Here is a 144179-nt window from a genome sequence, read left to right as displayed (position 1 = left end):
ACAAAGTCTGTAACAGTCAGTCTAATTTCAGAGGAAACACATAAATAGTGCGGTGACAGCCGTGTGTAAAGCTGCAGTGTCAGGAGCAGCGACTGACTGTCGACGGGGACGTCTGACCTGTTCTAGCTGCTTTTATTAGGATTTACAGCTATAACGTACAAATGTACAAAACAATGTCACAAAGTGAGTCTCTGTGAAAGTCTCATGAAAAACAAACTGCAATTGAGATGATTTGCCAATGGGTTACATGTGAAATGAAGAAATTATAGATTTTATATTGCTCATATTATTATTATTATACACACGTGATACAGTTTAGTAAATTTTTACATTATGGCTGTAAACCCTGATAAAAGCTCCCCACTTTTTGGCATAACACCGGTAGGTTCATGCACTCGGGAACGACCTCCTCCTCCTCCTCCTCCTCCTCCACCCTTTGCCTCCAACTCTCCAGTGACAGGATAGAACACAGGCCACTGAGCCTTTATACAGGTCCCTGTTCAAATATTCATTTTTCAATAAACAGCTAAAACTGAACTTTATCAGTCTGCTGTGGTCTCCACCAAAATGTCTCCTTCCCTCTCTGACACACGCTGGCCGTCACAACCACCTTTTTTTTTTTTTGGCGCATATACATGTCGAGTAAGGAATCCTCCGCAATGTTCTATAAATGAGGCCCCAGGTCTTTTACATGTGAGAAGTAGTTCACTATCCTGTCTTTAGTACAAGATATGAAGCGCTGACACGAGCGGTGAGACCCCGCCTTATCTCAACAGTCGCTCAGGGGCAAACTAAACGAAGCCTCATTCGGACTGTGAATGGTGTGTTATGTAATCTAGCAGCTGAAGACTTCATTACACTTTAATGCGCCTGATTGGTCACTGAGATATTAAAAAGTTTAGCAGGGGCACAGACTGCATGGTCAGGACAGAAACACAGTCTGTAACTAAGTTACTAACATAACTTAGTTACTTTGCTGGAAGTTAACTAGCAATTTGCATCACTTTTTGCTACGCCATTATGCACCTTCATCCATCCAGAGGGCAATTGTTGGAGCTGATCATCCACACGAAGCGGCAGACCTGGTTAAAGACATATCCTGCATCTGGTTTCCTTCACACACTCAAACCTTTTCTCAAAACCCACGTTTACCAGACAGAATCATACCGATGATGTAACTTTACAAACAAACCTGTAACAATGAAGAAGTCATTTACCATGCATTTACTCACACAGCCGCAATATTACACAGTGATAAGGAGGAGAAATTGGCAGGGATTTATGAGTAAATAAGAACATCTACGTGCATATATGCACAATCAACTGTGGCAGCTGAACATGGGAAGCATCGGTGGGGCTCGTGTGTGTGTGTGTGTGTGTGTGTGTGTGTGTGTGTGTGTGTGTGTGTGTGTGTGTGTGTGTGTGTGTGTGTGTGTGTGTTCTATTAAGGAAATGAGAGTGAACCGACACGTTTTCAGAAGTGTTGTGGGGTGTCACCCTGCTAACATCATCAGTAACTTCTCAATTAGAAATGGACTTTTGGAGAAATTCGGCCTTCACGGTGAAAATAATGTTAATCTAAATTTAGAGTGTTATTACACACGGGCTCGTCCCCACCTTCCAGCAGACTACCTCCCGCAATATTCACGGTTCACTGTGCCCGAGATGATGTGACAGTTCTCGGGTCGTGAGCCGATGTGACATTCCTCCAGTTTGAACGTGTGAAGTGATGCCACCCCGAGAAGGGCGTGTTAGTGAGCCGCTGCTAGCAGGCTGCGGCTATTGCTAACCTAACTAACCCAGCTTGGTGGAACAAACTTCCCTTAACACCGTCAAAAAACGCCGGAGCGACGACCACCGCCTCGGGGGTAGAAAAGCTTCCCGGGAGCTCCGTTTGGGTCCATTTATTTTGAGGACGGACCGTACAAGGAGCCTCCGTTGGGGCTTCGCAGCGAGCGGAAGTTGAGCTAAAAATAATAAGAGCGGCGGCGGAGGCCTGGCGTTTCTCCACGTTCACGACGCGCCGGGGGACGACGCGATTTACCGGGACACGGAGGGTCGCTGCGGGCCACAAGCCCTCCAGCTGACGGCGGGAGCCGCAGTGAAAGCCGTCACAAAACGCTGTCTTACCTTCTCCTCGTCGGATAGCTGCTCCTCATGATCCGCCATCTTTTCTTCCGGCACCACCAAGTTGTCAGAGCTCCGTGACGTCACGGCGCAGGGCGTTGAGACGGTGACGTGAGGCTGGTGACGTAGCAGGCCGATATAATACAATCAAGTATCAGACTGAACACACCAGACTGAACACACCAGTGACTTGCAGTGATATTCCCGGCTCCAGGCACCGACTCTTCTGGTCAGATTTAAATTGTAAGAAGTGAAAAGAGCTTCTTATTTCACTCTTCATCCAACAGCATCAACTGGTAATGCTTGATATCATCAACATTCTTCTTTCAGTCACACAAACATAAACACAGGAACATGTTTGTCCTACAAAGAACGTTTCTTTTATATAGATCTATAGAGCACCCTTCTTGTGTCCAAGCAATTCATATTTACTGTGAACAAATTAAAGTATAGAGATGGGTGCAGCATTAACACAATTTTGACCTTCAGTAAAATAATTCAGTTATTTTTCAAACTTTCAATTCTGGTGCTTTATTCCATTTTAATAAAGGTTCTCTATCAAAATGATGAAAAAAATAAATATTTTTGGTCAAAAGTTTAGTTATCACATACTTGTATTTTTTTTTCCCGACTTACTCTCATTTTATTTTTTTCAAAAGAAACAAATACTCAATGTCCACTCAGTCTCAATGGAGATTATGGCCACAGTTCAGTTCACGTGCGCCCCCTTGAGGTGAGGTAGAGAACTGCCAGCCTCACTGGCTTGACTTTTCTCTGCACTTTATTGTTAGGATCAGCAGGAAGGATTCTCTCACACATACATTAAATACATGACACAGACTGCGGAGAGTCCTGCTGTAAAACAAATATGAGTGTAAAGTTCATATTGTTGATGTGCTGAGGAACAGAAACGGGCAGCATCATGTGACCCAGTTTGTATTGGATCACAATCAAACACAAGGCAGAGCTCTCCACTGCCTCACTGGGATTTCATTCACTAATATTCATACTCTGACAATGCATCTTTAACACAAATCGGTGGAAAATAGTCATATGTATTTTATGTACATTATTTTCTTTTTTATCATGATGGCAGGTGAGGAAGCCTCCCCTGACTGCACATCACTGGAACACACAATACTGAACACACCAGACTGAACACACCACAGATCTAATTCAATTCAATTAAACTTTATTAATAAGCACTAAATACAACACGGTCATTTCTTGTTACGGTGGGACTTCAGAGGCTCAGGTGCGGAGAAACCAGCAGAAGACAGATGAATACGCTTGGAAGAGTTTATTCTTTAAACTGCTCAAAATCTACTAAGGCGTTCATGCAGAGGAACAACTATAATGTTCTGGAACGGCCATCTCAGTCCCCAGACCTGAATATTATTGAAAATATATGGTGTGATTTAAAGCGGGTGGTCCATGCTCGGAAACCATCAAACCTGACTGAACTGGAGAGGATCTGTAAAGAAGAATGGTCCAAAATACCTTCCACCAGAATCCAGACCCTAATTGGAAGCTATTGGAAGCGTTTAGTGGCTGTTATTTCTGAAAAAGGAGGATGCACAAAATATTGAGTCATTTTTCTTTTGCGATGGCTAAATTTATGCACATGCCTAATTTTGTTTAAAGAATTCTTGCACACTTTCTGTAAATCATATAAACTTTATTTCACTTCTCAAATATCACTGTGTTTGTCTCCCATAAGATATATTTAACTGGAATTTTCTATCCAAACAACCAATGATTTATAAAGGAAAATCATGAAAATGTACAGGGGCACGTGCCCAAACTTTTTCATACCACTGTGTACTTAGGCTACAGGTGCAAGCTTCAAGAAAGTAGTTTTTAATGTTGCATTGTTGACAAATTGACACATTCAGTTTTTTCCACAAGCATTTCATTCTGTTGTGGCAGGACAAAGGATGAGTCAGAGCTGAAGGTAGGAACTCGTCTTTATTTAGCAACCACCAAAACTCAACAGAACAGTATGGCAACAGTCCAGGCGCGGGAGCGCTAAAACCACGCCCCTTTTACCATCATCCTGCTATCCTGCTGGGTGAGAGGCCTGAGTCCTAATGGCCTCCACACTGTCACATTTTATTTTAAATGAGCACTTCCTGTCTGACAGTGGAGGGAGCTTGAGAGTGGAGAAGCCTGAGGGTGGAGGTCCTGCAGCCAGACACTGTTTGGACAGGCGGGCTCTCCTTGGCCCATTCTATTTGGTTGGTTGCATTGAGAGACCAATACCATCATTTAGATTTGCATACAGATGAAGCGAGAGGCTCGTGTTTGCTTCCGGCAAAAGACAATACAAGACAAGGACCAGCAAGCAGGGCAGATGAAGGGGAGGGAGAGGGAGAGAAAATAAACATCCACCTTCATTGAGGGCAGGAGCCGTGCCTACCCCATGCTCATCAAACTGGAAGTCGAATAATGGACTTAATTTTAATTTGTGGACAACAGCTGTGCGAACCTTAATGTACTCCTGTTTGTCTTGGCCAGTACATATTTCAGAAGGTGAATTTTAATCTTAACAAGGTTTGTGGTCAAACAGCTCTTTAAACTGATCCAGTGAGGCTTCGACCTGCTTATTCAATATTAAAATATTTTTCTTATCTCGTGATCTTTGAGCCTCAATTGATGCATTTTCTTATCCATGTCGATCAGGTTTTGGTCCTTCTCATGAACTTTTGAATGAAGCTTGCTGATTTCCTTGTTGTACCGGGTATCTCCGGCAGACTGCGCTTCAGCAGGCTTCTCCAGTTTCTGCTGCAGATCATTGATTTGGTCGCATTTCTCATGTAACATCCTCTCAGTTTCTTTGGTCTTTGACTGCAGACTGTTTTCCAAGGCCTCAACCTCCTTCTCTTTGTCGCTCAGCTGTTGGTCCTTCTTATGAAGTTCTGTATGAAGCCTGCTGATATCCTCTCTGTACCCGGACACAAGGGTAGATTGCTCTTCAGCAACTTTCTGCAGTTTCTGCTGCAGATTATCAACTTGGTTGCATTTCTCCTGCAACATCCTCTCAGTTTCTTCACTCTTCAGCTGCAAACTGTTTTCCAAGGCCTGAACCTTCTTCTCCTGATCTCTCAGCTGTTGGTGCTGCTCATGAAGTTCTGACTGAAGCCTACCAATGTCCTGTTTATACCCAGACACTAGGGCAGATTGCTCTTCAGCAGTCTTCTCCAGTTTCTGCTGCAGATCAGCGACTTGGTCGCATTTCTCCTGCAACATCCTCTCAGTTTCTTCACTCTTCGACTGCAGACTGTTTTTCAAGGCCTGAACCTTCTTCTCCTGATCTCTGAGCTGTTGGTCCTGCTCATGAAGTTCTGACTGAAGCCTACCAATGTCCTGTTAATTACAGCACACGTTTCTTTATGTATTCCATCACTTTCTTACTGCTATGACGTGCACGATCCACAGTGTGTTATTAGCCTGGCTCCGTCACGTCTCCTGCTCCTCTTCGACATGGAGCAGTGACACCAGAGTGTTTCAGTCCCTCGGCCGCAGACTAGAGTTTCTCCCACCTGGATCCAATGTCCGCGTCTTTCAGGAAGAAAACACGAAACTGTTCAACGTTGGAATCAAACTGGGACGAGTGCAGGAGGAGAAACACACTACATGCGCCTCGTAAACAAGTCCTGACACGTCATTGCATGTGTGACGTCACATCCGGTTCCTGTTCCCAGACGCGATGCAGGCGCCATCTTGGTCAGGTCACCCGCCGCCTCTGATGCATTGATTTGTATCGTGGGAGACGTAATCCGCCTGTAATAATCATTACTCTCCTAATTTTCACACAAGAAGATATGATGGTTAATACTGAATTGCTTTGTATTATGTTTTTGGGACTTTTTTTGATGACTGGTGTATGATGTGTCAATTTAATCCATGTCTCATGTCTACTTCTAGAAACAGACAGACAGAGACTCAGAGACATAGGGCCCTTACATACACACCAACAGTGTACACACACACTCACACCTACAGACAGACAGACAGACAGATCCACTCACTCACTCACTCACTCACTCACTCACTCACTCACTCACTCACTCACTCACTCACTCACTCACTCACTCACTCACTCACTCACTCACTCACTCACAGACAGACAGACAGACAGACAGACAGACAGACAGACAGACAGACGCACACTCATAGACAGAGAGACAAGGCCCTAAGGCCCTCAAATTCCTGTTGGTGGATGTTTTTGAAAAACCTTTCATGTTCCATAAGTGCTGTGTCATTCACACCAGAACTGAAGTAAGACCAGATTCTGGATCGGGGGTACCTGTGGAGTATCCAACAGACATTTTTAGGTGGATCCGCTAGCTTGCGGCCTAGCATGCCTGTTAGCATGCAAGCAAACATTGCCTGATTGAGCTGAAATTTGGTAGGTGGCCTAATGGGGGCGCTGCGGTCACACATCACTAGCTAATTAGCTGGTTTTGACGCCGTTTTTTCAAAATAAAAGTCATAAAAAGCTTTTTTTTTTTTACTTAAAAAATGATAATTAACCGGTCTGGAAGATCGTGGCCACCCCGACGGGCAGATTTTTGCGAGGTCCCGTCCAATACCGCTTTTCAGCAGTCTTCTCCAGTTTCTGCTGCAGATCAGCGACTTGGTCACATTTCTCCAGCAACTTCCTCTCAGTTTCTCTGCTCTTCATCTGCAGACTGTTTATAAAGGCCTTAACCTTCTTCTCCTCGTCTCTCAGCTGTTGGTCCTTCACATGAAACTCAGAGTCCAGCTGTTTTTGTTTGAACTCCAGAGCTCTGACCTGGCAACTCAAATCCCAATTTTTTTTCAGAAGATCTTTAACATATTCTTTTCTTCTTTTGTACTTGGATTTCAGGTCAGATTGCTCTTCAGCAGTCTTCTCCAGTCTCTGCTGCAGATCATTGACTTGGTCAAATTTCTCCTCCAACATCCTCTTAGTTTCTTTGCTTTTCGATTGGAGACAGTTTTCCAAGGCCTGAACCTCCTTCTCTTTGTCTCTGAGCTTTTGGTCCTTCTCATGAAGTTCTGAATGAAGCCTACTGATTTCCTGTTTGCACCCAGACACTAGGGCAGATTGCTCTTCAGCAACCTTCTGCAGTTCCTGCTGCAGATCATGGACTTGGTCGCATTTCTCCTGCAACATCTTCTCAGTTTCTTCAGTCTTCGACGGCAGACTGTTTTTCAAGGCCTGAACTTTCTTCTCCTTGTCGCTCAGCTGCTGGTCCTTCTCATGAAGCTCAGAGTCCAGCTGTATTTGTTTGAACTCCAGAGCTCTGACCTGGCTGCTCAAATCCTCCTTTTCTTTCAGAAGATTTTTACAATTGTGTTTTCTTTGTTTGTACTTGGATTTCAATGCAGATTGCTTCTCAGTAATCTTCTCCAGTTTCTGCTGCAGCTCATCGACTTGGTCACATTTCTCCAGCAACATCCTCTCATTTGTTCCAATCTTCAACTGCAGACTGATTTCCAAGGCCTGAACCTTCTTCTTCTTGTCTCTCAGCTGTTGGTCCTTCTCGTGGTTTTGTTCGGACTCCAGAGCTCTGACCTGGCTGCTTAATTCCTCATTTTCTATCAGCAGCTTCTTCGAGTTTTCTGTTCTTCGTTCGCACCTGCAGTGCAGGACAGATTGCTCATCAGCAGCCTTCTTCAACTGCATCTCCAGAGCTTCAACTTTGCTGCTCAATATCTGCTTTTCTTTAAGCAGTTTGTCATTGTCATCTTCAAAACTATTGACATCCGATTGAAGCATTCTGAGTTTCTGCTCGTACTTAGACTTTACAGATTGCTCTTCAGTTGCCTTCTTCAGGTTAGCCTCCATAGTGCTTTCCGATTTACTCTTTAAATACTCCAGGTTGGCCCTAATGATTGTTGCCTCGTTAGTCTTTTCCTGCAGTTCTTCTTTGAGCTGGCCACACTCGGCCTCTTTGCAGTCTAAAACACACATGAGGTACTCGACTTCATTTATGGTGTCACAAATGCTTCTCTCCCAGTTGAGCAAGGGTCTTTTGCACGTCAATAATTGTTTCTCCCAGTCAGACAGCAGCTTATTGATTTGACGGCTTTTCTTCTCCAACATCCTGTCAAATGCGTTACTTTGTGACTGGAGAATGTTTTTCAGGACCTCAATCTCCTCCTCCTTGTTTTTCAGCTTTTGGTCCTTATCCTGGAGCATAGAGTTACACTGTTGTTTGCCCTTCAGAGCTCTGATCTGGTTCCTCCAATCATTATCTTTCACCAGATTGTCTTCTTCTTTCCAATAGTTAAAGTGATCAAATATTTTATTGTATTTGTCACTCTGCTCTTGGCAAATGCTGTGGAAAGACATCAGCTCCACTTTTAATTTGTTAATTCTGGCACGAATTCTTCTCAGTGTTGTTTGTGTGCTCTCCATTTCGGAAGAAAAATATTATAACTGTTTTACTTTGAAATTGTACAGGTGCACTTGAAATAACGTTTCCAATGTTGCAATTGAAATGATTGGTGGCCTCTGGACTGTCTGACAATGTAGAAAGATCTCCCATATGACATCAAAAGATTCACTTATGACATCATGACATCAAAGGCTTTCATGTCATGTCCAACATTATGACATCATATGGTGAAAGACTTTGATGTTCCAAAGTGAACCTCTGTGATTTGTTTATGTCATGGTGACAGGTATCATGGAAATGAAACAATTGGTTATACTGTATATATATTAAGTGCAAGTTGGAATATAATATGTTAATTGAAAAAAAAGCCTTAAATTATAATCAGAATCAAACCATTAAATCATTGTTAATGAATGTTGATCCCCTTTGATCAATGTGTTTATTTCCGCTTTGTTTTTGCAGGTCTGGATGATGATGCACTCTGCATTTTCTTTTTCGCCCACAGTAGAATGTGACGATTAAAATGAAAGTCGCCAAAAAATGGCCATGTTTCTGTGTCTATCTGCTCCTGTGTGTCTCACCTCATGTTTCCAATTACCCTATCATCTTCTTTCCCTGTTCCACACTCATGTGCCAAACCTGTTGTGTGTCTGCCTTCTCTGTGTGTGTAAACCCCTCTCTGTCTTGTCTGTGTCAGTTTATTTCTTCAATGTGTTTAGTCTCCATCCCGTTCCCTGCTCCCCAGCCTTGTCTTGGTGCGCTTTAGATTTTTTGGTTTTTGGACTCTGCTGATTTTGGATTTTCACAGCCTTGACAATTATTTCAACAATAAACATTATATGGAGCCTCTCTGCATTTGGATCCATCTGCATCCCATGACAGCGATCCACTAGACCAGCTTCTGCAGTCATTGTTTGGAGAGTTTGAGCCTTTTTAACTTACGGATCTCCAACATGGAGTTCTGGATTCTCAATTTCCGTGTTCGTCCTTTGAGTTTAATGACAAAGATTGTTTATTACACCTGCATTGAACAAAGCTGCTGCACTGCTAGCTATACTCCAACCTAACTCTGTCTTTTCAGGAAAAGACTCATTGTGTCATAGGAATCAGACGGGCCCCAATTGCAGGACTCTGAGGCAGGCTGCGTTTAACCAAGTCTTTAATCACAAGGACAGTACAGGCTGATGAGAGATGAAGGTTGCTCCTCAACCTGGAGTGCACAGCAACCTAGACTCCAGACAGTGATCAGGACAGACCAGGCATCAATGACTAACAGACCAACAATGAACAAACACACAGACAGGACATATATAGCTGGCATGGTAATGACTGCAGACTGGCTACAGGTGTGGACCTGACAGGACCGCACAGACACATGTGACCTGCCCACTCTTTAAGAGTAATCCTCAGCCTAGTCCCTGCCAGCAGCCCCCCCCCCCCCCCCCCTCCACGACTAGCAGCAGACGGCCCAGGCATTTCAGGATGCTGACGGTAGAATTCCCTCATCATGTCTGGGTCCAAAATGTCCCGAGCAGGTACCCAGGCATGTTCCTCAGGACCTTACCCCTCCCAATCAACTAGGTACTGAAGGCCACGTCCACACCGGTGAGCTGCCAGGAGCCGCCTGACAGTAAAAACCACCTCACCATCTACAACCCGGGGAGGAGGAGGGGCTCTTGAGGAGGGAACCAGTGGGCTAACCCTGGCAGGTTTAACCTTGGAAACACGAAAGTTTGGGTGGACACATAATGAGCAGGGCAAGAGAAGGCAAACTGCAGAGGCGCCAACAAGCTTCACTATGGGATAGGGTCCAATAAACCTCAAAGACAGCTTCTTCGCATCTGAGCAGATGGGCAGGTCCCAGGTGGAAAGCCACACACACTGACCAACAGTGTAAGTAGGGGCAGGAACCCCACTCCGATCTGCAAGCCTCTTACGCTCTGCAGAACACCGCAAAAGCCTGCTTCTGGTTTAAAGTCAAGCACGCTTGCACTGCCGCACCAACACCAGAGCTGAAGGCACACTAACCTCAGATTCCGAGGCAGGGAACAGGGGAGGCTGGTACCATAAACACACTCAACCAGAGACAGCCCAGTAGATGAACAGGGAGAATTATGAGCGTACTCTACCCAGACCAAGTGTCTGTACCATGAATCTTGTGCAAACACGTCCAAGGAAGGCCCAAGATAACTGGGTAGGACAGACTCAGGCCTAAATGAAAAGAAATCTCCTCAACATGAGAGGGGCCAAATAATAACTGAACTGAAAGTGTCTTTATCAATGGAAAAAATCTCACGTCCATCCAAAGCAAAAGCCTTTAAAGGCAATGATAACATATCAGTGGAATATTGTGTTGCTCAGCCCACATAAGGTCCAAAAAGTTCTCATCTGCACATGAATCAATGAAAACGTCAATGTCTAATGTGGTGCCGTCATATGCAGGTTTAGCTGGCATGAGTCTTTTTAAAGGCGCAGTGAAGGGATTCTTAAAACTCACCGGAGCCCTCCTTAACCCAAGTGAGCGTGTTCTGTTAAAGGACATGCTGCAGCTCTGTGCCCGTGCTAGCCGCAGTACAAACACAGGCCGCTAGCCAGGCACCGCTTCCACTCCTGTTTGGAGATGCCGGTGTGGCCAAGCTGCAACGGTTCTGGTTGTGCAGCGCTCAGTGCTCGCTCCTGCTGCGAGGCGGGGCGGAGAGAGGCGTGATCTTCTCGTGTGTTCGTGGCTCCTCTTCTCACGGAATTCGTCTCCACAGCCACAATTTGAAATCCTGTGTCATAGGTTTCAAATCTGGCTTAAGCTGATTCAGTGTCCGTTTCTGTTGCACTTCAAGAGCTGAGTTTTCATTTTTCATTAGTTTTTTCTTGTTTCTTTGACTTTGTCCACAGCTTTGCTGCTGCCTCAGCTCGCATGAACAACAACTGCCTGAGCACTGTCAGAGCTAAACTAAACACAAATCAAACAGTATGTTAGCATCATTAGAAGACATTCAGTTAAATTAAAACACCTTAAAGTTGACACTGCACAATGTCAAATTAAATGCCATCCTCATTCCATTATGGCACTATCGGGTGGCCCTGAGCCTGTCACTAACATCCAGATCATACAATAATAATAATAATAATAAATAACAATAATAATACTGGTAATTAATAATAACAATAATTGTTTATTATAGTTAATATTTGTTAATGTTTTAAATATAACCCTTAACTGTTGGTTGCAGACGTCATCTGAAGCTAACTGGGACTACTAATGCTATGGCAACAGCTGTGATTCTACATAATGGCTTAACATAGTGCATCTACGTCTCCATTCTGTGATGGTGTCACCTATATTCCTGCACAGTGGAGATGTGTGGAATACCAGGGCCTTGAATAAGTGTAATTGTGTTTAGACTAAGAGACAATTAAGAGACCTGATAATCAGTGTATAATTGGTATACTGGGAAGTGGAAATAGGTCCGTGCCTTTAAACATGTTTCACCCTTTTCAACTGAGTGGTCAGAAAAATCTAAATTTTGACCGTGGTCATCAAAAAATTTCGAGATGTATTACCTCCACTCAGTTTAAGCCTCTACAAGGTTTATTAGGAGACTGGCAGTGAATACTCAACTGTGAGAAAGAAATAAACCTCCAACCCAATGATGACGCCAACAATATTCAATGACAACGTTCAACAAAGTATATTTAAACAAATATGAACATGTGAAGAAAAAACAAGAAATACTATATATATATCTGATTCAACTTTTTATGATTCAATATCATTTCAATTGTCAATTTCAAATCCTCTGCTTCATCTGTTCTTTGTGGTATGAAGCTTGACCCCCCCAAAAAATAATAAAAAAAAACAAGTAGCAATAAAATTGAGATTACTGAGATGTCAGTAATAAAAAAAATTAAAAAATCTGAAATCCTCCAAATGAGTTGGATAATATGTTTTCTACCACCCTCCTTGGAAGCAGGTAGCCGTTGGTTGAGAAGCGTCCATCATGGGCATCTCAGGTGGCATCCGGTCCTCAGATGACACGCTCAGTTCTTTATCCAAGTTTGTCGGACACAAAAAAAAAAACAGCCAGGACATTCTCTAACAAAAACAATAATCTTCTTGGCTCAACAAGTCGGGAGGCCGCACCTCCGGACAGGATTAAACTGCTCCTGCGGACAGCTGCAGTGAAGTGTGTAGCGCTAGGGTGCATTCATAGTACCTGGGAATCTTCATATTCACCAAAAAATGGAATTTCTAATAAAAATAAACTAATCTAAAAAAATCAAACAATACCTTTGACAGTCAAATAAGCCTAGGTTACACATGTAAGTGTGCGTGAAGAAAAAAGAATAAGGTAAAAGAAGCTCTGATATTGCCTCATATATGTTTGTGCTTCAATCACTGTTGTCTATCTTTAAATATTAATGAAAGTCCTCCTCTGTTTGATAGATTATCTCCAGTCTAGACCATGTGTTCAACTGATAGCCAGCATTTAGCCTGCAACTCTATCCGAAAAGGTCACGCAGAGACGTGTGTGTGTGTGTGTGTGTGTGTGTGTGTGTGTGTGTGTGTGTGTGTGTGTGTGTGTGTGTGTGTGTGTGTGTGTGTGTGTGTGTGTGTGTGTGTGTGTGTGTGTGTGTGTGTGTGAGGAGGGCCTTAGTATCGATCTCACCAGTAAATTTCTCCACTGTGAGATTAATAAAGGCGTATCTTATCTTATCTTATCTTATTAACACGAGAGCAACTGGCAGGAAATTAAACTAATCAGCGTCATTTTGTGTTCGAGACTTGGTGCTTTTTAAATGTTCAGTAATTGGCTTAAAGTCCGTTATGCTATGTTCTCGCTTGTTTCTACAAGCTGTTGAGATGAAGACAACAAGCAGTGAGCCTCTGATTATTACCTCTGTCACTTCTGTTTCAATTTACCAGTTTGAAAAAAGGAATTTGGCTCAAAAGTTGCAGGACAGGCTAACTAACTTTCTCCAGTATATTATTTATAAATGCACACAAACAGAAATGTGTTCAGAATTTTGCAAATATGTCCATGTTTGTTAATGTTTATAAATGTTTAGATATGCTCATATTTATTAATAACTGAAAATCTAATAGCTTAAAAAAACAGTTTATTTTGCAATTCTTTTTCTTGGAGTTTCTTTCAAATCATTCTAAAATGCTTTGAAAGATGAATTGATGTGTTGTTTGAAAAGATACCTGATATGCCTTTTGTTTTCCCTAAACTCAGACTGTCATGTCAAGTAAACCAGCCCTATAACACGTTCATTTTCTGAAAGGGACTAATGAATCATCTGCTTCTATTTGTTTACAAGTATGTTAATAAAATAGTCTTAATAAGTCTCTCTGTTCACTAGCTGTTTAAAAGAACTATAATGTTTAATCACTAAGGGCCTCTCTACAAAAAAGGCAACATTGTTGTAATGTCATTTATAAACACACAGTATTTAAATTAACATTGCCTGAAATGGAATAATAATAATGAAGAGCCCCACCTAAGAAATGTATCACCACCCGCCACTGTAATATACAGTACACCTATAAACAATAAATAGAGAACTAAACTTGAGATCAGAAGGTAACAGAGTTAATTCCCACAGAGGAGACTGTGGGTTCCTGAACAAGATATTTGACCCCCATCACTGCATCCCAGAAATTGGATGGGTCAATGTAGAAAAAGGAAATCCAAGGAGTTTAATAAAATATGAGAAGTTTCGTGAGAATGCACCACTGTGCTCAGACTGGGTTGTAGACGGTCCCTGAACATGAATTAGCTTGACACTGTCCTGAATGGACTCCCAACCAACCTTACATCACAGTGTGATGCTCACTCCTGACTTTCACCAGCTCCTTTACTTTGAATTAAGCATTTACACATGTATCGAGCGTTATGGATGAATACTGTGTGATGCTGTAAATTGTAATGTCTTATCTCGTGGTGATGGCTACAAACATCGCCTGAAAAGCTCCTAGGAGGAGTCACACAATGTTAGAGCTGGTCTTCATCTTATGGCTGATGGATGTGGGAGTGAAATGAAAACTGCCCGTTTTTTGTTCTTGTTCTGTTCATGTGTATGTGTTGTTTTTAACATTTCGTTTTAATGTGTTTACATGCCAAACAACTGCACATGATGTAAACTTTAGAACAACTCACAGAGGTCTGAACCAGAGGCCCTGGACCTGGGCTCCAGTCCAGACCTTCCTGGTGATGCAGCGATAGAAGGAACCTGTGGTGGACGCCACACTTTTCACCACTAGATGGTGCGCTAAGGTCGTTTCTGAGCCGTTTGGCTTCATAGCGTGAATCATGGCAGGACCTGTAACTTAGAAATGCACAGTGGAAACCCCTGACACTCCCCGCCCACACACACACACACACACACACACACACACACAGGGAGGTGGAGGAGGGTGGGGTCCACGGAGAGAGGCTGGTTAAATATTATCACAGATGGGGAGTCAGTGTTGACTTTAGTATGTTCAAAGAGTTGAGTTGAAACACATAGATCAGAAGTCTGCAGCCGCTCTGTAGATGCTCTTTAGCGCCTCTGGATGCTATACATCCGCTCTGGAGGTGCTTGACAGCGACTCTGTCTACGTCAGGGGTGGGCAATCCTGGTCCTGGAGGGCCGCAGCCCTGCACGTTTTAGATGTCTCCTCACATCAATACAGCTGACAGCAATTAGTGGCTCCTTGTCAAGCTTTCTGCAGAGCCTGATAATGCAGGTGTGTTTGAGCAGGGAAACATCTAAAACGTGCAGGACTGCGGCCCTCCAGGACCAGGATGGCCCACCCCTGGTCTACGTTCTACAGTTTCTCTGCTGGATCTCTCGCTCTGGTTTACTGATTTACCCACAATCTGACTTACACTGTGCTCCTTTGAGATGTCTACTACAGAAGAGGCATGATGAAGCTCTAAACTGATGAAAAACCCTGGAAACACAATGTGAAAGTTACCTAAGGCACATGACTCAAGGGCTAGAATAGGTGACGAGGAAATTGATCAAATGGAAGAATAGACAAGGACCAAAAACAGCCAAAATGGTTCAGATCACCTGAAAAAGTAAAAAAAGCCAAAACATTTCTAAAATGACTAAATTGCTACCATGAGCTATAGGTTGATAACGGCCAATAGGAATGCATCAGAGACTAACATGAAGATTAAACAGTAGTGCTGCAGATTACAGAGAAAGTAGCTGAAATGATGGACCAGTACAGTTTCTGTTTACCTCCATACTGAGGTTTTCCTACAGAAATGATATGGAGTCAGCTGTTCCATTCACTCTTGGCTTTGTTGATGGAGTCAAAAATACAGTTGTTATTCTTGCATCCTGTAGATGTTGTGGAGGTCATGTTTCATCCCTGCACAGTGCCTTGTGTTTCTGGTTCTGGTTTAATGCTGTTTCAGGTTTCTCTTCTGCAGTCATGTTTCAAGTTTGTGGTGTGTTTTATGTGCATTTACTCTCCTAAAGCTTTCACTGTCTCAACTGAGTGTTCGCCATGATTGTTTTCACCGGTGTCCCATGGAGCCCTGCCTTCTGCTGTGTGTATGAATGTCTCAGTCTTTCGTGTGTTTTTGTTGGTTCGTTGTTTTTTTTTAGTGTTCTGTCTCCAGATTAGTTACTGTAATTCTTTAAAAAGGTTTCAAACCTTTTCTGTCTTCAGGTCCTTTGTTCACAGCCCTTTGCACCCACTATGACAGGAAGCGTAGAGTCCAGCAGCAGGTACCAGAGTTCTGTGGGCTCAGCTGAATCACCTGTTTCCTCGAAGGATGGCGTTCAATGCTCAGGACTGAAGAGTCGTCTGGCAAACATGTTTCCGCCTTCAGGGGATGAAGAAGAGTGGTGCAGTAGATTGTATCCTCAGCTGAATGTCTGTGAACGTTCACATTCTTCCAGGCAGGATGCTTCTCAAAGTTAGTAACTGAATCAGAAACATTGGTGACACACCCAAAGAGTTTAAATATCTGAGCTCCACCGTTCTGTCAGACTAACCGGCTGAGTCTAGTAAACAATGTGAACCAGTGAAGACACTTGGACAAGGACAGAATGATGATCAAATGATTAACAACACAAATGATTAAGTCCAGGTGACCTGATTCAATGTGCTTTGTGGAGACGCCTTAGTTAAACATTTAAGGCGCGGTTTCACGGCACTGTCTGTCATGGAGTGTCGGGCGGTGGGACGGGTTTTTGCGTGGTCCGACTTTCAAGTTGTGGATGGTACAGAAAGAATCCGCGGCCACCGGCTATGACTTTCCACTACCCCTCCACTGAGGTACCCAGTAGGGTGGAACGGGTCTGTGAGGAGGAGCAATGGCACCGCTGTCTGCTGATTGGTCGTGACGATCGTCACTCTCAACTTGCCCGCAATATTTAATTATTTCATCGACCGTAACCCTACATTGTTGATTACATGCGCCGCTTTGTGCTCACTGGTTGATTTGTTAACTTGGGTTTATTGAAACGTCCGCATGCGACACAACATTGCGGTCTTTTAACGAGGTCGTTAAAACAGCGTGGTGTTGCATCGCTCCTCTCGGGAACAGGAGGAGGAGGAGATTCAACAGGAGCCGGACGCTGCTGTTCACAATGAAAAAGTTTAACCTGAGTCACAGAGAACAATTTGACGGCCGTCGGCAGCCGCTTCCATGTTCTTCGCTGGACGCGAAGAACATTTTTACCATTCTTTCTGTAGTATGACGAGAGACAGAGTTGGTCGTGGGTGCACTTTGCTGTACCGTAACCTCCCGCTTAGCCCCACTGCGCCCTGCTCCGCCGCGTACTGTGTGGTGCAACAGCGGCTTTAAATCAGTATCAGTGGTCTGGTGTGCTGCAGGATGACCCTTTAAAGCTATTGCTGACTGGGAGAATTCTAGTTACAGGTTGGACTGCTGATGAAGACCCTCCTCACTCAGGGCTTTGGCTCACTGCTTGGTGCTTCGTCATGGCTTCAGCTGTTCTTCACCTCAAAGCGTACAAAGAGTTGGTTGAGTCCTTCCACTCATTACACCACAAAAACAGACAGGTCTGATTCTGTCCTTCCTTTATTATCTATCTCATACATGACTCCACTTTGAAGGAACAATAGCGTCCTCTAACATAGCATTACCATTTCTTTGATGACTTATCTTGTGAACTCACTTTGACACCGTTCATGCTACATTCTCGGTATCCATAAAAAAAGAAGCCAAGAGGTGTCTCTTTAGTTATGTTATGTAGTTAATGTTTGAACACTTTAATTATTATTTATTATCATAGTCACTGTCAGTCTCTCTCTTGACTAAAGGCCTATCATCAGTACAAACGGCTCAATAATAGTGCCGCGTCAGGTTAGGGATGATGAGGCATGCAGGATCAATGTAGACAATTTAAAAAGTCCTGTAATCTGCCCTGAGCTGAGAAGCCACTGTGTGCAGGCAGGAGATATTCATCCCCTCCAAGTTTCCCTGCATGTGAGGAGGAGGCTGGTGTGAGTCACCTCAGATACTTATTACAGTGCTTCCACTTTGGATAATGATCAACCCCAAACACGGTCAGTGAGGGCAGTGTAGATGCGGGAAGGTGAAGTGCTACAAAAAAGAACCAGCACAAGTTTTTTGTGGTTGAGTATCACTTTGGTTACTGCACACTGAATGATACCGCCCCTCTCTGAGTATCGCTGTGAGAAATGCCCTCTTGGCACAGCATCAAAGTCTGAATCAGGCAGAGACTGTATTTCTTCACCTCCTGTCAGTATCTGCTGGAGTCTGCTTTGTGCCAGTTTATTAGCTGCAGTGTTGAAATGAGGGCAGAGACAGTGTGGACAGATGAAGACTGCTGACCTGAGGCTGCCTTTAAACCTGCAGGGACTTCATGGAAAGAGCAACAATGGGAAGATGACTGTGGGAGGGAGGTAATGGGGCACACCTGTGTCTCATCGGGGGCCCAATTATCTCCCGTCCGTCTCTCCCACGACACTGTGGGGTATAAAAGGACCAGAGCAGCAGACTCATTGGTGTTGGTTGGAGAGAAGCTGAAGGCAGAAGGCAGAAGGCAGAAGCCGATCATAGTGAAGAAGAAGCCATGGGGCCTGAAAAGGCAGCCACAGGAGTGTGATGTGTTGTATTTAATGAAATAGTGAGAAGGGAAGCTGACTCCATGTCCTGTGTCTGGAGAACCCTACAGAAGAAGGGTCTTTTGTTACAATGACATGTGATGCCTGTTGGCAGCTCATTACTCTGAGTCAGTTGAGTCCTAATGACCTTGATGATCCTCTGGCTTCATGAGGTCGATGCATCAAGGAGGTCTATCCTCTCCGCGTCCACAAAGTCCGTGTTGGTCCAAGTGACATAAATATCATTGTCTGACCCCTCTGTGTGTGCAGCCCAATTTTTGAGAGCATGTGGACTGTGGGCTCTGGCTGCGCATGCGCCATAGTGGTCCAACCGCACATGTGCTCCATCAACACACAGCGCTCCGACTTCACATGTGCCAGAGCCAACTGGGCACTTGTGGGAGGAGATCTGCCAGTATCCCCATATGTACAATTACAATTTAAGGAATATAAAGAGAGCCGGATTTCTCAGAACTCCTGGAGTGAAATACAACCACATACTCTGGTTATACATCTATCTTCCTTATCAGAATGAGGGTTGTGAGCTTGTGTGGATACAAGCTATTGCTAATGCTACTTACAGTCCAACATCTTTCATGTGAAGGTACAAGACCCGTCTCCAACCCAGGACAGACGCAGAGACATGTCACAGCGACATTCAATTAAAGTGACTGGGTAATCTCAGAAAAGTTTTTGGACTGAGGGAGAACATGCAATCATTACACGAAAAGGCCCCATCCAGGCTCAAACCATGAGTGGAAACCATTTCACCACTGGGTGGTCCTGAGTTTATGTAGCCTAACTAAAGAGTAACTTATTCTGACCTCATTAGCAGATATGGAGATGCATATTACTGTTAGAAAACCATTAGAAAGGGAATTTTGCATAATATGGCCACTTGTTCAGACTCCGACCTGACACTGAGATTACGTTTGAAAGTCTTTTATTAGTTGATGATAATGTCATTCTGGTGTACTGGTGTATTTGTGGCTTAAGATGTGTTTATTCAGTGTTTGAATGCTAACACAGGATGGTGCATTAGCATAAACCAACACCCACAGAGAGGCTCGTATGACTGAATACTCTAACCACCATGAGAGTCCCCCAATTTTCTCCAATTAGGGCTGTGGACCATTCTTTGAACCTCTACTCTTCTCTAATCTAATATTCAATGATCATGGCTCCATTCCCATTGTTCCTATCCATGTAATCATAGTGACTGTCAAAAGTCCAGAGCCTGCCAAAGTACAACAATTTACGCTTGTAATTAGACGCTGGTCTCATTGTCATATTCGGGTTAGCACAAAGAGACATCGCCCCATGAATAGTTGGCTTTAACTAGAAGAGATCCCTAAACATGCTGGTAACTTTATCATTCACCTGTTCTGACTGATTTAACTCAAAACTCATAAATACTCTCTGTGGGAATATTTAAATCCCCTGTCAGGGAAAGAAAAACCCTCTTTTTTTCTTTAGTTCTGTGAAACAGCTGTAGTATTTGCTCACTATTACATTTGTATCATTACTTGTATGTCTATCAACACGATACTATTTGCTGATGTGGTTCCATGTTCTTGGTCACCTCGAGAATCCTGCTCTCATTTTCTTGTGCTGATACAAAATGACTCCTGCCTTCCAATGTCCTGCTTTATTTAAAAAAAAAAAAAAAAAATCCCACTCTCACTACTTCCACTCCACATGGCCTTCTGGGACTTTGGTGCCACACTAAACCACAGATATGAGCTTTCAACGCCAGCCTGGCTGTGATCGCACTCCCCTGGAATTCCTGGCTAAGCCAGCACTCCCCGTCCACATTATCACTGCTTTCACAGCGGTTACATGTTTGCATGAGCGATCAGAGAGTTATTCTGCTCAGGACTCAGTGACTAATTCAAGACTTTACAAGTGTAGAAAAGAAAAATTATCTCAGAGGTTTAAGCCTGTTGGATTGACACATCTGTCGTAAATGAAATGAATGATGAAAAAAAATCATCTGTTTATTTGATATTTGACATACAAGGATATAAATCTGAAAAGTGACATTTTTCACTGACAGTAAGACAGTAAGACACAGTAACTGTCTATAAATAGTCCCGTTTTAATCAGTCTGATTGAGTAGTTTCTGACAGAGGGATTAGATCATCTCATTTACATAAAGACTGAATACCGTGAAGTGAACGCACCATGAATATCCACCCATTCAGAGTGGGTCAAATGGAGAATCTGACTCCAACTATGAAGACCAGATGAGAACTCGTGTGGCCATGGACTCTGTTCAGTAGAAGAACTCTGGTTCTGTCTGAATGGATCCGATCAGAGCAGGATTTGAAGATAGACCTGTTCACATGGAGGTTTTTCTCTGATCAGAGTTTAATTCACATTATTTCAGATTTGACACTATAACTCATATGAAGATACAAATGAACCAGATACAAAGTGTTTCAGGGTATGATCGACTCTGATGATGTCTCATTTATTGTCTAATGTTTAGACTTTGTCAGGCAGTTATCAGATGTAACTTTGTACTGAAAAATGTTTGATTCGAGGTGATGGTGAGGAGCATATGAGTTCATCCAATCAGCAGCTCATTTGACTGTTTCAGAAGGTTTTTGTTGTCAGTAGGAAGCTGGGCCACAGTGTCTGATACCAGCACGAATCTTCCATTGCATCGTTCTAACAGTTGCCAGCAGACATTGTGTGTTTGGGACATTTTCTGGCTTCCTCCTGGAGGAAGCTTCAAAGTAATGTTAACAGTGACTACTCTACTCTGCTAGCTCAAGACTCCTGTTCTAGCACAATTTAAATGGAAGTGGTCTCCAAATGACAGTCTAGTCATCAATTAACATCTACAAAGAAAGGTAATTTCGTTGAAGGCGGTATTACTGTGGAGGCTGGCTCAATGTGGCCTTTATTACTGAGGCTTCAGTGGCGTTGGAGGGGAAACAGCTGGGCATCTGCCATCCAGCTCTGAGCTTCTGAGCTTCTGAGCTACACAGTCTGATGTAGTGACTTTCCTGGATGCCTCTGACAAGTTTATGAACGTGACCTGTACACCTGTAAGATGTGATTCAACGATGAACATAGCTAAACCTTAAGCTAGTGTACTTATATTTTGCTGCAAGCAATACACACTGTATGGTGAGAGAGGGACTCGCCCCATTCATGCAACCATCGGTGTGGATCAGGAGAACACAGCCTGAAGCAGCAAGAGATGAACAATGACCCGGAACTAAATCCTCACTCAAAAAATGATATGCAATATAGAAGGAAGCTATATTTGCAGACAATAAAATATTGGACACAATATTAAAGAATTGATAACATGCTTTGCCTGCAGTCCTTTCTGGTAACCTAAGGTGGAGCTCAGCCCCATTGAGCAGTTAAACTTAGACATCCAGCTAACTCTGCTGGTCCAAAAGTCTCTGTGTTGTATGAACGACCTTTTAACAGAACATAAGTTACTGTCTCTCTTACTTTTGTCATTCTGAACAATATTAAAGAATCTCCAAACAGCAGACATGTGCTGACATATGAAACTATGTAATACTCACCAGATTGTATCGGTAAGCTTTCATATGTAAAAGTATGAGTAACCTGTGCAGTATTGGACTTGATTTCCAATACTGTATTCGTATCAGTGAATCCCCAGTTAGGAATTCTACATAGTTGGTAAATGCAGCAGATTTTTACGAGGCCATAAGTGTCTTGATTTCAAGAAAGGATACCTTAATGGAAAGATTTAGAAGCTGGTTTTCTTGTTAATTTCAATTACAAATTAAGTTAATTTCAACAGTTTTATTTCCAATAAATGTTGTTGCAAATGAAATTAATTGAATTAAACTGAATTTATAGGTTGGACTGCAAAATATTACTGAAACAAGTAATAAACCGTATGTTCTAAGTGAAGGCTTGAGATTATGAAATGACTTACACTAAATAATCACATCATCCTATACTTCAGTATATGATGGTGATCTTGATTTTCTAACGTCTCTCTTGATGTTTCCAGATTTCAGGTTGAAATAATCAGGGAAAAAATTTTCAAGGACGTCTTGCATGTTGAGCCCATTGAGCCGAGTCATTGTTTTCCCCCCAGTGCTACAGTTAAACCACCCAAACTGCAATAAAGGAGCTCAGCATTCAGCCCCTAAAAATAAATATGTGGTGGAAGCACGACACCGGATGTGTTATTTGGAGTCATCATCGCCAAGCAAGTGCTCCTGAAGCAAAATGAACAAGATGTTGACCATAAAGTAAGTGATCCTGTTCGTGCCTTGTTTCACCACAACAAAGCATCTGCTTTGTGTCGAGTGGATGTTTTCTCCTCCCGCTGCTCCACACAGACTCTCTGGACCAGAGAAAGTCCTCCCATACTGGTTTATGAACTCACATATCAAGTCCAACAATATAACCAACCGTTTATGACTGAGCTAGAGGTTGGCTAGAGGTTGGCAGGACTTCTGTGACTCTGTGGTGCAGCTGGATGTGTAAGAATACTTCAAAGTACTCTTTCATGTGTGTGTGTGTGTGAGATTTTGCGTGTGCGATGGTGTGTGTGCGTGAGTGATTTCTGTTATTAAATTTGTGAAAATTAATGGGTTTAGGTGTCATCCTAACATCCTAACATATATATTTTCACATGGTGCCATTTCATGTGTACAGCCTCTGTTCCAAACCACTTCTCGTTGCGTTAGCTGAAGAATAAAAGTGTTTAATAGTCCTGATGTGGAATACCTCTACGTGGGTTCTTACATGCATCTGTATCAGTTAGTCTGGGGGGTGTTTTTCTGCAACCTATGCCACAGGAGGAAACAGGGGAACAATCACAGACCTCAAAGCCAAACTGCCACAGGTGCTGAACAGCAGGAAGCCGCAGTCTTTAAAGACTGAGAAACAGAAGCTGGGGAGGTGGAGTAGGTGGTGTAGGAGGGGATGGAGGTGGACAAAGTGGTGACGGAAGTAATGATAGATGTGACAGAAGTAGTGGAGGTGCTTGAAGCAGTGGTGGAGATGGAGGTGGAAGTGATGGAAGTTGAGGTGGAGGTGGCTGCCATTGTTGTTATTGTCCATCTTCTTGAACGTGCAGAATTCTTTACAATGACAGTGGTGCGTATGTGGTGAAGCAGCATTTTCAAAAGGCTTTCCTCTGTCTACATTCAGCTGGAGTTGGGGTGTTTTTGGAAAGTTGCAGTTGCCCCAGTTTTCCCTGGAGCTGTAGTGTTTTCAAAAAGTTCTACCTTCTGAGCCATTTTCAAAAACAGCCTCCATTGGATCATATCCAGACATCATCCATCTACAGCAGGGGGGTCCAACCAGTCAGAGACCAAGAGCCACAAAAATTATGGTGGTACAACAAAGAGCCACGTCATACAAATTGGTTTTACACATAAACGTCGTCTCTCACACCGACATGAAATGACAAAGTGAAAATACAAACATAATGTATGATACATCTCTATATGGAATTAGAAAAGTAAAACAACAATCAGCGACCGTCTGCACAAATTTGCCAAACCCCTATCACTGTGAAGTTAGATACTACAAACCATATATATCACTGTCAAACCAAGTGTTGTAGTTTGATCAAGTGGCGGCTGCAGTGATCCTGGTGACACTGCAGTAAATGTCACCTTATCAGGTATTTTTGTGGTTTCTGTCTTCACTTTTGCAGCGGTTTGGAATTTGCAGACAGTCTCTGAACATTTGTGTGGTGTTGGGATTTATGGTTGGTTATTAGCATTAAAATTACTCTAAGTAATAGATTACTGAAAGGAATAAATCACTGGAAGTAATTTATGAAAAATTTTAATCATTAATGGAAGTAAACAGTCATTTGCTCATTAACAACTCTTAGAGTAATTACTCAAAAGTGAATAAATCATCAAAAATAATTTATTAATGAAAAATTATTAATTTGAATAAATTGATTATTTATCAAATAATAATGAAATTGGGGCACCACCACCTAAACTGGAAATAGTTAATACCAAAATCTCGTTTGTCTCATTTGTAAAAAGGGGTTATTTAAGTTAGTTAATATTTCTGTGTAAATATAACAATCTTAAATAACAGGGAAGGTGTGCGATTCGAGCGCAGACTGTTACAAACCAGCGAATTGTCAACAACAAATACACAATAATGACCAGGAATCGATCAATTCAGCTAAAATGTCACGGCTGGGAGCTGGTGCGTGGAGCTTGAACCCAAAAGCAGACCTCAAGACGGAATAGGTGCAATTGTCACAGTTCTTTATTGCGCAGACAGGAATAGGGGAGCAGGAAAGGTGCGTTGCACCCAAACCAGAAGTGCTGCGCCGGCAGGACCACAGCAGCAGGGAGGTGCGTGGCACCCCGTGGAGGAGTGTGGATGGCGCACGGGGAACGCAGCCAGCAGTGCGGCGCAGGCGGGAGACCCAGCAGCAGGGACGGTGCGCGGCACTCCATGGGAGGAATGCGGACGGCGCACGGGGATCGGGACTCTCGGGCATCTTGAAACCGTTGAAACGGACAGGAGAATGACCGCAGGAAGGTGCGTTGCACTCCATGACGGAGTGCGGATGGCGCATGGGGATTGCTGCCGGAAGTCCTGCACAGACAAGACACACACAACGGACACCCAACCCAAGGAGAACACTAACACCTGTGAAGGACTCACCACACCACAGGGAAGACACACACAACAGACATCTTGGAACGGGCCCGGGGACTCTCGGGCTTCTTGGAACGGGCCCGGGGATTCTCGGGCATCTTGGAACGGACCCGGGGACTCTCGGGCATCTTGGAACGGACCCGGGGACTCTTGGGCTTCTTGGAACGGGCCCGGGGATTCTCGGGCATCTTGGAACGGACCCGGGGACTCTCGGGCATCTTGGAACGGGCCCGGGGACTCTCGGGCTTCTTGGAACGGGCCCGGGGATTCTCGGGCTTCTTGGAACGGGCCCGGGGATTCTCGGGCATCTTGGAACGGACCCGGGGACTCTCGGGCATCTTGGAACCGTCGGAACGGACCTGGAGACTCTCGGGCATCTCGGACTGACCCCCCCCGGGGAGGACACTCACTCCCCGGGGAGGACAAACACAGACTCGCGCTAGACAGCAGTCGACAGGAGACAAACAATCCTCTAGCACCGGACCCACCTCACTGCAGGTTTTAAGAGCTCAGAGCAATCAATTACTTCATTGCCTGCAGGAACGTCAATGAGGGCGGATCCGGTGCTGGAGCGAGGTGTGGATCCTCACATAAAAGGTGTCTATTCACAAAAATGTATGAATTCATAAATAATTCATACATTATTTAGTAAACACAATCAAGTAACAAACATCATCTAACACTGAGATCTAATATACTAAACAGCAAACACTATGTACAAAGAAAGAGGGTGTGTGTGTGTGTGTGGGTGTGTGTGTGTGTGTGTGTGTGTGTGTGTGTGTGTGTGTGTGTGTGTGTGTGTGTGTGTGTGTGTGTGTGTGTGTGTGTGTGTGTGTGTGTGTGAGAAAGAGAGCGTCTGAGTGGAGATGTAATGACCACGAGTGTCGACCATGTGGCGGCGGACCTTGGAGGGTCAGTGTGAGTAGGTGTAATGATCTTGAACAGATGCCAGAGGGAGGCAGGCGTCTGGTTCAGGGTGGTGACCGTGACAACCACGAGGGGCGCGCGGAGGCAAGGACTCGATGCAACCACCAGGTGGGCGCAAAGAGAAACTGCGATGACCCATGCAGCCACTAGGGGCGTTTGACTTGCTCTTTCTGTGGATGAGGCGGTTGCTCGGCGACCACATAAACAAGATGGCCACCGCGCGCATGTGCTGGGGACGCTCGGAGCAAGCGGTCTCACCGGGACAAAATCATTACTGTAACGCCGGAATTTAAGTGGATGTTGAGACATGCAGTCAAACTCTGGTGACGATACAGATGTATCATGGCGGCACAAGTTAGTGGTTCGGATGCTAAATGGGGCTATGTGGAAAACTTATCTTGATCAGTTAACACACGTGGCGGTGGGATACACACGGGGTGCGTGCACGCACGAGGGGTTAATGAAGGAGAGAGAGAGAGAGAGAGAGAGAGAGGGAGAGGAGGAAAAGAGGAAGAAAGTTCTGGTGAGGCTCGGTTCCGTGGCTCGATTCTGAACACAGAGATCCAGTGGGCCGGAGGCTCACTGGAACTCATGTTCTGAGGTAGGAAACAAGAGTCCAAAGCTTGCGATGGTGCGCGCTCACGCGCGTACACAACAAATGCTTATCAGTGGCACATGAAACACAATTGCAGGTTAGCTTCAGGCTAATCTAGCAGCGTTGCCCAGACAAAAGCTCTCTGACGGTTCCGTTGTGCTGTGTTGTACAGCGCCGTCCATGGACTGGGCTTTCGTAGGGCCCCTGTTTCACTAACAAGGAAGCCTCAGGTTTGCAGCTGTGTGGGAGTGCATTGCAGCTGGGATGTGGCTTCGTGTCTGGCTCCCAGGATCCACAAAGAAAAAGGGAAAAGAGGAAAAGGATAGTCCAAACAGTGTGTTCTGCTCGCCAGTGGGATGCACCGTAGTCGGGTTATTGTGATCCACTTTGTGCTCTCTTGATCTGGTTGCTGCAGAGATGTGCTCCCTGCTTGGAGACCAGGTTGAGAAGCGGGAGGCAGTTGTGTGTGAGCTTGGTTTGACCAAAGCCCCGTTTCCACCGCACAAAAGTGCGGGGACGGAGCGGAGCGGTACGGCAAAGCGAAGCCGGAGCTCGGCTCCGGTACCCGTTTACACCGCAGAGAGGAGCTTAAAAAGTGGGCGGGGCTTAAGAGCTCTGCAGATATGTGACATTACAACAGAAAAGAAAGTCGTCAGATCTAGATCTTATGAATCCTCTGTTGTTGTTTACATCCTCCACTTTGCACTTGTTGTTTAGTTAACTGTTATTTTTTGCAGCTGTTATTTTTTGCAGCGGCAGCGCTGCAGCCGCAACTTCCGTGTTCTGAGAGAGCGAACGCTCCGGCCTCGGGTGCGGGGCAAGTCGCTGGAGCGTTCCCCCCGGTTGGCTGAGGCACAGACACGGGAGGCTTGAGCTTTCTTCTTAAACGCAGGAGCAGCCACTCCACTTTGGCGCTGATCGCGGTCTGGCAGCACAGTGCCAGAACACGGAGGCGCCGAGCTCCGAGCTCTGAGCTCCTCTTCCTCGCTGCCGCGGTCCGTCCCCGCGATATAGCGCCACTGACCGCGGTTGAACAGAACGCTGACCACCTCTCGGAAGCGGAGCTGCTCGAGCGCGATCAGCGCCGGAGCCGAAAGCTCAAGGCTCCTGTGTCCTGGACGCGCATCCACGCCACGGCGAGCGCTATGCTGCAAACAGAAAGCTCCAATGCGATGCAAAGTCCCGAGCTCCAGTCTCCCCCTGCCTCAAGTCCGCTCTTTCACCACAAACACTAAAGTTGAGCACTAAAGAAAAGAAAAGGAATAAAAAGCTGTAAAGCTGACCACAGTGACAGCAGAGGCTTCATCCAGCCGACACATTAAAATATTGAGGGCGTGTAGTAAATCACCGACCAATCAGCAGACAGCTGATTGGACACTTTTTGCGCGGTGGAAACGGGGCTCAAGTTGCATTTCGGACACCTGCAGTGTCCGGGTCAGGCTCGACCAATGATGGTGCTTTTCGAACCTGGGGATTGTGGCCCTTGTCCTCGCTCCCTGCTGTTTTATTACCTTCCCATTGTTCTTGCAGCCTGCTCTCTTGGGGGAGAGCTGCTTGGGGCAGAGCATGGATTCCGGACCCAACAGTGGACATGATACACAGTCACAGCATATGAATTCAGACCCAGGAATATGATTGACCATCACACCCAGTGGGGGGACCTTTTGTTAGGGCAGACCGATGCAAATCCTCTCCCACGTTACGCTCAAAGGACACTTCCCCCATGCACCCAGCCAGTCACTGATTGGTTGAGGCTCTCAGGATTTCACACCTTCGAATCCCCCAACCTTCACCTTCACCACCTTTGGAAGAGACTCCTCAGGTGAGTCTTGCCCCGAGTCTTCCCCGGTGAACACCGGGGAGGAGCTGGGTCCAAGCAGTTCCTGTCACAATAGACTTTTGCTTCTGTTCTTCAATGGAGGAGGAGGTTGCTGGAGGCAACTCACCCAGCGTTAGCATACAACTAACACCAGAGGCCTGCAACCAGGGCCTTCACTCCTCAACTCCTCTGCTGACCCACCACGAGGGTCAGACCTTCCCCTGAGCCAGAGACCAGCACCCAGAGTCTGATCTCCCATCAACCAAGGAAAACCAACCAGTTTCTCCAGGACGGGACCAAGGAAACGACACCTCACAGCACTTCTTTGTGTTTTCCTCAACAAGCAGGAAAACCATCACAGACCTGAGCCACCAGCTCCTCAGTCTGAACAAAAGGAACAAGCAGGAGGCTGCAAAGAAAGACTCCTGAAACATCAACTTCATCTTCTTCTCCTCAGCCTGCAGAACCAGCAACCACAGTTAGCAGGAGATGCTAACGACAGCAGAAGACACCAGCTTCCCTCCAGCAGGACAACAACTGAACTCCTTCTTCAAATACACCAAGGAAGTGGCAACAACAACTGGGCCTTACCTGAGATTAGTTAAACCTGATGCTATGATAGAACTGTTTAACTTTTATTAAGATGTGATTCTATTACAGTGATTGAGTTCTATTGATAATGATATTAGAAGCAATTATCAACCTGTAAACCAACGTTAGCTCTGCCACAGACACAGGGTCTGCATGCTAATCTTTGCTTTACTAACTAGTTAACTCACAATCCTACACATATCACATCAAAGACAACATCACACCATAACCGAACACCATCTGATGACTCCTGACGTTTTACAAAACAAATCTCATTCACATCAACTCATTCTAGAAATGGTCTTTTAGCAGAGACACACAGGAAGCAGACGCTAAAGACTAGCTTCCATGTTCCATTGTTCTCCAGCACATGGTGGAGACCCAGGACAGACTTCCTGGTCTCTGATATCCTCTATTTGGAATGTAGTTTCTTGTGATCCGCCATCTTGTTTTGTAGTTCCGTCACACGTCTAACCCCCCCCCCCCCACACACACACACACACACACACACACACACCAAGCTGTATATAGGTAGTTAGAATCTGTTTATTTGTTTTCATTGTAAATAAATATAATTTTTGGAATCATACTTGCTGTGTTATTAATGAGCACAAAGGTGAATGAAATGTCGACCTCTTCTATGTCAAGAACTCCAAAATCCTTCAAGCTTTAATCAAGCTTGTTAATTCTGGAAATTGTAATTAATTTAACTATTAATTCAAATTCCTGATTAACTGTTTAGTATATCTTATGAGACTGATATAACTGAATTGGCTATCATTTCCTGTTACGACAGATGGCGCTCTGAGGCATCCGATACAGATCAGATTACATTTTCAATAACATAATGAATAACTATCTTTGATAATTCTTAATCATTATCGATAGCCAACCGCAACATAAATGGTTCCTAGTGATCCTTATGAGGTAAGAAATCCCTACACTATTAATGCTGTAGATCCACGCCTCACAGACTGTTGTCTAACTTTTGTAATTCCATATGTTTAATGTTGTATTTAAAGCTATTGCTGGTGTGATGTTTAGACGTGAACTTTTTTATTCCATCTGTAGAAGTTAGTGCATTAGGTGACTTTTCCTCTACTTCACAGGAAAAAGCATTATGGTATTCAAAACAAGGCCTTTCTGAGTTGTTATCTATTAACTTGTTCCTATCCATTTGTTCCCGTCCATTGTGGGAAGTGAAAACCATTAAATAATGTGTGAATTCCTGCCCTCTGCATCTGCTGGGAATTCTTTTGTCCACGTATGATGTCCACTCTTCTTGTTGGTCACTGAATTTGGCCAAAATACATGATCGGTTAATTCAAATCAGTCTCTGATCAGCCTGCTGAGACCTCACAGGATATCTGTCACATGATGTCTATCACAGGATAGATCATATTATTATATTCAATATAATGAAGGAGGGAGACCTGCTCCATATGAGAAATGCCCTAAGATTCTAGACCAGGGATCGGCAACCTTTAATGCTCAAGGAGCCATTTGGTCCGGTTTCCCACTGAACACAACACTCATTTTATTTTGATAGTCCCACAGGCAGACCATGCCAGGAGGACACGACACACTAAACCTTCTTCACTGCTGGTTGCCAACTTACAACTAATAAACTTAACTACATGAACTAAGCAACAAAAACACAACAAACACAATTATTACCTACACTACAAATCTAATATAACCCCTAATAATTAGATTTAAAACACGACAAACAGAAGCTCCCATAATGCATTGCAGCTCTCAGCTCCTTTATTGCTACACATTATTAAAATAGAAGATAAATGTGGGAGATCTGGATTGTTAGAACCATGAGTGTGATGGTGTGTCTTTAATGTCCTGTAGTTGTTGTGTAATTCACTAGAATGTTCCGTCACTCTCAACAAGTCTGTAATGAACCTCCTGGAACTGTCGGCTTTTACTGTGAAAGGTACAGGAAGCTCCCAGCATCAGACACCAGTTGAGCCGCTGTCATGACCTGCAGCCGCAATTCTATGTTCTTCTTCATTGTTGCGTAATGATGTTACATCGCTGCGTCGTTCACGACCCTACATTTTACCACTCTTTGTAGCAGGACTGCGCTCTGGGTGGCTTTGCCTCCTTACGTCCCTCTCTGGGTGGCTTTGCCTCCTTACGTCCCTCTCTGGGTGGCTTTGCCTCCTTACGTCCCTCTCTGGGTGGCTTTGCCTCCTTACGTCCCTCTCTGGGTGGCTTTGCCTCCTTACGTCCCTCTCTGGGTGTCTTTGCCTCCTTACGTCCCTCTCTGGGTGGCTTTGCCTCCTTACGTCCCTCTCTGGGTGGCTTTGCCTCCTTACGTCCCTCCAGGATGAACTGCAGTGGGACAGAGGCTCAAGGAGCCGCAGTGGAGGGACCAAAGAGCCGCATGCGACTCCAGAGCCGCCGGTTGCCTTGCCCTGTTCTAGATGATTCAGTTGTGCATTAATGAAACTGACCTGAATGCAGAGCATTTTTAAAAAGTGATCTAATGTGAGAAGTAGAGCCAGTTGTTTTGAGGGGATTGATCCTGTCACTATGGAGGAACAGGTGAGCTGCTCCAACAGTGTGCGAACAATCAAGCAGTACTTCCAGTGTATGAGAAGTTTCTCATTGGTACATTTGATGAAAAACAGACTCAAGAGCACTTTGACCAGAAGAACCTTGAGACATTCCTGCTCATGATCACTGAGGAAGGAATCCTCACATCTGTGGACCAAGATATCGTCATAAACAAAGTGGCAGAGACCAGTGTATTGCTCAGACACGTATTAATGTTTCAGGGTCGGCCGTGTTTCCTTGAAAAACAGATGATGGTGTTATAATAGAGTTCATTTTTTAATTCTATATTTTGAATCTAATATTTTATGGTTTTGTTTAATTTTTAAGGTTTGGATATCTTTTAGCACTTATTTGAAAATTACACTGAATTACAAAGCTTTACAGTACAGTGCTATAGACTTCACATGTGAGATTATAATAGGTGGTGATCTAAAGTGGGCCGGTCTGAGGTGGGAAACTCTACAGCTGAAAATGAGTCCCACCCCGGCCTTGGTGACAACTTAATTGACAGGGGTGTTGCTGCCATGTTGCTTTGTGCTGAGTGATGTATGGTGTCCCGGAAAGGCCAACAGCACAATGCATCAGCAAAGATCCACAACACCACCGCAAAATGAAACAACGCTTCCATAGAGGTTGGTTCTCAGACTGCAAGTCTGTTAAATAAAATATTGTCCCCCGGAAACGAAACCTGTTCTTCCACTGCTGCGCTCTTTTGTGGCTTTTTGCTGTTGGAATTTCTGAGCCACCATATTGACACATTTTGGTACGACTTCAGAAAATCTGAAATCTGAGTTTCACAGGAGAACTATTTTTAGCTGAAAGGATGATTTAAATTTTTGAATCAATGAGCTGCACCCTGATAGGCTAAGAGCTGCAGTTTGGCCACCCATGATCTGCAGTCATCAAGGCTCACTAGGTTAAACAGCTCAGTGTGCTAGCATGCGATGGTGGAGATTATCAGTCTGACAAACGCTCAGCACTACTTTTAAGCAACACTTCGTTGCAGATCTACTTTCATACAACATCCAGGTATGGCTCCACTTTTAAAAACCAGTGAAACTGCCACACAGACCTGTTGACTCCTTTAGGTTCTCACTGTCATTATCAGACACTTCCACTTCCAGGCACGCACACACACACACACACACACACACACACACACACACACACACACACACACACACACACACACACACACACACACACACACACACACACACACACACACACACACACACACACACACACACACACAAACGTTTGGTAGGAATCTGAGATGTACTTGTTGAAACTCCTCGGCTCTCCTCAGGTTTTCCACTCGTGCTGTTAAACCGCTGCAGGCTGAGAATGCCTCACTCCAGACTCGCTCCATTCATTCCCTTTGACGGTGAAACAGTGTAGGTGTTAAAAGCTCCTGCGGGCCACAACACACAACGTGTAACACGTCAAAGATCTGGCAATGTTTGTACTTAGTGATTCCCCTGAAAGGCCTGTTTTTCCACTGTGTGCTGTGAAGCATCCTAGTGACTTTGCCTTCCTCTACCACATGACAATGACTTTAATTTATATAGTCATGAACAAGTTTTTAACAGCTCTGACTGACAGACTTTAAATGCTCACTGAGAAACAAACTTTAAAAGGGGGCACATCAGACAAAATTGACTTTCCAATGGTTTTCCTACAGTAATAATTGTCCCCATACCTGGAATGACACTCCAGAATTGAAGAAAGTCTGCTGTCTCATTCTCTGGCTTGTTTAATTGTTTCTAAATTGTGTGCTCCAACGAGCAAATTGGAAAGCAAACCATTGGAATCCTCACCAAGTTTTTTACGCAACCCCAATCCAGGTAGACCCTCCCTTTGACCCGCCCACAAGAAGCAGCTGGTGTGCACATTTCAGAGTGACCTTTTATTGTGGCCACCCGAACGCACACCTGAGCAATATTCATGCTGTCTAATCAGCATCTTGATATGCCTCACCTGTGAGGTGGGATGGATTATAACATAAAAGGAGAAGTGCTCACCAACACACATTTAGACAGATTTATGAACAATATTTGAGAGAAACAACAAATAAATAACTTTTTGAGACATAACTTTTGTGTATATAGAAAATGTTTGACATCTTTGAGTTCAGCTCATGAAAAATGGGACGGAGCAAAAACAAAAGTGCTGAGTTTATATTATTGTTCAGTATACAAGAACAAACATTCTCAGTGATGACGTTTAACAAGTCCAGGTACAGATCACTGATGATCATCTCTCAGTTATACTTCACATGTCCAACTCAGACATTCCACCTGACTTTGATGCACAGTTGTTAAAGACCAACAGAGACTAGATTTCTCTCACTGAACAAGGAAAAAGAACTGAAAAACACAGAATGACTGATGAGTGTGATTGTGATTAAACTACAAATGTAGGCATCACTATTTTCTAATATGTGTCTTACTGAATGTGGCTGAAAATGGTCACTCGTATAATGAATCAAAAACTGTAGAAATGTTCACATTTTGTTAACCATTGTTTTAGGAAATTTTGTTGAATAAATTTAATTTTTTTTTCATTGCTCAATTGTAACATATACTCTTACCAGATTTACCAACTTATCTAAACAAGGCTATTTACTGCTTTAAATGAAGAAACACAATATTATGCACTTTAGTTCAGCCTTTTGGTCCGGCTCTCCAAAATATTTTCTTGTTCTCATGTGGCCCCATGTGAAAAATAATTGCCCATCCCTGCTGTAGAGCCTCTACAGCTCGTCTCTAGTGGCTCTACAGCTCGTCTCTAGTGGCTCTACAGCTCGTTTCTAGTGGCTCTACAGCCCCTCTCTATAGAAAAGTCTCAGATAGTGTATCTCAAAGATACTAACTACACAAACAAAAAATGATCTACTTTTAATCTTTTGCTGTCTTATTCATCCTGCTTTTCTTCTTCATTGTCCTTGTTTGCCCATCCATGTTTTGCTGTTGAGCTGATCTTTCCCAGCAGTTTCCGGTTGCTCAACAAATAAGCATAAAAGTCTTTGCAAGACATCTCTTTGAAATTGTATTGCACTAAAAGAATCTTCACCTTCAGTGACTCAACAGACAGCTGGTTCCTCTCCTTGGTCCACTGGCTCTGCATCAGTGAGAAAACCCTCTCAACATTTGTATCGTGAGAGAGAAGTGCAAAGACAAACCAATCTTCAGTAGCTCTGAGTAACATGCAATGCTTTTTGCCTTTTCAAAATATTGTGTCCACTTCTGGTGCACTTGCAGGCCACTGAACTCCTCATCATGGTTGCACCCTTCTGTGAATTTCCTCAGATTGGTGACCTGGTCAAAACACTTGACGTCATCAACAGGCACCCTCTTCTCTCCTAGGTGCTTGATGCAGGCCTCCACATCATTCCAGTTTGGTGGCTCACTCAGATCCATCCACATGAATGTTGAGAACTCTTCCATGGGAGTCATCCACTTCTCCAGATACTCCATACATGCACTGTACAGACCTTGCACATCAGCACAGAACTGGTCAGAGCCCTTACCAAGTCCATCTTTATGCTTTTGTGCCAGTAGTCCCTAAACTTTAAGGGACATGAAGTTGTTGCTCTTACATCCAAGAAGAATGGTGGTGGACATTGTTCAATATTTTCTTCACCTCCATAATGGACATATTCTCCTGTTCCATTTCTTGAATGTGGGTGTGGAACACAGACATGGGCGAGTGCACTTGCCAGAGGTAGATCTCAGCGAAGTCGTTTTCAAAAAACTTACTATGGGAGGCCTTTGCTGAGACAGAAAATATGCCTTTAAAGCTGGAAACATCTGTATCATCCTCTCAGTGCCTGGGAACGATGGCAGCCACCTTGTCTTGCTGTGAGAGAGCATCCTTCTGTAATCAATCTCAACAAAATCACAGTAGTCCTTCAGGCTCTCAGTGCGTACAGTGTAAATGTGAAAGCACTGGTAGATTCAACAGAGTGGGGCGCTGTAACCCCATTGACAATGGCTTCAGTCTTAGTGCGAGCACTACTAAATCTTTTAGCGATGTCAGAGTCTGGAAATGCCTTTTTTTGCAAGGTACTGGTGCAGTCCATGGACCTGTAGCTGTTGTGGTGTTTTACAGTATGAAATGTCATTGCACCTTCTGCTGCATTTACAGCATCCTCTGTTTTCTCGGGTCTGACAAAGAACTCAGTCAACTTTGCAGAAGAACTCCCACCTCGCACAGCTTTTTTATGTTTTTCAGTATCCATGTGAGATTTGAGATCTCCAGCACCTTTATTAGACACTGAAACATACGTGTCAGCTTTGCACACAGTGCACTCCGCCTCCCACTGGTCTCGACCGGGACGGTATGTGGGAACATTTTTTTGCAGTTCATCTGTGAAGCTGCACTTACGCTTCGGCATTTTGTGTGCACTGCTGCTCCGCCGTCTCCTCTGCTGCCGTTGTCTGCCCTGTTTCGGACAGGACATAAAAAGTGGACATGTCCGGGCAAAAGAGGACGTTTGGTCCCCCGACCTTAACTCATCATATTGCAGGAGCTGAACTCGAGAATTCCACGGTTAACACCAAATGGTGGTTTACTGGGTCAATGACAGTTTTGTGTGGCTTAACCCTCTGGGGCCTATGGACTCACCGGTGCGTCCTCGTCACATGACCGTTTGAAAAGGCAGTAGCGTCACAGCACAGCGTCGTCTGGTCCAGTGTTTCAATCCGTGTCGAAAGTGCAGATATAAAACTACAAGCTCGTTTTTAAATGATGTTGATCGCCCAAATAAAAGCGGAGATATGAGGAAAAATATGTGTGACCTTTTATAAATAGTTTTACAAAAACGCCTGTGGCAGTGCTTCTGTTTCACTGTAAATATCTGCATATGACTGTTTTTTCAGTCCTGTTTTGATCAATTTTAGTTAATTGTAGTTTAGATTTACTTTACAAGTAAACAAAATGATTCGTTAACCATGTCTGTGACTTTTATAGTCAATAAATCTGTTTTTACCACCCAAATTTGTAATTTTATGGTGTTTTTAGATCCACTGTTTTAATACAGTATGCCAAAGTGATGAAAATACTTCAGATATGCATTTATGAGGTTGTCCTGAACAAAATGACACCAAAAAAGGCAAAGTTTAAGTATTTTATATCTGAGATATAAAGGAAAAATCAATTGTAGTGAAAAACGGCACAAAATGCTTCAGGCCCCAGAGGGTTAACGTGCTGAATGTCCCTGCTGCATTTCTTGGACGTAGGTGAAACCTGTTAAGCGTGTTGTCCACGTTAGATGTTGCAAATGGAAAAGAAAAAATGTAGGCATCGCTCTGGAGCCATTTTCCCAGACACAGTACAATGACTATAAAATTGAAAACGGTTCAACACTTTTGACTTGGGTGCAAATTTTCACAAAGGTTTGGAAAATTTAAGCCACTAAAAATGCAACAGTTTGCGCAGTAGAAGGGAGCAAATGTTTGACATGTCTTCTTATCAAGGCTAATAAAAACAATACCAAGGAAGATCAGAAGAGTTCAATCTTTTCAAGACGATTTATAATATTGTCTTCTTCTACACAGTGAGGCCTTTTATGGTGTAAAAGCCATGATGATGGATCAGCGAGACAGATGGAGGGGGGCATGAGGTCCAGACGATGATACAGAGGAGAGGGGAGCTGGAGGTGAAAGGTCAGAGGTCACATGTGAACAGAGCCTGTGAATCCCCTCCCCCTTTACCATTGTTTGATCATCAATCTTTGTCCAACTACAGGAGGAATAATGCCTCAACTTTCCAGAACCAGAGGAATCACATCCATTTACAACTGTAGTGTTCTTGTCAGTCCAAGAACTAAAACTAACCAGAAATACCTGAACCTCATGTATTTCAACTGGAAAACACAGAAGCTGTTGTAGCGTATCGTCCCCCAGGTCCATACTGACATTTTTATCTGAATTCTCAGACTTTTACTCCAGTTTAATACTGAGCTCAGACAGATTCATTATAGCGGATGACATTCATGTAGATGTTGAAAATTATATCTTCAACTTTGTACTTATGCGTTCATTACTTGACATAACTGTCACATCACTTCTTCTCACATTACACTGACATTGACAGTTTTTCCCCACAACCCTCTGTTGTGAGATCGCTTCCTGATATCATTTGAATCTTCATTGACTGGCTTTACGGCACCTGTTAAAAAAATAAGTCCAGATAGATAGATAGATAGATACCTAATAATAACACAGTTTAAAAAATTACATTTGCTAGACAATGCTGTGACCAAATTCAAGGACATCATCCCATCAATATTTACTTCCGTTCCATCTGAGGATCCGGTGGAAAACAGTTCTCATAGCATTAGCATTAGCATTATCCACACAGGTTGATTTTGTTGTGGATGGAGCAGCAGCAGCAGGAAGGTCCCCAAGCTCAATTAGGAGTATACTGAACAGTTTGGGCAGACAGTTTGTTAATCTATTAAAAAAATGGCACTCTACAAAACTCAAATCGCCTGCTATTCTGACAAAAAACAGCAGGCGAGATCACATCACTCCCATATGAGCTTCTCTTCATTGGCTTCCTGTTCAACCTACAATCAAATGTAAAATCCTTGTTAAAATGTATAAAGCTCTTAACAACCAGGTTCCATTGTATCTTAAAGAAGTATGAGTATTACTATTAGTATTATAATTAGTATTAGTATTAGTAGAAGTATTTTTCTTATGTTACCCAGAAGACCACTTGGTTCTCAGAGTGCTGCTTACTGGAGGTTCCGAGGTTCTAAAAGGAGAATGGAAGCAGAGCTTTCAGCTCTCAGGCTCCTCTCATGTGGAAAAGCTCACAGTTTCAGTTAAAGAGCCTGACAAAGTCTCTACTTTTAAGGTTAGGATTAAAATGTTTCTATTTAAGAAGGTTTACCATGAGAGCTGGTTCAGGCTGCTCTACAACCAGTTTTACGCTGCTATAGGTTCAGACTGCTGGAGGACCTGCGCTTCCTTCTTTCTCAGTCACGGTGTGTCACGATTATATGTCACAAACATCTCTCGCTCTCTCTCTCTATCCCTCCCTCTCTCTCTCCCTGCAGGATCTCTGAAGGTGAAACTGGAAGTTGGCGGTTTGATCCGTCTGCCTGCAGCGAGTGGGTCTCTGAGCGCTGGACTGAATGGAGAATCCTTTCACTCAACCAGGGCGTCCCTACAATCTGTCTGTCCTAGTTCTTTCTCTCCTTTGATTCCCGAACACCAGCTGGAACAGCAGAAAGTTTCCACTCCTGAGTCTGATTGTACAGGTTTGTTCCTGTTCACAGGGAGTTTTTTTCTTTCCACTCCTCCACTACTTGCTCATGTGTATTGGGGATGGGATACATGGGAACTCTTGTTTTTTCCTCTGTAAAAGGTACCATGGCGCTATACAAACATTACATACATATTCACACTGTATCTGTGCACTGACAATATCATATTGTCCATTGTAAAACTGAAGCATGTTTTCTTCATACAGCTGCATGTCAACTGTACAGCTCCCAGCATGTGAACCGCAGCAAGCAGCTTAATCACCCTTGTCTACAGTCGTGCTGTACGCTTGTCTCCAGGGAGGGTTTGTTCAGTCTAAATACCACACAGCTGCTTCTACGGTACAGAGGCCGTGAAGACTGAGGTAACTCTGATAGTGTAGCTTTATTACACTGACAAAACTCATTTGACATTACATAGGAACATGTACCTTCAGGATATTTGTACAGACAACATTCTCATTACACAGACACAAGAGAGCTGACAGTGTTTAGCACAACAAGTCAGGCGGTTAAAGTAACAGCAGACTTTGAGTGTGGAGCGGCGGTTGATTTAGCCTCGCTTATACAACAATCTAATAAAGATTTGAAGCTGAATGACTTTGGAGTTCATTTCTCTGTATGAAAAAAATGGCAGTGGGTCGTCTGAAACAAAAACTAAAGCAAAAAAAAAAAAAGTTGATTGTGTGACTTTTTTCTCCAATTCTGGTGTAACCTGTATTCCCAACTGGACTGTATCTTAAAAAAAAAACAAGGCTCATCATCAATACAAAAATATAGTACAGTAAATTTCTCGTCATAGCAAACATTCATACCTGTCCAACAATGGCCCCAGCACATCAGCAGTCATTCACATCAGAAACAATAAGCCACATGCTACACAAAGCACAGAGAAAAGGGCAACAGACCATCAGTGAGTCCACATTTTAGTCTCTTTAAAAAAAAACCAAACACTCAAACTATGACAGAATGTGAAGAAATACGTGCTTCTGCAGTGATTTAAGGAACAGGCTCACTGTCTTGTACTACCAACCAGCTCAGACCACAAGGTAGGGTCGTGAGTCTCACTGTTTCCTGTAAGAAAAACAAGACTTAGAGACAATCATCTGTTGATAGTGGAGGAGATTCTTTTCATAAAACTGGTAAATGAGATTTTTGATCTGTTTTTTTTTTTTTTCTATCATTATAATTGGAAAACAAACTAAAACAATCTATGTGACAGACTAACGACAGACTGTTGAGAGAGCAGGACAAATGCACCGCAGTTACAGTTACTAACAGTTACAGGAGGACAACTCACTCTTACATGTAGTACATTTGAGTCACAGCTAATCACTTTGAAAGGACAAGGCTTTGCTGGTTGATCTTCATACTAAGTTGGGCTCATCACCAGCCTCCGTCCTGGTTGGTACAGCTTGTGAATCACAGCCGACAGAACACAGACTGATGAGTGAACATTTCACTACACTAAAAGATTGTTGGCTTTTTTTTTTTTTTTTTTAATATAATTGTACTGAATTAATGGGAGATAATGGTGGCCTGCAAAGCCAAGAAAGCAGTAAAGCGTGTTTGAGAGTGAATTCTAGAAATAAACCAGCAGCCTGTGGGGAGATGATTGAATTCTCAGACGGAGACAAATGATCCTGTTCAGTTTGAGATGAACAGTGTTAGACAGCAATTCTTGTTGACTTTTGCTGTTTTGTATTATAGTTCTTAACATCCATAATTTTTTGTTTTTGTAATGGAAGGAAAGATTTACAGGAAATAAGAGAAGAACAATGGCAGTGCTAATTATTTGTAGTTTTTTGTGAGGACCTCCCAGGAGAACTGGACTCACAGTGTTCTTCATCTACGTTCAGGTTCTGGTTGGACCACACACTCCTGCAGAGCTCATCATTGCAGGAGCCCTGGAGGGTGTTTTGGTGACCACCATGTCATTAACACCTTTATTTAATTCAAATTGTTCTTGATGAACAGAGACCAGTATAATCAGAACAGAAAAGCATCCTAGATCTTAATCTGGGAATGTCTTAATTTGAACTCCACTTTTAAAAGAAATTATATCATTTTACTTGAAGATTTCCTTTCTGATTGGGTGATTAGTAGTTACAAAAAACGTGCAAATACAGAGACTTCAAACATTCAATTATATCTTCATCAGGACGTCTCCGAGGTCAAACAGGTGCAGTAAATAGAACTATCACAAGTTACATAATATCAGAGCTGCACTGAATACAGACACACATCATCGTATATGTTTGAGACATCAGATGAAATATGTGCCACAATATGTGGTGCTGAACATTTTTTAATGAAGGAATCATTGAATGTCAGGTGTTATACCTCCTGCCAATACCTCAGTGTGTATTTTTGAATCACAACTTCTTCTAAAAGCTGATCAGGGCGGAGGAAATGTTCGATGTGTTCATGCAGCTGCCCCACCAAACAACGTGTTTCCCACAAACTGAATGTACTATGGGGCAGAGGGCCGGCAAACAAACACCACAAGATTAGAAGATTATGGACTAATTAGGATGGTCTGAAAGATTCCTTCACCTTGACCATTAAAAACCGGGTTCAATGATGTATTGTAATGCCTTCACTTTGTATTATAAAGGAGATGCAGCATGAGGGAGACAGCCATGTTTTGATTCTGAATATTTTAAACTTTAGACATCAAATTGAACCAAGTTGACTAGTTGACCTAGTGACTAGTCAAAGAGCAGAGTGATGAAAGTATTGTGTTAGCACACAAATTAAATGTAGTTTTAGACTCCAGCTCATTTGGATTTCTTAAAAAAGGGTGGCATGGCTCGAGTGGTAGAACACTCGTCTCTCAATCGTAAGGTTGCAGGTTTGATTTCCATGTCCACATGCCGAAGTGTCCTTGAGCAAGACACCGAACCCCAAACTGCTCCTATTAGTGTAACAGGGCCTTGCATGGCTGCAGCCTTTGTTGGCGTGTGAATGTGATTAATGATATAAAGCGCTTTTGCTGCTTGCGCAGTTGATGAAGGTTACATGAGTGAAGTCAGTTTAACGTTCAAAAGCTCAACACTTTCCACATTATTTCTACATAATTCTGTAAAGACTGCGGTGCTAGAAAACCCCTGATCAGTGTGTGATGGTTCATTATCATTATAATCCCCCAAAACACATGTGACAGGTTGAAAAGCGAGACAGGCCCTGGTGAGGTCCAGGCAACGCAGCGCTGGCGTTGACCTGCTCTGAGTTTGTCTTCCTTGGATTTGCACATATGAAGAAAGCAGAATGAGAATGTGACTGGAGTCTGGAGCAGGCCCGGGGAAATGAAGTCTTCTGTGTTGGTATAGTTGTGGCACTGGTTCTTTTCACTGTCATGTTTTGGCTCATCAGACATTGGGGAGGGGGGGTCTGTCGTCTTTCTCACAGGTAAAACAAAAGGAACCAAGAAACTATACAACATATGAACAAACAGTAGAAGTCCATCACACATAATGTCCCTCATGTTCAGCACCAGCACTGTGAAAATGTATCAAGATTCATTGTTTTTAAAGAAGAGTGTTTCTCCATGTATCACGTCGTATATCACATGGACTGAAACACTGCGAGAGGTTCTTCAATAAAACTACTGCTTTGGTTCAACAAACCAAATGTGACGAAGGCTTCTATCCATTTTCATCAGGTGCAGCTGTCAGTAAAACCTAAATTACATAGAACAGATGCAGATCTGACAAACATTAAGCAACTTGGACCGCTCATTGACTAGACGGAGGGAAATCTCAGGGCAAAGTGGTCAACTGCTCCAAAAACACAAACATCAAAGCTGTTCAGTGGCAGACTTGTAGTGTGTTTGACAGGATGGAGACTTTCAACTCAGAAAAAAGAAGAACGAGCTGGGAAACATCTGTGGATTAAAGGCAGGTGACTCACGTTAGTCCTCAGCGGACATCAAAAGCCAATCGTCCAAAACGACTCATACAAACATTATCCAGTGGTCTGCACACGGGGGCAGCAGGTTTTCTTCCATCATACCGTCCCGGCAAGTTACTGATTTCTGCCACCAGACACTTCTGGCCTCAGTTTGCCCCCCCGAGGCTCTGAGACCATCAGTGAGGCTGCTCTGTCTCAGAGGGACATGAAGATGTGTGTGGAGGTGTGAGAGTTTTATATTAAGGTTCACATTACAGCCAGGTCTGATGCCTGTCCTCTCGCTCCTCTGTGGGCACAGACGCAGGACATCTGACCCCAAGTTCAGAGGTCAGAGGTTAGTGGAGAAAGTGGACCTGCAGCTCCTGGAGCCTCTCTGCCATTGGGTGATGCTTGAGAAGGTGGAGGCTCCTCAGTCTATATACAGTGAGTGAAAGGTTGGAGCTCGCACTCTTTCTCAGCAGGCAGTGTCCAGTGTCCTATCAGGTAGCGGCTCGGCCGAGACGTGGAGGTGGAGGGGTGGGAGGGGGAGGGCGGGGCAGGGGGGGACGGGGAGGCCGTGGAGGCCAGCATGGAGGGGTAGGGACTCATCTTGTCGATGTTGACATAGGTGGTGTTGAGCAGGACGTAGTGCTCGCCGCTGAAGCTGGAGAAGATGGCCGAGATCCGCGACACCAGCTCGGAGAAGGAAGGCCTCCGCTCTGGCTTCGGGTGCCAGCACTCGACCATCACCGTGTACCTGGAGGGAAAAGGGGGGGCGGGTGTCAAATGAAACGGTGGTCATTTCCTTGCTGAAGGTAAACAACACATTCAAGCAGCCCCACTTTTAAGTTTGTATCACTTTTGTTTCTTTTGAATCATTTTTTCTGAGTTGTTTGAGGTTATTTTTTTTTAAATATTGTTTTATTGCTTTGCGATTTTGTTGTAATTGCTTTGCAGTAGTTTTTTGTCTGTAATTCCTTGACATCTCTTTGGAGCTGCTTTTGTAGTTTGGTATCTCTGGAGTTGTAATATGTCTCTTTTTTTTGTCTGTTGTTGGTGGGGTCTTTTCAGTAGTTTGCAGTCTTTGTCTTTTTGTAGCCTCTTTGTGTCCATCGATATCTCCACACTATACAAAAACTTTGAATATAAAACTTTTAACTGTAATCATGAAGATTGCTGAGTTTGCAATGTTTATTTTTTGTGTGTTTCTATGTAGCTATAGCCTATATAAGCCTGCACATATAATTCAGTGATTACAAAATCTGCTTGACGTTATTCATTTGAAGATCTGACAAGAGTTTTTATATGATTGATTTTCAAAACATAACCAATCAACACAACCATCTCACCATTCAAACCCAAGAGCGATGGATCCATTACAGTGTCTGCTGTGGCCTGGAGCACCCTGCCAACGCTCAGCGCTGAAGAATTACGGGAATGTTTGTGGACGTGCATCCCTCCTGACTTCTCTGTTTAATTTATAGCTGGGGAATTCAGTGCCTAGGCCTCCCTCTCGCCTGAACCCTCCCACTGCACAGCACTCTGCACACAGCAGCTCAGCCTCTTATCTGCAGGCTGTGAGGTCACTGCTGGCATCGCTCGCACCTCCACTGTCAGAGGTCGACCAGGAGGGACCACTGTGAAGTGAGCTCACATGTAAAACTCACACCCCGGGTCTTCATTTCAAGTCTCCTTCAGTCACTCACTGCCAGAATCAAAGGGAATAAAGCTTCAAACTGTGTGAAATATTGCGACTCCCCTGCTTTCAGAAAGTAACACAGATTAGTTTTAGACTGAAGATGCAGCTTCTCTCTGCATTACCATTAGCTGCTGTTAATGTTTTGACAAGCTTTGCTATGACAGTTTCTATTTCACTCAGCTCCTGTTGACATGAGGAGGACCCAGCTCAGTCTTGAACCCAGCATGAATGATTCCCTCTGTCAATAACACGAGTTTGTACTGAGATTACCTCTGATAAAGGAGCAATAATGTCAACTTGCCTTGATAAACACTGCCAACACATAAAATAGTTTATATCAGGTGCTTCATTCCTGTTTCTTCCTGATGGTATTAAGTAATGTGTATGTTTCAGTAAAGAACAGCTAATACCCAAATCATAGAGCATCATCCTTCTGGCGTCCAGATTATAGAGCACCTTCCTCCTCTAACACACAGATTATAGAGCACCTTCCACCTCTAACACACAGATTATAGAGCACCTTCCACCTCTAACACACAGATTATAGAGCACCTTCCTCCTCTAACACACAGATTATAGAGCACCTTCCTCCTCTAACACACAGATTATAGAGCACCTTCCTCCTCTAACACACAGATTATAGAGCATCTTCCTCCTCTAACACACAGATTATAGAGCACATTCCTCCTCTAACACACAGATTATAGAGCACCTTCCTCCTTAAACACACAGATTATAGACCATCTTCTTCCTCTAACTCACAGATTATAGAGTATCTTCCTCTTCTAAAACAGATGATAGAGCATCTTCCTCTTTTAACACAGATTATAGAGCACCCTCCTCCTTTAACACACAGATTATAGAGCACCTTTCTCCTCTAACACACAGATTATAGACCATCTTCTTCCTCTAACTCACAGATTATAGAGTATCTTCCTCTTCTAAAACAGATGATAGAGCATCTTCCTCTTTTAACACAGATTATAGAGCACCTTCCTCCTCTAACACACAGGTTATAGAGCACCTTTCTCCTCTAACACACAGATTATAGACCATCTTCTTCCTCTAACTCACAGATTATAGAGTATCTTCCTCTTCTAAAACAGATGATAGAGCATCTTCCTCTTTTAACACAGATTATAGAGCACCCTCCTCCTTTAACACACAGATTATAGAGCACCTTCCTCTTTAAACACAGGTTATAGAGCACCTTTCTCCTCTAACACACAGATTATAGAGCATCTTCCTTCCACTGACTGATGTGACTTTAGTGGCTATTAACGAATGAATCAGTCATTAATCTGTCCTGCACAGTGTTGACACCTCAGCTAATGCTAATGCTACAATAAAATAGCTAGATGCATGTCATTATTGTATTTTAATTTATTTGAAAATAAGGTACTGACATCTGTGACTAATATTCAGAAGCTTGCGCCACATCGTCTATTGCTATGAACAGACATGCTTTGGTTTTATTGACTTTGTCAGGGACTCAAAGTATTCAATCAGGGAGAAAGCGATGTGATGTTTTTAGAGGTCAGACTCGTCGACCTGAAGCAATGTGCTCAGAATGTAGGCAGGTTTCACCTGGCAATCTCCGGTACGAACAGATCTAAAGAAAACTCAGCTCTGTTGACAAGAAACTCACAAAGAAATGTGAGCACTTCCAGCTGTCACAGAAACAAGCGCTTAGCAACAACAGAGACAAACAGAGCCCCAGCTCTGTCCCAGTTAAACACTGTGTTTCTGTTGTGAAGTGAGAAAAGTGACTTTCATTTGATCCACAGCTGTGGTGAGATATGATGAGACGTCTGGATCCATCTGAGGTGACGGATGGCTTGGACTTGCAGGTTGAATGTATGACTTCCTGTGCATCTACGCTTTTCTCTTTTCCCCTGACCTGCAGGTCTGGAGTGGATCCCGAGCTGAGCCGTGTTGTTCTGCTGGCTGCGGGGAACGGCAGGTGAAAGGTGTGCAGTGTTTGAGTGTGACACTCACAGGGCGTCGGGGCAGAACTCGGGCTGCAGCAGCCTCCTGCCCTGCAGCAGGAACACTGTGATGTCGAAGGAGTTCACATCTGAATATGGCGGAGCTCCACGGGTCATCAGCTCCCACAGCAGCACACCGAACGACCACTGCATGAAGGAAACACGACAGTAACTCTTCACCTGAAAGGTTTCGTCCACGTTGCCTGGTGTGAGGCAGAGTCCACATGTCAGACGATGAACTCAGACATGCAGAGATCGTGAACGTTCATCCCTGCATCAGAGTGAGGGTCGGTCTCCGAAGGAAGTGTAAACAGACACTTTGCTGCTATAATGCTATCTTGAGATTGGTCAAAAACATGTTCCCATACAATTTTTGTCTTTTTCCCTTATTTTCACTGCTGTGGTACACAAAATCGTTTTAGATTCACGTTGGCCACAAGCAGAGGAGACCATGACTTTTCCACCAAAACTTGGCAATCAAGTCATGACAGCATACATGCAGGTATACGTGGCTTTTAAAGGGGAAGTAATGGCAGTGAAAAATACAAGAAAAGAAAAACTACGCTCTTGAACCCCCGCTTCAGGTTTTTTGCTCAGACTGTGGATATTGGGATTTCCTAAAATCCTGCAGCATTGGACAAATCTGCCATTGAAAAACATTTCCAAACATGTTTTTGTTCATCCCTTTCACACTTTGGTTCCAGTTACATAAAAAACAACTTTGTAGCATTTTGAACCTCAGTTTATATGTAAGCAACTTTTAGAAAACACTCTGATTCCTCCTCGGTGCAAACCAGAGAAACCATGACTTTTTAAAAATGCTGCTACTGGGAATGTGCACCATGGCCGTAGTAAATAGCTGTTCTGCACATGCTCAGTAGATGGACAATAAAAACAACGTTTCCTCCTCAGTGCCATGACTCCCACTTCATACTGTCCTGGGACTTGGTAGTTTTATAGTTGAGAGTCACCGTGATAACAATCCAACTTCCTCATCTGTCCATATGACAACCGCACCAACTTGTGGTCCGACAGAAAAACAACATCATTTTCAGGACTTCTGCCATTTCAGTGTAAATGGAAATCGTTTTCAAAATATTTTCCTAAATGAGAATGCAAAAATGATGCATTTTCACTTGAAATGTCAAGTAAATGGGGCCTTAATGCTAAAATCTTTAGCGGATCAGACCTTATCGGTTCTAGCACAAAAGAAAAAAAGCCCTAAACACTGCACATGTGAAGGAGGAGCTTAAGAGTGGACAGAAGTGGTCCCATATCCCAGTGTTTGATGACTAGTGGACTGATAATGAGACTAAGCCCTCACCACGTCTGATTTGGTGGTGAACTTGTGTGTCTGGAGACTCTCCAGGGCCATCCACTTGACGGGAAGCTTGACACCGCTCTTGTTGTGGACACTGTAATATTCTTTGTCGTAAACGTCCCGAGCGAGGCCAAAGTCTGCCACCTTCACCGTGTAGCTCTCATCCAGCCTGGGAAGGTAAACAGCAAACACTTGTTCAGTCTCTCGTGTTGGTTCATGTTTGATTCTGTGACCTGCCATGTTGTCCCTCAACGCCCTCCAGTCTTTACTGTAGTGTAAGTTATTGTCAGCTCACATGCAGTTCCTGGCAGCCAGGTCTCTGTGAACGAACTTCTTGCTGGCCAGGTACTCCATCCCTCTGGCCACCTGCAGCCCGAAGCCCATCAGGTCCTTCACTGTTGGGTTCTGAAACAAACATGTCCTGTCACTCCGGTGCACATCAGTCTGAAGTAAAGGATGACGACCATGCTACACTGGTGTCTGCCCTCACATGTCCCTCGTCCCGGATGAAGTTGCGCAGGTCGCCGTGCTTCATGTAGGGAAGGACCACCAGCGGGGAACCCTCTGGTGGGAGGCAGATACCCAGAAGAGACAGGACGTTGGGATGGCTGAAGTCCTTCATGATGATCCCTTCCTTCAGGAACTGAGACACCTCTTCCAAATCTGTGATGCCTGCAAAGAGTTTAAAACACAGGTTCAAGCAGATATCACTTCAATCAAAGCAGGTCATGAATTTCCCAGGACGGAGCCTTTGTCGGGTGGAGAAGGAAACTATGCTGCACTAAAATAACGGCGAAGGTCCTGACTCTGATACCGCTGGGAAATATCAATGATGACAGTGGAAAATATCTCCCAGACGAACCAAACTCGCATTTACCAATTACCTCCACTCCGCAGTAAGCTGGTTAGAGAGCGGAGTTGTGCCGCAGGACGTCTGAATTCAGAGCCTACATTTGAAGGTTAAGGAACTAAACGCCTGGTTGTTGTCGACAAAGGTTCCATGCACTCCACACTAATTATTCCTGACATGAGAAACGTGTCCGTAGTAATTTCAGCTGTTCATCACAGTAGCAGCTGAATTAAGATAAAAGCAGTGACTCTTTGTCTCCAATGCAACCAAAGTATAAAATGATTAGCCCGTGCCCTGCCTGTGCACTCAAAGGAATAAGAATTGGTGTGAATCCCTGTGGACGAGACCCCGTGGGCTCAGCTCTTCCATGAATCCCCAAAATCATCCGCACATCAATCTCAATCTCAAACCGGCAACTTACACAATTAAACCAGACGCCCATTCATCTCCATCATGAGACACTGAGCAGCACTCAGATCTAATGAGGAGATGCAGAATAAACTTTATGCAATAAAACATGTTGATAAGTCTGCACAAGAACAGTAAAATATATGTTTCCTCTCATCAAAGCTTTCATCCATTGATTAATTCCAGGAACTATACATAGTTATATTAGTTTTTAGTTCTAAAAAAAATAGGCCCGGCCTCCAGATATTTGAATAATAAAGGAAATGTATCCAAGAAAGCTTCTGATTTGAATATATACACACTCTGCCTCTTCTGCACTGGGTTCTTCCTGGTGTTGATGGTGAATATAAAGAGGTTTGTATTGGTGTTGATGGTGAATATAAAGAGGTTTGTATTGGTGTTGATGGTGAATATAAAGATGTTTGTATTGGTGTTGATGGTGAATATAAAGAGGTTTGTATTGTTGTTGATGGTGAATATAAAGATGTTTGTATTGGTGTTGATGGTGAATATAAAGAGGTTTGTATTGGTGTTGATGGTGAATATAAAGATGTTTGTATTGGTGTTGATGGTGAATATAAAGAGGTTTGTATTGGTGTTGATGGTGAATATAAAGATGTTTGTATTGGTGTTGATGGTGAATATAAAGAGGTTTGTATTGGTGTTGATGGTGAATATAAAGAGGTTTGTATTGGTGTTGATGGTGAATATAAAGATGTTTGGAATTGTGTTTTATGGTGAATATAAAGAGGTTTGTATTGGTGTTGATGGTGAATATAAAGAGGTTTGTATTGTTGTTGATGGTGAATATAAAGATGTTTGTATTGGTGTTGATGGTGAATATAAAGAGGTTTGTATTGGTGTTGATGGTGAATATAAAGAGGTTCCTACTCACGGTTTAGAGACTTGACGGCACAGTGTTGATTCTGCCCATCAGCTTCCAGGAGGGTTCCATGGAAAACGCAGCCGAAGTGTCCTGAAGGTAACAACACAACAAAGGTTTTTCACAGAGCGACATTTGCATCAGGAAGTTCAAAACCTTCAGTTCCAGTTTAGGACAAGATTTGATTTTTAAGCTTCTGTAAAACATGTTTTAATCATGGTCCAATGATTAATTTACACAGTGAACAGAGAAAAGCTTCATCATGTACTGGATTATAAGTGGGGAAGCTTTATGGCTCACTACAACTTAAAACATGTGACTCTCAGTCTGATTGACATGCCAAAAGCATGAACATGTTTTTGGCTCGACAGTCAAGTGCTTGTTCTTGTCCAATGAACCTGAAGGTGATTCTCATGGTTTGTGTTCGTAGATCCAGTAAGTGAAGCACAGTTTTCAGTCTTTACCCGTAAATGGACACAACCTCCTAAATTACACCCTGAGCCTGCACGGAGACACTGCAAGCCATTTTTAGATTTCATGTAATCGCCCTCATGTGCTTATTGAAGACTTCTTCTCTCGCGAGCAGCTGAGAGATCACAGCACGTCAGCAAGTCAGGAAAGACATTGTTTCTACTATAAAGACTTAAAGAATAAAGTAGTATGCAGTCATGATATATTTGTGTTGGTGTAGAAAGTGGATTTATAGAATAGTTTCTCCTCGTTCTGACAAAAAACTTTCTGAAATGCTGGTACTTTGCACGCGTGCAACGGCTGTAGAGTGACTCGTTCTTCTGCACATGCTCAGTCGATGGACAATAAGGTTTCCTCCAGGGCATCATGACTCCCAGTCCATATTCTCCTGGGTTTTATAGCTGCCAGTCACCATAATAACAATCCAACTTTGTCATCTGTTCATTCACATGTCCGTGTTCTCCTATTGTCAATGTTTAGAGCTGATTTTTCTCTGCTGTATATGTGTGGAGCTTTATTACAAATACAAACAATAGCAGCCACCAGTGGTCCTACATAATAATTACATGGTTTTCAGTTCTTCTGCTGTTTCCATGTAAATGGACATCAATTTCAATTACTGTGCACAGGTAAAACTTTACTGAAACGAAAACACAAAAATGATGAGTTTTCACTTGAAATGGGTAAAAGGGGTTTCAGAGAAGTCTGGGTCCTGCAGTCAGAATAAAGTGTAGAAGTGGAAGCTGGACTGAGGGCAGCCTGGATCTTACATTGGCTGACTGCAGCTCACTCGTTCATTTATGTAATTTCACAGCTTCAACGAACTCTCCAGAGTCTATCTGCCCTCCAAGTAACCCAGTACAGAGCTTTACTCATTAATGACCCGTCCAAAGGTCCCCCCAGTGCACAGCCCCCCTGAGTTATTGTGCTTTTTATTGAATTATATGTCCTATTTAAGTTGGGGGGGGGGCTGGGCCGAGACTGGACAAAATAAGCGCGGCGCTCTGCCGTCACGTCCCTCAGATGTGTGAGGGTTTTAGATTACGGCTCTACAAGGACCCTGAGAAGAAACCACCGGGCCCGACCAGGGGGCTTAGGGGCTTTTCAGGGGCGCACGGGTTTCTCTCGTCCCGATATTAAACACGATCTGTGGGCTGGAGTCACAAAAGGAGGTGATTCAGTTTCTGGGGTTTGATAAATGTGGACTTCAGAACTTGTACGAGTCACACAAACACTGAAATGAGCACGAGGGAAGACCAGTTCACTTTTTGAAGTTATAAAACACAAAAAAAATCCTTGGTCTCTTTCAATCTATGTGTGAACACAAATGAATATACAGCAAAAATATTGATAAAGCTCCTAAACACTTTATCATGAGACAGAAACTACTGTGAATAACTTTAATGTACTCCTCTGAGGATGAAAATCACTCCGAAAATACACGATTTTCAGACAAGATTATTTCGGAGTCTGACAGTTTCCCTCCAGATTACAAGATATTTTACAGTGCAGACCATCGTTCTAGATGTAAGAGGTGAGTGAGTGTGTGTGTGTGTGTGTGTGTGTGTGTGTGTGTGTGTGTGTGTCTGACCTCTGCCGATGACCTGGTTGAGGTGCAGCAGCAGCTGTTCCCTGGCGATCACCACGTGTTGGACCTCAGTCAGCAGGTCCGGGTGCAGGCAGGCCGGGTCGATGTGGACCGGAGCCATGAGCAGCGGGGACACCAGATCGCCCTCCAGCCCCAGCCCTACGCCCGCTAGTGCCCCCAGCCGTGGGGACAGCAGCTCGCCGTTTCCCCCGTAGACGGGGGGAGCGGCCCGGCACGTCTCGGGCCTGTCAGTGCCCTGATCTGGAGGAAGGAGAGGGGTCAGAGGTCAGAGGTCAGAGAGGGGGAAGCCACCAAGAAAGCTTTGCACTTCAATGAGAACGAAGCGGGGACACATGATCATCCAGATCCACTGCACAGGACTCAGCCCCCCCTCCCACAGAAAAAAACCCCCAAAATTGGATTAACAAAACAACTAGTGCAAAGTGAAATATGAAAACAACGACAGAGTGACGTAATCACTGAACAGGCAGCTGCATTTTGCTCCTTATTGAACCAGTTCTGGAGTGCTGGGGACTCCAACACAAGGGTAACAAAAAAATCGTGACTCTGGTACGGTTCTTTCGGTACCATCTACAAGTACTGCAGTTGGTACGCATGAAAACCCGAACCGTGCCGTACCGTATCGTACTGTACCGTACCGTATCGTACTGTACCGTACCGCATCGTACTGTACCGTACCGTATCGTACTGTACCGTACCGTACTGTACCGTACCGCATCGTACTGTACCGTACCGCACTGGCACATTCGGTGCAGTGGAAACGAGGCTTTAGTGAAATCCATTGACCATGTCCGCTGCCCTCTGGGAGCCAGAGAGTACAATAGAAATATAGATTGGTGCATTGAAGTTTTGTGATACATTATTGGGCTCTCAATAAGTGGTATGTAATATCACATAATATAGTTTTAAACTCCTAAACTAAAGTCAACTAAATTTGTTTATTTGTATTTTTTTTATCATTTTCAAGACGAAAAGATCTATGTTAGTATTGAACCAATTACCAAATGCAAAAACAAAACAGTAAAATGTCCAAAAACGAAGTAGTCCAACTTCAGCTTTCATGGATTAAAATGTATTAAAAAAAATTCACCTTTAAAATGTGGCTCGGATCTTCCATCAATGGGGTTTGGATAAGTGTCAAATAGGCTATGTTCATTTCATTTTTCATTTTGAACATGTCAAAATCAAATAAACAGTTCACACTGATCAACCTTAAGATATCTCACCACACAAACACCAGATAAGTAAAAGCAGGACAATAAAATCTGGTTGCATGTCCAAACGAGACTGGGAAGAAGCATAACTTAACAAATCCCTCCACTTCTCCAAAAATAAGATTTAAATTTTTTTTTTTAGCATCCACTGATTTATTAATCAATTATTTTAAACGTGTTCAAACTATTATATTGAAACTAATTATTTATTGAAAACATACAACTAAATTATATCATTAATATTTAATGACATATAACATAGAATACAATTTAATTATGATTATGGAAAGATATTAATTTGAAATATGACAAAATACCTACATTTATTCTCTCTCTCTGTACTTTTGTATTTTACTTTGGTTTTTTTTTTCAAGTTTCCTTTGGCCCAGATTGAAGCTTTTGCACTTCAATCCAGGAAATGTATGTTTGAAACTTGCAACATGAACATAGACGGAGGGAGAAACACAAAACGGCTACAAACAAAAACAAAGACACAAATTAAATAATAATCAAATGTTTTGTTTGAAGCGGAGGGTTGGGGAATGGGGGGTGGGGGGGGCGTCTTTGTTTTTGTGCCTGGGGTCCTGCTCTCTGATGAGTGTGGGTGTGTGTGCGTGTGCGTGTGCGTGTGCGTGTGTGTATGTGTGTGTGTGTGTGTGTGTGTGTGTGAAGAGGGTTAGTTCACAGCATGCACTGCTCGCGTAGCGCTCAGCCCCAAAGGAAGCGGGAGGGAGGGGGAAGGGGGGGCTGACAGGTGAGGCCGGTGGGGTTCTGGGTTCTGGGTTCTGGGTTCTAGGTTCTGGGTTCTGGGTTCTTGTGGTTGACGTACCCTCCAGCAGGGTGGATCTATAGTCGACTGACTCGTGGGAGACCATTTCATTAGTGGGGCTGACGCTCCTCGCGTTAGCCAGCCTGTCCAGATGCTGGATGTGCCCTCGGCCATCATACCACACCTCAGACAGATCTGGAGAAAGAAGGGGGGAGGAGGAGCAGAAGGGGGAGGAGGAGGAGCAGAGGAAGGAGGAAGAGGGACGGAGTGAGAGGAAGGAGAGAGAGAGAGAGAGAGAGAGAGCGAGAGAGAGAGAGAGAGACCAGTTACTGAGAGCAAAGCGTCTCCACCAGTGCACCAACATGTGAAACCACCAGGCAAAAACACAACCCAGCGCACGCACATGCACACAAGTCCGAGACGCGTCCTCCTCTGGGACTCATGGCGCATTCAGACACAAAACCAGCTTTAAATATTCTCAGGATTTCATGATGTGTCAGACTAATGACTCTCCTCTATTGTCAGGTGGCTCTTTAAACAATGCAAAGTTTTAAAAAAGCATGAAAATATTGAATTCTTCACACCAGTTTCTGTAAGTGGTTTCTCATACATAAATACTTTGGCCCTGTCGACACGAAAAACACTGATTTATGGAACCACATTGTTTTTGTTCATCATCACTGTTGCCACAGTTACCTTGAAAAAAATAATCTGATTACAGATTACGCCTTTAAAAAGTAATTTAGCTACTTTACTGATTACCTGTTTTTAAAAGTAGCATCTGTGTTTATACATATTTAACCTTTGACCATTCTTTGTTGTATTTGTCTCTGACTCGTGATTTTACTATTTGATTGTTTTACTATGACTGATGTTTATTTACCTAGAGATGTAATTTTAGTCTGTTGTTGAACAATTTATTTATTTACCTGCTCTATGCGACCTTTTAATTCCCCCGCTCAGGGACAAATGAAGTCTCTCAATAATTGATTGATTGATTGAAAAAAAACCCCAACATAAATAGTGTCACATCTCTGCAGTTGTGTTATTGTTGCAATGATATTGTTTGGTGTTGACATTTGTTTGTTCCAATTCTTTTGTGTTACCTGAATGCACCGTTAGAGCGGGTTAGCCTGTGAGTGGCTCAGAGTGGAGAAGAGGGCGGGGGTCAAGTGAGCCTCATGTTTGTCTCAGTTGGGAGGAGAACGGAGGAGCGTCTGGTTCTGTTTAATAATAAAGTGGCTTCGCAGACAAGAAACTCGTCTTGCTGGACGCTACAATAGTAACGCGCAGTGACTTGGAGAAGTAACTTCAATCTGATTACTCGTTTGGAAAGAGTAACTCATTAGATTCCTGGTTACTGAAAAAAAGTGATCACATGAGAGTAACGTGTTACTAATTAACGTGTTACCGGCATCACTGTTCACCATCCACATGTTTTAGGAGCCTGAAAACAGGTTCCAGACTAGAGAAATGTGAAAATGGTGCCTCGGCTTTGAGGTGTGGCCGAGCATCAGGTGAAAACGGAGATGTCATGGCCCCGCCTCTCAACCACATAACCTCTCCGCGACGTCACTTAACAATAACAATGGTGGACTACATGGAGCTTCAGAAGCTATTCAGATGTCAGATTTGTTGATTTCTCAGTTTTTGCATGCTACGTCTTCTTCTACATAATTAGTGCATTTCAGAGTTACACCACCCTCTATGGGCCAGGTATTTGGACTACATCACCCGGAGTAGTCTTCATGGTGTGGCTTACTCGCGGATGTTTCCTTCAACGATGCCGTGTCCAGGGGGACGTTTTTAAGCGGGACGGGGTGAATAAAGGTGGTTTTTTGCTGGATGTGGACGGCGCCTGGAAAGCAGCTGACACTCAGGACGTCTGACCCCGTGACCTCTGACCGCTCTCACCATCGATGTGTTTGTTCCTCCTCCACATGAGCAGCGTTCCCAGCAGCAGCAGCAGCAGGCTGACGCACACACAGCCCACGATCAGGCCCGTGAAGTCCTGCTCCTGGGCCAGCGTCACCTTTCCCAGGTGCCTGATGGAGTCGGCCTGGCGCCACTGGAAGGAAGACGAAGGAGTCAGAGTTGAAGGCACCGAATGAGCTCGGTGTGATGAGACGGGTGGAGCTGCTCGGACGGGAATCGAGTACATGACAGGACAATGTGGAGAGACATGTGAATATAGACGGATCCACATAAATAAATATGATTTGATGAGTGAGTAGAGAAGTTTGCAGCCTCATCAAAGTCACTGTGTTTCTACACTCCTTCATTGTGAGCCTGGAAGGCAGAGCTTGAAGCTCCCCGGCTCTTCTCATGTGGAACCAGCTCCGTGTGTCAGTTAGGATGGCTGACACACTCTACTTAGGTTCGGCTATAGAATTTTAGATTTAATAAAGCACCTGCTTCAGCACCCTGGACCATTTCTAGTGAAGCTGCTAAAGATTAAGACTGCTGGAGGATTGACAATGAGTGTCTTTCCTTTCCCATCCTCCTTGTTTCACTATGTCAATGTCATGTCTCTCTCGCTCTTTCTCTCTCTCTCCCTGCCAGAGTTCTGACAGTGGGACTGGAAGTTTGTGGTCTGAAGCCTCCTGCCTTGAATCTTCTGCAGTGACTGAATCTCTGTCTTGTCTGTCCTCTCTGATTCTCTCCATCTTCTCACCTCAACCAGATTAGCAGAAAGCCTGGAAAGAAAGCAGAAAGTTTTTCCTTTCCACAGTCGCTCATGTTGAATTGTTGGTTTTCCTCTGTAAAAGTACATTGAAATGACTGTGTTGTATTTTGCGGTACATAAATAAAATTTAAATAAATTGAATGGTAAACACAACAGTGAGCTTTAAGCTAACTTTTACCACTCTGTCGTTTGTTTGTAAAATTGTGCAACTTGTCCTTAAATAGTCCTGAAATCCAGACGCAGGACAGCCAACAAAGGCTTTTGGTCAAACCATTCTCAGCTGACGGATTGCGCAGTGGTTTGGTCTCCTGCAGTATGAGGGGCAACGTGTGGACAGGATAACCCGCCTTTCACTATGTCAGCTAGGAGGAATTCCAGCCAACTGTGACCTCTTCAGGATAAAATGGGGTGAGATAATGTAGAAAAATGATGTGTGCTAATGAAGACCAGATCAAAAAAAGAAACAAACAGAAAATCTGACAGCAGAAACGTCTTGCTGGCGGTTGGAGAACAGATCTGAATGACTGATGATATGTGGGAAGGTTACTTCAGACGACCACTTCTAGGGATTAGACACTGCTTTCGTTAACGTTAAAAACTTGGTCAAAGTGCCAAACAATAGGCTTAACTGAACTACAAGCAAAGACTTTGAAGAAAAAGCTCTGCTGCTGCACAACAGCTAGCTGTCGATCGAAGGGGAAAGGTTTCCAGTCTGGAGGTGTCCCACAGAGATCGGTGCTATATTATTATTATTATTTATTTTTTCGAGAGAGAGAGAGAGATGCTATAGTAGCATGTAATAGTGACACATGGCGAGTTACAAAAGGGAAGAAGCTCTGCTTCACTTTCTACTTTTGGAAAATCATAGAACCCCCAGTAAGCAGCACTCTGAGAACCAGGGGTTCTTCTGGGGTGACAACAGTTCTTTAAGATACAATGGAGCCTGGTGGTTAAGAGCTTTATTAGTTAAAAGAAGAATTTTAAATTTGATTCTGGATTAAACATGAAACGTATAAAGAGAAGCTCATATTGGAGTGATGTGATCTCTTATGCTGGTTCTTCTCAGGACTCTCGCTGCAGCATTTTGAATCAATTGAAAACTTTTTAAGCACCCTGATAATAGGTAGTTACAATAAGTCTATTCTGGAAGTAACAAATACAAAGATTCATTTTTCAACATCACCCTGAGTCAAAAACATCCTGATTTAGAAATATTGCGTTGGTAAAAAAAAAAAGTCCTGCAGATTTGTTTAATGTGTGAGTTAAAGGATAAATCCTGGTCAAAAACAACTCCCAGGTTCCTCACACTGGTACTGAAGGTCAAAGTAATAAAGTAATACCATCCAGTTTGACTATATCTTTAGAATAATTTGTCTCTCGCATGTTTTGGGCCAAATATAATAATTTCAGTTTTATCTGAGTGCAGAAGAAGAAAATTATAACTCATCAAGCTTCTAGCGTCGAGATCAATATGATCAAGTTTCATAGATAAATAGATTTGTGTATCATCTGCAAACTGATGGAAGATAATGGAATGTTTCCTAGTAACATTCCCGAGACGGAACATGTATAATGTGAAACGTATAGGTCTAGAGCCAGAACGCTGATTTGAGATCGTCTCAAAAAAGGTTTGCAATAACCTCTCCTGACTTGGACTTTCCAAAACTTTACAGTGAGTTCAAAAGCTGGCAGATACGCACACTCTTAGGAAAAAAACCAAAGTGCTACCTTTCAAAATAAAAAGCAAGAAGCCAAGTCTCCCTCAGATTGTTGGAAGTTTTGAAAATACACCATTGAAAGCCTCAGTACTCCTGTAATATGTGGCTCCCCTTTTCTGGGGTCACACTCTGTTCTGGTGATTATTGGGACAGATTACTATAAAATGACAGGAAAACAATCTCACTCAAAATATTAACAATTACTTAATTTAAATTCAATAGCGGGACAGTCAGATTACTGCTCATAGTTTGACATGAGTTTCCATGTAGAGAGATAAATAATAAGTCATGACACGTCCAGTATGTCCACATGGCACAATGAGGCTGGTATTCAGACATATGGTATGCAGTAACCAGACACACACACACACACACACACGCACGCACACACGCACACACACACACACACACACACAGAGCCTGGAGGCCGATTACATCACTGATATTGCTTCTGTCATTATTAGGTTTAGTGGAAATGAGGTTTCTGCTCCTGCCTTCCTGTAGATTGGTTCGTGTGTGTGTATGCGCGTGCATGAATGTGTGTGTGTGTGTGTGTGTGTGTGTGTGCGTGCGTGTGTGAGGATATTGGCCGACCGGTCCCTGAGATAAAGACTTTCCACTGCAGGTTGGTTGACAGGTGATCAGCGATGGGCAGATAGTGTCGGGTTTGGAGAAGACCAGCAGATGTTATCTCTCAGGATGAGATGAGGACGTCTGGAGCTCAGAATCTAATATCAGTTTGTGTCAAAACTGTTCGACCTTTCACAACCTTCGTCTCATCCAGTTTATGAGTTTGGAAGGAAGTTTGTTTGAAAGAAGCAGGCTAAAAACTACCAGATCACCAAATACGATTTTAAAGGAGCAAAGGGCTTCTAGATTTTTACTTTTAAACACTTAACCAGCAAGTTGTCAGCAAACAAAAAAACGAATTCTCCGACTCATTAAAGACCAAGAAAAGAAAAGTGTTTACATTTTGACCCTTGTTGCTGTAAAGTGAATTAGTTTGCGGTTCCAAACTAGAACTGAGGCAGATTGAAGATGTTGGACACAGATGAGAAGTAATCAAACCTGCTGACGCAATACAAACCTTCATATTCATGTTAAAAGTGGTGAGTTACAAATCTGGGCAAGAGGACTGTGAGCGTTGCCATGACAACAGTGGCCTCAATGCTATGGGATGGATTTTTAAAAAGTGGGCCTCTTTATAGACATAAACTTTAAGCCAAACTGGGAGAAAATCATGAAGGTCGTGGGTCACAGAGGCCATAAAGCACCCAGAGCTTTTAATGTGCAGATGGAAGAAGCCACCACAGCGATGTCCTCATCTTAGCAGCACTTCATCAGTCAGGTCCTGATGTGGAGCCACCATAGGACCATTCAATGAAGGCTTGTGACCCACCCACACCTTCTCAAACTCTATTTAAATGAGAGTCTTTCGTAAGAGAGAAAACAAACTGTTAGGCAGAAATCTGACTGTGCTCATGATGTTGGTAACAGAACATGGTACAGGTCACGTCTTAGCCCTGTGTGCTTCTGAATTCGGGGTGACACAATGTCTGATCAATGCTAAAAGAATGATGAATGAAGTGTTTCAGGAAAACCAACTGAAGTGTTGATTCACCCAGTCAGAACACAGCAGAGACCTGAAGATCTTCTGAGAGGAAAATTACAATAAAAATAAGGATATTTTCAAGAAACATGTCAGGCTTCTGAAAATGTTAATTATTATGCTCTCAACACTTGCTTGAGCCTCCTTTTGCATGAATTTCTGCATCAATGCAGCGTGGGATGGCGGCGATCAGCCTCTGGTATTGCTCAGCTGAAATGGAAGCCCAGGTTGCTTTGATAGGAGCCTTCAGGTCATCTGCATGGTTGGGTCTTCGTCTCTATGATAACCAATAGATTCTCTCTGGGGTTCAAGTCAGGTCAGTCTGCTGAACAATCAAGCACAGTCACACTACGGTCATTGGACCAGCTTCTGGTACCTTTGGCAGTGTGGGCAGGTGCCAAGACCGGTTGGAAAATGAAATCAGCATCTCCATGAAGCTTGTCAGCAGAAGGAAGCATGAAGTCCCTGAAGTTTCCTGCTCAATGCTGTGTTGAGTGTGGACTTCAGAAAACCCAGTGGGGCGACACCAATTCATCTGCGAGTGGAAGTGATGACTCTATATAATATTTGGGTTAAATTTTCTGAAATGAGTGACAAAAAATATTGACGTTTTTCATGATATTGTTATTATATGATACTTTTTGAGATGTACACGTCAACATTTTGGAAAATCTTCTTCATTTACATGGAAACAGCAGAAATGCTGAAAAAGAAAGTATGTTGTTTTCATGATGGGCCTTTAGTGAGTGCTGTTTGTTTGTTTAACAATGGGACTTGTTTCTCATTACAAACTTGTTCATGCTTCAGTCATTCACTGAAACATTTCTTGCTGTCAAAGTGTAGCTGCTGGAGCTGTGTGAATGATACTGTATATACATGCATGGCACAGCTCACCACTGACACATCTGTACAAAACTTGCAGAGAAGGTAAAGCTTCCATCCCTGAAGTGAAAACGTTTATGATATTTTATGATCACTGGTAGTTTGTCCACAGTTTGAATCTGTAAATTATCAGAGACAAATCAGTGTGAGTGGGCTCTTGAGTGCCCTGATATTTCTTCCTCTGCTTCTCCCTTTGTGCTGATGCTCATGTTTGACTTACATCCAAGTGACAAGACAGCTGGTGGCTGAGCCCTTTCACTCAACACGGCGAGTAATAAATTCTCCCTGGGCTACTTTTTATAAGGGACCTGCATTAGCGCTGGAGACTTATTGAAGTTCCCTGCAAATGATGTGGAACGCTGCAGGAATGTGGAGCTTTGCCACAGATTTCCCAGAGTGTGTAATGAAGGGTTCAACGTTGCTCTGTTAGTTTGAATTTTAATAGCTCACGGAGCTGAAATAAAGAATTAAGAAGATTAAATAGTGAAATCCATACTAGAAATAATGAAGAGCTGCAGCACACACTTCATCAGCCCTGATGGTGGTGAAACCTTCAAGCTCCGTCCTTGAGCTTGATCATACAAACTGACTATTCAGAAAAATGCTTCAGAAGTTACTTTGTGGATTCTGTTTTTGTGAGGAGACGTTTGATCTGATTTCAGGACTATTCATTGCACAGAATGTTTTCTGTCTTCAGTCTTTTCTTGAGTGAGCTTCATCACTTTCTCTGAACCACAGAATGGGTCCAGCTAGCTTCGATTGAAATGATGTTGATTCCTTGAAAAGAAATTCTGATATCTGATCTCCATGAATCGCAAGGTGCTCTACGGATCCTGAACACTGAAGAGCCACAAAGATTCTGATGCTTCATCACAAGAAACATCTCCAAGCAGCAGTAAACAGTTTAAAACACACGCACGCACGCACGCACACACACACACACACACACACACACACACACACACACACACACACACACACACACACACACACACACACACACACACACACACACACACACACACACACACACACACACACACACACACACACACACACACACACACACACACACACACACAATAATAGGAGTCTTGTTCTTGCATTGCCGATTGTTGACAGAAAAGCTTCTGTGTGTGTGTGTGTGTGTGTGTGTGTGTGTGTGTTTGAGGTGTGGAAGGCTTAATGCCTGTAATTGACAGTTGCATTGAATAGGAGTGTTGAGCAAGTGCCACCCATATAGAGGTGTCCATCCATCCATCCATCCATCCACCACTTAGTCCGTCTGGGGTTGCGGTAGCATTAAATATAGCAGAGAAGCCCAGGCATCTCTGTACCCCGCAACTTCCTCAAAACCAGAAATATAATCTCTCCAGTGAGTCCTGAGCCGATCTTAAGGCCTCCTCCCAGTTGGATGTGCCTGCTAAACCTCTACAGGGAGGCCACCAGCGGGCATCTTAATCAGCTGCCCGAACTACTTCAACTGGCTCCTGAATGGCTGAGCTCCTCACTCTATCACGAAGAGTGACGATCGCCACCCTGCGGAGAAAACTCATTTTGGCAGCGAGGAGCTGCAATCTTATTCTTTTGGTCATTACCAAAAGTTCATGACCATAGGTGAGGCTGGGGATGTAGACCAACTGGTAATAAGAGAGCTTTGCTTTATGGCTCAGATGGACTCTGATTTGGAGGTGCTGATCCACATCCCAACCACTTCACAATGAGCAATGAAATGTTCCAGTGAACACTGGAGGCCCTCATGAGACACTGCCAAAAGGACAACATCATCCACCAAGAGCAGAGACGTCACTTACCGGCCACCCCACATGACACTCTCCTGCCCCCGGGTGCACCTCGACACCCTGTTCTTAAAATCATTGATTAAAGGCGTCCAATGCCTAACCTGAATAAGTTCGTCTTCGTGTCGAGTATATGGACACAACTCTCACACCGGCAGTACAAAGACTGGATTGTTAGCTCCTCCCACAAGACATCTTGGGGGACATGGACATATGCCTTCTCCAAGTCCACAAAACACATGTAGACTGGTTTGGCAAATTCTCATGCACCCTCATAATCTTTGAGAGGGTGAAGAGCTGGTCCGCTGTTCCACAGCCAGAATGGAATCTACATTGTTCCTCCGGTACTTCTGAGGTTCGACCATGGGTCAGAGTTTCCTTTCCAGTACCCCCACATACACTTTCCCAGGGAGGCAGAGAAGTGTGATGCCCTGAAAATTGGAGAACACTCTCTGGTCCCCCTTTTTGAAAAGACCACCCCGGTCTTCCAGTTGGATGGTACTGTACCCGAGGTCCATGCAACGCTGCAGAGGCGCGTCAACTAGGACAGCCCCACACCATCCAGCACCTTCAGCAGCTAAGAGCAGATCTCATCCATTCCTGGGGCCTTGCCACAAAGGAGTTTTTGGTCTACCCTGGTGACCTCCACCAGGAAAATGGACAAGGACACACCAGAGGCTTCAAGCACTGTTGCTGAGCACAGCTTGAAATAGACCCCCTCCGACCTCTCCTGGTCAACCGATCATTCCTCTCCATGGCCTCACCAAACTCTTCCTACGCTGAAGAATTTCTGACACATTTCTCTGCTTGCTTTTCCCAGCATACCTTCACTATGCATTTGGTCCTGTCTGGTCTGGCCAACAAGCTTCCTGACCACCGGATCCAACTCACCACCTAATGGTGATCAGTTGACAGCCCTGCACCTCTCTTTACCTGAATGTCCAGAACATACGATCTCAGGTCAGATGAAATAACAAGTCAATCATCGTCCTGAGACCCAACAAGCTCTGGTACCAAGCACGCTTATGAGCATCCTTGTGTTTGAACATGGTGTTTGTTATGGACAATCCATGACGAGCACAGAAGTCCAAAAACAACTCACCGCTCGGGTTCAGATCAGGCAGACCGTTCCTCCCAGTCACCAGCCTCCAGTTTACCCAGTCCTTGCCATCATGAGCATTGAAGTTACCCAGTAAGACTATGGAGTCTTTGGTGGTCCTTTTCCAGGACATGAACGAATTGCTCCAAGAAGGCCAAGAAGGCAAGAAGGTTGTGGATTTAAATAAACCTTTCTGTGTGGGGTTTGTTTGTTCTCCCATGTGGGTTTCCTTCAAGCACTCCGGTTTCTTCTCACAGTCCAAAAATTTGCATGTGAGGTCAATTGGTGATGCTAAATTGCCCCTAGGTGTAAATCTGTGTGGTTTTCTGTTTATGTGTTTGTCCTGTGATAGACTGCCGACCTTTCCAGGGGATATCCTGCCCTCCCCCATATAAGCTGGGACTGGTATAGAAGATGGATGGATAGATGCAGAAACAAACATCCCGAAAAACTTTATGTGTGTCTCACCTCCACTTGCAGCTCCTTGGAGGTGGCGGCCTGCAGCTCGGTGGGAACGGTACACTCCAGCGTGTTTCCCACCAGAGTGAGAGTCTCGCAGCTGTGGTTGGAGACAGTGAGGACCTGACACTTCATGGCCTCCTGGTCCATCCGATCGCCCTGCACAGGACAGAAGAGAACAGCATCGCTATCACCAGACAGGAAGAAATGCCCAGCTTACGGGGATGAATGTGCGTCTGCTTGTCCTGAACGTACATGCATGTTTGTACGTAAACATGCTCGTTTTAGTGCAGCAGGAGGCCATAAAGAGAATGATCACATTCCTCGCATGACAGCCTGGGATTTTCCAATTTGACACAGACCGGAGGCTTGCACCTGTTCCTCTCTCTCTCTCTCTCTCCCTCCCTCCCTCTCTTTCTCTCTTTTGCCCACACGCGCACACACGCACTCATTCACTCTATCACAAAGCTCTGAGTCCACAAACACAACATGACTCTCCACTAAGTCCCACACCAGCTCCTAATTAAGACAGAAACAAGGGAGGGCGTGTCCACGCTGTCCGCGTGTGCAGTGGAGGACAGCTTATTCGAGAAGGTGTCACGGTTTGAGCACAGTCTTTAAATCAACTGTCACAATGATAATTGGGAGAGAGTTTCTTTGCAGTCTCCTGATCAGTGATCTGATAAGAGCCTGGCGCTGAGCCAACGCCAACAGCCTTCATGTGCCGCCCTGCCGATGCAGCGCTGTCAGTCAGGGGCAAATATTCTGTACTCAGCTCTCACTTGCAGCCATTTTGGCATGGGAGTTATCAGATGGTGCTAAATGAGTCCAAGCATCGCCCTTTAGCAGAGGCCAGAGCAGAGCAGGGTTATCAGATCACGTTAAATGTGGCGATGCCTGTTACCAACCCTCATCCATGAGCCACCCCACCCCACCCACCCAGGGGGTGGGGGGCTCGTCTGGGCCATAGGGATGGTTGATGGCGGGATAGATGTTGGGTTTGTGGTGGAATTAGCTTCAGGGCCAAGGTCACATCTGGGAAAAGTGTGAAAAAAAAATCCTCCTGCTGAACACAGCTGCTGCAAACCGTCGAACTGCAGTCAACAAAAAGAGCCGGAAAAAAGTGTATAAAATATGTATTTCATTGTGCTGGTGAAGCAGACTCCAGGGACTGTAGTGGCCCGTTTGAAAAGCAGCATTAATATGTCAAGAGCTTTGACCTCGGCAGCAGAACAATACGAGGGATGGATGAGGGTGTAAACGATGGGAAACTGACTCCACGTCCTGTTTTTCTTTCAGTATTGTTTCCTTCCCAGCAACAACTGAAACATGAATGGTTTCAATGACGATGAGCGATGGACGGTGACGTGCGGCGACACGAACTTCAACCTGGCTTTCTGAAGATAACAAGTGGAAGAAACATGCATGTGGACTCTGTCAGGTTAGACCAACAGGTGCCTCCAATTCTTTTATTAGAAGGCTCCCAGTCAACACAGTCCTGCTCCGTTCTTGCTCTTGCTGTTAACCCACAAAATGTCTATGCATTTGAAATTTGCTACAGCATATAAAGAGAGATTTTCTTCCTTAACAAGCATAAAGCGGGTGACTTTCTGCACCTGTTCCTGTTTGAGTGTGAGAGCATGACTGATCCAGGCAAAGCCACAGCTTGAACAACACTGCATTCACACTGGATTAGAGACACTGTGGGATATATAAAATTGTGTCTTTATTCTTTATGTTTCTTTCTTCTTTTAAGCATTGTTACTTACATTTTGTTCTGGATTTTTTTTTTTAAGTTTCCACCACTTTTGACAGTAATCAGTGTTTTTCCTCAGTTTTCTGTCAATTTAATTCTCTTTCAACTTTAAAAAAAAAAAAAAAGTTTTATAGTGAAACTTTTGTTGCCTTTTGGGTGTTTGTTTGAGCAACATTTTTGAAAACGGCTCCCAAGGTGGGTCTTTTCAAAGCATGCTCCATCTGTGTGGAAATGGGGGAAGGGTATAAAAAAACTTTTTCAAAACACTGCTACTGTGTAGTAAATAGTTCTTCTGCACATGCTCAGTAGATGGACAATAAAAACAATGGCAGACTCTAGAGTGCCATGAATTCCAGTCACTTGAATCGTTGTCAAGTAAACGGGGCCTCGAGCTCCTACTTTGAGCCCTCGTGTTGCTTGCACACCTTTCAAACATGAGACCGGGTACATTTGCTGAATGTGTTTGTTGGCTGTGCCTGTGTCCTCACTTTCAGCTCCACGATGCTCTTGTTGTCCTTGGACGTGAGCTTTGGATCCTGGAACAGGGGGTCTTCCACGTAGATCAGGTCCCACTGCTTGGTCGAGTAGCCGTCCAGGACGAACGCCACCTTGGTGACCACCGGGGGCTGCAGGGCCAGTTTGGCCAGAGAGGGCGTAGTGCACTGGATGGTGGTCCTGTTTTCACCGTACACGCAGCTCTGCAGACAACAGGTGGGTGGTACCACAGACAGACAGAGATGTTAGGACAACAATACAACCAGACATGGAAATATGAGCACTAAGTGCCTCACAGGCAAACATAAAAAGGCGCCTCTTTAAACAGAATCACACGCTCTCACACTTCATATCTGTGGCAAGCTCGGGTTTCCTCTTTAACCAACGGGATGCTTACCACCTTGATAATTGTGTAAAGCAGTGAATGAAAGGTTGGAGCTCCATTGACAGAACAGCAACTACGTGGAGCTTCATTAAAAGGGGACCATGTTATTTTTACTGTCAACTTCTGCTTTAATGTCGTTTTAACAAAGCAGGATTAACGCAAGATGTTTCATCCTCACGTCTTTTGTCTGATTATTATCTTAGCTCAGCATTGTTCCACACTGATGCTCTGCTGTATTGCCCCCATTTTAGTTGTTATGCCTTTTGTTTTGTTTAAAAAAAAAAAAAAAGCCTTTTTATCGAAGAGATACAAATTATTTTGAAAATGACTCTGATGTGTAAATAAAATCTAAATTAAAAACAGGTATAAAACAATGTCGCAGGATGAAGACCCCTGCTTTAGACTGTCTAGACCTTCTAGACCATTGACTCTTTGACCTTTGACCCTCTAGCACCTCTGTACCCTCTACCGCTACTCTACTGTAAACTACAATCAACATTTCACTTAATATCAGGATGCAACAATTTTATAATTTTTTAAAATTTTCAGCGAATAATTAACACACCATTAAATGTAATACCGCTCCCTTATTCATTTTTGTACATTTCAAGCTAAATGGTGAAAATGCATCATTTCTTTTCTTATTCCAACTTTTTTTCAATAATAATAATAATAATACTTTTTTTTTTTTCAACCTCAGATTTGTTTTTCAAATCTCTCATCCTCCTGAATTACTTGTGGTGCCGACTTCTGACGACTGGAAACTGCAGTACCAAAGTTTACAGCCATGTATGTATTGTACCTCAGTAACATTCGTCTCAAGCTGCTTTGCTCAACGCAGGGAAAATCACTTAGCGCTCTTCATTTGTTACCCTTTGGATGATTCTATTCTTTTAAAGTCTCAGCAAAGAAGTCTTGGCAAGAGTCCACATGCACACACACACACACACACACACACACGATATGAAAATATTCACCCCATCAGCCTCTCATAGCTGCTCTTAAGTAGTGAAGACAGCTGAAATCTTCACTCAGTCACGTTGTAAAACAGCAATGCAGTAAGTCTCAGCCTGGCAGCTTCTTTTCTTCAACATTAAATGGGACAGCGCCTGTTTTCAGCCTGTGTTTACACATGTGGCCGGGGGGCACAACAGAGTTTTATCCTCCGCTGGCTTCAGCCCAGAAAGGCCTCCCAGCTTTTTGTGCTCATTCAGACCCGGAGGAGTGAGAGACAGACAGCTTGGAAAACACAAAACAACCCTTTTATTAAAGTGTGGCAAAGTATCACATTGTTTAAAGTGAGTGTAGGTAACAAACTGACGAGGCTGACGTCAACTCAAAAGTCCTTTTATTAGGGAACTGAGAGTTGGACATTAAGCCTCTATTTTCACATTTGTGTGGAACATTTTTGCCATTTGCAGCTTTTAAGAGAATGACAGCATGCACTGGAGAGGTGCTGCAAAGTCACATTGTCTGTACTTGTTTTATTAGAGGGTAAAATATTTGTGTTGTTGAAAATCCATTGGATTTCAGTAAGAACTTCACAGATATTATGAAGCGTACACTCCCCAGAGCTCCTAATCTGTCGCTCACTGCAACATCTGCATCTGTTTTCATGTGTGGCAGGAGCAGTTCATATAACTCAATATTAAAGTACACAACGAGTATTATTTGAAATCAGGCAAAATGTTAAAACTCTGCTTCCCTCACCCTGTTTTTCCGTGTGTGTGTGTGTGTGTGTGTGTGTGTGTGTGTGTGTGTGTGAGACTTGGATCTGAATGTGGGGCACAGTTCCCAGAAACAATTAGACAATAGACTAACATGGATATGAAGTATGAGTCCAGTAATCTGGAGCTGCAGTTGATTTGTTCACCGTCAGGAATGTGAGAGTAACTGTCAACACAGAAATATTCCCCTTATCAATGACGATCAAAACAGTGCAACAATATAAATAGACAGCTTATGGTCGAATTTGAAAGACATGTTGATGAGATAAAAGTTATCAAGTTCGCTAGCTGTGGACCATCATGTCTCGTAAAACCACTGGATGGAGCAATATGTTTTAACACAATGTTTCACGTGAAAATGCATCTTTTTGTGTATATGTTTCAGAAAACGTTTGCATTTAAATGGCAACATTTTGAAAACTGTGTCCGTTTCCATGAAAACAATATAGTTAGCATGCCAAGCCTTGAGTTGGCGCTGTTGGTTGTGTTTGTAATGAAACCACGCACACATGCCCACACAGAATAACATGCTATAAACATTGACACTGGGAGTACACAGAGAGAAGACCAAGTTGGATTATCATTTCCAGTGACTCACTACTATAAAACTACAAAGACCCAAGAGAATATGGACTGGAACTAATTGTTGTGATTGTAATCTACTGAGCATGTGCAGAAAAACTATTCATTACAACTGTGGTGCATATGCGCAGCAGCAGCGTTTCCTCCAGAGCATTTTACAAAGTTCCACCTCAGGAGGCATTTCCGAAATGTGAGCACCGTTGTTGTGTAAATGGCCATCAAAACATAACCAAAGTTTTCTGTTTTCACTAGAAAATGCTGTCTGTAAACAGGGTCTCAATTTACAACATTTACTTCCTGGCCTTCACGCAAAACCACCAGATTCCACAAGACGGTGTGTTGAGTCACTGTCAGAGCTCATCTGTTATTTGTTCACATGGAAGAAAAACCAGCAGGGTCAACCAGCCAGAGAAGAAGCCACGGTGGACAAACTAACACTTTTGTAAGTGTAATTCTGAAACATTCATGGAAATATTTACTTTTCATTGTTTAAGGGAACAATTGGGCTTTTTTCTTTAAGTTGGCTGACAGAATATTTCAGCATTTTGTTACGAGTGGCGTAATCCCCAAGTGGCTGCATGGTGAGCTTTACTACAGACAGTAAATGCCACAACTGCTAATCTGCCCCCAAAAAACACACAACACTTCATAAAAATCAAGCTTCCCTCTCCAGAACGAGTGACTTCTTCAGGTTCTGGGTAAAATGTTAAAGACGGTTATCGTTTAGTGACTATATCTTGACTTTCCACACAGAAGAGACATTATTTTTATCACTTCATTCCAGAGATTTTTCTGTTGTTTTTGTACCATCGATTATCAAAGAGAGATTATCTTTGACATGATGAAGCCTGTTGAGGAACCTGAAGAGAACCTCAGAAAACTGTCTGAAATGGTTTCTCTGGTGATAAGGATTTATTTTTTTGTATAACAGAATTTTCTATGTAAACACAGGAGGCAGATAGTGATTATATTAAAATTCGAAGTACCTCAAGAACCAGACCAAGTGCCTTCTTTTTTAAAGATCAATATATGGTCACATTCAACAATGAACCCGACACAACCTGTGAGCTAAGGTGCGAGAAGCCAAAAGAGTTACTGACAGATATTTGCATCTCGCGTGTGAAAGCGGTTTCACTTGAAGTTAGCATGTTGTGGCTTCAAATTGAAAGCAGGAAAAACAGGCAGTTGTGAAAGCTGTTTTTGTGTCGATGACTCAAAGCAAATGTCAGAGAAAAGTTTGCCCGCATGTTCAAAGAGTAACGGCGTGGAGCTCCTGCAAACAGGTGTGCTCTGAGCAAACTGCTGGCTGAAAGATCACAGCTGATATTTGCTATGTGGTAACAGCTAATGAAACAGTGATAGCTCGTGTTTGTCTTCTGGGTTACGGAGGTGGGTCTGTCCTTGAGTGGATATCAGGAGGACACAGAGTGGGAATAAAGCTGTTCAGGTCAACCAGGTTCCTGTTTGTCAAACCAACAAATGTCACATTCACATGGAGGTTCAGGCATTTAGGAGACTTTGTCTCTCAACAGTCTCCTTTATATCAAATATAAAAAACAGGGATGCACCAATACCACTCACTTTTTTTTTTACTGATACTGAGCACTGATGGGAGTACTTATTGATTTATACTCCATACGCAAACATATGCTAAGGCCATGCATTGCCTTAAACTATCTCCATACAGCCACTGTGCCACTGCTACGTTCACCTCCGGCAGCCTTGAAGGCTCCAGTGTACCACTGCATCTACAGATAGAGTGGTACTTAGTGTCTGTCTATGCACTGCGCTATGCTACTGTAGACTGTTGACCGAGGGACTGAGCTTGCTGTTAATGTGTGTATCACTCAAACTTTAGTCATGTGTACCATGTAGCATCGCTGGAGTGTGAGCCCTGGAATTCTTTAGCATGTAGCATGCAGTATTTAGCATGGCTAAAATCCTCCTGAGTGACATCCTGCTAACTCTGCTGGTCCAAATGTCTCTGGTGATGAAATATTGTTGTTTTGCTCAGAAACTATGACAAACCTGAAACGTGGGAATATGTTCACGGTTTCGCATCAAACTCCAGAAGTGAACATCCTTTTACTGTCTGAGTCATGACAGAGTTGATTGTATTGAGTGGTGTGATTATTGGGGTTTTGGATGAAGGATGTATGTGGAGCTCATGAATAAATCATGAACCTATATATCAGACACTAACTCTATAACAACCATATCCTATCAGTGTTTGACCAACTTTATTTTGCTCTTTCACCACTGTTTAATAAAAAGGATGCATGTGTATTGCTCGTTTTCATTCAAGTCAAACTGTGTGATTTTGATCTGATAACAGCACAGTGTTCCAGGACCCTGCAATGTGACTGAAAACAACAGACTGGATGAAATGTGACTTCCAGCTCTACTTGACAAGCGTCTCCGTTGGGTCAAAGCTTCCTTGTTCACTCAGACGTTCGACCCCCCGCTGAGCTGTAGCGTCACAGATGAACATGTAAGAGAAGCTCCGGAGAACATTTCCACACAAACATGAAAGAAACACGCATGTCAAGGAGCACAAGGTCGATCAAATAAAGCAAACCAAATGAACCTCCTGCACACGCACGCACGCACGCACGCACGCACGCACGCACGCACGCACGCACGCACACACACACACACACACACACACACAGGAGGTACTAAACCACTGGCTACCCTCCTCCACCCCCCACCACCAGCCTGCCTCCCACAGGGGCAGCAAAAGAAAGAAATATCCAGTGAATTAGTGGAAACCTCAGTCAGTTTCATTGTTCACTGGATGTCTCCTCTTGTTTGAGGAGTTTATGTGGGCGCAGCTGTAAATACAATCGCTGGTCAGAGAGGTTTACAGCGGTGTGATGAGGGAACCAGCGATCCCAAAAACCTCCGCCGTCCCCGAAGGGTCATTAGCGTAACAGCCTGCGAAAGAGCCAAGTCATAACGGAGCTCCAATATACAGAAGAGCTGTCACATCCAGAGTGATTCATGAGGCCGGGCTTCCTCCTGAGAAGTCTGACCATGTAGCGCCGAGGCAGCCTGCATCTGCTTGTTATCCTCAAGTGTCAAAGCCACTATTTATTCTTTTCCATCAGGTTTTTCTGTCTTTGCAGTCTGCAAATGATGAAAACCGAACTGTAATCTGTTACATGTTCAGCCAATCTCATCAATTCATCCCACAGATCTTTTTCTTCACAAAACCTTTTAGAAATTTGTGACGCAAACTCATTAGTTACCTGGACTCTTAATGAGGTGAAGTCAAAGCAAACCTCAAAATATAGTCCAACCAGCAATCTATCCCATATATATATACCAAAGACACGAGTTGTTTATCTGACCATCCTCTTATAACTTATATTATTATTATATATTACTTGATGTAATCTGTTTTAAAAAACACCCCACCAAATTGGTAGAGTCAATTCCCTATATGCCCACATGTCAAAGTGTCCTTGAGCAAGACACTGGACCCCAAAGTGCTCCCAGTCTCTCTGTCCGTCCATCCATCCATCCATCCATCCATCCATCCATCCATCCATCCATCCATCCATCCATCCATCCATCCATCCCTCATACATATTGATGTTAGGTTATGAAATCTAATCAGAATCACTTGTTGAGTAAATGTGAATGTGAACACAAACCTTTAGGATCTTATTTGATTTTATTCACAAGAAAATATCAGTTATGATGATGACCTGACCTGGTGTGTGTGTGTGTGTGTGTGTGTGTGTTTGCGTTTGCTTTGAGAGTTGACAGAAGGGAAAACTAGTCATTTTCATATCTTCCCTGTGGTCTGCCTCCAGCTGTAGGAAAGCAGAAAACCGTAACAAGGCATTCAGGTGTCAGCAGGAAGGCTTCACTTATGTGGTTTGAGCTGGGACGAGCAGTCAGACACCAAACAAGATCATTTCTGAACGGAGGCAACAGGTGTGTGTAGAGGGGCAGAGTGAGAGCACACTGTGTGTGACTGAAGAGCATAGAAAGTCAGGGAAAACACTTCTCTTTTTGAGTTGTTTTTTCTGCCTGTTCAGGCTTCTTTGACTCCGTGGTCATGCCAGCTTTTCATGATGGGTGGTGAAAAAATAAAGATCTCCTTGATGTTTGTGGGAAAGCTGAGATTGGCTGAGACCGGGCTTTACTGCAGATCTGAGGGCAGATATCAGGTCAACACTGGCTGTATTTTCATGCTCCAGCTCCAGCTGAGACCCCTGAACCTCCGCCGCTGGGTCCTTTTGTCATTTCTTCGCTTTCTTATCTACAATCACCAACCAGAGACCAGAACACAACTTAATAACTGAGGCAACGTCATTCTCCATGACCAACTCCTTGGACCTGACCACCTCTTGGTTTCCGATGCGTGACAAGCTGGCTCAGATAACCCAGTGGAAAACCTCTGGGATGTGGGTTCCTAAGAGATCCTTGCCTCTATTTTGAGGGGTTAAGACAATAAGACACTCATACTGTCCCTTCCCAGGCTGAGCCTCAGTGCATCCAGTTTACTGGAAGGAATTTAACAGGCGACAGCTGGGCCCTCTGGGCCTGATCCCTTCTTAAATCATTATTTCATACCAGCCGTTCACTTCGTGCTCCCTCCCTCTGCACATAACATGACGTTTGTTTTCAGTGGATCTCTTTGTTGTTCCACGTCAAAGAGAACAATATGCAGGCAGGGTGAGCGTGTGTTTCAATGTGCAACCTTCCGCTCATCTAGGAGCCGCTCTCAGTCACAGCGTGCTATTAACTTGAAGTGAACAGAACCCAGACTGTCCAACTGAAAAGTCACTGCACTGGTGCATCAGGTTACATATAAAGAAAAGGAACCAATCATCCTTTCGTTTCAGGAGAATGTATACTCTGCATTGCGTCTCAAAGATGAAAAGAAAATTAAGTGGATTTAGGATAACTGGTACACACATTCAGTTTGAGAAGTCAAATAAAACGGCTCAAAGTAACCAAACTGTGAATTTATGAGATGTTGGCTGTATCAGAAGTGACATACCACACAGGTGGAAATGAACAATTGGAAAAACATTTAGTACATCAGTTGACAGCATATAAAACTATTTGACTATTGTTTCAAAATAAAGTATTGTCTTTTAAAAATTAATGTTGAACTGAATGAAGAATCCTATTCCCCCGTACTATAACCATGTTTTGATCCCTTCCCCACCATGTTTAAACTCTGAGGAGTCACTGACACTGCTACTGCCACAGGCTGCTGCCATGTGTTTTTTTCTCATGCCGACATGCGTTTTTTGCATCAACATATTTTCGCAATCGACGCAATCGATCGCATTAAAGCATCACCCCAGCCCTTATTGTCCTTCACAGTCAAAGTCAGATCTTTTTTGAAAATCACTATGTCACAAAATGCGTTGAATGTAAAACCTTCTTTGGAGATTGTCACTGCCTTCAAACGTTTTGTGGCCATACCCTCCCTTACATGGTGGGGTGTGGAAGAGCAGCTCCTTTTAAAATACAAGCTCAGCATAAAGCTGCATCACATGCCACAAGACCATACAAACTGGTCTTTTTCACAAATACATTTTAAGACAAAAAAAGAGTTAAATCAAGAGTTTTCCACTCTATCATCCATTTCATTTGATATTTCCTGCAGACTTTTAAATGTGTGCAGTTTGAGGCCGATTGGAGCATATCCAAGGCAATTTACACTGCACTTCCTCTTTCATGGTGAATGTCAAACTTCGTGGCGTCACCCTCAGACATATGCAGAATATTTAAATAACTTTTGCTCAGCAATCACATTTCTATTTGAGATAAATTAGAATGACCTCCTCGGACGAGTTCACACTAGATAGTTAATTTGGGGCAAAATCCACAATAATCTTCAAAATGGCCAACTTCCTGTTGAGTTTTCAGCATATGTGTAAGACTTTTTTGTGCATATGGTGTGTTACCTATGTGTACTGAATTTTTGTAGTTGTAACTGAAATGTGGTGCAGGGGCTTAATTTTCCAAATTTTGCAGGTGGTACTGATTTTGCCATTCACAGGTATTTCCCTCCAAGAAAAACATTTTCTCTGGATCTGATGCACTTTCATGGTGAATCTTTTCTTATTCACTTTTTTTATATACCCTTTATACCTTGTAAACTGTAGCTCAACTAACTTGTGGACAATCTTGTAAAAACAATTAAAATTTCCCAAGAATTGTTTTAGTCTGATTCCTCACATGAGCCTGAAACTGCAGATTATCCCCCACCGGACGGTGAAGAAACACGCTGCTTGATGCACACGTTTCCACCCGGAAGACGCTCTGATAACATGCTACCCGGGGAGACGGTCTGCGGCACCAACAAGTCCAGATACTCATCAGGTGAATAGAAGCAGACATCTGTGGCTCACAAACCTCCCCTGAGACTAACTGACCTCTGACCTGAACACAGCTTAACATCCGTCGACAGAAAGTGAACAATGTGACTCTGCCTGTAGTGTTTGTGTGAGAAAGACAAACAGAAGAACATCATGTTATTAAAGATAAAAGATTATTCTCTCATAAAAGGTGCAAGACTACCAATAATGCACGCGTCTGTGTGTATGTGTGTGTGCTGAGCATATTATTGTGTCCGGACTGAACATGCAGCAGCCTCAGGATGACAGATAACATCACGACAAAGAACTGCTTGTCCTCAAACTGCCTCTCTCAGGCAAACATCATACACAAAGAGCAGCTCAGCCTGCCTGAAGTTTGTTACCGCTCATCAGTAAATATGTAACTTCATTCTGACACCACCAGGATTAACTACATCCCCAAATAGTTTAGAAACTCTGGGCTGAGGAGACCTTTATCTCTGTCATTCACTCAGCATCTGTAAAGAAAGCTGAGTGGATCAGAGGGTGAGAAGGTCGTTGCTGTGGTCAGTATCATCACTGCAGACACTGCTGAGTGTGCGCTGGCTGCAGCCTTGAGTCTTCACTGCGACACCGTGCTGAATGTCACGTCTGCATTCTGAATCTACGTCTTCCTGTAAACTTTTATAGGTTCTTCAACACAGGAAGCCCAGAGGAACAGCCAATCTCTTCAGCAGTCTGCGGTCAGCAACAATGACTTTCCTCACGAAAGCTTCCAAATGTCTCTTCACTGCCAAGAAAGCAAACCTTATTATTATTATTATTGAATATGGCACAAGCACATTTAGAAGCTTTTGTGGGTAAAACAGTGATTCAGCTGATTAACGGTGCCTAATTTAAAGAGTGAAACTTGACCAGACTCGTTTCAGTTCAGAGAAAAAACATCTCATCTGTGCTGTGCCGGATCAGTAAAAACCTTGAAATAACCTCAACTACAAATGCTTCCTTTGTGTTGATGCAAAGAGCTATCATTTTACAAAATCTGAGTGCAATTTCAACATTGGGTCATTTTTAATGATGCTTCCAAGTACAAAGTACAATAACATCTACAAAGAATACGTACTTCCTTTTTGTCTCAAACCTTTTTTTTAAAAGCTACAAAATTCAGTGTGATTGCACCAAATTCATCAGGAATAGAAGCTACTTGTATTAGACAAATTAAGAGCAGTTTTTACAGTTTACAGCCTCATTCTGTCCAGTCTGGTGTTTCACTCCCTTTATTTAAATAATTACTCCCACAAAAGTCATGAGACATGTGTGTGTGTGTGTGTGTGTGTGTGTGTGTGTGTGTGTTTCATGTGTTTAATTAAGGCTCCTACAGACTGCATGATGTTAACAATCGTAATATTTCACAGCTACACTGTACGACATGACTCTAATAAGCTTGGAGTCATGAGGGGAAGTCTGTTGTGTGCAGATTGCACGATGAAAAGATGAAAACACAAGCTGAATCACAGCCTACGACAACACGTGTCAACATGATTGCACAACAATATGTGACTGTGAAAGAAAAGCACATCCTCACATAAACAACATAAATGAGTCCTCGCCGTTGTAGCATTTATGTGTTTGGAGCGAGATCCCCAAAAAAGCAGAAGGAGGAGAATATGGACACCATCGTGACTCGGGAAGAGAGGCCAACTTGGAGTGGGAGCTCGAGGCAAGTGCTTGTTGACATCTACTCGCATTACTGCTATGGTCTTTCGTCTTCAAACAAAACACACTTCATGTAAATGTAAGAAACAGGTCGTCGGTAGGAGCATCAGTCACCATCACAGCCAATATCTGACACGGTTTGAATTTCATTGCACGTTTTCTTTAGTCACAAGACCATGGCAACATTCGTCATTCAACTGGTCTCAGTGTGATGTAGGACCGCCAATTTTGAACCATGACCAAAGATTTTGAAACAATCATCCAAGGATTGCTATCTATTGTTTGCAACTGCCAAATATCCCACCTACGAATTGATAGTGATCCGATCCTGCTGATGTAAATATCTGAAAACCTCAGAGGTTTGAAACTGCACCATGAAATGTGTGTGTGTGCACATGTGGACCGAATTCACTCTGCAGAGGTCACCAGGTTCCATTGACTACCGTTGATTGTAGCATATTGTAATCACGCCTAGATAACGATCCACGGTCAAGGTATCTGACCAAAGCTCATTTTAAGACTGTAGAAACACAGGCAGGAAATTGAAACTGCGTTGAAGTGAAATAAGCAAATGATGATGCACATTGCTACGATAAGAATCTCATATAATATGTTGGCAGCATGTGTCATTAGCCTAGGTTTTAATGGCTGAGCTCAGTGGTTAACACGCAAAACTTTAAATGTCGTCGTAACCATTTCGTTAAGCTCTCATTGCCTTTGACTTATGACCTGAATGATATTTATTTATTCGTTTAGCACCTTTTTAAGGCTTTTATAATTGAGGTACATCAATTTCAGAGACGTTAAAGGCCCACCAGACAGCGTTGTGAAAGCCTGTTGCATGTCAGGTCGTATAATTTAAAACACCCCCAGGCTGCTGCTGTAAAAGTGGGGTCAGTCTCAGACAGCTATGACGTCCTTCAGACAAGCACGCATGTGGATCGTTTTCCTACAATAAGCGGAATAAAGCCTGACGGAGTTGAGCAGAGCCAGAGCATCTGAAGCATTCTGCGTATCCTCCTGAATCAGAGTCCGAACCTACACATCTGACTGTGGAGATTCCATTTCCTCTCTTCTCATGACCAACTGAAACATTACCTCTTTTCCACTGTCAAGAAACTGTCTTTCTTCTCGACGGCTTATGGAGGCATTAGCATGTTTAATGACAATACCATCCATGTGACAGAGTGCTACTGCACTGTTGACGTTCCCATTTTGCCTGCAGTTCATCATATGATAGGTCTAATGGCTCTTTTCTTAAGCAAACACAAGATGAGAGCAGCCTCAAGAACTAAACTTAGGAAGTAAATCAAGAACCAGAAGGTCGGATTGAAGGGGTCATGTTTGTATTTCCATTGTGTCTCAGTAACCATCCAGTCATTGACTTGAACACTCAGCCCCAATGAGGTTGTGGTGACAATAGGAAAAGCAGACGAGCTCAGTGGCACAACTTCCTGAAGGTCACACCAGAGGATCCTGAGACATTCCTGAAACACAATCTCTCCATTGAAGCCCAGACTGACCTGGAGGGATCATCAGTGTCAGCTGAGTCCAAAAAACCCTTAATGTAAGAAACCGAGAGGAATCCTCATCAGGCCTCTGAACTTTATAGACACTTTATAGATGGAGGTTAAATGGGTAGGATTGTGTTAGGCTATAAAGCGTGCCCCAAACAGAGCAGATCAGGATGAATATTTTTGTCCCAGACAAGAAATCTGTCCCAATCCACTCCATTTGTGACGTCAGTGGATATGATTGATTGGTCGTGGCACAGGTCTGGACCAATCCTGGCCAAATGAAAAAAAGGTCTACATTTCAGGACTTGTCAGGACGCTAGCAACTAAGTTAAGAGGCTAACAGCAGACTGATGCTGGTGGCTAAGCTAACAAGCTAACAGCCGAATGACACTGATAACTAAGCTAAGAGGCTAACAGCAGAATGATGCTGGTGGCTAGCTAACAAGCTAACAGCCAAATGATACTGATAACTAAGCTAAGAGGCTAACAGCAGAATGATGCTGGTGGCTAAGCTAACAAGCGAACTGTCGAATGACGCTGGTAACTAAGTTAACAGGCTAACAGTAAACTGATGCTGGTGGCCACGCTAACAAGCCAACTGCCGAATGACGCTGGTAACTCAGCTAACAGCGAATAGCAAACTGATGCTGGTGGATAAGTTAACAAGCTGATTGATGCCGGTGGCTATGCTAACAGATACAGGTGAAGTAGCTAGCCAGGTTTTGAACGATTCGTTCAGACGTGAGCTCGACTTCCACTGTCCTGGAAAAGCAATTAAAATAGCTGTGGGTCCCGGACAGAACGAGACAGGTGTTCTCCCTCATGCTAACTGAAAAAGGGAGAAATCACGTGCTTTACCTGCTGAGAAACATCCACAACAGTCCTCTCCTTTCTATTGGCGGCAACCTGGTCCAGACCGGGGAGACTTCTTGTAAATGTCCGTTTAACCCTGAAGTTACAATATACTGGAAGACCACTTCCATAAACTGACAGCAGAAGGTGAGACAAATCCAAACCCTTCAGCTATGTTGACACTATCTACGAGTGATCAGAGTGTGTCTTCAGAGATATTAATGCTGGACTAAGAATAGGCAACAATATAAATAGACATATGATAGAGGACTGCTGGATTGATGTTTTTCAGCAGAAGACTGAATCAGATTCCTCTCAACATTGACAGTAACTTCTCTTCACTGATGAACGCACTTGTGAGGCCCCTTTGAAGCCAGCCTCCAAGCTGAAATGCAGGACCTTCAAAATGAGTCAGAAAGAGGACCAGAATACACCTCTGACTGTCTGTGATCGATATCGCTTGTATTTCTACTCACCACGTGGAAGACCTCGGCATCCTGCCCGGTGGTGAGAACCATCTGAGGCTGGAGGCCAGATTGCAGGAAGATGCCGTGAGCAGACACCGTGCAGCCTCCACTGCAGGGAAAGGAAATGAGGGGAAATCAGACAGAGACACAGGAGATTCCCACTGGGACGAGAATACTGTGAGGCTTCGCACTTTAGCCACTCATCACCTCCCACTTGTTTCCTACTGCCGTAAAACTAAAGTATTATTCTGTCTCAGCTCATATGAGGCACCATCAGTCACATTCACCCCTCCTAATCACTCTCCCCGGCCTTACTGCTGGACCACAAACCTGTAATATCTTCTACTTTCATGAAATGACAAAGACTTAATACCCAAACCATTCATGGAATACAGTTTAAGAAGCTCAGTGCAGGTAAATGAACAGCTATCAAGAGCAACTCCTGAAGCAGAAGCTTTCAGGGGTGTCCATCATAAGGCCCGTGGGCCAAAATAGGCCAACAAGGGGCTTTAATCAACCAAACCACCCAGCAAATTGTAAACACTAAAGAAAACATAGATTTTTAACACAATTCTTAAGAGTAGGGACACAACACAGCCGTGAGACTCGAGCTGATGCTGCCTGGAGAGCTTGCTACCTCGTTGCTATCAAGCTAGACTCAAAGCCATGCTGTTACCGTGAGTTTGTAAAAACATGCATAATGCAACAGCTATTGGAGGTTTTTTTTCCCGACATTTCACTGTATTTTGCAGGAAGTATTGAAGATGAGCTGCTTCGCTGGTTTTGTTTCTTCAGAAATAGATAAATCTTTATCGTCATCACACACAATCACACTCCTGTATGAACCACAGCGATGCCATACATACAAACAGGACATACATTGATAAATGTACATACTTACACATTACTGTACAATAATAAATACCGCGCGAATAAATATTATGTGCATCAAAAAAGCAGCTGTGCCAAATAAAAAGAGCAAGTTAAAAGAACAGCTTTTTAAAAAGAGCAGTAAGGTGAATCAGTGAGCAAAAGTATCAGCAAAGATACTCAGCAGCAGCAGGGTGACCCAGTGAGCATTCATTACAGCGACTGCTCTGTGTTGACTGGTGTGTGACCTCAGCACCTAGAATCTCCTGCCAGAGGGCAGCAGGTCAAACACACAGTCAAACAGTGTTTTGGACAGTTCTGATGACCCTCTGAAGTGCCTTCCTCTGTGCCACTGTGCAGCTTAACCTATCTTGAGTGGATGAATTAAATCAAGTTAAAAGAAGTTAATTCATGTAGATGTTACCAAGTGAAGCTATTCAGTTCAGTTGGTCCAACTATTTTCTTTTTTCAGTGTGACATGGTATGAAATTCTGTACTTGAGCTGCACGTAGCGTCGATGTCGAGGCTGTTTGGAGGAGAGCAGCGCCAAGCCTTTGCGTTTCGTTTGTTTCTGGGGTATAAATTAGGCTTGATTGCCTTTAATAAGTACTTGTATCGGTCCTCAGTATCAACAAGTATCGAAAGGTTCCTACTTGTACTTGTCCTTTAGAAAGTGATATCGGTGCAACTCTAGAAAGGCATGCTCATAAAGTTACGCAGCGAGACGATGGTAGAGTGGCTCACGACACCATGTCATGGTACAGCGTGGTACTAAAAAACAGGATGGGTTGGTGAAAGGTCTTCAAATTGCTAACTCCAGTTTATATGTTGGCAACTCAGAAAATGTCTTTTCTTACGTTAGGTTGCTGCGAACAGGTTTAGTGAAAACTGCACGTCGACTGACAACTCTCCCTTCATCCTCACCTAACGAAGGAGCGTAGGGGCTGAATGCTGCTGATGATGGGGTCCTGGTTGTAGGTGAACGGCCGGGGCGCGAGGCGCTCCACCGAGTCCACCGTCAGCTTCACGGGTTGCTCCGATCGCACAGCATGAGGCGGCGTCTTACAGGTCAGCATGGTGGGCGTCAAGCTGAGGAGGGAAAGCCACATGGGGCTGTGAGTGGGGAAGTGATGGTACAACTACCCACAGACGATTTATTGTTGATTCGTGTGTATAATGGTGACTGTGTCCATCTCATTATTCATGAATGTTGATTGCATTAGAGCTGCAGTTAATTGCCCCTGTTTGAGTGGGATGCCAATCATGAGAAAAATAGCTAAAATACAAAGGAAACGATTGCCGTTCACTCATCACAGAGAAAGTCATGCATTAAAAAACATAGTAGTTTCTCTCTCATAGTAAATGTAGCTGCCCAGTGTACAACCTTCGGGAACAGAGACCCATGCGGACTGACCTTTGGATCTTACAGGCCGCCCTCCCGACAGTCACGTCCTGCTTGTTCCCAGTGTCCAGGAAGGCTCCACGGATGGTCAGCATGGTGTTTCCAGACTTCGGACCAAATGTTGGGAAGATTTCATGGATCACAGGATCCTGCACATGACAGACAGCTTGACCTTTGTGTTTCAGTTGAATTATGAACAATCATGAATACATAGAGTGCAGTTATTTTAGGTCATCCAAGGATTACTTAAAAAGGAATAGAATTGTTCAAGCTCAAAATACATCTTACATGAAGCATAAAAATGTGAATGCATCACTCTCTATGGCAGGGGTGTGAAATACATTTTAGTTCACATACAGCCCAATTGCGTCTTGAGTGGGCCTGACGGGTAAAATAGTGTCGTAAAAACCTTTTAGTTTAAAGTTTTTCTTTGTTATGACACAAGGTATTCTTCATAAAAAGGTTTATATTTTCACAAAACCAAACAATGACTATGGACAATAACTACTTTAACAACATAAAGCCAATTTTTGTGAAACCTTCTGATGCAACACACAGTAAAATGTACACAGAACTTCTTCTGAAGCTGTTGCTTATGGGTGTTCTTCAAACTCCACCTGACCGCATGGCTTTCAGGCTAGTTTGCTAGCTTTCATGGCGCATCAGCGATATCTCAGCACAGATCTCAGTGTTGTGTTGTTTTGCTACTCTTAAAATCAATGTTTTTTTTCACATATTTAGAATGAGCCTGTTGGTTTGGCCAGCTTGGAGCCTCCTGCAGGCCGGTTCTGGCCAATGGGCCTTATGTTTGCCACCCCTGATCTAAGGACTGTATGTATCTGCATTCATGTGATTCGTTCACAGAAACAGACTCATCTTGAACTTAACTGAGTAGGAAATAAATTCTTCATGCTGACAATTCTTAAGAATAGTCAAACTTTTACCAAAATCACCAAACAGCGTGTGATATTATGAAGAATAAGTGAGGTCAGAGTGAGCTTTGACTTTTATTCTGATATTTAATAAGTTTAAGTGTTTCAGGTGTTCAGTGTTCGAGAGTCTGTATTAATGGTGCAGATAGAAAACAATTTCAGGTGATCACTGTGCCCAAAGAAGTAGAAAAGTGGGACGAACATTGTTTTAATGAAGACATATGATGACTATAACTGAATATATTAGTGATTTGTCCCATTAACAACCTGATTCACTTTGGTGAAGTTACATTTTATTGTTTTTTTATACATCAAATGAAAACTTGCTGTTGTTAGTAGAAATCAGATTTATCTGAAGGAGGAATTGACTTCTTACCACAAAGCTAAACGCTTCCATCTTGGCCACCCTTTGGCCGCTGGTGACCTTCACTGTGTGTCTTGATGGGGTGAAGTTCCCACTGAACACTGGGGAACACTGCAGCTCAGTCCACCTAGAGAATACCCCCCCCCCCCCCCCACACACACACACACACACACATACACACACGCACACACACACACACACACACACACACAGATTAGCTTTATACCCACATCAGCGCTTCCTCTAATTCAATGATCATCGGGACGCTGCAGGAATGCATGGACACAATCTGCCTCTGGGACTGTGTGGCCACTGTTTTTATTCCCCCCAACAATTTGTAATGAGCAGAAAGAGATCTTTTCTATGGGGCGGATTTGGGAGAAGTGGAAAGTTTAGATCAGCCACTTTTTCCCAGCAATTTTTTTGTGAAGCAGTCATGTGTTGAAACGAGTGATTGGAGAGGCTGGGGGTGGGGGGTGGGGTGGGGGGGGGGGGCTACTCCCTATTCTCTCACCAACTCAACAACTCCCATTAAACCTGTTGGGCCCCGACGAAACGCCAGAGCACAGGAGCCTTTGTCTCACACTGTAAATACTCATAAACAGTCGGCATACTCGGTCACTACTGCTCTCAGTAAGAAGTGACGCTGGTAGAAAACAGATTTTAAAGTCACCAGAGGCGGCTGGTAGAGCGGTCGTCTCTCAATTGTTACGCTGCAGGTTCGAGTCTCTTTTACAATTATTTTTTATTCCATTTAATGTCTTAAATTTTTTCTAAATCAATTTCATAGTTAAAAAAAAGGAAACAATTCATTACAATAAAGAACAAAGGTTTTCAAATTCCCAAGTGAAAGGAAGCAGAAAGAAGATTAAACTTATATACTCTGCAATCTGAAATAACAATTTTCCATTGAAAATGAAAGCAAACAGCAAATAATAAAGAATCAAAATGAAGTCCACAGACCATCTCCCTTACATCAGCGTTTTAGTTAAAACAAAAAGCAAAACCCTACTTTGATTCAACATCAATCCTGTATTTCAATTATAACCTGGTTTTAATCACTTTTTGAAATCTAGCTTTAGTCTTGAATCCGGATTTAAGTTGTTCCATCACTAATAATAATAGAATAATAATACTAATAATAACCCTGGGATGGAGCCAATGCCTTGCCTACACGCACGCACGCACCTGTTAATGCCGTCCTGTCGGGGCAGTTTGCAGGGAGCTCCGCCCACCTCCACAGACACCAGTGACGCCTGGAAACTTTCCACCTTGTCAAAGCCAAAGTTGCGCCCACAGATCGTGACCATGGTGGAGCCTCGGATGGGTCCAGAGGCTGGAGACACCTGATGGAGGGCCAACACAGGGGTTACAGTGTGTGTTGCCTGTAGAAGACCGTTGGTTTCAACATGTTTGTGCTTGGGAGATTTAAGGGAAGTTTGAGGTTCCTTGTAAATTTCACACTCAGTTCTTTTCTGTTAAAAATACATCATTGTTTGAGTTTTCACATTTAGAAGTTTTTGGTATTGTTTTCAGTACTCCCTCCCTCTCCTCCTCTATTCTGTGAAGCGTTTGTATTTGTTTTGTATTTTCAGGCCTTCTATAAATAAGAGTTATTTTCCCACAACCGCTTTGTCATTTCATCACTCTCTGGTTTGTGTAACTAACATTTTAATGTCTGATCTCTTTCAAAATGTCCGCCATAGGATTTATGCAACTAAATGGATCAATAAAATAGAGTTGTAAAGTTTCTGTCACTCCAAGTTAGGTTGTTTCTAATAGCTTATTATTATTGATTATGTACAGCCTCACCCGTTCATCCTCTGACCAGCTCTGATTATGTTTCTTCCTAAATCTAATTATTAGAATTTGACACCAGCTTCACTCTCTTTTTTCGCCTGCTGCCTTACGAGTGTGAAACTTGAACATTATTTCAAATAAAGTTTTGTCTGGTACCTGCTTTTCCTCAAACGAGTCATTAAATGAGTGAAATCATTAAAAATGAGTTAAATGTGATTCTGAGAGGTGAATCCCTACATCAGCCAACATTGAGTGACTTATCCTTTAGCTGCTTACAAAGACGATTGGTTGAGCTTCAGGCATTAAAGTGGAGCAAACTTTGTGTTTTTTGGGTCCAACATTTACGTGGAAAAAGCAGGTGTGTGAATCATCCACAGATTTTAAAAAAAAAGAAGAAAGAAAGTGTATTTCAGAGGACAGATGTTCCACCAATACACTGCGAACGCTGCAAGTTGTTTTTGGCAGAGAGGAGTGAGAGGGTGAACTCAGCATGATGCCATGTGAAAACTGAACAATGAAGACTGGACAGATTTCAGCAGATTACTGGATTAAAGTGATAATCCAACATAAAGGATTAGAGAGTCAAAGATGAGTTTCACAATTATCGGCAAGATGAAGCAAGTCTACAATATGCTTCTGAACCAGGAAGAAAATATAAGAAATGCTAAATCTCTACACTTTCTTTAGCTTCTTCCTCTTGATTCTGAGTTCCAGGTGATGCGAGTTGGCAATAAAGGTCGAACTGTTGAGTGAAAGTAGAGGATCTGATCTACACAGCTGTTAGCATCAGCCACAGAGAGGACATGTTTAGTTGATGGATGTGCGCTAACAAAAAGCTTGCATCAAAGCTAGCAGCAGCTAAAGAAGCATCTTTGGAAGATTAAACATTTACATTTTTACCCATTTTCTGTATGAAAAATGTCCAAACACTTAAAGTGATCCTGATCGAGCTCTGAACTGTGTGTGTGTGTGTGTGTGTGTGTGTGTGTGTGTGTGTGTGTGTGTGTGTGTGTGTGTGTGTGTGTGTGTGTGTGTGTGTGTGTGTGTGTTACCGCAGTGACAACAGGGGTGCAGTAGTCCTGGGTCCACTTGGAGGGGGATGGACACTGATTGGCTCTGGTGCAGCGCCCATCACACCAGCCACACTCGGTCACCCTCGACGACAGTAAACAGGAAGTACAGGTGGTCAGCTGACCACAGCCGGGGCCAATCAGAGGGACCTTTGTGATCTAAGAATAGGATGAAAGATTCATGAGAGTCCAGTGAGCATTTCTGTCAAAAAGCCACAACAGGACGAAGCAATTCAGTTTGTCAAACCTTCTTCTTCCTCTTTTTCTACATTCACACTTTACTCTTATTGAGATAATCAAAAGCACGATGGAAGAAACAAGGGATGAGTTTATTGTCCTTATGATCCCATTGTTCCTTTGAAGCCAGACCTAACCAGACTGTAATGCTGCATGAAGTTCTCCTTAACAAGACAAAGACAGACGGGTTTTCATTGGAGTTCCAGTGTGTCACCTTGTTGCCTGTGGCCACCAGCAGGGATCCTTCTGCCCCGTCTGAGAAGGCTACACTCCTGGAGACCGGCCCCGAGTCCAGGCGGATGTTCACATGAGGGGAGGTGAAGCGGGACACGAGCACCTGAAAGAAACGTCATTTGTTGCGTCAGTCTGAAAGATTATTTCCTTTTCAGATCCCAAACTTTATTCCAAGACATTTTATGATTCGTAAAACAAACTGTGGGTCCTTGTCAGGAACATTCCTAGTGAAACCTAAAGGAAACAAAATCCACAGTAATCAGACTGAGAGCAGATGAGAGGATTCATTAAAGGTATAGTAGAGGATTTTCTTCTTCCGGGTGGATCATCAAAATAACTGGTCCTCCCAATTGTCAATCATTCTGGTGATGTATGACGTAAGCCCGTCGTACGTGCTCGTCCCTGCGCGCAGCTCACTCCACACGGTTCTCATCATGCCGCTGGCCGACCCCACGCATTATTCTCGGACATTTTTACACAGTTTCACCCCCTCTGGTGCAAATCTTCTTGTAAAGTGAGCTTATGTGAGCGATGCCGACTTGTGACTTGTAAACAAAGCGTGCACGAGGAGAACTGGGCTCGTGCACGTCTCTCGCACGCGTTTTAGTAGGCGTTCCGTCTCGGGAGCAGGTACAGCGTTGCGCATGCGCATTTTTTTCAAACGGTGGAGAGGGCGGTTCTTTCCTAAAATTCCTGAAAATCCTCCTGTATACCTTTAAGTATTTTAATAAAATATATCTTGTGGCAGAGAGACAAGTTTACAACCTTCCACTATACTTTGGCTTACCGGGACCTGAGTCCAAATTTCGTATCATTTTATGATATGACAATAAAGAATCCTTGAATCCTTGAATCCTATGTCCAGGAGTTGTCTAAATCTTTCTTCAACGCTTCAGCTTTTTATAGAGACAAATAAACAAGAGTTGTGGTTAAAAGTATATGCAGGTGCCAGTGGTGATAAGACAATCACACAACACACACACACATCTCTAATGAGCGACAATACCAGAAACGATCAAATGGTGCTCTTCGAGGAGTAGAAAATGTGATGTCGGCAAATGTCAGACCGCTGATTGGCCAGTGTGTCATGACACAGACGAGTCAGAGGTCTGGTTATTTACCCGTAGTTTATTAAACCCGATCACAACATAAATGCTCACAAACAGAGATAGATACTATGAGTATCAATAGGTGTCTAAGCCACGGTGATTCGATTAACTGGTTCCCCTGTTAACTCAAGAAAAGGGGACTTCCACGAAGTCCCCTTTTCAAAACAGAAAACTTTTTCTTATTTTACAATCAGCTGCTGCTAACGGCTGGTGGCAGAAGTCACCAGTTAACAGGGGCACCAGTGAAACTGAAACACTGGACAGTTCAGCACAATGGTGCTTCATTTAATGGCAAACGAATAAGGCTAAGTCAAGTAGAGATACGGCAACTAGAATCAAGTCGAGTAAGGCTGAGAGGAGCTTGTGGAAAAGCACCATAACAGTTCTCTTCTGAAGTCTGATTGGGCAGTTTTCACTCAGCCTCTCTTCCAACATTCGAACAAATTGTTCATTTACAGAATAAACTGTTTGTAATTTGACCCCCATTTCATCATCTTGTTGGTTTCTGCTCTGTGTAATTCAGGTGAACCAGCTCACATTTTTCCTCAAACCTACCACCCAATGTGATCAAGCAAAGCTGTGACTCATCAGAAAATTCTGAGAATGTGACTGTACTCCAACCTGTGTTCAAGCCATTCTCCATTAAAAGTACGTCACACTCATGAAATCCAGCTCTATCTCCTGTAGAATGTGCTCATTGTGGATGATTGAAAAGTCATTGGCCCCAGAGTGAAATGACTTCCTCTAGAGACCCAGAGTGTTCTAAACTGTATGTAAGATGTAATTAAATGAAACCATAATGACATGAACCACAAGGTGGCTGCCACATTCAGTGTTTGTTCCAGTACACGGGTCAGATGGGGACACCTGGCTGTGAGCTGGCCTTGTTTTCTCCCAACACCTCTGGGTTTCAGTGTTACACAGCTCGTTTGGATCAGTGGATACAAGCCATGAATTAAACAGGAGGGAAAGACTAGATGGGATCTGGAAGACACAACAAAAGGAAGCCTGGAAGACACAGAGGAGTCTGCTGCAGCGGCACCTCAAACACATTTAACTTGAGATTTTGTGCGGGAAGACGATCCTCGATGTGTCACCTTTCTCTGCTGATAGCTCCATTAAACTGGCTCATTGGAACCCACAGCCTTTGTGCTCTATTCTTTAAACTGTGCATTGTGTGTGTCTTTCAACTTGTTCAGGGTCGTGATTCACACACCCGATTTGGTGACTAAGATCCTGATTAAAAGCTGATCAAATGCATGATCATTGTACCTTGCACAGGACCAATCTAAGTGGAATCAGGTCTTAAAATGACGGCAGGACAGAATTTCTTTGAGCTTCATTCGACACACTAAGCCAAATCAACAAACAGGGTGAACGCTGCAAAATGTGTGACGACATATACACAGTCCAGACTTGACGCCACGTCGAGCTTCAGCTTTGTTTGCTGCTCCAATCTAGCTCGCCAAACCACCAAGTGAACTGTAAACATTTCAAAGGAACACCGGTGAGACGCGATTGAAAGATTGGTGATGCCACCATGAAAACTAGCGAAATCGTTTTTACTGCAAAGCCATGTTATTAGAGTGAGTGAATTTAAAAAAACACCCATAATGCAATAGCTACAGGATAAGTTTTCTGGACATTTCACTGTATTTTTCACCAGAAAGCTCTGCTTTCCGTTGAGACTGTTGCCATTTTCAGTCGTAATTGTTCAGTTTTATGAAAATATCGACATTCTCATCATGAAAACCATGCGCCACAGCAATAACATTTTTTTTAATATACTATTGTGGCACTACTTGACCGGTCCAGTCCACTCAAGATGAGACTGGACTGTATGTGTCCCCTGAATTAAAATGAGGTGGACACACCTGATTTACACCCACAGATTTGCAGATTGAATGGCACATATTTAAACATTGGTAGAACAGCAACCTGTGGCTCTGGAGCCACATGTGGCTGTTCAGTTAACCTGTAGTGGCTCCCTGCAGCTTTCAAACAAATTATACATAAACCTGTTGCTTTCATTTTGATCTTGTATGCATATGTCACTGTTTATCAAAAGTGGTCTAATGTCAGGTCTAAAAACAGCTAAAGAAGGCAAAAAAGATATACAAAAAAAGCCTGAATTACTCCAAATGGATCCGATTGTAAAAACTACTCAAAAAATATTACATTAACAAATGGCTAAAGTAATAAAAAATCTATGAAGAAAAGATGAAAATGGCTGACATTGGCTAAAATAGCAGCTAAATGTAATAAAATATTGCTAAATTGTAGCTGTAGAATATGAACGCAACATTTTTGTAGATATGTAGCTTTTCTTTCTTCATTCGAGATAATTGGCACATTTTGCCACTTAAGACAAATTTCATTTTGTGAAAAATGGTGAAAATGGCTCTTTATTAAAGGTTGCATAAAGGACCCCTGGTGTACAAGCTTTGCTTTGTAATGGTGTGGTTATACATCACTGCAAACAAGTGCACAAGCAAATGATTGTATGTGGGGCATTAGCAAGGGCAATGGTCTGGGTTTTACACAGATAACAGACGAAGCTGCAGGTTTGTGCCCATCCAGGTGTGTGAACAAAAAATATCCAGCAATAAATCCTAAAAGTGGGCCAATATATGAGAAGATGACTTGTGTGGGAACAAATGCTCAGCTACATGAGCTTAAGCACAAAATGAAAAATTATGAGAAAGAAAATGTCATCCAGTTTAACTTCTAACATATGTAGAACTTGTAAAGTCATTAAACATAAATGTTACTACATAGGCAGAGTCACACTGGACACACCTGGAGGAGCATTTCTCATTTGCGGTCATGCTGTGATTACAGGCCTCGGAGCAAACTGAACAGAACAGGGTTCCCAATGGGCCGTGTGGTTACTCCAGTTACATGGAGTCCTCTAAATTATACACACACCCTCATGCCTCTGTGCAGGAATAGATAGAAATACACAGAGAGACAAAACTAATGGAAGCACATGGTCTTTTATTTCTCCATGTCGGGACGGACTTACAACACAATACATCTTCGATAAAAACAAAGCACCAGGTTCTCCCGTCGCCAGTAAACCTGAGTGTGCACATGCAACAAGACACAAACCTGGCAACCTGCACCACAGGTGCAAGGAGCTGCATGCGTGTGATTTATGGACTTAACACAATGAGGAATGCATCTAAAGACGGTCTCATCTTCTCCTTGTGAGTTATTGTGCATTCAAACTGTTTGGTAAATATCGGAAGAGCTCTGCGATGCACAGCCCTACTTCCAGAAAAATTGGGACTCTGTGTTGAAAGTAGGTAAAACATGATGTAATGATTTGCAAAATCTCCCCAAACCCACATTTTCACCCAAATACAGTATAAACAACATGTCAAATCTCAGAACTGGGAGAGTTCTTCCTTTCACAGAAAATGTTTGCTCATTTTAAAATTGTTGGAAAGGGGCCAGAAAAAGGCAAAAATAGTAAAGAATTGGAGGATTATTTGTTCATGAAATAATAATAGATTGACAACAGAAACACAGTCAGGTATAAAAAAAGATGATTTCAGAGAGGCAGAGTCTCTCAGAGGAGCAGAGGTTCATCAATCTGCAGCAAAATGCATCGAATTTGTGAGGAAACATTTCAGAAAAAACACATGAAGACTTTAAAGGACCATCGACAGCGTGCAAACAGGATGGACTGCAAATTTCTCGTTCTGTCAACATGTGTTGAATTCACAAATTGCAGAAGAACTTCTAAAATGCTGTTGGTGAAAATTGCAGGTGACCATGTGATAGAAAACCATTAAAATCCATTCAGTATTAAGTGCAAACCATTATCACCACATGATCTCATATTGCACAGCCCTTAATACCCTCTGTGTGGTGGGAATGTCTCAGTTTGAACATTTGATATGTTCTCAATGTTTTGGCATTGGGTTTTACATTCTGATTGTGAGCTTGCTGACTTGGGAGTCTGCCTGGTCCGAGCTTCAGAAACGTCTTGTTTTCCAGCATCATTCCTCTCACTGTTTGAGCCTCATGATCAACGTCAGCTCTGTGACAGCCAGTATAATAGGTGGCTTTCCTCCGGGGATGGGGCCAAACAACAGACTTCTCTCTGGAGGTAATAGCGGTGTAAATTACAGCTTATTGTATTAGGCAGGCGGGGGAAGTTTGGCCTATAAACACGGACCTCTGTGTGATTCCCACAGTGGTCCAAGTGAAGTGCAGAAGAAGACTTACCCCGTAGGGGTGCTGGTGGCGGGGGGGGGGGGCAGTGCTCTGTTTCTTTCTCTCGTTCACACTGTTTGTCCTGCAGACCGAGAGCCAGCAGGAAGCCAGTGGACATGAAAACTTGACAAGTTCTTTAAACACAACGACAATCGAAGCTGCTCAACATTGTTACTGCCTGGAAGCAGGCGGTCTGAAGGGTTCTGAAAGGGTCTGGAGGGGCCAGAGGGCCTGAAGGGGTCCAAGGGGGGGGGGGGGTTCTTAAGGCCTTGAAGGCAGCCTGAAGGAGTTCGAAGGAGGCTTAAGTGTGTTAAGGGCCTGAAGGGTCATGAGCCGCAGTCCCACCGCATGTTTTGTGCCGGTACAGAACCGGGCGGGACAGGTTTTCCAGTGGTCCCACTGAAAAGTTGAGGATGGGGCAGAAAAAAACATAACCAGATACATATTTTGTCATCCCTCCATTGAGGTACCTGGGACTGAGGAATGGGTCTGGGATGAGGAGCGACACAGCAGCCGTGTACTCGGTCAGTGACCATCATCACTCTTGACTTGCCCACAATATTTATATTTTTTATCAGCCGTAAACCTTCCTGTTGGTGTTTACATATGCCGCTTTGTCCCCCCCATTGGTTGTTTTGTTAACTGAGTTTATTAAAACGTTGGCGTGCAACATAACATTGCTGCTTTCTGATGAGGTGAAAATGCTTTTTTTTTTTAACCTGCACAAGACTTTCATCAAGGGCAAATATGTTTTTGTGACTCATTTCTGTGTTTTCCTCTTTTCTTTCCAGAGAAGTTCTCCAAGCAATCAATGCCTGTATTATTTGGATGACACAAAGCCTGTGATGGAACTTCATGAAAGTTAAGTGAATTATAGAATCACTTTACTGATCACAACTTGTGCACTTGTGTTTTCTTGCAGCAGCCAGGTTTATTTCATGTGCTTCCTTGTTTTCAGGAAAATATTAGATATGAGTGAAAGAATGAGTTCAGCAGAGCTGGACAGCTGCTCTTCTCTTCAGGCATTTAGCTCATACAAAGAACTTCAGCCAATTCAACCAACCACAGAAAAAGGACTGAAGCAAGGTCAGGGTGTGTGTGTGTGTGTGTGTGTGTGTGTGTGTGTGCGTGCGTGCTGGTGGGTAGAGACAACACACAGCAACAGCTGCACGAGACTGTCGGCGAGCAGAAAATGCCGTGCGAGGGAACGTGTCAGTGAAGCCGTTCACCATTAGCGGGCCATTCTGCCCACTACCACCATGTCCGCCCTCCCGCCCTTTCCATGCAGCTGTCACCCCCTCTCCATTTCTTTCTGCGTTTTTCTTTTCCCTGCATGTCCCTTCATTCTTGCGTTACACAAACACGTGAGGCCATTCAGATTTCGTTTTATGCATTTCGGTGTGTTCGCCGTCGCCGCACTTTGACTCTGAACTCTCGCCACGTGTGCAGTTTTATTGTTCGAGAGAATCGGGAGAATCAAGTTCAACGCTACAAGAACAGAGAGTGGATGCAGCCACACAAACGGACTCCAGCCGAACACTTTATTCTACCTTCATTATGAGCATCTTCTTCACACATCCTCATCTGAACTGCAGAAACACCAACATCAAACGATCGCGTGACGTCTGTGGAGGCCCAAGGAGCACAGATGGTTGGTTGGTGTGGGCTTTAAAATGGGCCGAGACTGGTTGTAAAGTTCATAGAAATGCTTCTGTAGCTTGTTTTGTTCCTCAATGTGGTGTCATTGTCAGGAGTCACACACCTCGCTCCAGCACCGGATCCTCTCTGGCACTCCTGCAGGCAATCAGCTAATTGATTGTCAAGCAGTCTTAAGCCCTGCAGTGAGGAGGGTCCGGTGCCAGAGGATTGCCTAGTCTTCACTCCGTGTGGAGGTGCGTCGGTGTTGTCCTCCCCGGGGAGTGAGTGTCCTCCCCGGGGTGGTTCCCGTTCCCGTTCCTGTTCCGACGCCAGTTCCAAGAAGTCCCCCCCGGGTTCCGTCCCGGCTCCAAGAAGTCCCCCCCCGGGTTCCGTCCCGGCTCCAAGAAGTCCCCCCCCGGGTTCCGTCCCGGCTCCAAGAAGTCCCCCCCCGGGTTCCGTCCCGGCTCCAAGAAGTCCCCCCCCGGGTTCCGTCCCGGCTCCAAGAAGTCCCCCCCCGGGTCCCGTCCCGGCTCCAAGAAGTTCCCCCCCGGATCCCGTCCCGGCTCCAAGAAGTTCCCCCCCGGGTCCCGTCCCGGCTCCAAGAAGTTCCCCCCCGGGTCCCGTCCCGGCTCCAAGAAGTTCCCCCCCGGGTCCCGTCCCGGCTCCAAGAAGTTCCCCCCCGGGTCCCGTCCCGGCTCCAAGAAGTTCCCCCCCGGGTCCCGTCCCGGCTCCAAGAAGTTCCCCCCCGGGTCCCGTCCCGGCTCCAAGAAGTTCCCCCCCGGGTCCCGTCCCGGCTCCAAGAAGTTCCCCCCGGGTCCCGTCCCGGTTCCAAGAAGCCCCCCCCAGAGATTCCCCGGGTCCCGTCCCGGTTCCAAGAAGCCCCCCCCAGAGATTCCCCGGGTCCCGTCCCGGCTCCAAGAAGTTCCCCCGGGTCCCGTCCCGGTTCCGAGAGGCCCCCCCAGAGATTCCCCGGGTCCCGTCCCGGTTCCAAGAAGCCCCCCCCCAGAGATTCCCCGGGTCCCGTCCCGGCTCCAAGAAGCCCCCCCAGAGATTCCCCCGGGTCCCGTCCCGGTTCCAAGAGGCTCCCCGGAGTTCCCCGGGTCCCGTCACCGTTCCAGCTCCCCTTTCCCTGTTCCCTCAATAAAACATTTACTGTTTGCAAACAACTTCCTGCTTGAGGTCTGCTTTTGGGTTCTAGCTCCACGCGCCGGCTCCCAGCCGTGACAGTCATCCCAATTTCAACCTCTCAACTTGACATTATCTGACCAACAATCGACCAAACCTGTAGCCGCCTGCAGGCTGAACGACCCCTGACGCAACAATCACTCAGAATCAAAGAGAAAAGCAGACTTTAAACCTCACGGATGTTTAACTTACACAGTGAGGTTGTCTCTCCTTAAATAAATACACCAACAGTATATGCGTGTATTAGTGTAGTATATTGGAACAAATCACATAGACACATTTGGGCGTCTGTCATGGTAACATGATTGAGTGATGGGTGGACCTCACTTCAACTACGTGTGTGTGCGTGTGTGTCTACAAATAGTTCCTGATGCACATTCAGGAATGACTTTAAGGTGACTCCATGATCTCTAATGTGTTCATTTTACATGATTGTTATTGTTTTTAATTAAAATTCATTATAAATCAGTCACATTCTTGTCATTTTAAACTGAGAAGTAAAACGAACAGTAGAAACTCCAGCCTGAGTAACACTTTTGAAAAAAGACCACTTCATGATTTATGTCTATCAGAAACTAAACAAGCAGTCTTGACATGTCTGAGAGGTTGAATGCAGGTGGTCAGAAGGAGGATTGGCTCTGAGCTGTGTTTGTCCAGATGCGGAATGGCACATGGAGGGGCCGGGGGGTGGGGGGGTGGGGGTTCAAAGTGAATTGTGCAAACAGAAAGTTCGCTGTCAGCTGGGGGTGTCTTCTCGAGCTCACGTACCAACACATTTATTTCAAACTGCACTTGAACCTCAGGAGGGAGCTGTGAGCCTGTTCTATGCTCATTAGAAGCACTGGCGCCGTTACCTGAATGTGACGTCCGTCGGCGGTGCCCAGGTAGGCTACGGTGCGCCCATGGACGGGCGCCACGGCGATAGAAGTGACCAAGGTGTTGGCCAAGTCTTTGTGCCAGTACTCCAACCTCTGCACAAACTGGGTGACCTGCAGCCGGTACTTGCTCTCCTTGCCCTCGTGGGTCCCTTCGTGAAGGTCACAGTCGTCCGATGAACTCTGGAACGAAACCACAGGAAGCAGTGAGGAAGAATTCCAAGCAGAACAATGTATTTGCAGAAAGTACAAGTGGAGAGGAACTTTTGATTATGCAAAGAAGCATGACACAAGCAGGACATGAGATTCAGCCGAGGAGGTTGAAAACACCCCCGACACTCTGCACTACCTGAAGATTGCTACAAACTGTGAGCAGATATTGGACAGTAGACTCTCAGAGAGACTGAGGTCAGTTCACATTGTCCAAACAGACGCTCTGAGACCCTTCTTGTTATAAAATATCATGTTGAAATATCTTCTTTCATATCTTGCCCGATGGGGGAGGGATAGAAGCCGAGCCTTCTAAGCCCCCTTCAGCTACTCTTTCATCACGCTGAGCTCGTAATGGAGGGCTCGCCGTGTTCGTACCTCCTGGGCAAGTTCGTTGAACTGAAGTCTGTGGACGGAGCGTTTTCATGGGAAATGAGTGAGAAACTTTCATGCTGTTTTTCTCTTGGGAAGCCCTCCCCTCCCCTTTCTGTACTGCCCTGTGTTTCATATCAAGGCAGCAAAATTCGAGCACAGCTTGCCTCTCTGGGTTTTCAGATTGTTGTGTCTGGGGCCTCTGAAGCAGAGTCAGATCAGTAAACCAGCCTTCTTCTTCAGGTCCACAGCTTTCATTAGTTATTAATGACCCTCATGTTCTCAGGCCTCTGGTGACTCCTGAAGTGCTTGACCGACTGCTCGACAGACTTCAAGCTCTCGGTTGTTTTCTCAGCTTGACTGGACGACGACGTCTTCAACGAACTCTCACCTGGATGGACTCCAAGTGCTTCATCATGTTAGTGAGTGGAGACAGTTTGAACAGCAGGTGTCTTCCATGGACATAGGACTAACATCTTTTTCAATCCCGGGTTCCATCTGATTCCTCCTCAGATATCTCAAATCAAATCAAATACACCTTTGAATTTTATTATCCATCTGCATTATATTACACATGGAAAGTAAACTTTGGATAAGCCAACACTTGCCAGCAGGCAGCTCAATGAGACTGGTAACAGAAAAACTGGTGGATATTAATTGGTTGTTATTACAGAAATCTGTCTGGACTGAAGAGAAAAGTCTTTTGTAAAGAGGTGAGCATCAATTGACATTTGATTATATTTCACCTGTGTAGTTCCTTCAAATGTGGTTTTAAATCCATATGTTTTTAGTTTTTACAACAAAGATGATTGCTGATTGAAGTCAGTATAGAGGAGGATGAGGATGATTCTCCTTCTTCATCACACTGCATCAACAGGATGAAACACTGGATCACATTACAAGCTGAACAGTGGCAAAGTCATGGGAATGAGATGTAAGGTCTTTATTGCCTCATGTTAGCTTTTAATCAGACTGACTGCATTCAAGCACCCAGGGACGTTAAAGTGTCGTTCAATTGTGGAAATCAACATTCCTTCAAAACAACTTTTGCACAAGTAGCATAAACATTTGGTTTCACAGAGTTTAACTTGCAAAACAACATCACAATGGTGAATCCCCCGAGGGTGATGCTAACTTTAGATTTACCCAACAAAATGAAGACGTTTCTGTGATACTCCTGACAGTCACTCCTCCTTTTCTTTCTCCTTTTCATTTCCTTAGTAGCTCTCAATCTTTATTTTCCAAGAAAGCTTTCTGCTAAAGACTCCTATAAAATGCGATTTTAACAATCTTATAAGTTCACAGCTGGCAACACTGTACGACATTATTCTAATAAACTTTGGGCCTTGACAGGAAGTTTGTTGTGTGCAGATTGCACAATGAAAAGAAGCTGAATGACAACGTGAACTGACGTGATTGTGCAAGAATAACACATCCTAAACATTAACATGAAATGAACCCTCGCCGTTGTTGCAGTGTTGTGCTTGGAGAAAAATCGTCGGAAAGAGAGGCCCACTTGAAATCACAATTTTTCAAATGGGGCTTGAAGTAAGTACTTGTTAGCAACTACTCGCGTTTTACATGAGCGTGATATGGTCTTTCACTTTCCCACAAAACGCACTTCATGTAAACGTAACAAACAGGTCGCAGCTCGTCCCAAATATTTGACACGGTCTGATATTTATTGCAGGTTTGTCTTTGGTCTCAAGACTCTGACATTGGCCGTCCTTGAAGCGGTGTTGCTGGACATAAAGCTCTGCTTGGGAAGAGGCCATAAACATACCAGCCCACCGGCAGAACTCCTGGTACTCCTGATAGACAATCCGTCGCTGATGCTGGGGCACGGCTCGTCTTTACTGGCGCATGTGCCCCAGTAAAAAGGGTCTGGCGACGCCCCTGGTCTCAATGTGCGACGTAGGACCACCGATTTAGAGAGGACCCAAGACTTCTCTAATGATTTCTATCTTTCATCTGTGATGGCTGAAAATTGCACAAGGAATGAACAATTTGATTCACCGAATCATTGCACGGAAGACAAACTGGTGAATATTCAATGTGCACCAACAGGAACCTTTAAAATACACTTCTATGAGTGAGATACATGAAAGAAATGAGCACATTATTGATCTGAAAGAAAATTTGGGAACTGGAAAGAATGGGTCCCTGATGAGGCAAATATCTGATTAACTGAATCATAAAAGAGTTCATTGGTTCCACGCAGGCGTTTCCTCAGATTTTGTCAGATTTATTATTTTTTAATCTTCAAGTTTAAAAAGCAGTTTTGAGAATCCCACTGACTTTATTTTAGAAGAGAATCAGGAGGTGTAACTTGTATTGTGCAGCTTTAACCACAGGTCCTCCCCTTCCTGGAGCAACGTCGGGTCAGAAGGTCATCATTTGTGTGAAACGCGCTGCATCATTTGTCGAGTGAAGCTTTGAAGTTGAATAAACAATAGCAGTTGTATTATAAATCAGGGTTTCTTTTTTCTTTCATTGTGAAGCTGTTAATACGTCCTGAAAGCAAATGAATTGGCTTCAAGGTCAGGGAGACAATGTCTCAGTCACAGCCAGAGAAAATGTGTGTGTGTGTGTGTGTGTGTGTGTGTGTGTGTGTGTGTGTGTGTGTGTGTGTGTGTGTGTGTGTGTGTGTGTGTGTGTGTGTGTGTGTGCGTGTGTGTGTGTGTGTTGGGGGGGGGGGGTTCAGACTGGATCAGAAATGACAGCTGAGAATGATTAAAGGTTGGATAATAAAAATGACACGTATTAAAGCCGACATGTTGAAGATTGATGAAGTCATAATGAAGTGCAGATTGAATATTTCTTCTGCAGTCATGATGATGTGCTGATGTTTGCAGCATGTCATCGCATTTAAGCTGGGTCTGACCAGGCCTGAGCCGGGCTTGAGTCTGATGGTCTCAAACCCCATCAAACTTGGCCCAGACCCGGTCAGACCCCATTAAACTCAGCTCAGACCATATCCAACCTGGCCCAGACCTCATCAGATCTGGCTCAAACACTATCAGATCCAGTCAGACCTGGCTCTGCACCGGTAAGACCTGGCTCAGACCTGGTCAGACCCAGGTCGGAGCTGGCTCGGAGCCGGCCTGCAGCCGGCCTGCAGCCTCCTGATTTTGAGAGCAAACAAGCAGGACTTTGAGGTGTTTGTTGTGTGGAGCAGGACGAGAGCAGAAAGACATTCCTCTCTGCTCAGGCTTTCGGGATCAACACAATGAGAGTAGACAGAGGAAAGGCTGTTTGTACAAGCTTTGTCTAAAGCTCTCTGGTATCGTGGCTCTTTTCCCGGCACAGAAACACATTATTGGAGGCATTGCGCTGCCGCAGAGGAAGACGGGACCTTCAAGAAGCTGCAGACTCGGAGAAACCGGCTCGTTCGAGCCCGATATGTAACAACAACCGAATTGTCGTCAAAATGTTTTAATAAAACCCAAAATGTAATGACTGGATGATAATGTAACAAAGTGTTGAGTCCGAAATGTAAGAAAATATATGTAATAAAACAGAAAATGTTATTGTTTAGTTTATTTTCTTATTTGGTGTCATGCACCCAAAGGTGTCCAGCACATGTGGGCTTATAAGACACAAAATGACCAGTAGGCAGACATCAGAAAGACATTAAACAAAGAGTGTCCTCTTACGTTGAAGCCAAGCACTTAGCCAAAATACATAATAACTTGTCAATGATGTAACAAGACGCCAAGCCCAAAACATAAAAACCTTTTGCCCAATATAGTACAACTTATTCCATTTTGAGTTCGTTATTACAATATTCACCAGGCAAATATATTTTGCCTCCACAGTGTAATAATTTTATTACATCATAGAGTGAGTCAATGATTTATGAATTGAAGAGGTTATTACCTAACTGTACATTGTAGTATCATACGCAAATGCCCCGTTCCATATAAAGGCTTTCGGAGAACTTTGACATTTACATAATGAACCCAAAATGTAACAAGTTGTAACATTTTGGGAATTTGTTTTGCATCCTGTTACATTATTGACTAGTTATTACATTCAGTGTTCTATTACATTTATTTCATTATATTTTGGGTTCAACTCTTTTGTTACATTATCAGCCAGTTATTACATACACATGATTTATGACATTATTTCTTATAACAATTTGGGTCGGTGCTGCAATTTGGTTTGTTGTTACATATCGGGCTTGAACAATGCTGCAATTTTCAGTTAAATCTGGCACACGGAGTGGAGGAGGTGCTCTTTCTTAGTTTAGTAACTCGGTATGGTGAAAAAAGACTATCGACCTGCTGAGCTTCACTTTATTCCTGTGTGTTATTCTCTTTGTTGTGCGGTGAGGACATCAGGCGAAAGAGCAAATGAAGAGTAAACCTGATTTCATCACAGACTAATGTTTGTAACATATGTAATTAATATACCTGAAATGTAATGACCATGATAAATGTGTCAGTGAGTGGGTGAAAACCTTTAAAGCCTCTAGATAGCACCCGTCAGTTAATGGAGAAGGATCTGCTGTTCCTAATGACTCTCAGCGTGTGGGACATTCTGCTTCGCGTTGCTTTCAGGACACATTCATTTGGTTTGTTATATTCAGTTTGAAGTAACTTTAATCACTGTTTATATTTTGCTGGCTCACACTGGGACTTCAAAACCGGGAGTCACACTCAGTTCAGTTCAGCAGCCTCATTTGGTACTTTTACAGTGAATACAGTAACTTGTAGTGTATTACTCTCATTTCGTAGCATTTTTGTTCATTTTTTCACTAATTCTCCGTCCCTGTTCTGGAGGTGGCTATGCAGCTTTGTTGCTTGAAATGGAAAGTTTCCCAGTTCCCAGCTGAGCTCAGATCGAAGTGGGCCAGAAAAGACAACAAACATTTTGCGAGGAAAAAAGACCTTTGACTGGTTTGTAATGAAGGACAAGCAAATTCTCCAAACTCGGAGCTCAAAGAGTTCAGACAGGTCAACGTGTCGGGGGGCAGGATCAGCGGCAAAGGGGCAATGAGCCCACTTTGAACCGCTGAAGGCTGCAATCTCTACTCTCCACTCTATGACCCAATTCAGGCTTGAAGAGAAAGAAAAACATCTTTTCTGTTTGCAGTGTTCACACTCAAAACAAACGAGTAAAACAATGAGTAGCGACCTCATTACTACTCAATACATCGACAGATGCAGGACGTAGTTGATGACGTAATTTCAGTAAAATGTACAGACTGAACATCAGCTCAATTTGATGCCTGTTCACACGACATTTCCAAACGAAAACTCAAAACTTTCCCTGTGTTTTGGGAGTCAATTTACTCGACAACATTGCTCCCAAGTTGAAACCGTCTCTGTGGAAATGGAGAAAAAAACAACTTTTTTCTGAAACACTGCTACTGTACCTGGCCCCATGGTCTTGGTAAATACCTCTTCTGCACATTCTCAGTAGAGACAATCAGAACAATGTTTACCCCAGAGTGCCCAGACACCCGGTCCACATTCTCCTGGATTTGGATGTTCAATAGTTATATAGTATAGTTTATGGTTTAGCTTTACAGTTTATAGTCACCATAATAACAACCCAACTTGGTCATCTGTCCATATGAATGTTGGTGTTCTCCCATTGTTGATGTTTTTAGCGTATTCTTTTCTGACCAACAGCACCCAGTAGTGGCCAAACATCAAAACTATATGACTGTCAGCATTTACATCGAAATGGACATTTTTTTTTCAAGATGATGATGTTGTTGATGATGGTGAAGGTGATGATGATGATGGTGGCGATGATGATGATAGTCATGATGAGGCAGAAACTTGTTTTGTAGACTCTTTCTGTGTCATAGTTTGCCGTGTTGCTCTGTTCTGTCATGTTTGCACACAGAAACATTTGAAATATATTTGAATTTGATGTTTGAAATCTTTGGATGTGTTACTTTCTCTTTTTTTTTCCTTGATGCTTTACATTGTGTTTTTTTCCACATTTATATTCCTGCTATTTGAGCCTCTTGAATCCTACACTATGAACCTTTGAAGACAATTTTTACCCCTACATTTGTCTTGTGGGAGATTTATGGTGTTGGCAAGTGCTTCTGATGTTCTACATCTCTGAGCCGTTTTGTGACGATGTCTTTGAGCCCTGAAACAGGCACCGTGGGGCAGTTATGTCCGACACTGTACACCTTCTGCCCCATACTTAACCAGAAGTCTTTGTGTGCAGAACAACGGCACTGCGATAGAGTTTCCTTGTGGAGCTCCCTCAGCCAGCGGCGGGGTGAAAGGTGATCCACGCAGCCTAATGCCGTCCTCTCTCCACGGCCCCGGGGTCCTGCGTGAATAGCAGCTCTAATGCCTGAATTATAAACTGTGGACTGGGTGAGCTTTCCACACTCTGCACAGGGGCAAAAATAGGCTAACGGCACTAACGGCTAATGTACTAAAATACACGTTGTGTGGCGAGAGGCTTAGCGTTGAGTTAGAGGACTTACGCGCAGACACAATCTTGTGGAGTCTATCCCACTCAGCTGGCCCATGGGCTCTGGAATAACTGACCTTTGGCCTCTCGCTCGCGCAATTGTATGCTGCAGACGGCGGAGGGGGTTGGCTGTCGTCGGGTGCGTGGAAACATGTTTGTCAGAGAGAGTGAAATGCGGGGGAATGTCGAAGGCACATGAGTGGGTTGGGGGTATTGTTGAGGTGGGTGCTGGGACATACTTCCAGTCCTCCACCTGGACTCAGGGTGCACAGCACTCTGCAACCTGAGCCTGTGTGTGTGTGTGTGTGTGTGTGTGTGTGTGTGTGTGTGTGTGTGTGTGTGTGTGTGGGTTGTGGGGACATTTAAGGGGGCAAGTGACGCTGACAATAAGGCGTTAACAGACCCTGGTACTTACAGTGCAGCTGGCCTTGCCCTACCCCCCCCCCCCCCCACACACACACACACACACACACACACACACACACCCTCTTCAGACGCCAGGCTTTGTTTATGATGGGGCCCTGAGGTGGGCACAACCACTTGTCGAAAATGGCCCTGCACATAAACAGTTTGGGGGTAAAACATGTGACGGCGGCGCTCGATGAGCGAACGAGTGAATCGGACCACTGAGCAAACTGACGCTTCACTTCACAGTCAAACAAAGATCAGAGGCTGGTTTCCTCCACCTCATCCAGAAATATAAGTTCACAGTGCAGAAAGGGAACCAGAGATCAAGAAAAGAGTCCCGACTGCCTTCAGAGCGAAGGTGAACTGTGAAACAGACCTGCAATATAACCCAGCTGACTTTTCCGCCACAGAGTGGAGAAGTGTATGCTTCACTAGACCAGCATGGATACAATTATGTTTGTGACATTGTGAAGATTATCACACTGTTGTGTTTACAACCTTTGTGGATTTAAGGTTGAAAATGGAAAAAAACTGAAATGTTTGAGGAACCTGTGGTGACCAAGCTCCAACAATATGTCTTCACACAGTGTTTAGTCTGGCTCTTAAATTCATAAAGACACTTTAGATTTATAATAAGTGATTCAAACCTTGTGGATCCAGAATGGACACATAAAAGCAGTTATGAAGAGTTGGATAAATAGACTGAAGGAACACCACAGAATGGCTCTGATTTATTCGCTGTGCAGAAGTTTCTGAAATCGCTGCTTTCCAAAGACATCGATCATCTACGAGCCTGCGGCTGCAGTGAGTCTAACTTCTGACTCCAATTAGCTCTTCTTTCATTACCCGAGGCTCATCTTACAGGTAGCAGCAGCACTGGGGGCTTAGTGTGTGCAGACATGAAATATTAGAGCTGAGTGATACAAGGTGAGGCACCTGAAACTTCTGCCAGACAATCTCTTACTGCTAAACTGTGGATTTCATGAACTTTGATTTGACTGTGTGACGTCACCGACTCGGAGCCGAAGGGGGCGATCATCACATCCAGGACGGAACTGTCACTACAGTCAGGGGTCTCTCTCTCTCTCTCTGTGAAAGTGTGTGTGTGTGTGTGTGTGTGTGACGAGGTGAGTGATGATGCTCTGTCCTCTGACTCCTCCACCTCCACTCAGTTTAAATATCTTATCTACAAATAGGTGGAGGACAGATTCTTCACCTCTGCTGCAAACTGCAACTTTTTCTCCCGCATAAACAGATTCTTCTGGACAACGTCACAGATTTATGGGATTCAAAACAAGGGGAATGATGACGAACTGCTGAGTTCAGGGATTGGGGTCCAAACACTCATTTTTGCTGAGAACTTCTCTCATTCTCCTAAAAGGAATCAGCGCATTCTTCACACACGCACGCACGCACGCACGCACACACACACACACACACACACACACACACAGAGTTTCAGGCTGCAGATCAAAAGAGGACCCGATGAGGTCGGCCTCCTTAAAACATTCCTGCATTCACAGATGAGAAATCAAGAGAGTTGATCTCAGCACAGGAATGTTTTTCTAATAATCTTCAGTCTGGCTAGCTTTCATAAAAAAGATGGTTCTTTTGTTTTCGCTCTTCATCCTCTGTGTTTCATAAGTTCTGAGACACACAAACTTGGTGCTTCACCTGCATTTTTCGCCTGAAGTGCGCAGTAAAACATTCCTTCTGGACTCGTCTCCTCGACTTTTATTTGTTCCTTTACTGAAGTCACTTTGCAGTTCTTGAATAATCTACAGAATATTTTGTCTCAAATTGAACAATTGGCATAATTATCTCTTCTTTAGGGCTGATGCTTTTATTGGTGGCCTGTTTTACAGTAAATAAAAGGCAAGGTTGGTATACATTAATGCCTCATACATCACTGTACAGTATGGTACACTACGGTACAGTCAGGTATGTGTTGTCACGTGTTTCTATAGACAATAGTTGTGGATTGTACAGAAAGGACTGTACCCAACTGTTATCATTTTTGTAACCCCTCTGTTGAGGTAGCTACCACGTTTTTAAGAAGAAGACTACAGACGAGTACAAAATAAAACAGATGTATCTTAACAACCAGAGCAGCACAAACGCTAATTCTTTCAGCACAAACCAGCATTAATGCAGCACAAACGATTGAGACCATTTTTGTTCAGTGTGGATGTTATTGCGTGAACTTAGATTGACCTTTATAATATTGTTAAATATCTGAAGACTATTTTCACTGAGCTTTGCAGGGGTGGGGCTGGGGGGCAGCTTCACCTAGCTCTTTAATTTTCCAATAAAACACACTCCATGTAAACGAAAGAAACAGGTTGCAGGTCGCAGCATCAGTCACTATCAACCCAATACCTATCTGAATTTTATCACAAGTTGTCTTTGGTCAAGGACCATGACAATGGCTGTCCCTGAACCAGTCTCACTGTGTGACACAGGACTACCGATTTAGAGCCAAGACCAAAGATTTCACTACGATTCTCCAACAATTCTTATCTTTTGTCAGTTATGGACAAAAATCTCACAGTGTATAGTGACCTTTACGCGTGTGAAAACATCTTGGAGGGCCTCGAGCCATATATTACTCTACAGCTGCAGGATTCCCTTCTGTCCCTCTAAACACTCTATAATTTGTTCCTCTGTGACTCAGAGTAATGACACAGGGTCATAGCTGTGTGTAAAAGAGCACCGCATCCAGTTTTTGCTTGTTCAGCCTGCCTATTGCTCACCGCGGCCATTATTTTGGGGCATTGATGTCTTTCTAAGGTCACATCAATCTGGATCTGACAGCCGGACCGTCAGGTGCTACATATGCTGTTAATTATAGAAGCACATAAACGGAGAAAGCAGAGGGATTTAGTGTGCTTCAGGGACTCTGCACCAATCATCCACTCATGGCTTTGTTAGCATCAGTGTTGCTCCTTCCTATTGATTACAGCAGAGGGAGGAGGTGGGGTGGGGGTGGGGGTTTGTGGCGCAGCCATTCAAAAGAGTGCTGGTTACATAAAAACTGTAGGTCGTCCACCTGGTCAGTTCCTGCTCTTTCACAGTCTGCAAAAATAAAATCCATCCTCCAGTTCTTCAGAGTGAAGAGAAGATCAACCAAGAAGGTCGCCTCAACAACTGAAGAACAAGAGGAGCAGAGGAGGAGAGGAGAGGAGGGGCAGAGGAGAAGTACAGTGATGGCGAGGAGGAGGATAGGAGGAGAAGAGGAGGAGAGGGTAAGAGGAGGAGTGGGAAAGAAGAGGATAGGAGGAGAGGAGAGGAAGAGCAGAGGAGAAGTGCAGTGATGGTGAGGAGGAGGATAGGAGGAGAAGAGGAGGAGGAGAGGGTAAGAGGAGGAGCAGAGGAGTGTGAAAGAAGAGGATAGGAGGAGAGGAGAGGAAGAGCAGAGGAGAAGTACAGTGATGGCGAGGAGGAGGATAGGAGGAGAAGAGGAGGAGGAGAGGGTAAGAGGAGGAGCAGAGGAGGAGTGGGAAAGAAGAGGATAGGAGGAGAGGAGAGGAAGAGCAGAGGTAAAGAGGAGGAGAGGGAAAGAAGAGGATAGGAGTGGAGTGGAGGAGCAGAGCAGAAGAGGAGTGGAGAGAAGGAGAAGTGGAGCAGAGGAGGAGAGGGAAAGAAGAGGAGCAGAGGAGAGGAGAGGAGAGGAGAGGAGGGGAGGGGAGGGGAGGAGAGGAGGAAAGGAGGTGAGGGGAGGAGAGGAGGGGAGGGGAGGAGAGGAAGGGAGGAGGTGAAGGGAGGAGAGGAGGGGAGGGAAGGAGAGGAAGGGAGGAGGTGAGGTGAGGGGAGGAGCCTCCTCATCCTGAAGCTTCTCAGAAAAGTTTCTCGTTTACATATCAACATTTAAAAACAGTGTTTTTTCTACACAGAAACGCTGAAAAAGATGTCGTTTTCACATTGGGCCACTAGTTTTCCTGCGCAGTGTCTCAGCACTCTGACTTTATTGTAGGAGACTGAGATAGATGTGTGTGAGTCAACCTCACCAGGACAACGTGTTTCTGACCTGCAGAGAAAAGCCCCATCACATTTATCTCAAAGTGTTCACACAGCTTTTTTAGCAGGTCTAATGAAACCAGAGTTTTCCCAGAAAGCGTCTCAGGTGTGAGCTGCTTTCCTCCGAGTGGCTCAGGGATCAGAGATGAGCAGGATAAGATGAAAGCCTCCGAGACAATGTGTGGCCATTTCAGGGATGGAGCTGATAGCTCCTCTGTCTGCGGCCATTGTTTGGAGAACAGCGGGTGATAAAAGCTGTGAATGAAGACGAGGTTTGTTCTCTCGTCAGGCTCCGTCTTCAGTTTGCATTGAGTGCAGATTACTGGTCCAGTGGAAGCGGGGGTTTAGTCTCCATGAGGTGAGGCCTTCCTGTGAATAGCTGCAGGTCAGCGATGTGGGAGAGCCAATAAAGGTCTGAACCTCAGAGGAAATCCAACACTTTGTCCACAGATGAAGCTCCAATCGGAGATAAACCTGCTCACATGATTCCACACAGTGTCTCTTATCTTCACTGGAATGTACCATGGCTTTAAAGAATCTGTGCCTGATGTTTCTGCTGACAAATCCAATTATCATTTTTATTTCTGCCATTTTTCTGTCATCTTGGATTTGATCAGAAGCAGAGTAATCGTGTACATGATTGTCATCTTGTGCAGTTGTGAGAAAGTGAAGAAATATGTTTTCAAGTTGATGGTAGGTGACGCAGCGGAGCTTTACACAGCTTCACCATCCTCAGGTGAAACCACGTGGCTCTTTAGCTCTTCTGAAGAAGTTTCAAAACTAAAGAAACATGTTGGTCCAGGTATGGACTGTCCAGTAAATCATTGGACGATATGATGTGTTTGTACATTCCAACAACTTTCTGTGATGACAATATTTGTGTCCCTGACTGATCCATGGTCTGAATCCCTCCCCAAAGTGTGTCTGTCCTCTCATTTTCTCTCCTTCAATCCCCCAACCTAACCAGAACAGCAAAAAGTCTCACTTCTGAGTCTGGTTCTACAGAAAGACTCCTCTGATTCGTGTTCTACAGGTTTCTTTATGTTCAAAGATGTTTCAAAGATGTTATGTTTTCACTGTAAAAGTGCTTTGAAATGACTGTGTTGCATTTGGTGCTATATGTATGAAATTGACCCTAAATCAATAGAATAATCATCACCTCTAACAAGAATAAATGAACAAAATTAGCTTGATTAGTTAAGCCAAGCCTTTACATCCAATAAGCCTGCAAAAATGTAAGACATATTCCCTGGGATTAATGAAGTACTTGTCTCGGCTTATCTTGTTTTACATTGCATTGAATTGTATTGTATTCTAAACTTCACAATCATCAGAAATTTAAAGGAAAAATGTGATTATCCAGTGAGGGCAGGTATGAGCACCCGATGGGCCTGTAGCATAAATCTCTTTCCCTGTGGCGTCCAGGCGACCTTCACTGTTTGATGGTTCGCAGTAGCGTGCGGTGGTGATTCAGTCAGGGCCAGCAGAACCCCTCCTACAAAACATTATGTCCTACAATAAATACACAATTCGAATCCAATGTAAGGCCACTGCTATGCATCAGTACTTGATCCACACCAACATGACAGCTGATCAACAACCACAACACATCAAGACACCAGATCATTTTCCAGTGTTTCCAACAGGTTTGCACAAAATGCTGCACAAAGCCTTTGTTGGTCTGAATTATCTCATCCATTTCTGGTGTCGGTCTTCTTCTACTCACAACTGAAAAAGGTTCCCAAAGCAGGTCCACTATCGCATCATCCGATCTCGCTGTTAAATTAGCCGCCATCACTCCAGATTAGCAGATAATAACAGTGCGTCATCACCACCTGCCCATCAGTCAAGCTTATTTCAATGATGACAGCAAGGCCAGCGCTCGAAACTCTGCTGGCACTGAGGCGTTCCGTCAATAACACATCAAAATCTGATTGGCTGATGATCCTGTCACTCAATATTTTAACCCAATAGCAGCATCCAGCTTCCATCAGAGGGTAGCAATGAAGATACTGCTGGCCCCCCCCCCAGCAGAGGAAAGGAGTTGTGATGCATTTAGAGGGCATAGGAAATTTGAGCGCCGCAAAATATAACCAGTTGTCTTCTGGATAAAGTTGCTAAAGTCACTAATTGATTCCAGACACAGATTTCAGAATCACTTTTTTAATTATTAAAAAAGAAAGAAAAATCATTTTGGATCCCTGACTGCACACCACTGATGGTTAGCTGTCTCCACCTCCTTCAGTCACAGCTCTGATAATCTGGGAAATGCTCCTATAGAAAGCAACTGAGGTGAATCTACAGGATGAGAGCAGCTCTTCAACCCTTCCTGAAACATGAGTCAGTAGAATTAATTTGAGCCTTCACCTCCCAGGGTTTTTTCTAGAGCTTCTTGAACTGGATGGTACGGGGGAGGGGGGGGGAGGGGGGGGGGGTCAAGGTGAGGTGGGAGGAAAGGAGATTGCTTGTGGTCCTTCATTCAGAGCACAGGACTGATAGATAAGCATCCACATGCCTCATTTGAGAGGAGAGCAGGATATCAGCATGTGGTGAAATAGAAAAGAGGAGGAGGCATGCGGCTGATTAGGAAATGGCCTGTGGGCTTTGACTCATAAGCTCAGCGGAGCATGATCATGAACGGCTTCTGGCTCTGCTGGCCCTGCTGGCCACATGCTCCTGCTGCTCACACAGCATTTCCAACACGTTCGCACCAGCATTACTTTTGGAGAAAGTCTGCTTCGTTTGGGAAGGTGTTAAAGCTCCCCAGAACCTGATCCGGATCGAATCCGAAGAAGCAGATGCAGAAAGAAAACGTTGGAGAATGTCTCACGGGCAGACGTGGGGTAGAGAGAAAACTCTCTTTTTTTCTCCCCAAGGTTCTCAAAAAACCCTCCGTCTACACGTCACTATGAACACGGCTCAACATGAGGCTTCAAGGCATGTAATACACATGCCAGGCCTTTTGGGGCACCATGAGGCACCAAAAACACCAAAAATGCAGAAGAAGAAAGAGCACATAGAAATTTAGAAGCAGATTCCTTCACATAAACCACTTAATAATTCTAGTTCTATAAGTCTATGACCCTGCTCCTCCTACTGCTAGCCAGTGTTGCCAGATTGGGTGGTTTTGTGCCAAATGGGGCGATTTTTGTTTACGTCAGGTGGGAAAAAAATACATTGGGATGGTTCATGGTTCATGAAACTTCGTAGTTTGGGCTAGTTTTTATTGGAATAGGCGGGTTCTAAGATATGACTGGGCTGGAAACTTTCAATCTGATCTGGCAACACTGCTGCTAGCGTCAGTCACTTCTGCAGCTCCGCCGGAGCTTGTAGTCCCTGATTGTTGTGTTTATTTGATGACATCACGGACCACCTTGGGGGTAGGAGGGAGCGATTACCTCATCTTTTTTCTACAGATGATCGTCTTTGTCGACTTTGCCGCCCTCACCCCGGGGGGGTTGGATGAGCCAGCATTTTAAAATTTACCCTCTCTGGGACCCATGTTCAAAAAAACCTGTTTTCATGCTTCTAAAACTGCCTCATGTGGACGACAGGCCAGAGACATCTGGTTTAGGTGAACCGGGTTCATGGTGTGGATGGCCCTTTAGTGAGGAAGGCGCTCAATGATATCTAGTCTGAACACTATATATAGCACTTGCTTGTTGCTACTCATTAGCCGCTAGCCGGCTAAGGGGCGAGATATGGGCTTTTGGTCCAGACCAACCAATGAGCCAGGTTTCTGCCCAAACAAGCAGCTGTTGTAATTGCTGACGTCCAGGCAGTTTGATCCACTCTCAACAACGCAGTGTGAAAGCAAACCTAACCAAATGAAGGTGTGAAAATCAACCGTCCCCATTTTCACCATTTCCCACCAAATGAAATGTGTCTCGACGCGCAAAAAATGCTAATGATCGAGAATGCATTTAGAATTGCAGCTTTTGTTCATTGATCTTTCCCACTTGAGCCATTTTCTAATGGTAAGAACAATTTTAGCTGTAATTGTTACTGCTGTTTATTTCTGTATATATATATATATATATATGGAATACTTTTTAACTATTTTATCCATCTTTCAAATAATGCATGCTTTTTTTCTTTTAAGTCCTTTGACTTCTTTAGCTATTTTTAGCTAGGAGATTAGACATTAGAAATGTTTGAAACTGGCATATAAAATAAAAACGATCGCAAAATATTGTGAAAACTTCATGGAGCCACTAAAGAGGAGCTGAAGAGCCACAAGTGAGCCAGCAGTATCTCCATTTGGGTTGATAAAATGCGTCTCTGTTGGCTTCAAGGCTGATTATTAATTAAATGAGGAAAACTCAAATACACCCCAATATTCTTTGAATAGTAGTTAATTAGAGGATGTGAACAAACAGAAAACACAAATGATGTCTGTTATTCTGACTAAGTGAGAGTTAGCAATAAAAAAAAGAACTGACAGATGTGGCCTGATGTTTGGCTGCTGGTTATTTCCCAGCCCATTTATTGGAGGACAGCTTGCAGACACTGGCGGTTTGCATATTTACTACTCTGCTCTTTATCTGGCCAACAAAGATAAGTTGTGCATACAAAGAGGCTGCACTGAAGGATCTGCACGCACTTCCAGCGTTCCGGCAAAACAAGAAACGAGACTCCAGGGCTAATGATTAACAGTGGATTGAAAACTAAACAGTGAGGCTCAGTGAGTGTGAAATCATGTAGAAAATCTCCAGGAAATGCCTGTAGATAGGACGAGGCCGAGTGCAGCCTGAGTGCAACCAACGTGCAGAAAGTTTCAGCTTCAGGAGCAGTTATGAGCCGTCACGTTCCGCGTAGTAAGCATCAGACCAGTGGTTAGATCAGTAGATTCATCAAACTGTGACCTTCAGGAGGGTACATCTGTGTGAGACTAGATATTTGATACCGGATGAGGCTCTGGATGAATGTGGCCACTGACCAAGTCTCTCTGTGGGCTGGGAGACGTGTCTGAACCCAGCGGAGGCTGCAGCGGGACTCACACACCGAGAGCTGTGGACATGAGAAGCAACTTCCTTCTCATTTCACACCAGAAGATCAGGGTGGAAACAAGCTAACCCACCACCAGTCTTCAACCACCAATCAGGAACGGTCGCCGGGTTTAGACCGTCGTGAGATAGATTAGTTTTACCCCACTGATGCTGTGTTGTTGCAATATTTATCCTAAATAGTAATAGAGCAGGAGGGCAAACGCTTGACCTTGACCTTCAGGATGAATACAGGCCATCTCACAATCCTTCTACTAGGAGAATTGGCTTGTGGCGGCCAAGCGGTCATAGCCACGTTGCTTTGTGATTCTCCGATGTCGCCTCTTCCTCTCATTGTGAAGCAGGATTCACCAGCGTTGGATTTTTCACCACGAACAGGGAACATGAGCTGGTAATGGAGCGTCGTGAGTGGGTTAGATTCGCTCTGCCGATGATGTGTTGTTGCAATAGTAATCCCCATAAACTCTTCTCAAACACTTTCACTCGAAGCATTGTTGTGTTCAGCAGCTAAACAGAGGAAAGCTTCAGTTTCAAAACTTTACATGGTTTCTTCTTCTGCTTCTTTGTGATATTTATTATACCACATTGTACATTGTATACTGCACCTCATTCTGTGTTGACATTCTGATCAACATCTATTGATTTTTTTTTTATCTGTGTCTATTGTCAGTCTCAAACGAGTCTATTAAACAACAAAGAGTTTGTGTTTTGTGACATCCACATGCATAGTTTAATATTAAATCTGGACGAGTGAATGTTTGAAGAACGGTGATCGACTGCTTGTGAAACTTTGTTTGAGGACAAACTGACTGATCATCAGATAAACAAAGAGTTCTGACTGTTCCTGCTTGTAGGTTCAATGCTGGTCTGATCCATAAACACTTTGTGTGTGTGTGCGTGTATGTGCGTGTGTGTGTGTGTGTGCGTGCGTGCGTGTGTGTGTGTGTGTGTGTGTGTGTGTGTGTTTGTTTGTGAAAATGAAGCATGTGATGATCAGTGTGTACCCGCAGACACACAGACCACTGAAACACAGCAGATAGAATCTACATCTCACTACCAATTCGCCCCCCCCCACACACACACACACACACACACACACACACACACACACCCATCCTCATCAAAACAGAGGACAGGACGGGGCAAGAACATCGTATTTTCATTCTTTTGTCGAGACGGTACGTGGTGCTGCACTCGGCTTAGCGGTGGCACAGACACGCCGGGGCATGCGGCGCAAATCTGCGACATCTGTGGTAACTGGGAATTTGTAAAGCGCAGTGCTGCTTCGTGTGGATTTCCATAATGTTGTTTATGCTCATGTTCGGGCCGCAGAAGGAGGGATTAGCTCGCTGTGTGGCACCACGCAGGTAAAACACACTTCTAATTTCCCTTCAACCCTCTAAAGGTTTTCGATGCTGCGTCTGAATGCGAGGCAGAAGAGCCGTCTCGTTTTATCGATGCAGAGATGGTTCGCTCTCAGTGGGGATGAAAAGGTTTCTGAAAAGTTAGGGGGGTGGGGGGGGGGCAGATCCGCACCAGAGTCCAGGGGAGTTTCACACCTGCCCAAATGAAGCAGACTTTCCCTGAAATTAACTGTGGTTGGTAGCGTCAAAGAAAAGTTCCACCTTGGGAGCCGATTTGAAAGCTACTGAAAGCTTTCTGGTAGCACACGTTTAGCTGTCAGTGTTGTCTCACATCTCCCACCACAAAATGAGAAAAGCACTTTCCCTCATTAAAACCTTTGGTTGCATACCAGACCACGGGTCTCCTGATGGGCCTGTTTCGGCCTGGTGGCCGTATGTTTCACACCCTTTTCGACACAATGATGCTGTAAATGCGTCAGTGCTTGTAAACCCTGCTGTTCTGTGCTGGTGGTTCGTGTGGAGATGAAGTTAAGCGAACAAACAGCAGCTGAGTGATGCCGTGAGCAGGCCGGGACATGTGGAGCTGAAGAACCCGGACTTCCAACTGCAGGACAACCTGAATCAGCCGCACACCTCACACATTTGCACCTTAAATCCACGTATTGTGAGACAGCTGCAGGTCTAATCGCCTCAATCCCTCCCTGTGTCAGTGGAAAACTACGACAAGTGCAGGAAACGCCGGAGACCTGCCAAGTGACGAGTGATCCATCTGTAACTGAGGACATATTACAAGACGTCTGAGTCTGATGAGCTCGCTTCTTTTACTGCCTTAAGTTTCACTCAGGCTTCAGCCTCAAAGTCATGCTGTCGGGGCAAGCGCATAAAAACTCCCATAATGCAACAGCTATCGGAGAAGTTTTTGCACCAGAAGATTTCACTGAAATTGGCTTTGTGTTGAGGTTGTACTCATTTTCTGTAGTAATTGCTTGTTTTAGCTCAAATATAGACATTTTATGTGAACTTTTTTTGGGATCAATTTTTTATTGTTTTCGTTACATGAGAAAAGTAAGGATTTCAGTCAGAACTATATACATTCCACCATTGCCTTGCTGAATTATTTTAGACAATGACTAGAAATAAAACTATAGTAAGTAATAAAAGCACCAAACACATGTACACAGAAGCTTTAACGTGAACTTTTGTGCACTTGATGCACAATGGAGCAGCCCCTGTAATTGCATTATACTACATAGAAATGACAAATTAGGCTTCTAAACTTCTTGTCTTTTCCTATTTTCACCATGTATACTCTGCACCACAACAAAGAAATGTTTAAATTTAAAGGTCATTATGTCACTATTTTACAGTCTGACCCGCTCAAATTGGTCCAATATGGCCCATGAACTCAAAAGTGTTCAGGTACATTTCTGTGTGCAAAATTGTTGGAGAAAATCAGAACTTAAAAGAAGTGTTTTACATAGATATTCATTTACTTGTTACAGTAAATGTCCCACCTGGTTTAAAGGACAAAATGTACTAATTGTTAATTAGCTAAATAAAAAAATGTAATAACATTTCTTCCTTTACATACATTTTTTAAAACAGAAATATTTATTATAATAGTGATCTATAGAGATAATACAGATTTTAATATTTAGAAAAAAAGGCAAAAACATGTTTGGAGATTAATTTATCTTGTTTTCAACGAATATATTTTCAATTTCTACTTTAAACAGAACAAAAGGCATTTCTTACACATCATTAGTTATGAAAAAACTGGGTAAAAAAAAACCCTTTCCAGGTGGATTTCAAACAAGAAGCATCTAAAATAACTCAGACACAAAATAAATGGAATTCAGTGAAGCCGAGTGAAGCAGAGATCTGCCTCGTCCAGTATGTGGGTGTTTATTCGACTCCGCCGTTAGTAAGCTCACGCAGAGAAATCAATGAGTCTCTCTGGCAGCTTGTTTGGTATTTTTTCGACTCCCATTTGAAACTTGTTCATTAAAACAGGATAATTAAAATGACCGTTGCTCAAAGCATCTGCTGGCTGGAATTATATTACACACACTATAATCAGTCAGGCCTGAGATTCAATTTAAAAGCAATCAGCATTCGGTGGGTTTTCTCAAGTCGATGCTAATCCAATGATAATTTTGACCTCGACTGCACACACTCTTTATTTGTGGGACTCAAACGCTCCTCAACTGACTTCTGGGAATACATGTTTTGTTGGCTCTCCATCACCAGAAATCTTCTCACAGGTCTCCAATCTGAAGCCGATTCTGCATGTTTTATCTCTGGAACATAAGATCAACCAATATTTTGATTCTCCAAACAACAAAGAGACAAAACATCTTCCTCAACACAAATCTGGTTGGTCTAGTACTGGGGGCTGCATGCACCAAATAAAGTTATTTATCTGAAATGGAGAAAAAAAACAAGTAAATAAAATTTCTATACATACAAAAACCGAGGTTGCATTCATGAAAGTACAATTTAGACAGTCTTTATTACATGTTTTGGCTTTGATAGAGATTTGTAATAATTTTTTTCATAGACTTTTTTTGGTTAATTTGTGGCTCTAGACAAATACAGCCACTTTGTTTTAATTGTCAGAGCAGTTTTAACTATATTATTAATTTATTTAGTTTCCCCTGTTTGTTTTTTTTAATAATATAAAAATATAATAATAATTTTTGGAATTTTTTCCCCCCTTTCCTTCCCTTTTTATCCTTTTCTCATTTTCTTTTCCTTAAAACTAAATCAAATCTAGCAATTTGAATGATTTTAGTTTGACTGTTTCTACGTTTTTATAAGTTCACTGTATTTTGCACCAGAAAGTTTAATTAAAATTGCCTTTAGGTTGAGATTGTAATCGTTTTCCGGAGTAATTGTAATTGACATTTTCATCATGTATACCCTGTGCTATGACAAAGAAAATTTTTAAAGTGTAAATTTAAAGGTTATGATGGCCGACTGAAGATGAAATTGGACTGTATGGCCTCTGAATTAACATGTGCTTCACACCCTGGTTTAGATGACCAGGTTTTTGTGATGATCGTTTTTATTTATACATGAGAATTAGATTAGTTGCTAGTAAAAGATCAATAATCAGTTCAATTGAAGAAACTGGCTCTTCTTTGTGTATTTTGGCTTTTCTATAAATCACTTGTTTTCTGCTGATTTTCTAGTTCTCACTCAGGTCAATGAAAGCCTTTTTTGTTAGGAACCACGCTGCCTTTAAAAACACAGATTAAATAAAGACCGACATTATACAACACACACGCTATAAAGTGAGCAGTGCATTGAAAAAAAATTGACAGTAATCAGTAGCTACTTGGTGTCTCCGATGAAGACGAGCAATTATTCCCTGAGATTCCTGTAGTTGAAAGAGCCTGAAGACAGAAGCTGCCCTGCAGTAACAAAAAGAAAAGCATGCTCGCCCCACCAGGCAGACAGCTGAATAGAGAGCACTCGTCATGACAACATTTATCATTTTTGCAGCCTAAACTGGAGTTAAGAGGCACGTCTGAACTGACAACCCCCACTTACAAACTTCAAACAAGTTCTTATGCTGAGCCCTCAGCCTGGGCTGGGACTTCTCCATCACAAATGTGCAGTTTGGTGCAGCGGGAAACAAAAATAACCTTCAGTTCACTCCAGTATGCATCCCTCTGAGCGCTTAGAGGGTTTATGAATTTACAGCTGGTCTTATCTCCCAGAGAGTCTACCTGCCATCTGCCACTGGATCCAGCTCATTAATCTACAGATCATTCCTCTGCAGGCTCACAGCGTCAGGTGTTTGTCACCACAATTTGTTTGTGAACCTGGAAGAAAGGACAAGCCCGGGAGCATTGAAAGAGGGGATGGAAAACACGAAGGGCGGCCACCTGGAACATCTCTGCACTTGAAAGCACTTTAGTTTGTTAATCGTCTTTAAAAATGTTTCGGAGAGTTCAGGCAATCAATTAACAAGTCTGCACAACCTCCTTGTTTCTCCTGCGTAATATATCTACAATCAGGAACATGCTGACACAGGGTGATGCTGAAAGAATAATATATAAATTTTGAGCTTTCAGAGAAGAATGTTGCAACGCCATAAGTAAGGTGGAACGTGATTGTTCCACCTTACTTATGGGGTTGCAAAATGTCTTCAACTGATTCAAAATGCTGCAGCGAGAGTCCTGACAAGGACCAGCATAAGAGATCACATCACTCCAATACCAACCTCTCTTCATTGGCTTCTTCTTAAATCTAGAATAGAATTTGAAATCATTCTTCTAACTTTTAAAGCTTTTAACAACCAGGCCCCATCATATCTTAAAGAACTGTTAGTCTCATATCTCCCAAGAAGAACACTTGGTTCTCAGAGTGCTGGCTTACTGGAGGTTCCTAGGTTCTAAAAGGAGAATGGAGGTAGAGCTTCAAGCTTTCAGGCTCCTCTCATGTGGAACAAGTCAGTTTCAGTTAAAGAGGCTGACAAAGTCTCTACTTTTAAGCAGTGGTGTGCAGTCAGGGGCAGCAGGGTGCTGCCCTGCAGGTCCTACGAGCCCTATCAAAAATTACTTTTCGTTTTTCTTTTTTTTTTTTTTAATAATTAAAAAGTGATTCTGAAATCTGTGTCTGGAATCAATTAGTGACTTTATCAACTGTATCCAGAAGACAACTGGTTATATTTTATAGCGATCAAATCTCCTCTGTCCTCTGAATGCATCACAACGCCTTTTGTCTGCTGGGGGCCAGCAGTAACTTCATCGCTACCCTCTGATGGAAGCACGACGCTGCTATTGGGTTAAAATGTTGAGTGACAGTGTCATCAGTTAAGACTGACGGAGGAACTAGACTGAGCTTCTTTCACTTCTCATTCACCATGTGTCACTATTACATGCCACTAAAGGCCAATTCATACTTCCTGCATCCACAGGGTGCCCCTCATCAACCCCCCTGTGCGAGTGTCGGGGCAGACCCCTCTGACGACTGTGTGCAGCCCAATATTTGTGACCCTGCAGACTGAAGGCACCAACGACGCATGATCCAGAACCATGAACAACAACAATGGACAGCAACCTGGACGAACGCTTGTGTGACAAACCCAATCTGCACAATCCCAGTTTAAAAGACTGTAAAAATAGCCAGATGGCGTGAAAGATCAAAAACTTTGCAAAAGGAGAAGAACGCCTGAAACCCGAAGTAGAGATATTTTCTGTATTGCTACATTATGTTATGAAATGCACACGCAAAAGTCGTTTGAATGGAACTGCAAGCGCATTCGTGGACCATGTGAGAGTCAAAACGCTCTGGGGACACACAATGCAGGAAGAGCCTTAATCTCTCTCTCTCTCTCTTCTCTGTCTGTCCATTACTTTTCTCTCCTCTATCCCCTCAGCCCAACCAGGATAGCAGAAAGCCTGGTTCTGCAGGTTTCTTCCTATTAAAAAGGGAATCTTTCATTTCCAGGGTCTCTTATGCTTGCTCATGTGGATTTAGTGAGTTTTTTCTGTCAACCTGCTCTGAAACGACTGTGTTGTATTTGTCGCTATATAAATAAAGTTGAATTGAATTGAAACAATTGCACCGTTAAGCTCCCGTACCTCCAGAAGACCTGATGTCACCCTGTAATCAAGTGAGTCAAGAGGAAAGAATGCAATAATGGAAGAGTGGCGCTCTCACTCGGAGGCATGAAAACAGTAGGTGCCGTCGTCACGTGGGAGCTGCTGTTTGGGTTTGAGCAGAGAGAGGCTGGCTGCATATTCAACACATCCTGGTTTAACACAGTGGAGGTGAAGAGGCGCAAGGCTCCACTTGTTTGCTTTGGTTCTGGCTTTGATGAGACGGCGGCGGCTCAGCAGGCTTCAGGAGTCATCAGTTCATGGCAGGCGACTCCAGACTTTTTCCATATTTGCTTCCTCGGAGCAGCGTTTCACATCTCAACCACTGCAGAACGTGTGACCGGCTTCTTCTTCTTCTTCTTCTGTTCTGTTCTATTTCCAGCTCTTTCTTTCCTGACAGAAGAAGTGAAAGTTACGTCGTCTTTTTAAAATCAGTTACAACTGTTTTTCTTTGTGCCAGAGTTCGTGTGATTTCTGATATCCATCTGATAGTGATTCAACTGACGTTTGCATTGTGATTTGGAATTTGTTTGGTGCTCTTCCTCTTGTCCTGAGCTTCCGCCTCTCTCTTCATTAGCCTGCAAGGTGTTTTCGGGAGTCTGAATGATTTGGCAGGAAACAGCTCCAAGTATCCATCCATTCAAAATTACAGATTATACCGGTAAAACATTTGTTTGTCAAATAGCTGCCAATCAAACATTTGTGATTCACTGAAAATACTAAGGAAAATATTAAAGAGAAATGTTTTAGAGGAGAAATTAAAAGGTTATTATGGCACTAATTTACCAGTTCGGCCCATTCATGATGAAGTTGGGCTGCTGAAATAAAATGTGCCTGACAACTCATATATATTTGTTCACATGAGGCCCAACAAGCGAACTGCATCGTTTGCAGCATTTCTAAGTGTTGCTGTGTAAATGGACATTGTTTTCAAAATGTTCCAAATGTTTGCATGTAAACACAAACCTTTTCTGAAACAAAATGCAAAAGTGAAGCGTTTTACTGGAAATGTGTCTCTTCAATGGGCCTCTGTGTGTTGGTGAAGAAGGTTGATGTCAGGGTTCAGACAGAGTGAGCTGGACCTTTCTGGGGTAAATCCTCGGACCCCTGCAGTGGCGGCAGGTAAATAATCTTCTATTCATGTCGTCTGTGTGCTAGTGTGAAGTGTTCCTCTTCAACCGAAGCACAAACATCATGAATTATGACTAACAGACAAAATTGCTCCGAATTAAAAACAGTCTTCTTGCCATTGTTGGTGGCACTTCCACTTTCCCACAGGTGTTGACAGCAGGTGGGGGTGGAGCGGGGGTGGGGGCCAGGAAAGAAGGGCGCTGGCAGCGTGGACGGCTGCCACCGCCGGTTCAGAGGATCATCTTCCGCCCAGCTGCTGATGCCCCGTTGCCCCCTGAGCCATTCATCACGGCTCGCTGAGAGTCAGATATGCAGTACCCTCCAAACCTCCACCCGGCCCCCCCAGCTCTCAGCATTCCTCACATTACCCCCCCCCCCCCCCCCCACACTGCTGAGGCTGTCAAGACCACGAGTGACGCATCAAAACACACACACACACACACACACACAATGTATCTGCATGTGTTTGCATTGCTGCACGTCTGTCCTGGTGGTTTAGTGAGAATCTCCTGAACCTCAGTCTGAACTTAGAGCTCCACGGTGTTTTTGTTCACACACACACTCTGCATCATCGTCTGTTCAGAACAAACTCTTAAAGCACGTCTCCCGCTTCCAGTCGGTGGAGGATGATGCTTCTCTCCGCTGACTTTCTTTGAAAGGAAGTTACCGCACCACTCGTGGTTGTTTCTCTCCATTCTGTGTCGTCAGGTTTGTCATAATGTGGATTACTGTTGTCATTTAAGATAAATACTAACGTATTTAAAACTGCCTGACTGGCGGCCTGGGGAGTGGGGGGGGGGGGGGGATTGGGGCTCGTAGGGGTGGGCGGTGGGCCTGTCCTCCGCCTTCGCTCTTTTCCTGGTTTTGGGGGGGGGGTGCTGGTCCAGGACTCGGCAGCTGGGTTGGGGGTGGTGGGGGGTCCGGGGGTGCAGCGGGCTTCACCACCGGGATCGTGGGGGCTCCCTGCCCGCGCAGCCAGGGGGTCCTCCTCCGGCCGGTCCCGGCTTGGAAGCTCGGGTCAGGGCCTGGGACTCTGCGCCCTTTATCCTTCTTTTGTGGACCCCTCTTGCCTGGGGGGGGGGGGGGGGGGGGGTCTTCTCTGCACTCTCCATCTGGTGCCTTCCAGGTTGGGTCGTGGCTCTCTGGGGTGGTTTGTCGGGGCCTCCCCGGGTCTAGGGGGCCGCCAGGTGCCGGGGTGGTGCTGCAGGCCCCCCCCCCCCCCCCCCCCCCCCCCACAACTGCTTGAAAATCATGTTACTGTCTAGATAGAGCTGCTCAGGTTCAATGTGGTTTAATCTCACAACAGTTGGAAAATATTTGGATCAGTCTGATAATTGTAAATAATATATGTAGCACTAACAAAGGTATTGTATGTCCCCACCCCCTCCCCACCCTCTTGCTCTCTCTCCTCTCAATCTTCTCTCTCCTCTCTCTCTTTGAGCGTTCCCCCCCCCGGTCGTGTATGGCAGTCATGCCAACCTCTAATAAAGGCAGCAACATGGGGAGACTCTTCGTCTCTTCCTGTTGCAAGAGTAAAAACTGTTCTGACATCAGAAGACTGTCAATCACATCATATTGTCTGCCCAAGCTGCCGAACAGGACAAGGAAAAAATTAAAAAAGATAAATACTAACCCTGATGCAAAGATTGCCTGTGTTATGTTGTGATCAACATTGAAGACAACATCAAGAAGCAACGCATTCTGGGAAAATACAGTCAAAACAACATGGGCAAGCCCGCTGGTATTTGAAGGCACCCTGAGTGATGACATCATGATAAAGGTCATTTGAAGATGCACATTCTCACGATCCTGCAGAACGGACTCGACCAAAGCCATAAAATGAAGATGGTTACCCCACAGTCACAAATGCGTTCTGTTTTTTAGTCTATCTTATGGCTCAGGTATCAGACGAGGCAAAAACATCCCAGTGAAACTGATACTTGCTTCAAACAGTGTCCAAAGGGAGGACTCACAATAATCCTGAAGGAGCTGTAAAGATTACATAACATTTTGTTCATAGGTTCACGTACTGTGTAATCAATGAAGATAATTAGGATTCCTAAAGTCACCATCTGCTTCTGCAATCTGTGAAAATCCTGCTCTACTCTTCCTCTCTTTACCTCTGCCAGAAACATTTTGTAACATGTCATCAAATCTGCTCTCCTGGTTTACATGAAGAACAGCAGGACAGATCGGAAGACGTCGACGATGCTTCACATCAACACACTAACATGGCAAGCATTTAAGACCCGATCGGGTTATATCGCAACCCACGGTACTCAAAACATAGCGTTGCTTGTGGACAGGGCACAGTGAAGACCTTTTTATCGTTTTATAGAAAACGATTGAACTTTCTCTTCATTGGAGCTCAGGTCCTGTTGCGATGAGCAGGAAGTATTGGAAGCCCGCAAGGAGAGCTTCAATGATAAGAACTACTCAAATAACAAAGTTTGACAAAACATTCATATGAGGAGTACATAAAAGAAATACATTTGACAAAACATGCAAAACCAGCAATCTGCATCTGCAAACTGTTTGTGGTGCAGAAGAACCAATAAATCTTTTACCGATGAGAGTGAATGCAGTGACGTTTAACGAGTCCATAATACCTCAAATAAATAGTCTCCATGGGAACACACACACACACACACACACACACACACACACACACACACACACACACACACACACACACACACACACACACACACACACACACACACACACACACACACACACACACACACACACACACACACACACACACACACACACAGGTGAGCTGGGTGTTTCCACAGCACTGTCATTACTCCTGTACCTGCTTGCCCTTTGAGAACTTGTTCATTGTGGAACATGAAGAACAAAGAGGATGAGGAGGAGGATGAAGAGGAGGAGGACCAGGAGGAGGAGGAGCAGGAGGAGAAAGAAGCGGAAGAGCAGAAGGAGGAGGATGAAGAGGAGGAGCAGGAGCAGGAGGAGGAGAAGAAGAGGAAGAGCAAATGGAGGAGGTGAAGAGGAGCAGCACTGATGGATGAGAAGGTGAAGTGCAGATGAAGTCACTTTTGGGGGCAGTAAGTATCGACAGAGCCTCTGAGCAGGGCAGCAGTTAACTTCATGTAGTTATTGATCGGGAGGTTCAGCTGACTGATTGGAGCTGTCGCTGATGGATAGGAGAAGAGCGGAGCAGAGCGGGGCAGTAAAACTTTACGCAGTCCGAAGTATTTGGTGTAAGTACTGATGGAGGAAGGTTTCTGCTGCACAGTGGCTCACAAATTAAATCATAACCACAAAGATTAAATGCTGCTTTACCGCTTTAATTTGGAGGTTTTTCTCCCTTCATCAACATTAGTGGACAAACAATGTTTAGGAGGCTGAAATGTTTAGTCTGAATCAAGAAAATAGTCGATCACATGTCGTTCTGCATCAGTCAATGTTCCTCTACATGTGCACTGAGGTAACTCAAAGAGAGATCACAAAGAGATCAAAATCAGAATAAACACTTTTTCAGCTGAGTTGTCCTGAAACCAGTTTTCCATCTTGTACTTCAGTTCATTCATTCAGATCATGTTCAAGGGGAAAAGTTCATTTCAGCATCAGCCATCATTTAGAAACCTCCGCGTGACAACATTAATTATCATCTCATTTCAGACACCGACAGGTTTATGCCGCAAAACACACAAGAATGGAAAATCCAATCTCCTTGACTCAGGCTGCATTTACACAACAATGGTTCAGGTGACAACACCTCCTTCATTTCAAAAAAAGTTCTGCATTTACACGGCAAAGGCAAAACACATTAAACAATGTAGTTAGCATGCCAGGCCACCAGGTGGCATTGTTGGTTGTTTTTGTAATGAAACCACACACATACATGGGCAGAAAACAATAAGCTATAATCTTTAACACAATGGAGAGAACCCGACATCCGTATGGACAGATGATGAATTGGATGCTAGTAGCGGTGAATCTCAACTATAAAACCACCAATGTGAACAAAATTAGACGATAATTAGAATACAGACTGGGAGTCATGCTATTACTGAGGCCGCCATGTTTGTTCATGTGCAGTAATAGAGCTCCGGAGCCTCTGCAAGGGGAGTCGGGAGAGTCAAAGAAAAGTTCCACCTCGGGAGGCAGTTTGAAAAAGTGATGGTTGTGGTGGCTCCGAGCACCACTAACGTGTAAACAGACACCCCAAACGGGACAAGAGTTTTGCAATTACACTTGTATTTTTTGTTCTGTAAACAGGGCCTCAGAGGAAGTGAGAAGATGTTGACCTTCACATTCAGCCATCATCATTATCTCTGTCCAGCAGCCACTGGTACCAAAAACACACACATCTCTACATCTTCAGACGTGAAGCACACATGAAGAAAGACTTTGGGCTGACATTCCCTGCGACAACAGGAAGTCGGGCTCAGCAGGAGGTCATGCTTCAGGTTTTGCTCAAGGGCACTTAGTCAAGGACCAAGTAGGCACAGTGTCTGAGTGCACCTGAGCCCACCAAATAACCAGGGACGCTCTGAGGCCCACAAAAAACAAACTGCCTGCAGAACATAAACAGCCAGGGCCCATAACTCCACCCGATGATAGAAACTTATTGCATCCATCTGAAGTACTAACGTGAGCAACGTACATCATGGTGATGGTCAGTCTTGGTTTTCCACGTGGAAATAACAGCAATGCCATATATGTTCATATGAGAGAAGCCGTATTCAATGCAGAAGCCCACAATCAATCAACGATTCAAACAGTCTCAATATTGCTCCAATATTTCACCTAAATTGATAAGGATCATAACAGAAAATGTATCTTTGCCATTTCAAGACTCAACCTACAAACACATCAGAGCTCAGGAAGAATGGATGAGCAGCAAGAACATCAGTAAGACAACATTTGCAAGACAAATGTTGTCTTTTGTGTTTTTTTCTGACCGTTGAGAAATGAACATTTGCATTTTCCTCCAAACAAACAAAGGCACTGCAAAACTTCCAGAAAGATAAACCTTGTCACAGTAAGCCCCTCCCCCTCCGAGCTCTTACCATGTTGTAGCAGGACTTCCTGTCTGATCCGCTGAAGTGGAATGGGTCCACCGTGTTGCACCTCTGCATGTACAAGTTGAACATCTTGTTGATGTGTTTCAGGGACATGATGCAGACGGCAGAGTTGGACGTTGGCTCCGGAGAGTTGGGCTTTCCATGAGCGAAGGCAGCGAACAGCACGTCGTCGTTCTCCTCGACCTTCAGCTGCCTCTGCAGCTCCACGTCGTTCCCCACCTTAGTGACGTTTGCCGCCTGCAGAATGTTGAACACCTTAACGCCCTCCGCTGAGCGGCGCCGCCTCTTGTCGGTGCTGATGCACTCCAGGGGCATTTCTACGTAACGGCGGATCACGAAGTCGGAGGAGCACATGCGGACGATGCGGGTGTGGTAGGCCTGAGAGTCCCTGCTGACCCGCTGCACGGTGAGGAAGTAGGTGAAGGGTCCACTGTGGAAGGAGTACACATAGTTAAGGTAGTAGTTTCCACGTAGAGATGGAATGAGGTCCATGTATGAGAAGTTGGAGAAGAAAGTGAAGCCATCTTGGCTCGTCTTCATCTTCCTCAGAGAAATGGTATGGGGATGCATTGCACTTCCCGATACGTTCCTTGTGCCTGGAATCTCGGAGTTCCCAACAAAGAACTTGATGATGTTGCTCTCCACATTGAGCACCTGAGATCCAGAGGGGCTGACAACCACATCTGCATCGATGGGTCGACCTTGGCCCTGCTTCACCTTGTCAGCAAAACAGTAGACTTGTTCTTCCACTGTTTTCCGGCTGGTATCGTCCTCGAGAACGTGACGGCGGCAAACACCGTTATCCGCCGAGCCACAGCTGTACAATCCTTTGTCATAAATGGTCTCCACCACTAATGCGATGTTATGGTTATCCACCCTGTTGCCCGAGCTTCCTGAGGCTGCAGGTTTCTGTCCGCAGGTCTCGTTGATGAGCAGCGGGCCTGTGTGGTATTCTGACAGCTTGGTGAGATTTGGGGCAAGAGCGTATATTCTGTTCACAGCACCGACGTAGATGACCCCGTCTAGCGTGACCATGTTCTGGATTGGAAAGTCTGCGGTGAACGTTGGCAGCTCGTAGGTGACCGAGAGGTTGAGCTTGCTCGTCTCAGAGGATTTATCACACCGGCCTTGCACGCTGAGGCACGAAGCCCACAGGACGACCAGGGCGAGAAGTGAATTGAGATTCATTCTGTTCCAGAAATGAGACACAAAAGAAAAGAGTTTGTATGAAAAGCACTGAAACATTGACCACAGACTAAAAGAAGCTTTGACTGTATCTGAGAGAAACACTAAAGTCACTGTCACACTCATAAATAGAACTTTGTTAGTAAAAACCACCAAAAACAGCGATAACCCACAGTGACTGGAAGCTTCATGGTGACACAAAGCTTCAGTATCAGCCTACTAATCATGAATTAACTAATCATGACTGCACTGAAGACTAAGCACTTCTACAGCGAGTGACCATAGCACCACTGGGGCAGTGAATCACCTTCAGGAAGAGCCCCTCCATCCTCAACAGGAGCGGCTCCACACTGCCTACATTTAGACAGCTACAACCCAAGGGAGCAGAGACAAACTCAATTAAAACCCAAAGAGGCAGCCAGTCCAGCCAAATGATAAATAACCCCAGTAGCTAAATGGCAGTCCGCTGGGAGATGCTTTTAGTGAGCAAGACGGAGCAGAGGAAACTCAAACAGCACAACAGAGGATTTGCAAAATGCTCATTTGCATGTTTCCGATTTGAATGTGGCTTTATCACAATCACACCTAAAAACCAAAACAAGACAACTAACCCGTGCGGTTCCTTTTTTGTTTGGGGGGGGGGGGGGGTTTCATAATATTAGTGCCCACAGATCTGCATGGATTCAGTGCACACATTCTAATTTATGACTGCCTGCATTGGTGTGTTTGTTAGAGGGAAGTCCGAAGAAGAAAACTGGTTTTCACAGAAACGTGGACATTTTGAACAAAACTTGCAGGTGCTTTTATGAGGGGAGGGGAAAAAAATGGAAAGAATACTGGACAAAAACCTAATCTGACGACTGAGAAAACACTTCGAAGATTATAGAGTTATCTCAGAAAGTACAGATCATGAAAAAATTGTGCATTTAAAATCCGAGATCTTTTGTTTTTAATTATTGTACAAAAGAGCATAAAAACCCGATAGTGGAAGTTTAATCGCTTGAATGGGGAAGGGAAGATAAAGAAAGGGTTGTTTTGGTCTGAAATTATTCAGAGTAACGAGGGGCATATTATTGAGCACCTGCACCGGGCAGCGTCATTGCATGGGGACAAAAGACAAAGTAGAAAACAGGCAATGTTTACAGTTTGAAAGGAAAGTGACTCATTATGAAAACGTCTCAGGGAGCACAGATATGTGAAGCTGGTGAAATTGTGTTAAGAGCCAGAAAAAAGGGCATTTCAAAGACGCATTGATGTCCCGAAAAAGAAGAGAGAAACTTCAGTGTCAGTGAACATATATACGCATTTAAGCATGAAAAGTGAAAAGAAAGTCACCTGTAAGTGAACAGCAGTGCTTCAAATCATATTCCGCTGGTCTCCTTCTCAAGAGCGGGGCTTCTTTGGCTTTCTCATAAAGTCCGGAAGGATCGCAAGACTCTTTTCTTTAATTGAAAAAAAAATCCACAGAAAAAAGTTTTACTGATTACTCCAAATTATCAGTTTCAAATAGAAAGCTACAGTCCGGACCGTAGCCGTATGAGTGAAACGCGTGGATCCTTGCGGTGCGTGTGTGTGTGGTTGAATCCTGCAGGGAGCCGCCGCTGCGCTCACATCTCCTCTCGGAGTGCGTAAAAACGCTCCGCCTCCTCCCGGAGCGCAGCCTGCTCCGCATCCATCCAGGTGTTACACACACACACACACACACACACACACACACACACACACACACACACACACACACACACACACACACACGGAGGACAGCAGAGCAGAGCCGGGAGAGTAAATCATACGGGAGTTGTCATTATCTCAGAACGACTTCTTATTACGACTTCTTGTGCTGACAGAATATTGAACGGATCCGTTGTTTTGGACGGATTCATCCAGTCTTCACGTGTAAAGAACAATAAAACGTGTTTTTTGTTGTTGTTTTCAAACAAAAAAAAGCAACAAAAAACGAACAAACAACAAAACGTGTTTAGGGCACTTTTCCTCTTCTGTATTACCTTGTCTTGCCATAAAAAGAACGATTTTAAAAGTTGTGAGAAGAACACAAAAAGACAAGCTCACTCTTGTTTGTGTGTGTGTGTGCGTGTGTGTGTGTGTGTGTGTGTTTGTGGGAGGGGGGGGTTCTCCAGCGTCCACCTGACTCTCCTCCAAAAGCCTGACTCACAACGACGTGCCTCACTCGGACGTTAATTGTGTGTGCGTGCGTGCGTGCGTGCGTGCGTGTGTGTGTGTGTGTGTGTGCGTGTGTGCGTGTGTGTCAGCATGAATCAGAGCCTCCACAGAAACATTCCTTTGTCTGCTTCCTGAAAAGAGCGCACTTGATCACCAGACGGACTGAAACTGAAGCACAGAGTGTGACTGACCGCAGCTTCAGCCACACGTTCACTCTCAGCTGTCACTCAAACGAGAAGGTCCAAAGAACCCGGTCCGAGGATTTCTGACGTCACTGCAGGTTTTGTCCAGAGAAACGCTGCTTGTCTGCATGACACACATGAGGAAACAGAAAAAAAAAGGTTTCAGCTTCACGCGCTCACAGCTTTCACAACTTTCACCAACTGCAGTTTGCTTCACCTCAGGGCATTTCTGAAGCATTTGCCAAGGTGTGTGCGTGTGTGTGTGTGGTGAACTCTAAGGGGAACGGACGGAAGGAAAAGCTCGGTGGCAGAGTGAAACCTCAGTGTGTGTGACACACATGATGTGACGCAGAGTTGATGAGCAGCATCCCGCAGCCGCAGCACCTGCAGGACTGCAGCTATGATGAGTTCGCCTCCATGTGCTGCAGCTTGCTCCCGAAACGACCAGAGCAAGTTTTTACTGGTTTAGAGAGCACAATGGCAGTGAAGGGGCAGCGCTCCCAGTAAAGAACTCTTTCAACACTGTTTAAAACACAGGGAGCGATTTACGTCACTTCCAGAACGGTTGGATCATAAGTTTGATCCAGCATGTGTGTTCTAAACTCCATAACTTGCATAGAGTAACTCACAGTTGATCAGTAACAAATAAACAATAACGCCACCTTTTAAAGGTTAGATTAAATTCATTAAACATATTCGATAGTTATTGAATATATGTTATTATGTATAGAATAGTTATTTTTTTAATAAACACATGCATGTGAACCTTGTAAAACAAACACTGTATTTGAGACTTATTGTAATCAATAGAACTGCAGTGAACACCGACGTTTTCATAAGCCAATGGTTTAATTCCAGATGAGTTACTTTAGCTTATATTACTAAAGGAGCTGGTTGCAACCATATCTTAATATAATTCATCTGTAGAAAGAAACAGATGTGTGAGACGCTGTGTCCGCCAGGTAAAACGCAACTGAAGCATCATTCTCAGACTTGCTCGAGTCTGTCGAGGCGCCCTCTGCTGGCGAGCGGTATGAACAGCCTGCAAGAGCGTTACATGTTCTTGAAGGGAGATTGTAGAAGTAAAAGCCACAGAGAAGAGCAGGGCTGCACTCAGGCTTCATTTAACTGTTCCATGTCAACCAGTCCGGAGAACCAACAACCAGCCGCCTTCCTCTGGAGGTGATTTATCACAGGATTTGATTTAACACAGGAAGGGTCGATACAAACCTGGGTCACTGCTGATCACCACAATAAACTGTGATTGATCCTGCTGCTCTTGGTTCCTACTCTCTCTCTCTCTCTCTCTCTCTCTCTCTCTCTCTCTCACACACACACACACACACACACACACACACACACACACACACACACACACACACACACACACACACACACACACACACACACACACACACACACACACCTGGTCATAATGTTATGGCTATTGGCTCTATTGAGTGAATGTAAATACTGTAACATTTCACCCAAAACTTCAAAGGTTTGAATGAAGTTTGAAATGATGAAGTGATGAGGAGATAAAGTGATGAAGAGGTGAAGTGAAGAAATGATTTTGATGAACTGATGATGTGATGAAGTTTGAAATGATGTGAAGATGTGATGAAATGAAGTAAAGAAATGATGGTGATGAACTGATGAAGTGAAGAAATGATAGTGATGAAGTGAAACAGTGATGAAGTGAAAAAGTGATGAGAAGATAAGGTGATGAAAGGATGCAGTGACGACATGAAGAAGTGATGAGGCGCTGTCGTCATGAACCCATTAGCAGTTTTGTTTCTCTCTCCCTGACTGACTCCACCATCAGTCCCTTCCTCTGATGGTGACTCCATGAAGACATGAACACGTGAACACGTGAACACATGAGTACATGAACACGTGAACACATGCACACATGAACGGGACCTCACAGATCATCAGACTGCAGGTTCTCCTATGAAGAGCGACAGATGTCATCTCCCAACACAAACAGTCATGATGAAACAGGAAATCAAAGATCACAATCTCCTGTCACAGGAAATGTTGAGTGTGTCCGGCGTCAGCCAATAAGACGAGAGTATCTGACCATCTGAGGGCGTCTCACCTCCTCATGGCTTGAGGCCGGCAGCATCAGAGAGAAGCACAATGAGCAGAACTTTATAGGTTACTTGCAGATCCCTGGTTCCCTGAGTAGCAGGAGTGAGTGTCTCACATTGGGAATGCCTGCAGCGTGACCTCCTGCATTCTGCCAGTCGTTATTGGCTGGAATCAAGTGTGTCAGTGTCCAGGGGGCGGAGTCCCTCCACCTATAAGAGGGCTTGACACTGCGCTGTCAGTCATTCAAAAAACATACACCTCTTCTCACTACGACCAAGCAGAAGGGAGTCTGGTGAGACACTCACTCGTGCTACGTAAGCTGTTTGTGCCGGGACGAGACGGAATAGGACCATTTTTGTCCACCCCTCCATTGAGATACCTAGAACTACAGAACAGTTCTTATAAGGAGGAGCGACAATGCAGCCGTCTGCTGATTGGTAGTGATGATTGTCGCTCGGGACAAACCCCGAATATTTCATCGACCGTAAACCTCCCCATTGCTGTTTTTACCAGAAAAAAAACCCATTGAGATTAAAAATCTCTTTTTCTAGCCTCCTGGCCAAGACAGGCAGCAGTACATTAAGGTTCCTGATAAAACAGGCACACAAAATACATAAGAAAAATATTAATAAAACCTCTGATGAAGGGATACCCTAAAATCCAAGGGCAATTGTCCCTGAAGATATTGTGACCTCTCATCGGAGGGACGGGTGGTGAGGACAAATTGTAGGACCAGTTGATATTGAACGAACCAAACACTAAATATGTTATGATTATTTAAAAGCACATAACTTAATCAATACCAGATGTATACAATATAAATACATATATACACATGTATATAAGATGTATACAAGATAATTATTAAATAAGATGTAATGTACTTCAGGGACCACATACAGTCCAGTTCCATCCTGAGTGACCAGACTGGTAAAATATTGATATAATAACCTTTAAATTTACACTTCAAAGATTTTCTTTGTTGTGGTCACAGTGTATGGAATGCAATTGTCTATATTTGTACATGCTCAAATAGAAAATTATTACAAAATCATAAAATACATTTTAATGAAACATTCTGGTGAAAAATACAATGAAGTGTCAAAACACCTTGTATAAATCCTATACAACCACTTTGCTTAATGGGTTTGTTGGACCAGATTAGAGCCTCTTGTGGGTCAGTTTTGGCCCATGGGCCTTATGTTCTCTGGTGTAAAGGGAAAGTGAAAATTCCATACTTTCCGTGTCTGCATGTGCACAGAGTATGGGTGATGTGAAAATCTGCCCCTGTGTACTGGGGTCCGTTCCAACCCTCTGCGGTCGACTGCAATTTCATAAAACACATGGTTGCACATGGCTAAAAAAGCCAGAATTAGCCAGAAGGCTAGTTTCATCTGTATTCCCCTGGCCATGATGTAAAAAGGCAATAAAACACATCTACAATAAAAATAGGCAAACAGTAAAATACATATGCAAACACTTGCTGTACAATTAAGAAAATAGAACATCACAACATAACATTTGATCACAACATCAAAACATCACAACAGGCTTATTTTTTAGTGTTGGTAATTGTATGTGTTGATAAGCCACATTTTCCATTTTTTTGTGAAGGCCTTATATGCGGTAACCAGTTTAACCTCCTCAGGTACTGAGTTCCATGCACTCGCGCTCCTTACTGACCAGGCCGACTTACTGAGACTGCTCCTGCATCCTGGGCCTTGACCATGTGCTGGAGAACAATGGAACATGGAAACATGGAAGCTTTAGCATCTGCTTCCTGTGTGTCTCTGCTAAAGGACCATTTCTAGAATGAGTTGATGTGAATGAGACTTGTTTTGTAAAACGTCAGGAGTCGTCAGACGGTGTTCAGTTACTGTGTGATGTTGTCTTTGATGTGATATGTGTAGGATTGTGAGTTAACAAGTTAGTAAAGCAAAGATTAGCATGCAGACCCTGTGTCTGTGGCAGAGCTAACGTTGGTTTACAAGTTAATAACTGCTCTTAATATCATTATCTATAGAACTCAATCACTGTCATAGAATCAACACATCTTAATAAAAGTTAAACAGTTCTATCATAGCATCAGATTTAACTAATCTCAGGTATTTGCCCATTTGTTGTTACCACTTCCATGGTATCTTTGAAGAAGGAGGTTGGTTGTTGTCCTGGCTGGAGGGAGGCTGCTGGCTCCTGTAGCAGTTAGCACCTCCTGCTAACTGTGGTTGGCTGTGTCTGCAGGTTGAGGTTTCTGCTTGTTAACGAAAAAGTACAAAGAGGTTCTGTGAGGTGTCGTTTCCCCGTTCTCGTCCTGGAGAAACTCTCCTCCCCTGAGACAACACATTCCTACATATTGGCAGAGGTAATGGCTCCTAAAGGAAGCAGGACCGAACTGGGAGTGTTGTGACTACCAGTTAGCCTGTGCAGCAGGAAGACTACTATTCTAAAATGTGTGTTAGCTTTGAAGCTAATGTTAACTTGTTGCTACTCAGGGAGGAAGTGATGTAGAACTGCCTAGCTGTGGAAAATATTACTTGCAAACCGTGCACAAAGTGCCTGGCGACCAAGTGCCTGGCGACCAAGTCTGTCGCTTGTGTCTTCGGACAGTTTAGCTTGGTCTCGGTTGGCCGCTTAGGTTAGGGATGATGATCAGGAACTTCTGCTTGCTGCAAAAATAGGTTTTTGAATTACCCTAGCCCTCTTATAAGGGGAGGGACTCCGCCCACTGGACACTGACACACTTGATTCCAGCCAATAATGGCTAGCAGAATGCAAAAGGATAATGTCCAGCTGTAGGCATTCCCAATGTGAGATATGAAACAAATGCTATGAAAGAGAAGTCTTCTTATTCCTACAACCATTAGAAAACATTCTGTATAACTGATAAGAATTGCCAGCATTCATGTTTTCATCCCACTGGGTAGTGGGAACATTTATGACAGTAACACAAGATCTGGTAAGGTCCTGTGAGGTCTGGAGAGCTTCTGGTGAGGTCCTGTGTGGTCTGGAGAGATTCTGGTGAGGTCTGGTGAGGTCTGGAGAGATTCTGGAGAGGTATGGTGAGCTCTAGAGAGAATTTGGTGTGGTCCTGTATGGTCTGGAGATATTCTAATGAGGTCTGGAGAGATCTGGAGAGATTCTGGTGTGGTCTGTGGAGATTCTGGTGTGGTCCTGTGTAGTCTTAAGAGATTCTGGTGAGATCTTGAGAGATTCTGGTGAGGTCTGGAGAGATTCTGGTGAGGTCCTATGTGGTCTTGAGAGTTTCTGGTGAGGTCTGGAGAGATTCTAGTGAGGTCTGGTGTGGTTGAATGTAGCCAGGTGTGAAAATAAAAGTAAAAAATAAAGAGAAATTCTCAGCACATCAGCTCAGAGCCGCATTTTGAATCTGGGTCAACAGCTGAGAGTTTGGTCTTTCAAAACTTATAAAGGAGCACAGAGTCTGTGAAATCTTCTGAAAGTGACTCATTAAGAATCTTACGACATGTTTCAATCTGTCAGAGACAAATATTCTTCTAAATCACCGTCAGTCAAAATGCCATTAATCTCTCTTGGTCAACACAGTTCATGCTGAGTGAACAAAGCTGAAATTAACCATAAAACTCCACAGAGCTCATGTTGGTGGTACACAAGAGTCGTCATCCTCATCCTGGAGGAAGGTGACATCTGCTGTGTTGATATGAATAAATCACAGGCTGACGTTTAACAGGAAACAGCTGGTTTCAGTCTCCTGAGCTCAGCACTGACTGGTTCTGACCCGAGGACATCAGACTGACTTCAAGTCTGCTTCATGGTGCACAACTGCTTTCTTGTTGTTTGCATTATTGCATTATCAGTTCCATCTGATAACGTTTCATTCATTTCAGAAAAGTGTCACGTTTACACATACTGGTCAAATTTCAAGTCTCCAGAGGCCTGTACTACGACTCGTGATCAACATACTCAGGATCAGTTTCCTGGTTTAACTGATCCAGACTCTTTGGATCCTGATCACCGTTACTACGAAGCAGGTTATCAAGTCTCTTTTTCAACCCAGACCTTCACATGAAAGGGGCGGAGCTTGGGGCATCTGACCAATCACACACTGAGAAACTCTGCAGAGCGGTTTACAGATTACTGAAGGAGCAGTTAATCTTTGAGATTATGACGAATTAAAACACATCCACCAGGATAAAAACAACACTGCTGCTGCAGCCAAAGCCAGAACATTCCTGACTTGTTCATGCTGACTTGGTGAGATATATGATATTAATTCATCAGTGATATAAACTGACTCAGTTTCACTCTCAGGCTGAACTTCCTCACTGCTCTTCTTTTAGTTTAGATTTTCCATCCAGTTGTTTTGAGGATGAGTTTCTCTTGTGTGAGTTTTTTGTGTTGGAATATTAATTCATCACCGTGACGACAGGAGTAGTTCTGGTTCCATAAATTCATGTTTGTGCAGTTCTGTCAGGTGAGATCATTAACCTTATTATTCCAGATCAACCTTTGTGGAGAAAAACTGACTTGGAACAAGTCAAGAACAAAAAAGCCCTTCAAAACCTCAGTGACCAGGATTTATTTTATTATGTCAAAAAGATTGTTGTTAATCAGGCGTGGCCAAACTGGGTCCTGGAAGACCAGCATCCTGCAGGGTTTAGCTCCCCCGAGTTGCAGCACAGCTGATTGCAATGAGGGGCTTGTTGTTGAGCTTTTTCACAACCTTGTTAATGACATCATAGATAGAGAGACTAAAACATGCCGGACAGGGGCCCTGGAGGACTGAGGTCGGATATCCCTGCTCTGAATTAATTTATCCTCTCAGCTGCAGCTCATAGCTGAACCTGCTCACCAATCACCTTCATTTAAGAATGGGCGGGTCATTTTCCAAGACATCTGATTGGTCAAGAGGTGGAGCTCAGTACTCTAATCAAGATTGTAGCCTTCTCTGGAGCAAGTTAGATATTCAGAGTAAGTTACCGGGGATATTTATCCTGGTGAGAAGTGAGCGTAATAGGAAAACCCAGGGTTAATCCTTAAAGTTATCTTGATAAGAGAAAATCCAGCGTCATTGTACAGGACTCTGGTGTATTTGTTAATGCTTCACCTGGTTAATGTGTGTTAGTTGGATGGACCATGCACACTGTGGAGGACACAGATTAGGACATTAAGTTTTATAGTCTTTTTGTTTAAATAAACTTTATTTGAAATGCCTAGAATACAAACAAAAAGATAAGCCATTCCAGTTTACGATCTTAACAGCAGTTACAAGGTTTACAATTCCATGAAAACAACAAAGATTATTGACAGTAATATAGCAAAGATAAAAGAAGAAAAGACAAAGAAAAAATTCTGGCAGGCGCCATAGTGATATTTATTTATTATCATTCAATTTCAGCCAATGTTAACTTCATTTAAATACTATGTGTTTTTTAAACCACATTACAACAACTTTACCTTTTTGAGATTGAGAGAGACCCAAGTGCTAAAAATGATTGTACATTTAAACTGCTAGTGAACAGAGAGACTTATTAAGACTCTTTTGTTAACATACAACAAACATTTCATAATGACTCACTGCTTGTTGTCTTCATCTCAACCTCTCAGAAGTAACTTTAAGCCAATCACAGTGGCGATTTAAATGGTGCCACAATATGTGAAACGACCTGATTGGTTTAATCGGTAATTGGTGCGATCACTAGTAAACCCCTCCTCCCTGGGGCAATTTATGTAGTGTTACCAGGCCCGCTCCTCCCTACACGCAGAACACGCGCTGTGCGTAGGGCCCCGCGATCCATGGGGGCCCCATTTTGCGCAAGTGAATTGAATTTCCCTCGGGATCAATAAAGTATCATCATTCTCTGCAAATGCGCAAAGCATGCGCGTGCATTTTGCCGAGAGGCGCGTAGAACACCGCCACCAAGTCAGCCTGAGGCAGGAGAGAGAGAGAAAAGAAACGCAATGATTGAAAGCGCGAAGCTTCACCATCTGACCAATCAGCGGTCAGATGGGCCGGCAGGCAGTTGTTTACAGGGAGAGGGAGAGGGAGAGGGAGAGGGAGAGGGAGAGAGAGAGGGAGAGAGAGAGAGAGAGAGAGAGAGAGAGAGAGAGAGAGAGAGAGAGATGGCTTCCAAACGTCAATACGATTCGGGAGCTAGCAAAAGAAAGAAAAAGTCCAAACAGTCAGAGGCTCGTGCTTCACGTGAAGGTGGGATGTTGTTGAAATAAAAAAGAAAAAACTAAACTGTTTATGCCACAAAGTTTTTTCAGACGTGTGCATCTGTAAAGTTATTGCTCCACTTTTGATAGAGGCTGTTCATTTGATTCGTTAGTAATTGTAATTTATTATTATTATTATTATTATTATTATTATTATTATTATTATTATTATTATTATTATTATTATTATTATTATTATTATTATTATTATTATTATTATTAATATCATTATTATTATGCTATTGGAAGGGGGGCCCCAAAATAAAATCCTGCTTAAGGCCCCCACTTGGCCAGGGGCGGCCCTGAGTGTTACACACACACACACACACACACACACACACACACACACACACACACACACACACACACACACACAATTAGAGAGAGAGAGAGAGAGAGAGAGAGAGAGAGAAATCAAGAAATCATCTCTTTTATTAAAGATTATCTGTAGAATATAAAGTGAACACAGTTCAGGGCCCATTGTTCGTTGGCTTAAGCATATTTCGACAGTATTACAGTTTATTAATATATTTGATGACAAGAAAGCTAAAGTCTCCTTGCTCCCCGGGGGGTTGGCGCCCTAGCGCCCTCTATTGGCCAGCCACCAACTGATATTAATCATGTTAGCTTAATTGTTGAATTCCATTGTGTGGATATTGATCATTGGCATTTCTTATTTGTACTTAACTTAAGAGACTTAAAATCTATCAGAACCTACTTAAACAATGGAGTACAGTTTTGAAATGTATATTTTGGATAAGAAATTTCCCGAAATGGATAATCGTACCTTTTGATCGAATTCAAATTAGATCATAATTTAGTTCCCTTCAATAATGACTCCATGTGTTCTTTTGTACAGAATATAGTTCCTCAGCTCTTTCACAAATGTGCTACAATATAAGTAATGATAAAAAAAAAATACATTTATTATTGATGCCAAGGAATCTTAATACGTTTATAGTTAGTCATCATGCATGGTGCTGCACAAACACCTTTATGACAGTAGAGGGCGCTGCTGGTTAGAACAAGACGAGGACACAGTTCAGAGACATTAACACTTTGACCCACAGAGATCACAGGAGGCTCACTTTGTATTCGACCTTCTCGTTTTCCTAAATTTTCCACAACGAAACTAAATATTTTATCCCTGAAATCAGACTCTGACAGTGGAGGAACGGATATGAGGATGTACGTCACGTGTTACTTTAATGCTGACTCATATTCTGCAATTTGGTATAAACTTCAAATATTTACCCCAAATATCCCAATCTGTTGTTGCTTGTGATAAAATTAGGGAAAGCAAAAGCAGCTTAGTGTAGAAAGTCCCATTGGAAGGAAAACTCTTAGCTGCTCTTTTAAATGAGGCACCTGTGAAGGAACATTTGAAGAGGCACCATGAAACAAGCTCACAGTTCTTCCTGGGTTTTGATCGTTGAGAAACGGGTGAAGTTTCCCCTTCTGATGATACGTTGTTGCAATAGTTGTGGACTCTGTCCCAACGTTCCTGAGAAGAGACCTGCTGACACGCCGACAACGAGCCAAGACTTTTCATACTAATAAATGTTGGACTTTCATATTGTCTATATTTTGTTAGTCATTGAATGTACTTGTTCAGACAATGTGCAGCGGAGTCACTGCAGCGTTAATCAGTAGTGCCGCTTCACAACTAGCACACACCAACAAACCACTGTTCTCCACCACTGTTCTCCACCACTGTTCTCCACCACTGTTCTCCACCACTGTTCTCCATTACTGTTCCCCACTACTGTTCTCCACCACTGTTCTCCACCACTGTTCTCCACTATTGTTCTCCACCACTGTTCTCCACTACTGTTCTCCATTACTGTTCTCCACTATTGTTCTCCATTACTGTTCTCCATTACTGTTCTCATTACTGTTCCCCACTACTGTTCTCCACTATTGTTCTCCATTACTGTTCCCCACTACTGTTCTCCACTATTGTTCTCCATTACTGTTCTCCACCACTGTTCTCCACTACTGTTCCCCACTACTGTTCTCCACTATTGTTCTCCATTACTGTTCTCATTACTGTTCCCCACTACTGTTCTCCACTATTGTTCTCCATTACTGTTCTCCATTACTGTTCTCATTACTGTTCCCCACTACTGTTCTCCACTATTGTTCTCCATTACTGTTCTCATTACTGTTCCCCACTACTGTTCCCCACTACTGTTCTCCACTATTGTTCTCCATTACTGTTCTCATTACTGTTCCCCACTACTGTTCCCCACTACTGTTCTCCACTATTGTTCTCAATTACTGTTCTCATTACTGTTCCCCACTACTGTTCCCCACTACTGTTCTCCACTATTGTTCTCCATTACTGTTCTCCACCACTGTTCTCCACCACTGTTCTCCATTACTGTTCCCCACTACTGTTCTCCACCACTGTTCTCCACCACTGTTCTCCACTATTGTTCTCCACCACTGTTCTCCACTACTGTTCTCCATTACTGTTCTCCACTATTGTTCTCCATTACTGTTCTCCATTACTGTTCTCATTACTGTTCCCCACTACTGTTCTCCACTATTGTTCTCCATTACTGTTCCCCACTACTGTTCTCCACTATTGTTCTCCATTACTGTTCTCCACCACTGTTCTCCACTACTGTTCCCCACTACTGTTCTCCACTATTGTTCTCCATTACTGTTCTCATTACTGTTCCCCACTACTGTTCTCCACTATTGTTCTCCATTACTGTTCTCCATTACTGTTCTCATTACTGTTCCCCACTACTGTTCTCCACTATTGTTCTCCATTACTGTTCTCATTACTGTTCCCCACTACTGTTCCCCACTACTGTTCTCCACTATTGTTCTCCATTACTGTTCTCATTACTGTTCCCCACTACTGTTCCCCACTACTGTTCTCCACTATTGTTCTCAATTACTGTTCTCATTACTGTTCCCCACTACTGTTCCCCACTACTGTTCTCCACTATTGTTCTCCATTACTGTTCTCCATTACTGTTCTCATTACTGTTCTCCACTACTGTTCCCCACTTCTGTTCTCCACTATTGTTCTCCATTACTGTTCCCCACTACTGTTCTCCACCACTGTTCTCCACCACTGTTCCCCACTACTGTTCTCCACCACTGTTCTCCACCACTGTTCCCCACTACTGTTCTCCATTACTGTTCTCCACCACTGTTCTCCACTACTGTTCTCCATTACTGCCCCCCACTACTGTTCTCCACTACTGTTCTCCATTACTGTTCCTTACTACTGTTCTCCACTACTGTTCAACATTACTGTTCTCCATTACTGTTCCCTACTACTGTTCTCAACTACTGTTCTCCATTACTGTTCTCCACCACTGTTCTCCACTACTGTTCCCCACTACTGTTCTCCACTACTGTTCTCCATTGCTGTTCTCCATTGCTGTTCTCCATTACTGTTCTCCACCACTGTTCTCCACTACTGTTCTCCATTGCTGTTCTCCATTACTGTTCCATACTACTGTTCTCCACTACTGTTCTCCATTACTGTTCTCCATTACTGTTCCCTACTACTGTTCTCCACTACTGTTCTCCATTACTGTTCTCCACCACTGTTCTCCACTACTGTTCTCCACTACTGTTCTCATTACTGTTCCCCACCACTGTTCTCTACTACTGTTCCCCACTACTGTTCTCCACTACTGTTCCCACTACTGTTCCCCACTACTGTTCCCCACTACTGTTCTCCACTATTGTTCTCCATTACTGTTCTCCATTACTGTTCTCATTACTGTTCTCCACTACTGTTCCCCACTACTGTTCTCCACTATTGTTCTCCATTACTGTTCTCCATTACTGTTCCCCACTACTGTTCTCCACCACTGTTCTCCACCACTGTTCCCCACTACTGTTCTCCACCACTGTTCTCCACCACTGTTCCCCACTACTGTTCTCCATTACTGTTCTCCACCACTGTTCTCCACTACTGTTCTCCATTACTGCCCCCCACTACTGTTCTCCACTACTGTTCTCCATTACTGTTCTCCACTACTGTTCCCCACTATTGTTCTCCACTACTGTTCTTCACTACTGTTCCACACTACTGTTCTCCACCATTGTTCTCCACAACAGTTCTCCACCACGGCTCTCCACTACAGTTCTACAAAACTGTTCTCCACCACTTTTCTCAACCACTATTCTCCACCACTGTTCCTTTGTGCAGTGGTACGACTTCCCTTTACTAAAAAGTAAAGATGCTCGATATTGGCTTTTCTACCGATATCCGATATTCCGATATTGTCCAACTCTTCATTTCCGATACCGATATCACCGATACCGATATCACCGATACCGATATCTGCTGGCTTTTTACATCAAAACTGTTAGGTAACAACAACATAAAATATCTCCTACTGTGGAATTAACACATTATGCCTAATTTTATTGTGATGCCCCACTGGATGCATATGTGAATCAAACATGGCTTTCCAAATGTACACACTGAGAAAAATAAGAGAACAACAACTTAAATTATGGAAAAAAGTGCCATATTTATTTAGTGTTAGAGAGAAACCTCAACAACAAACTCAACAACACCACAGACAATATAAAAAAAAAAGGAAGAGGCATATCTTCAGTCCATTAGTTGTAAACAGTCAATGAATGAATAACTGGACATAACTTGTCAAATAATAGACTCAAACTGGGCTCAATCTCTTTTAAGAGTAACAAAATAGTGCAAATATAAACAAGAAAGGCACAGAAATGCTCACAAAATTAAAACAGCCCTCCTTTAAAGTGCAACAACAACAAAGACTGAAGTTGACTCGTCCATATAACTGGTCTATTTCTTTTTCCCATGTCCTCATGTGTAAGAGGGAGATTGTTCTGTATGAATACACTGGTTCACTGTCAACACTGGTGCAGGGTGCAGTCAGGTTCTGGTACCAGTGCTGAACACTGGTTCACTGTCAACACTGGTGCAGGGTGCAGTCAGGTACTGGTACCAGTGCTGAACACTGGTTCACTGTCAACACTGGTGCAGGGTGCAGTCAGGTACTGGCACCAGTGCTGAACACTGGTTCACTGTCAACACTGGTGCAGGGTGCAGTCAGGTACTGGTACCAGTGCTGAACAGTGGTTCACTGTCAACACTGGTGCAGGGTGCAGTCAGGTACTGGTACCAGTGCTGAACAGTGGTTCACTGTCAACACTGCTGCAGGGTGCAGTCAGGTACTGGCACCAGTGCTGAACAGTGGTTCACTGTCAACACTGGTGCAGGGTGCAGTCAGGTACTGGTACCAGTGCTGAACACTGGTTCACTGTCAACACTGGTGCAGGGTGCAGTCAGGTACTGGCACCAGTGCTGAACACTGGTTCACTGTCAACACTGGTGCAGGGTGCAGTCAGGTACTGGTACCAGTGCTGAACAGTGGTTCACTGTCAACACTGGTGCAGGGTGCAGTCAGGTACTGGTACCAGTGCTGAACAGTGGTTCACTGTCAACACTGCTGCAGGGTGCAGTCAGGTACTGGCACCAGTGCTGAACAGTGGTTCACTGTCAACACTGGTGCAGGGTGCAGTCAGGTACTGGCACCAGTGCTGAACACTGGTTCACTGTCAACACTGGTGCAGGGTGCAGTCAGGTACTGGTGCCAGTGCTGAACAGTGGTTCACTGTCAACACTGGTGCAGGGTGCAGTCAGGTACTGGTACCAGTGCTGAACAGTGGTTCACTGTCAACACTGGTGCAGGGTGCAGTCAGGTACTGGCACCAGTGCTGAACAGTGGTTCACTGTCAACACTGGTGCAGGGTGCAGTCAGGTACTGGTACCAGTGCTGATCAGTGGTTCACTGTCAACACTGGTGCAGGGTGCAGTCAGGTACTGGTACCAGTGCTGAACAGTGGTTCACTGTCAACACTGGTGCAGGGTGCAGTCAGGTACTGGTACCAGTGCTGAACAGTGGTTCACTGTCAACACTGGTGCAGGGTGCAGTCAGGTACTGGTACCAGTGCTGAACAGTGGTTCACTGTCAACACTGGTGCAGGGTGCAGTCAGGTACTGGTACCAGTGCTGAACACTGGTTCACTGTCAACACTGGTGCAGGGTGCAGTCAGGTACTGGCCCAGCAGGGAAGAGGGCCTGGTTGAGCCTCCAGTCCTCCACGGACATTTCATTCACCGGGCTTCTCCTTCTTAGCCACGAGTCCAGCGTGTTGTCTTTGTTGTTGTTAAACGTCATCAAGCGCGCGCCCGTAAACGTCCCATGCTGCGTTCATGCAGACTCGGAAATTCCAATATCGGTTGTAAAAATCCGATACCGATATTTCCAAATGTTACATTTTTAAGTCAATATCGGCCGATAATATCGGCTCGCCGATATTATCGGACATCCCTACTAAAAAGTCTTCTGTAATGTTTCCAAAGCTAGTTTGAGTATTTTAGACACATTTATCAGAAATATCTTTATTTGCAAATGTCACACATTTTCTTACACGTGAATCAGATATTCAGGGTTTCAGCTGCATGAAAAACAAGAACAACGTTAGCTTTTAACTTCATAATATTCAGTATCAGAAATGAGAGTTA

At 43.8% G+C, this 144179-nt stretch overlaps 2 protein-coding genes across 2 annotated transcripts in view; both read right to left on the bottom strand.

Annotated features, from left to right (window-relative positions):
- The window catches only part of LOC308135991 (F-actin-capping protein subunit alpha-2), a 29997-nt gene extending 27788 nt beyond the window's left edge, over positions 1 to 2209 (bottom strand). Inside the window, exon 1 of the mRNA XM_080504173.1 lies at positions 2131 to 2209. Within this exon, the coding sequence (XP_080360299.1) occupies positions 2131 to 2169 (39 nt within the window). The 5' untranslated portion in view covers positions 2170 to 2209. The remainder of the gene's footprint in view (positions 1 to 2130) is intronic.
- A 23967-nt stretch (positions 2210 to 26176) lies between these two features.
- met (MET proto-oncogene, receptor tyrosine kinase) lies at positions 26177 to 126981 on the bottom strand (the record flags this gene model as incomplete). Its single annotated transcript, XM_080505522.1, has 24 exons — positions 26177 to 26419; positions 27646 to 27710; positions 27810 to 27899; positions 31843 to 31913; positions 43403 to 43690; positions 46631 to 46767; positions 47945 to 48110; positions 48237 to 48346; positions 48432 to 48613; positions 50095 to 50175; positions 52145 to 52402; positions 54206 to 54340; positions 56060 to 56213; positions 64407 to 64556; positions 66642 to 66851; positions 80233 to 80332; positions 82018 to 82182; positions 82508 to 82644; positions 83804 to 83918; positions 84980 to 85137; positions 86644 to 86820; positions 87113 to 87235; positions 96143 to 96346; positions 125779 to 126981. 24 exons carry the CDS (start codon positions 126979 to 126981, stop codon positions 26177 to 26179), a joined length of 4722 nt encoding a protein of 1573 aa, XP_080361648.1.
- Positions 126982 to 144179: the final 17198 nt, after the last annotated feature.

Source organism: Blennius ocellaris (genome assembly GCF_963422515.1).
Source record: "Blennius ocellaris genome assembly, chromosome: 11".
Taxonomy (NCBI): domain Eukaryota; kingdom Metazoa; phylum Chordata; class Actinopteri; order Blenniiformes; family Blenniidae; genus Blennius; species Blennius ocellaris.
This window is presented reverse-complemented; position numbering and strand designations above follow the sequence as displayed.